The following is a 142,245-nucleotide window of genomic DNA, read 5'->3' on the forward strand; positions in this document are numbered from 1 at the left end:
TCTTGAGAGAAAGCCTTCTTCACTTTGGTCTGTGTTTACATGAGGAAAGGGATAAAATGTGAAAGAACTGCCTTCTGTGGGAAACAAATCACAATCAATTCTATTTATAGCACAGCAGTGCTCCTGAAAGGTCCCAGAATCCCTGACAGCTTGCCCAGGGATCACTGCAGTTACCACTGAAGCAGCTGTAGTACTCTAAAGGGCAGGCCTGAGGGTGCTGAGCACTAAAACAGCACCTGCTGAAACCCCAGCCTCAGCCCTAAAATAGCCTCACACTTGCATGTGAAGTAGAGAAATGATTCTGATTTCCTTTGCAGACAGGGACCAGGAGTTAGAGAGAGATGGAAACATCTGAGCACACAGAGTCAGGGCCCCAGCTCAGCAACTGCTGTTTCCAGGCCAGTGCATCCTCCCATGAACATCTCAGGGGCAGCTCCCACCCATCCCATCCTGCTGTACATCCCCAAGTCTTTCCTCTCCAACCCTGCTGTCTGGGAGGTGCTCGGGGGCTGCCAATCCCAATGGAAACCTGGCAAAGCAAGCTTTGAGTCTGGCTGATCCAGAGCAGTGTGACAGAGCTCTGTGCTCTGCTCGGGCTCATGGCACCCAGCCAGCCAGCACAGGGGGAGTTTGGAAACCAAAGTCACCTTGGTGAGCACCAAAGGCTGGAATTACAGCCTCAGGTGAGGACAGTGCTCTTCACATTCCATGGAAACATTCCCTGCCTGACTGGGGTTTTCCCTGGTGCTGTGAGCAGGGCAGAGATGGCAGCAGAGCAGTGACCCCAGGGTGGCACTCACACCACCAGGGCTACCAGCAGCTCTTTGTACCCCAAAACCCCAGAGCAGCCCTTCCTGCTGCAGTCCCACACAGGACTGGGCTTTCTTTGCATTTCTCTTGGCTTCCTCAGGCTCCCACACTAGGAGCCTCCCATCAAATCCTGCCCTGAGGATGCAGTGTGGTGTGGCAGGGCCAGCCAGGCCCTTGGGTGTGCTCTGAGTGCCCTTCCCATGTGCCTGCTCCAGAGCTGGAACTGCTCTCTGAGCTACCGTGGGGGGACTCTGTCACTCAGCATTTGCTGTCTGGTTTCTGTCTTTGTGCAGAGCCCAGACAGAGGGGCTGCAGTGCTCCCCTGGGGGAGCAGAACCCTTTCCCCACCCTCTGAGGTGACCCAGAGGGGCTGCAGTGCTCCCCTGGGGGAGCAGAACCCTTTCCCCACCCTCTGAGGTGACCAGTGCTGAGTTCTCTGCCCCCACCCCAGAGCTGGGCCCTGGCTGGGGCAGCACCACAGCAGTATCTGATAAATCCACCAGCACTTTGGGAAGGAAGCCTGGATGGGGGCAGAGCTTTCATCTGCCAGGCAGTGCTGGTGCTGAGGGATCTGAGGGCAGAGCAGGGTTACACCTGTCCCTGTCCCTGCTCACAGGTGCTTCTGCCTTGGCAGAGTCTGTCCCTGCTGTGTCCCCAAGCCCAGCACCAGCTCCTCTGGGCTCTGCAGCAGCTGTGACTGACCCTTGACATTGCCAGCCTGGAGAAACACCACGGGAGTTAATGATTCAACCCTTAAATGCTCAGCAAAGAACACCAGCATGGGCAATGTGCAGAACTGGCTCACATGATTCTGCCCCTTTCCCCTGTGGCTTTTTGGGGGTGTTTATGCAGCATTTGCCTTCCAGCCTCGCTGCTGAGGGTTCACTGCATTCAGATCAATCCCACATGTCCAGGTGAGAACCCATTTCCATCTGCCCTTCTCACACATTCACAGGGCAGAGCCTTTGTCTGGCAACACAGAGCAGGAGCAGCCACACAAAACCTGACTTTCTCCATGAAACATTTCAGCTAAAAGCAAAAGCCTTTATGTTCAAGGCTCCTCAGCCCATCAAAATCAATTGTCCTTAAGTAGAACAGAAATCTAGTGCAACACTGGGGGTGAGTTAAATCCCTTTTTTTTTTCTCATGCAACCACAACATGTCACATACAACTCTACTGCAATGAGAATTATTTGCGGGGATTTTTTGGCCAAATTAAAAATCCCAAAACATAGAATTTGCTTGAGAAATTATTTCTCCTACACAGCAACTTCCTACTAAAACCTGAATATTTTCAGTGGAAACCTATTTGTCTGAAAATAGAAATGAATTCTGAGAAATCCTGCTGGAAAGGCAGCTCAGCTCCCAGTTCTCTGTGTGCAGAGGCAACATCCCAGTGTGGCTGCACCTGAGCTGGTGCCTGGGAATTCCCTGTCCCAGCAGAAGGTGCAGCAGGAGGTTCAGGCCAGCCATGGAACTAACCTGGCACTGCAGAAATATCCAATTCTGATGTTTTCCCTGGTGCCTGTGAAGGGATTGTTGCTGAAAGCTGGCAGATGGTTTTGTGCAGCCAGAGATGTTTCCAAGGGCCAGGACAGGAGGAAATCCTGCTTCTGCTCCTCTCCCAAACCCTTCCCAGGTTTGTGTATGGGATGTGTCCTTTGCTCCCAGTCTGCTGGAGCCTTTAGCTCTCCCCCAGCAAATGCAGCCCTGGATTAATTTCTGTGCAGCACTAATTACAGAATTGTTAATTGCTAACAGTGACAGTAATGTCTTTATTGCTGTAAATCCTTTATTTATACATCTGAGGTAAATATTTTAACCTTTGAGGACCCCAAACACTCCTAAGCTTTCAGAAAAGAAGATTTGCTTGAGTCCCCAGAGCTGCAGTGCCTGTTCTTTCATTTATTCACTGGCCTGTGTTCCCATGAGGGAATTATTTCTTCCCTTCAGATCTGGGGGGGAACTGCAGCCCCTCCTTTCAAACCATGTGTACAGGGCACAGCATGGGTGGAATTAGTGACTGTTTGTTATCACAGAAATATGATGGAAGTGGCTCCAAGGGGCACCCAAGTCACACTGGGGCTGCTCAGCAGCAGCACATCAGCCCCAAACCCTACAGAACAGGTACCAGGCACAGTGAGAAGGTCTCATGTAAGGCAGAGGGGCAGAACCCCCCTGGCAGGGCAGGGCAGGGCAGCATTTCTGAGGTGGCTGAGTCCCTTGAGGAACCAACTGCTCCTGTGGAGTCCCTGCGTCCCACAGATGTCAGAGCTGGCAGGGTTCTGCTCCACAAAGTCAGGACATGAGGAGAGGAAGGGCTGGGACAGTACATGTCCTGGTGATGGCCCTGCTGGCCTGGCTGGGCCAGTCCTGCTTCCTGCAGCTCTGAGGCAGGAGGAGGAGACCTCTCCCTTCTCCCTGCTCTCACAGAGCTGTGTGCTCCCACAGAAATCTGGGCTGGGAGACGCCTCTTCCAAGGTTATTCCATTTTCCCAGGGGATATTGTGGACTATGCCCCCAGGTCCCTCTGCCTGTCCTGATGGAAAAGGGCAGCCCAGAGAGCTCACAGTAATTCTGTTCAGCAGGAGAGAGGGCAAGGCAGGGGATAAGATCCTTTGGGGTATCCACTTGAAATTCCACTTGGGCTTTAGGCAAATGCAGTCACTTGGGCTGGAGCTGTGACAAGACTCCAGCTTAGCTCTGAGCCGGATGGAAGGATCACATTTCCCACATGGAGCTGGCATGTCAGGCGACACTCTGAGGCACAGCCACAGTGCTCAGAGCTCCAACTGCTGCCAAGGATAAATATTCCATGGTGGCATTGCCAGGGCCAAGAAGGAACCCTGCCAGTGCCAGCAGGTCTGGTCCCTTGGCAGATGTGTCCCTCAGGATGCTCAGAGGATGGTTCCAATCAGGTTCTCTACAGACAGACCCCAAGGCCAACTGGCTGCTGCAGGGACCTTAGATTTTCTTCCACTCCCAATTGATTCAGCTTTCTGTGGCAGTCCTTGATTCTGATTTTGATATAAGCAACAAGACAGAATGGTGAAACTGCTATCCCATCCCAACAGGCCCATTCCTGGTGTATCCCATCCCAATAGCCCCATTCCTGCTCCATCCCATCCTATCCCATCCCATCCCATCCCATCCCATCCCATCCCATCCCATCCCATCCCATCCCATCCCATCCCATCCCATCCCATCTCAACAGCCCCATTCCTGCTCCATCCCATCCCAACAGGCCCATTCCTTCTCTCCATCCCATCCCATCCCATCCCATCCCATCCCATCCCATCCCATCCCATCCCATCCCATCCCATCCCATCCCATCCCATCCCATCCCATCCTGCCCCATTCCTGCCCTGCCCAGGGCAGCTGGCAAAGGGCAGAGGAGTTCTCCTCCCCAAAGGGCTCAGCAGTGGAGCAGCCAGCAGATAATACACCATGAGAGTAAGTGTTAGAGTTTGCTATTCTAATAAAAACGGATTTGATAAGGTATTAGGAATTGGATATTTCACGTACTTTGTTTAGAGAAAGTTCAACAAAAAGAAAAACACAGAAAGGACTGAAAGAAGATCTGAGTTTTGCAAAGAACTGAACAGGACTGAAAAAAAAAATAATCCTTTAACTCTGTATCCCCTTTCTTCTAGCTAAGCTGCTTAGAACTTCCCCTGAATCCCTAACACAGATGTGTTTCCAGGCAGGCTGTGGGCTTAGGAGCTGCTCTGTCTCCCCCTAATGATCCCTGGTGCCAGCCTGGCTCCCTCACCCTCTCCTGCCAGCAAGGGAAGGAGTCTGGAGCCACAGACACCAAACTGAGGGACAGAGCAGGAGATGGAACCTTGTTCTTATCAGGCCCCCATCAAACATTCAACACCTTTTCCTTCCTCCCCGCTCTGATCTCCTCAAGGGCTGCACGTGGCTGGGATTAAAGCCAATTCCCTGGACTAAAACTTACCCAAGGAACAACTGAATGTCATTATCCCCCACATCCAAACTTTTCAGAACAGACCAGCTGAAAGGAAGCAAGAGCAAAGAGAAGCACTCAGTAACATTCCTGGGGCAGCAGAGGAGCTCCAGCTGCTCAGGACCTGCCAGGGTTGGTGTCACCCCCTTGCAGGGCTGCAGAGAGCAGGCAGAAATACAGGGAACAGCTCTCAGATATTTGGGGTGGAGGCACTGCTGGAGTCCTGGGAAAGCTGAGAATGGAAACATGGAACTTTTTCCTTCCTCTGGTGACCACTGGGAAACACAAGACTGGGCCAGGGAAGTGGAACCTGCTTGTTTCCACAGCTAACCTTGACAGGCTGTGTTTATTCATGGGGTTTTTATTGGTGAATGTGCCCTGTGCAGGAACTGAGCAGTGCACCCTCTGTAAACACTCCATGCCTGGGGACAGCAGCATTCCCTGAGTCCCACAACACAGAATTCCACACTCCACACAGACAGCAGTGCCCTGTTTACTTGGGCCCAACAGGAAACATATCCTGGTAAACATTAGCTAGGAGGTAGTCAGGCACCTTTGCTGATTTGAATTAACAGGCTTTTAATTGCTGTATTATATAACTTTATATAATCTTCTCCAGACAGTCAGTGATATGCTCACAGCATGCTTATCCAGGAGGGAATTTTTCTCCTGCTGAAGCAAATCAACACATTTCAGCTGTGTGTGGGGGCAAAGGATTTGTTGAAAGGAGAATTCCTTTGTCAACCTTCCTGAAGAGAGGTGTAATTCTTCTGCCTCTTTGATCTGCTCCAGGGTAGCTTAAGCAGGGCTTGTAAAGGAGCCTCAGAAGGGGCCATGGATAATTTAAAGAGGCAGGAGAAGAATGGTGGAGTTGGGGACTTGTTTTCAAGGATCCAGGCTGAGCATCTTGTTCTCAGCTCTTCTGTGGCTGTTATCTGTTCAGCTGCATGTCCAGATCCTCACCCAAATTCCAGGAGGTTTCAGTGGAGGCTGGATCAGAACTGTGACAGTAATTTGACATGACCCCTGCTGTGAGGACATGGGCAGATGAGAAACCAGAATTTCTGCAGATTTCTCCCCTTCACACCCATTCCCTGAGGTCAGGAGCCCCTCTATGCCTGAGGAGTGCAAGTGCAGCTCACGATGTACAAGGTGAGACATCCCAAAATGTCACCCTGCCATTCTGGTAAAGCCAATGTTCACATTCCTGCAGAAAATGAGCACAAGGGCTAGCTGAAGTTGGGTGCTTTTGCACAGTAAGTCTAAACCCTGGAAAATTTGTTGGAATAATGTGTTGCACAGGAATATTTTATTTCTGTTCAAACTATGCATTAACATGGACATATTAAAAATGCATCAGGAAAATAAAACTTGAGAATTGCTCAGAAAAGTGTGACCTCATTCCCCTTTCCTTGAATACAGGCTTAAAGTTTAACCTCTGTCAGCTCCATATGCAACCAATAAATTCAACAGCAAAAGGGTGAAAAGGTACAGTACAAAGTGACCTTCATTTCTTTCTTTTATTGAGCAGGGGAGGAAGGTGATTCAGCCCAAGTGCAGAAAGAAGGCAGCTGTAAGAGACATAGAAATGAGTTTATTCTTAGGGCTGCTGATACTAACAAGGACATTAAATAATAGAATTACTTCTGTCTGTACAAAATGCAATTATTTTGTACTTAGACTTCGTCCTTGATCATTTAATATTTTCTCTTTGCTCCTGATTGACCCCTGTGAAGGTGTTTTCTGGTGCCTGTAACTGGGTCCAGTGGGAGGATTTCTGCTTTAGCCAGCTGAGACATCAGGCAGCTTCTCTAAATTAATATTACAGGGTAAAAGGACCTTGCCAACCAGCAATTCTTGACTTCATAAAGCTGTTGTGGTGGCAAGGGGACCCTCAGAGGGGGCACTTGGTGCTCCCTGTGTCAGCTGTACAACTGGCACACAGTTTAAATGGCTGTAGTTAAATGAGACAAATTTCACAAGAAACTCCCTCCAGTATCTAACAGCTCACTTGGGATTATCCTCATTTGGGATATATGAAATTAGAGCTTAGGAGAGGTAAACAGCTCTTGCCACAAATACTTAAGCACGTGAAATCAAGCAAAATTTGGGCAGTCCACTTGCCACCAGTTTGAGCCCAAGCATTTTGCTGCTGACCAAAAGGAAGCCTGGGTGGGCTGGTGATAGGAGGCAGGGTTTGAGATAAGGGTGTAGCATCTTTAGCTTGCTCTAAAAAAGTCATCCCTAAGGCTTGTTTTACTGTCCCTCCCTACTGGGAAGGTAAAGTAAGAACAGAAACACAAAACCCTCAACATCTCCTCGTTCCAGGTGCACTCACAGGTTCTCCCAAAGGAAGCATCCCCTGGCAGCTGCAGGAACCCAAACCCTCACTCTGTGTGGCTGGGGATTCTCCTCCTCAGACACCCAGCAGGCTCAGAACAACCCTGTGTGAGTCAGCGCTGGGAATATTTTCCCCTCAAGTTCTTTCTTTGTTTGGAAGCTGCAGCATTTTGCCCCAGGACACATGATCACAGCACACAGCTCATTCAGGCACTCAGAAGGATTTTGTTCAACAAAAGCAAGATAAAAAGGCACACATGGGCCCAGGGCAGGCTCACTGTGCACTAATCCAACATCCTCTCTGGCAACCAAACACATTTTATGCTTCAAGGGTGATAAACTCAGAAATCAATTATTTCTGAGAACACTCCTAAGTTTTGGGTCAAAATCAGGCTCCAGGATGGCCCAGGAACACCCCAGGCAGTGTCTGGCTCTGCAGTGCATCAGCCTCTCCCCACACCTGTGTGTCTGAGGACCTCCAAGACTGGAATTTTTCAGACGTAGGGTGATCCAAATTCCAGTCTGAACACATCTGTAGCATTTTCTCCATCAATGACTCTTATTCCCTGGGCCTCTTGTTAACATGGTTGGACATACAGGACAAAATAAGAGGGACAGAGAGATACAGTTTCCTTTAAAGGATGAGGTTCAGAAATGCATTCTTAGTCTTAGCATTACCTTTGTGATGATCAAACACCCAAATTCTCCTGCTGGAGTTTCATATTTTCTTTTGTTCTCACTTAATAATCCTATTTGAGATGCTTGTGTGATTCCAGGGTCTGAATTTCACACCTCCAAACCCATCTCTAACCATGCTAAAAATAACTGTTTGTCTGCCTTCATTATGCCTTCTGCATCTGCTCCCCTTTGTGCCTAAATTTCCTATTCACATTTCATCCAGGGTCTCCTAATGTCAAGATACACAGAAAACTGCATCAACAGACCAGGATTCATCTCCTAAAAGGCAGAGAGGCCTCCAAACCCGTCAGTTTTCCCCACACATGCCCATGATGGAGTTATAGCTGCTCCAGGCTCCACTTACACAACTGAGCACGGGACAATATTAACACTTGACCGCTCAGAGTTTATTGAGCAAGCCTAAATGATTGGTTTTTGCTGGAATGCTCCTTAGGCAAGGAACTCTTGAGTTTCCTCCCCAGCTTACTGGAACTCTTCCCCACCAACTGCGGGAAAATATGCAAATTATATAACTTTGATCTAATCAAGCTCTTAGGCCTGTGTCAGAGTTTCCCCTGGCCTGCAGGCAGAGGTTAAACCCTCCTGGTGGTTGTTTCTCACCCTGCAGAGCCCTGTCAGCAGCTGTTGGGGATGTTCAGCTACCTCCGGGAGCGCTTCACCAGCCACCTCCGGGAGCGCAGCCGGCGCCGCGCCAGGCTCGTCTCCAAGGATGGCAGGTGCAACATCGAATTTGGCAACGTGGAGCAGTCCAGGTTTGTCTTCCTGATCGACATATGGACAACCATCCTGGACCTCAGGTGGAGGTACAAGATGACCATCTTCATCTCGGCCTTCCTGGGCAGCTGGTTCCTGTTTGGGCTGCTCTGGTACGTCGTGGCCTACATCCACAAAGACCTGCCCGAGTTCAACCCCTCCATCAACCACACCCCCTGCGTGGAGAACATCAACGGCCTCACCTCAGCCTTCCTCTTCTCCCTGGAGACCCAGGTGACCATTGGGTACGGCTTCAGGTGTGTCACGGAGCAGTGCGCCACTGCCATCTTCCTGCTCATCTTCCAGTCCATCCTGGGTGTCATCATCAACTCCTTCATGTGTGGGGCCATCCTGGCCAAGATCTCCAGGTCCAAAAACCGGGCCAAGACCATCACGTTCAGCAAGAACGCTGTCATCAGCAAGCGTGGGGGGAAGCTCTGCCTCCTGATCCGCGTGGCCAACCTCCGCAAGAGCCTGCTGATCGGGAGCCACATCTACGGGAAGCTGCTGAGGACCACCATCACCCCCGAGGGGGAGACCATCATCCTGGACCAGGTCAACATCGAATTCGTGGTGGATGCCGGCAACGAGAATCTCTTCTTCATCTCGCCCCTCACCATTTACCACATCATAGACAAGAACAGCCCTTTCTTCCACATGGCAGCAGAAACCCTCCTGCAGCAGGACTTTGAGCTGGTGGTGTTTTTGGATGGCACCGTGGAGGCCACCAGTGCCACCTGCCAGGTGAGGACGTCCTACATCCCCGAGGAGGTGCTCTGGGGGTACCGCTTCGCTCCCATCGTGTCCAAGACCAAAGAAGGGAAATACAGAGTGGACTTCCAGAACTTCAGCAAGACAGTGGCCGTGGAGACCCCCCACTGTGCCTTCTGTCTCTACAATGAGAAGGAAGCCAAAGCCAAGGAGAAGAAAGGTTATGACAATCCTGGCTTTGTCTTGTCTGAAGTCAATGAAACCAGCGACACAAAAATGTAGTGCCAGGTATTCGTGGGGCAGAGTTTTCAGAGAGAATTCAGTCTTGAGAGAATTAATAAATAATCAGTAAAACAAAACAGAAGGACAGGTTTGGGTTTGCTCTAACCCAGCATTTGTTTTCTCAAAAGCCTCCAATCAAAGAGGAGCAGCATACCAGTGATCACTATTTAACTACACTATATATATTTCATAGAATTTCTATTTTTATATCCATGGGACATTTAATGAAGCTGCTATGTTGGAATGTCCAACTCACTGAAGTTTTCAGGGGCATGCAAAGGTGTTAAAAAGCCTGAATAATGGAAAGAAATTTTAGGACATTAAAGATAAACAGCTGCTGGAAGGAGAACATGAAAAGATGAGACAGAAGGCAACCTAAAGGACTTAGGAGCCAAAATCTCAAAAAATGTTCTGGTTGCCAAAGTCCTCTATGAAAACAGAGTCTCTGGCCCTGGAACTTGAGCACCTTTGAATGTTCTGGAACAATTCCTTCCCTCTTTCTTTGGGACTGGTACAGCTGCAGGACAGAGCAGTAAGGGATGGGACAAGCCTAGGAAATAGAGAAGACAGAGCTTGGGCCAAGCTGCTGCATCTCCATCTCCAAAATGTGACTTCTCCCCTCTGAAAGCCTTTGACTCCTTTCCGGGAAAAAGAGCCAGATGGAAATGATAACTGAAAAACCAAGGAGAAGCAGAGACCCACTCTGGGACAAAAGGAATTTTGCAGCTTATTCCCAACTGTCCCAGCCTTCGGCTGCTCTTCACTGCCCCAGGAGCTGCCTGATGGGGAATAGGGAACCATTTGAAGACAACTCTCCAGAACAGTGGGGAGATGGAGAACACATTCATTCCTTCACACCTGGCAGAAAGCACTCCACTGGGAGAAGAGAGGATGTATCCTTCCAAAAAATCCCAAATACAAACAGAGATTATCTTCTCCTTTGAAGCACAAAGGTCTTGTTCAAACAAAAACAGAGCCCAGGAGCCTCCTGGGCTTCAGATTTGGTTCCAAACTGTTCATCTCCCCACAATCAAATGTGCATCCCTACAGGAAACAACTCCTGCTCAGTGGGAGCTGAGGAGTGCTGAACATTTTCTGGGGGTGATTTCTGACATAAATGCAACAAGAATCTTCAACACCTTTTTAGTGAATTTCTACTTCCTCACAGTCAGGCTTTTTTTCCCTAATTCCTTCTGTTACTGAGAGTCCTAGTGGCAGACCAAAGAGTTTTTGGGAACTCTTCCCAGTGATGTAACTCAACTCATCAATTTTCAATGCTCTGGTAAAATGGAAATCCTGTTAAAAGCTGCTGGACTAAGTGGTTTTAAAAGAAGGGGAGAATTCAGCAGGTCAGATGATGACAAGATAAAGCTGTGCTGCAAATGAGCACAGTGTGAGTATGGAAATCAAACTCTGGGAACCAGGAGTGTTTGGGTCCCAGTCTCAGTGTGGTGTGAGCTCCTCTCTTGGGTCAGAACAAATCACTCTGCTCTGTATCTCCATTGCCATCTGTAACATGGGACATAAACACTGACATTGTACAGAGAGCAATGGTATGAACACTCACGTCACTAAAGCACTTTAAAAGCCAATTCTCATCTGTGTCAATCTTTCCTCTGTGCACCACTGTCACACCCTTCTCCACTCTGGATGGAAAGGTCAGCACACAAAGTTCTGCTCTCATCACACATCAGAGCTACCAACAGTGGCTGCACCAGGGCCAGAACTGACAATGGAGAACAGGAGTGAGACCTTTGAGGTAACTCACAGATATTGCCTGATATTTTAATTGTGCTGCATTGCAACTTTACAAATCAACAGTGTAAAAAATACTTTACAGTCCCAATCACCACAGCACCTCAGTGCCCCTCATATAATCAGCCTGGAAGGGCAGTTTTGATCCCCCAAAACAAACATCAAGAAATCAGTGGCCATGCACAGAAATCTCAGAGGGAGAAGGGAAGTGAAATGATGTGTCCAGAGTCCCAGAGTGGTCTGAACCAAAAGGCTGCTCCATCCTTCCAGAGCTGCTGCTGCATTTCCTCCCAGGGCTTCCTGTACAGTTCCCTGGGTGTAATGTCTCCAGAAAATGGGACTGTCAGGGCTCAAGGCTCACAAGCTGCCCCTCTTACCTCTGGGAGAGGAGATGCATCAAGATGCCTTTAATAGAAGCAGAAAAAGTGTCCCCATTGGACAAGAATAACAAATCCATTTGAAAGGTCAAACCCAGCTGTGCAATGAGGAGTCAGGGAAGGTTCCTGTTTAAGTACTGGTTTGGGTTGTTAGTGCTAGTGGGAAAAAGAAATCAGATGCTCTGCATGCCTGCCCAAGAGGTGGTGGACACCCTCCAAAGCCTGGAGGGTCCCTAAACAATGCACTTCCAGGTACTGCCCCTGGAAAGTCTCCTCAAAATCCTGAACCTCAATGTTCTTCTGACCCAGCGATGGATCCTTTTGCTCTGTCTCTGCAGTGTGAGCATGAGGAGGTGTTGCTCCATTTCTAGAAGCATGGAGTGCTCCCAGAGCTCAAAGAGAAAACACCTGATCTCCCTGTGGGGGTGGTTACCTGTGCTGAGATCTGATCCCCACCTGATCTCCCTGTGGGGGTGGTTACCTGTGCTGAGATCTGATCCCCACCTGATCTCCCTGTGGGGGTGGCTGCCTCTGCTCCCTCGCTGACAGCCCCACCGGCCCTGGAGCCTGCAGCAAAGGGAGCTGCCCCAGGGAAAGGGTGACTGTTCTTTTGTGCGTTTAGGTGTTACTGGAAGGGATCCAGGAGCAGAGGAGATTCGAGGGGATGGATCCAAAGCTGACAGGGCCATGGCTGAGCTATCAGGCTCCCTTAGAGCGGGATCATGCTGGGAGCTGACTGGGAATCCCAGAGCGAGCCTCCCGTGGTTGTCACCCCAGGAAGCTCTGGCAGCCCCACAGCAGCAGCAGGAGATAGAGCTGAGGCAGAGCCCAGCAGCAGCACAACAATGAGTGGAATTTCCTCTGGCTGTCCAGGGAGAGCAGTTTGTCACCCTGCAGATAAAGGCCCGGCCAGGAAGGAGGTTATCGGGGACAGGCCCCTTGGGACACGCTCCAGAGAAAAGCTATTTTGGGGGCTGTCACCCCTGCTGCCATTAAAAGAAAGTTCAGTTAAGAGGATGAAAATAAATTTAATCTTGCTGAGCAGAAGTGGCTGGAGGGAACAACAGAGCTGATACTGGAAGACAAAGGCCAGGCTCTTCACCCTGGCAGGGCTTCACTCCTCCAGCTCTGCTCAGGTCCCTGCTCCTTTGGGGTGCCCTCCTGCCTTTGGGACTCCCCACTAACTGGGACACCCCATGGAGCTGCCAGCCTGCTCCATACCCTGCAAAGGCCTCAGGAGAAAGGCCTGCCCTTCAGGGGAACAAACCAGACCATTCCTGCTGGATTAAGGCCTAAAGGATTTCACTGGGAAAGCCAAGCAGCCAGGCTTGGGAATAATGTGTCTGCACTAAACTTAATTTATCTTCTCATTTCACAAACAACATGTTTCTTCTACTGTATTTATTTTAAACACTCATTCAAGCTGTGCATAATATTTCAATCATTTTGAAATAGATTTACCCTCCTGCTGGCAAATGAATAAGGCATCCTGCTGACTGCTGGAGAAAGGGCCATGAATTAAAATTACTGCTTTTGGTAAACTGACATGTGCTGGTTTGCTGTCTGCACACATGCTCTGGGAGGAGCTGGTAAAAAGACACCCCTAAATAATAATAACAACAAAAATAATAACAAAAACCCCTGGCACACTGTTCAGATGCTCCCACTGACTTGCACTGCTGGATTGTGGCAGACACTGCTCACAGACTGCCAGAGAATGCCTGGATAGCTCCTGCCTGGACACAATTCCCTGGAAACCCTGCTGCTCACCACAAAGCAGTCAGCAGGGAGCAAAGACACCAGAGGTGGCAGCTGAGGTGTCCCTTCCCCTTCCCTCTCCCAGGCAAACCCTTGGGAATTCTGCTGGGAGCAGCCAGGATTTCCATCTCGTTTCTTCCCCCTAAAATCACCCCTGCCTTGATCCATGGTTGTGGTGCTTGCCCAGCTCCTGCTCCCCACAGGAGCAGAGAGAAAACAGCACCAGGCCAGGAATGTGAGCAGAGAGAGGGAAGCAGAGAGGGAAAATGTGCAAGTTCCTAAATCCTCTGGTGAATTCTCCTGCTGCAGCCTGGGGAACCTCTGACAGCACCAGCAACGGCCCTAAATCACATTTAACCCTGTGACAGCATCACTGGAACAGGAGTGAGGAAGGCTGAAGCTCTCTCTATGGCTGCTCAAATAGACAAAAGATAATTCCTGAGGCCAAGCTGACATTCCTGTGGTGGAAGCATCTGCCTGGGGACACTTTCACTTGAACAGACTCACTGCTGCACATAAATTCTGCCTGCTCAGGGGAGGTGGATGAGCGAGGGGAGGCTGGAGATGAGACAGACTCACTTGGTGTCTCCGTTTTTTACACTGCTGGCCCAATTTAAGCAAAAAAAGCATTAAGGCCTCGCTCTTCTGGGCAACCACATCACAACCAGCTGTGCAAAATCACCAGGTTCATTCATTGTGACAGCCCAGCATGGAGACAGGTTGGGATGCTGGGGAGCACGGGGATGTTGGGGAGCACAGGGATCCTAGGGAGCACGGGGATGCTGGGGAGCACGGGGATGCTGGGGAGCACAGGGGATATTGGGGAGCAGAGGGATGTTGGGGAGCAGAGGGATCCTGGGGAGCACAGGGGTCCTGGGGAGCACGGGGATGCTGGGGAGCACAGGGGATATTGGGGAGCAGAGGGATGTTGGGGAGCACAGGGATCCTGGGGAGCAGAGGGATGTTGGGAGCACAGGGATCCTGGGGAGCATGGGGATGCTGGGAGCACAGGGGATATTGGGGAGCAGAGGGATGCTGGGGAGCACAGGGATGATGGGAGCACAGGAGATGTCCCCCATGGGGACACTGGGGACCATCGAGGATCCTGGGGAACACAGGGATGTTTGGAAGCACAGGGATCCTGGGGAGCACAGGGGATATTGGGGAGCACAGGGATGTTGGGAGCACAGGGGTGCTGGGGAGCACAGGAGATGCTGGGGAACACGGGCATTCTGGGGAGCACAGGGATGATGGGGAGCACGGGGTGTTGGGGACCATGGGGGATGCCGGGACCACCGGGCATGCAGGGATGCAGCGATGGCCGCGGTGTTTTCTGTGCCGCCGCCACAGGATGGCAGCGCTCACCTGCGGATCGGCCGCTCCGCAGCCCCAAACTCCGCAGGGCGACAGCGGCAGCCTTGGAAAACACAGCAAGAATTTACTGGGACTGTTCCGTGTTTTATTACACGAGGTTCAGTGCATTAGTGGCTCGGTTTTGGCACGGGCCGTGCTAGCAGGATGTATTCAGCCCCTTCACAGAAGTGTTGGGAATTGTCGGCGGTGAATTCGGAGCTGGTGTCTGAGTGGAGGGCTGAGGGCTGTAAACATTGGCTGCTGCTGCACCCAACGCAGAGAGGGGGGATCAGGAATGGCGAGGTTGGGTCTGGAGAGACCCACACCCCATAGGGAACTGTGCTCTGGAACATTAGAGCAGACACGGCTCTCTGCTTTGTGCCTCATTTTCCCCAGCTGTTAAAACCCAACAGCACAGCGGTGCTGGGCTAATGCTTGGATTCCATGACCTCAGAGGGCTTTTCCAATCTCACTGATTCCATGATTCCACCACAGAGCACCTCGGGACAGCCCTGAGTCCTCGCTGGGTTAGTTTACAGCAGTGCCCAAGGCTCCTGCTCAGTTGAAGCTCCCCCTGCTCTGAAGTGCTCCTGGTGCATCAGGGAGCCACCCCCAAGGAGTCACTGTCACTGTGGCAGGGCCCGCAGAGCCATCACATCCCTTGGGGTGGTTCTGGAAGCCCAGGTCACATCCCTTCGTGCTGCTGTGCCTGGAGCTCCCCCAGCTGCTATGGAACCAGCCCAGAGTCCCAGGAGGGTTTGGGCTGGAAGGGACCTTAAAGCTCATCTCCTTCCACCCTCCTGCCAGGCTCCCTGCTCCCCTCTATCCCTCATGGACAAGGATGCTGCTCCTCAAATTCCCACAGCAAGGGTGGGGTGCTGGTGCCACTGGGTCTGCAGAGCTTGGAACGTGGTGCCTGAGGATTTTGGGGAGCTGCTCAGCTCCCTGTCAGCCTTGGGCCTCCAGAAATGGAGCATTAAGGGAAGTTTAAATCCTCCACAGAAACATCTGCCCCAAGCTGAATCCCCTTCTTAATTTGTTTTACTGTAACACCACAGTAGACTCTTATATCAGATATGTGTATATACAAATGCAGACACAATTATATCAAATATGTGTACACACACACACAATTGTATCAAATGTGTCTATATATACACACAGACAATTGTATCAAATAGGTGTATACACACACACACACAATTGTATGAAATATGTGTACATATACACACACAATTGTTGTGTACATATACACACAGACAATTGTATCAAATAGGTATATACACACTCACACAAAATTGTATCAAATGTGTCTATATATACACACAGACAATTGTATCATATGTGTATGTATATATATACTGTTCTATGAAATATACATAAATCTATATGGAATCACAGAGGGCTTTAGGTTGGAAGGGACATTAAAGCTCATCCCACCCCACCCCCTGCCATGGGCACTATCCCATATTGCTCCAAGCCCCATCCAGCCTGGCCTTGGACACTTCCAGGGGTGTGGTAAGTGTATATATATAGTAGATAGATAGATAGATAGATAGATAGATAGATAGATAGATAGATGATAGATAGATAGATAGATAGATAGATAGATAGATAGATAGATGATAGATAGATAGATGATAGATAGATAGATATAGATGATAAAGTATGTATTATACATGGGTCCTGATGGAGACCCAGAGAAGGTGTTCAGGTTTCTACAGGTGCCCTCTGCCAGTGCTCCCAGCACAACCCCCTTCAGCCACTATTTGGGGACACCGGGAACGGACCCTGTGCCCCAGGGCTGGCCATGTCCCTGCCAGCCCGGGCTGGGGACACCGGGAACACCGGGAACACCGGGAATACCAGGAACACACACCCTGTGTCCCAGGGCTGGCCGGGCTGGCCGTGCCCCTGCCAGCCCAGTATGGGGACATTGGGGACACTGGTGTCCCAGGGCTGGCCATGCCCCTGCCAGCCCAGTATGGGGACACTGGGGACACTGGTGTCCCAGGGCTGGCCGTGTCCCAGCCAGCCCAGTATGGGGACATTGGGGACACCGGTGTCCCAGGGCTGGCCGTGCCCCTGCCAGCCCAGTATGGGGACATTGGGGACACCAGTGTCCCAGGGCTGGCCGTGCCCCTGCCAGCCCAGTATGGGGACATTGGGGACACCAGTGTCCCAGGGCTGGCCGTGCCCCTGCCAGCCCAGTACGGGGACACTGGGGACACCGGTGTCCCAGGGCTGGCCGTGCCCCTGCCAGCCCAGTATGGGGACATTGGGGACACCGGTGTCCCAGGGCTGGCCGTGCCCCTGCCAGCCCAGTATGGGGACATTGGGGACACCGGTGTCCCAGGGCTGGCCGTGTCCCTGCCAGCCCAGTACGGGGACACTGGGGACACTGGTGTCCCAGGGCTGGCCGTGCCCCTGCCAGCCGCGGGGGGACCGTGCCGGGCTGAGCGCGGCGCTCGCAGCAGCAGCAGCAGCCGGGGAGGTGCGCCCAGCCCTGGGCTCCACAGCTCGGGCAGACACAAACTCAGGCAGAAGCCAAAGCAAATAACGAGTTTGCAGCAGTTCCTGGAAAGGAAGGAGCCGGCTCTGGTGGTGAAATTGCCCCGAACTGCCAGAGCCCCAGGCTCCTCATCCTCCTCCACCGCTGTGGCTTCACATGAGAGCTCCAGGACGGAATCCTGTTGTGCTGGCCCGGGTTAGGAGCAGCACAGTCCCCTCACCTGGCACCTCCCCTGCCCAAAGCCCTTCCTGCTGCAGTCATTGTCCGGGTTGGGGTGGGTGCCCGGCTGCACACCCAGCCGTGCCCATCCCCTGCCCCACAGGGCAGACCCTGGGGCAGCTCTCCCCCCGTGTAGGGTGCAGGGCTGAGGGGCTCATTGCTGTCATGGCCTCAAAACTGCTCTTTCCCTGGTCTTCACATTCTGTGGGTTTGGTGTCGGGCTCTGTTTGCTGCTCCTGGAGCCTGAAGAGCTGATTTTTGCCAAGGATCTCTAATTCTATTCTGATATAATAGAAGAATCTGAGCTCCATGTGCAGGGATTTCTACCTCTGTAGTGGAAAAAATCAGAACACACAAATTAAATTACATGTTGTCATTCTCCACACGACCTTAATCAGAGGTCTCTCAATTCTTTTCTGATTTGACAGAAAGGTCTGAGCTTTATTTGCAGCAAGTTCTGATTTCACAGATGAAAATTGTCATGTGTGTGTTATGCTGGGTATTGTGCAAAAATATACAAATAAGGTCTTTGAAGTGAATTCATAAACGCCAGCCCCTGACGTGCCCCTGGACTGCAGCTCTAATTAACACCAAATGCAGCCACGCTTGGTTTGATGTGGGAGAACAGACTTGGGTAGGCAGCAGGCTGAAGTCTCACCAACTAATTTCACAGAAGTTATTAAAAATACTGGATCAGCACAGCAAAGCAGCCTGTAAAAACTCTATTATTGTAATAGGATAATGAAGTGAAGCTGGCTGTTTTCATGCAGCATTTACAGACTGATGGCTCTTTCCTTGTGACACAGAGGTGGGAAACAGCAGCTGGGTCCATCCCTCCTTTGAGCACAAAGCTTCAGGCCCAGGCATTCACTGCCATGGACATGGATGGAACACTGCTGGCAACTCCGGCCTCACATTAAATATTTACATCAACAGAAGTTATGGCAGATTTCCCTCATAATTAATGTCTCATTTGGACTGGAATGTACTTGTTGAGCATGAGTATGAGAAATCTGTCTTTGTCTTTACTAAGGGAAGGTCTTGGCACAGGGAAATCCCTCTCCCTTGTCCTGGCACAGGGAAATCCCTCTCCTTTGCTACAGTAATCTGTTAGAAATCTGTAGCTGTTTGGAAGTTCATCCTCGGGGCTAAAATACAATTTTTAGGTATATAAAGCAGGAAGGCACCAGTGTGCACAGGCCATGGGTTCTGGCACTCAGGGATTCTGGACAGGAGTGATCTCAGGGGTTCTGGACAGGAGTGATCTCAGGTGCCTGGCTCTGGAAGGATTTCTTATCCCCTAGTTTAGAGCATCAAATAAGTGCTTAAGCTGGGAGCTCCTTCTTCCAGTGAGGTTTAAAAGCTTCAAAATCCAGTTCAAAGCAGGTTCTAAACCTGCTGGCTGTACTTAAGCAGAAGAATTCACACACACAGGGGCAGGACCAGCTCAAACAGAGAAAAGCAACACAGAGATCCAGCCAGGAGAGCCAGAGCTCTGAGCCTGTAAAGGCATTGCTGACTCTACTCCATGTACAGGCTGCACTCTCTATAGATGAGGAATGTAGAGTTAATTCCAGTTTGAAATGTCTGATTAGATCCCATTCAGGGTTTGAGGCTGGTGGAACAGAAATCCTGTAGAAATACCAGATCCCTGGAAATCAGCAGCAGAATTCACCCTGAGTGCAATGGGAGCTGGGTTTCCTGGGGAGCTCTGAGTCCTGAAGATCAATCCAGGGAAGGTTTTCTGCTGCCCCTCTGACTCCCAGCTCACAGCCAAGTGATCCCAACCATCTGCCTGGTAAACTTTCTGATTTAAGCCTGAAATACTTGAATTCAATCTGCCTTGTCCTCCTGGGAAAAGCAGAGAGTAGCTTTAGGGCTGTCAAATTCCTTGTTCACCTTGTCCCACTGTGCCCAGGAACTGGGGCTGGGAGGGCAGATCCCCCTTTCCCATCCCTGCAGCTTCCAACGTGGAAAAGCCAGGCTGATTCTGAGGGGTACAAATTACCAATCTCTGTCTTATTACTCTTTCTCTGGGTGAGGAATGTAAATTATTGAGATCCTGTGAAAATGCTCTAAAAGGTGCCTGGGAAGTGCCCCAGCAGTGTGAGGCTGTCTGGCACTCTGGGGGGAGATCTCCTTGCTCTAAGATCTCTGGATTCCTTGGGAATGTCCAGAGTAGGTGGCAATATCTGTCTAGAGCTAAATATTAGCAAATACTAGGAAAAAAATAATATCTAAAGATAAATATTAGTGAATACTAATATTTAGAAAGGATTAATGCCAGCAATGCCCAAAGGGAAGGGCATTTCATTAATCCTCCTAATGAAAGGAGGCAGAGAAGACCTGAGCTGGGATGCTGCTGCTCACCTCCCATCTCAGGAGGGCTCCTTTAACACATGGGGCAGCCCAGAATCAGATGCTTCTTAAATTGTTGGTTATTTTCAAATTTCTTTTTTTTTCCCCCAAGGTTCATGCTGGCCAAATTTTGCTATAAGGGACATCTTTGCACTCTGATAACCTTCAGATTCTGCCTTTAGATGCTTTTGTGCAATCTCATCTTCTGATTTTCCTATTACTGGCAGGCGGGCAGGACATGGTATTCAAATAAAATACTTGATATTTCCACTGATGCTGCACAGCCAGAATTAATCTCGCTGGTGCTGCAGTGGAAAACAACGGAGATAAGCAACAAACCACTCGCTCTTGTGACTAAATTGAGCAACTCTGTTGGAATCCAGAGAGGGAGAAGCTCTGGGGTGCTGGAAGTGGCCCTTTTCCCGAGCCAATCAAGCTTTGTCCCGGTGCTCAGCAACAAAAGGTTGTGTGCAGGAAGGAAGTGCTGTGCTTGTGCAGCCCTGCCTTCCCAAGGCTTTATCAGGTCTGCAGGAGCTCCAGATATCTCCCAGGACCACCGTGCAAAAGTGCAGGAAGTGCCTCAGCCTGACCTTTATCCACAATCAGAAGATTCCTTGGCAGAGCTTGTTTTTGCAGCCTCCACCTCAGGAATGCTGTGGAGCACTGGCTCTCCCTGGGGTTTGGGGATAGGTGGGAAACAGGAGCAGGCTGGGCACACACTGACATTCCTGGGGGGCCCTGGGGCACCCCAAGAGCCACATTGACACCTCAGCTTCTGAGCTCTGGCTGCCCTCCCACTTTCTCTGTCTCTCCATGGACAAAAGCCAGAGCCTGGGTTCTAATCCCTTCAACAACCAAATCCAGTCTGACCATCTCTGGCAACAATTTTCTAGAATGAGCAGTCAATACTACAGGGATCAGGATGGGTTGCCACTACTGTGGAGCTGCTTTCTTTCCCCTTTTAGCTAAATTTAATTTCAAGTGCATGCAAGTGTGAGAGGGGAGGGAGAGAGTGGTACAATTTGATGCCTTAGAGAAGAAAACCATCATTTATTTTGTCACTTTTTTTTACATCATCTTCTTCATACAACTGTTTCATTGTAACATTAATACATTTAAAAAAAAAACAACCCACCAAGATAGCTTGCAAAATTATATATATTTTAATATCCAAAAAGTACATTGCATATATATAGTAGCAAAAGCCCCATTTCCATGGGTAGTTTCTTCATACTTAAATTTTGCGATTATTGCAGAAATGTTGCTTAAAAACACCCCAAAAGCACTAAGACCTAACTGAATTAGCTCGATCTTCTCTTCCCACTTTGTTAAATAATGGCATCAGTGCTTGTATTTAATGTTCTGAGCAGACTCCAATGCTCTGGTTTCAGACTCCCCTCCTGCAATGGGATGCACATGGACCAAATCCTGCCCCCACAGAGTCCCAGGGGTTGGTCTAGACTAGATAGTTGTGATCCTGTTAATTGGCTGCCACTTAATACAAGTCAGCTAATGAGTTGTACATGGAAATCTCACCCCCCAGACATCTGTTCCAAACCCCAAACGCTTGTGGTTTACCCTCTGTTTATGGCACCAAACCGCTGCTTGTGCAGTGTCACATTCACATCTGCAAAGCTGGGGATGGCTCAGAGTTCTGGAAGGGGTCGGATTTCCACAGAACCCCCCAGCAGAAGCCGTCAAAAAAAGGAATATTTGGTCGTTTTATCTATGAAGTGGTTAAGATCTTCCCAAAGTTCAGGATTTGGGTGAAAAGCGATCACAGAACATTGCAATGGTTGCCTTGAGATGTTGGGCCTGTTTTCAATCAGCCTCAATGCAAACATGGGAGTAAGTGGAGTTAATTTGCAGACAGCTACAACAGACTAATACAGAAAATCCTCTCCTCTAGACAAACCCAGGGCAATCTGGAGGGTTTCTGGCCACTTTGGGGGTCAGTCATGGATCCAATTGCAGGACTAAGCCTATCTCCAACAGATACATTACTCGTGTCTTATTTTTTATTTTTTTTTTAGCAAAAAGTACAAAGCTACAGCCCAAATGTACAGATTGAAAAGATGTACAAATTACATTAAAAAAATAAACAAAAAACAACTGAGCTGATAGTAAAAAACAAACCTGCATTTGTGACCGAGGTCAACTCGTTTTATTTACTCTTTCTTTTAAAACTGTGAGATATAGGGAAAAATAACTCTGCATAATTTATACAGTAATTTGCCTTCTGGTTTGTTGACCCATGGTTTGACGGTCTGACAAACGCACAGCGTTCGCGAATCGGTGCTTCCAGAGCCCGCGGCTCGGGCGGAGCCAGGGACCTGCTGTCGTTTATTCACTTCCCTTCTGTTCCCAGGAATGTCTGTGCTTGACTTTGCCTTATGCTTTGTTCAGGTTTCTGCTGCTTGCTGAGTTCACACACAGTCAAATGAAGTTGTACTTTAGAAAAGTTCCTTCAATGCCCTTTACTTCTTAAAATATACATGTACATATATATATATATATGAATATATATATATATATATATATATTTAATTTCCAGTTGGATGAAATTCCTCCTCTGCCTTAGAGCTAAGATTCCAGTTGTGGTCCCCTGCAGCCCAATGTCCTCCACTGAATGGTCAAATGGCCAGTGAGAAAAACCCCATTGTGGTCATCCTTTCCTACGACCCGCTGCTGGATCTATGCCTTGTCAAAAGCCTTTGAATCCTTAACAATTGCTCTCATCCAAAAGCTAGTAATCATTCCAGGGAATGGTGAACCATCTTCACTGTCACTTCCTACAGAGGACACAAGCCTTAAACCCCAAAGAAAATGCAGAGTACTGGCCCACAGGAGCTTCCATCTCTCAGTTCAAGACACAAGAGGCAAAGTTACAAAAGTAAAAGGTTTGGTCCAGGAATAACAGATATCCAGTTTTAATTCTTCCCCAGAAAGGCCACAATTATCCATTAAGGGTCCCCCCAAAAACCATACAAATCCCAGGAGTAAAGAAAAAGTCCGAACAGACTGCTCAAGGCCACTGGCAGATCAAAGCATTTAGTAATAGCTGCCCAAGTGCGGTGTGACGTGGGCATTGGGGTGGCGGGGCACGTTGGGGTTGGGGTAAATGCTTCCTGCAGGGGAGGTCCAATAGGGGGAGGCCGCTCCAAAGAAACTGGATGATGTGACAGGCATGGAGGAGGGGTGTGGGGGAACAAAGTTCACCTTCTGCTGGTGGGCATGGTAGGACGGCATGTAGGACAGATCCGAGGGGTACTTGTACATGGAGGACTCGGTGGGGTGGGGCTGCAGGGCCTGGGCGATGCCGTGAAAGTCAAATTTGTAGGCGTAGCGCTTGCCGTGCACCTTGGTCATAATGTTCTTGTCGTAGTAGTAGCGCAGCGCCCGGCTCAGCTTGTCGTAATTCATGTTGGGTTTGCTCTTCCTCTCGCCCCAGCGCCGCGCCACCTCGTCGGGGTCCGTCATCTTGAACTCGCCGTTGGTGCCCTCCCAGGTGATGCAGCTGGCGTTGGAGCTGTCCGACAGCAGCTCCAGCAGGAACTGCCACAGCTGGATCTGCCCGCTCCCTGCAGACACAGCAGGGCAAAGGAAATGACTCGGGCCTTCCTGCTCAGGCACACACAAAGGCAGGAAACAGAAGGGCTATCTCGATCTCGACTGGGAACTGCTCCTCCGGGCCTTGGAAAGGCGGCCCTAGCAGGGGATATGCTGTTCCCAGCAAACAAGTTACTCAGCCCTTTGTTCTGGGCCTGGGCCTGAGGTCACACTACATTTCATAATGGTTGCCTTTGGCCTTAAAATCCTCGGGCTATTCATAAACAGTGCTTTCTGTGAGGACACTGCTCTGCAGAGTTTTCACTGACTGCCCAGCACAGCGTACTTCACCCCTGCACTGCTCCCTGTTTGCCATGGAGATTGTTTTGGATACCTCCAGCTCTCTTTCCAGGGGGTGATCTGAGTTACACGGGATGATTTGTTCCCCAGATGACTCCTGGTTTTACTCAGTGTAGTTGTACAAGTAGTTAAGGGTAAGTTAAGAGCCTAAGGAGGATGCTTCCTTACAGGCATCCCATGTGTACAAGTTTGGTTAGTTTGAGCAGGATTTGCTCCAGGCAAATTACTTACTCCCTAAAATCAGGGATTATTTACTGTAGATGATGTGCTAGGGACAGTTACACTGTCACTTTCAGAGAGGTTTTCTGCCTTTCTTCCTGTAACCCACAGCAGGCAGTGAAAAAATTAATCTGTACTGCAAATCTGAGAGACCAGCACTTAACCCTCCTATAAAACTCTTCTCAGGAATTGCTGGGTTTGGATCAGAACATCCAGGATGGGGATTTTGTCCCAACAGAGATGTTGTTGCACCATTTTCCTCACTTTTCTGTAAGGATTTTGGCAAAAGCCCTTGTGAGGTCACAGCTGCTGAGTTCAGTGGCTCTCACAGGTCCCCCCAGGGGTGCAGGGGCAGCAGCTGCTCCCCCAGTGCAGGCTGGAGCAGCAGCTCCAAAGGAAAATTCCTCTTTGGTAAGGGGGGTCTGAAATTTAAAATGAACTCACCTGGATTGGCAAGACGGCTGCTGGTAGGCCCCAGGATTTGGTAGGGATCTAAAAAATAAAAAAAAATCACCCAAGAAAATTTAAAGGATGTTGAATCAAAAAGAAACTCCAGGTCATAATGTTTGTTCTAGAAACCAAACTTTCATTTTCTTTCTTTACTCCTTCTGTCCCTTCTCCCAGGGCCTGGAAGTGCTCCTTCTTTCTTTCTTAGCAAACAACCACCAGGTATTTCTGCCATCCAAAATGGCACAGCCACAGTTCCTGGCACTGCTCTCAGACCTGCCTGCTTTTGCAGTCTGGGATCATCTTGGACATACCCTGCACTGTGCAGCAACCAGAGCACATCAAACGTGGAAAAAAACCTGTGTGACAGGAGAACAGCCACAAAGCAGAAGTAAAAGTATTTCTCCTAACAAAAAAAAAGCTCAATGAAAAAAGAGAGCAGATGAGATTTTCAGATTCACTGGTTAGCAGCTGAGCTTGCAGCCCTGGGAGGGCAGGAAATGTTCACCCAAGTCTCTCTTTGTGAAGCAAACACAGCATTAGAGAGATGAGAGTAACAGGAGTTTGTGGCTGGCTCCACCAAGGCTGAGTGGTTCTTGAAAACCCCACAAAGCATTTATTAGGAATGAATTCCTTCCCTTTCTGTGGGGCCTCCTCAGCCCTAATCTCTACACTTGTGCTCTGCCTCTCTCTGGTTGTGGTGATTTGGATCTGCAGTTTGCTGGTGGATTGAACAGGTTCCAAGAGCACCAAGCCCGGAGCAGAGGAAGAGGATGGGGAGCAGCTGTGCCGGGCAGGGAGGGTGGGGAGGCAGCAGGAACACCCCTGCTCTGCCCAGGGGCTGCTCTGGGCAGGGAAAGCCCTGCTGGGATGGGACAGGCTGGGATGCTCCAAGGGACCCTGCAGATCCTGGCCCAGGGTGGGCAGGGGCAGAGCGGGCACAGAGCCCTGCAGGAGTGACGGGGGTGGGACTGGAGGGACAGACGGACAGAGATGAGAGATCTCTGCAGCCAGGCCTTGGAACCTGGGGCTCATTGCAAAGGGCCTGGGTGCAGGGCCCTGCTGGGAGCTGCCAGGCACAGCTCAGAGCAGGCCCCAAACAGGGAGAGAGAGGGAAAGAGAGAGAAGGCAAGAGCGTGGTAAAGAGGATGGGAGAGTGAGAGAGAGTAAAAGAGAGAGTGGTTCCCATTACAATGCCATAAATCTTCTTCTGTGCTGAATACTCTGATTCTCACTAACCAATCTAGTACAAGATACAAATCCTATAGAATTTACATACAGCCTATAAGAATCATTACATTGCCATACTATGTTACATTTTAAACCCTAAAAACTCCTCTTTGGGCCCCTTCTGCCAAGCTGTAGGGTCTGCTCTGACCCTTGGACCTGTCTGCAAGCAGAGGGTGTTGTTCCATCAAAAGGGGATCACCTTCAGCCATCCACACCATTGTTTTCCTGTTGTTCAGTAACTGAGGTATCTCAAAGCTTGCTTTCATTTCAATCTCACTTATAGTTCCTATATCCTCAAAATCTTTTGCCAGGCAATCATATTTATAAGGCTTTCCTGTTTCATCTTCCCCAACAGAGCCCCTTGGGGACAGCTGCTGGCACAGCCCAGCCCCTCCTGAGCCCTCCCCTGCCTGTCCCTGCCTGTCCCTGCTCCCCCAGCCCAAGGTCCCAGACCCCACTCTCACCTGGCTGGGGCCGCTGCTGCTCCGTTGTCTTATTCACATTTTGTGTCCCTGCGACAGGAGGGCCTGGAAAGAGAGAAGGGGTTTATAGGGACAGAGAACAGGTACAAAGTACAAACCACATCCCACAGGAATCACAGCAACTGCAAGGGAAAGGCTCAGACCAAGTGCTGATATTTTGGGGATTGCACTATAAAATAAAGAGATGTCCCTAGAAATTTAAAATTTCAGTATAAAATGAAGATGCACCAATAAGGAAAGCATTACATAGATATTTATAATTTGCCAAATAGTCAGTGAGACAAGGAAAATATGTAGATACTTCATTAATTTTCTGTCTTTTACTGCAACTGAACTTCCAATCTAGTTTGCATCCATGCTGTGAACAAAAAATTGGATTATTAAATGTACAAATGCTGACCTCCTTCCACACTGGAGCTTTTCTCACATTTTTTTAGGCAAAAAAATTAGGGTTTATCAAACATTTAGTTGATAATATCATGGTGATTTGTACAAATCCCTTCAAGAGGAAGATTGCTCCTCCTCTTTGTATCATTTCTCACAACAGAAAATTGTGACTCGAAGAATTATTCTCACATTTGGGGTGAGCACAGCTCAGGAAGCTGCCGAGAGAGGGAGGGGACTCTGCCAGGTGCTGCCACATGGATTTAGAGCAGGAGAACCTTGCTGAGGGTCAGAAGCGCCCACCCTGCCCAGGTAGAAGCCCCAGCAGTGGCACAGGGGACAGGGGACAGTGGCCCAGAGCCAGCAGGGTGGGCCAGCTGCTGGCTGGATTTTAGGGACAAAGAATTGGTCTGGGATGTCCAGAAATAAAAAATCAAAATTCAAATCAAATCAAACCAAAACCACTACACCTCCCTATTGGAATCCAAGGCACCCTAAACCCAGCAAGAACAAGAGCTGGGTGTGAGCAGGGCTGGAGCAGAGGGGCCCCACCTGCCTGCTGGACTTTGCCTTTCTGCAAAGTGGCCAGAAGCTCTCAGAATGTGCAGATCTGTCCCTAAAACCATCACAGGCCCATGATTACCAGGGTGTCTATGCAGAGGATTTGCTCCTGGCCCCTTAACCAAACCCTACAATTTTAATCTGTCCATAACATCATTCTACTTCTTATCTGTCCCCAGTTCTACCTCTTATCTGTCCCTAAATCTTCTGCCCCTCTGACACAGGCCAGCTGTGCCCAAGTCTCATTTTAACCATCCATTGCACAGTTTGTGATTCCCACTGGGACAATTTACTTTTGGAGAGGCCAGAATTGCCATTACTGCCCCATCCTGCTCTCCTGACTGCATCTTAGGAAGGATCTAAGAACAAAAGACAACAGGCACACAGGGCTTGAGAAGAACTTTTCCTAGCAAAAAAACTTGTAAGACTCTGGCTTTGCTTCATGGTCCCAGCTGGCTTGACTTCTGTAGGGCCGTGCTCTTTTCCTCTCCCACATCTCCAATGCTCCCCCAGCCCCTCACAGAAGTGTAAATAGGGCTGTAAATGCAGCAATGGGGCTCTTTGGGCAATTCCTAAGCCTGACACATTCTGACCATGAAGTGCTGTCCCTACACTCAGTGGAATTCAGTGTGACCCATCCCAGCCTATAGGAGACCCCTTTCTCTCATCCCAAGACCACAGGCAGAGGAGGAGGAGGAGGAGGAGGAGAACCCTGTTCCTATTTCACAGAAATTAATTCAGATTTTAAACCTGGGGAGGCTGAGGATTTGAGGTGACAATAAGGAGTCTGTTTCAAGGAGATGCAAAAGGGGGAAAGCATCCCCCAGGGGCATCCTCCAGGGACATCCCAAGTGTCCCTCTGCCCAGCACCTCCTGCCTGTGGGGCTGTGCAGCTCCCTGAGGATCCATCCCAGGCACTGGCACATTCCTCCAGCACTGGGAAAGCCGCTGAGGCTTTGAAATTACAGCCTTGCAGTTATTGGCATGGAAAGGAAAACAGAGAGGGACGGGAGAGGGGAGGGGGGGAGCCAGAGGAGGAGGGAAGAGAGAGGAATGGGGAAAAACAGAGCTCATGTAATCTGCCTGTTTTTATTTTTATTTTATTTGTTTGTTTTTTTCCCTTTTTGCAGAAACCACAAACCCCACTGCAAATAGATCAGACTGGAAAACAAACCACTGTGGTTTCAGCTGGGACAAAGAGTGGGATGGGACAGCTCGGGAAGAGGGAGGTGACAGCTTCATCTACACTGTTCCAGCAGGGAGACCCGGTCCCAAAAAGGGATCCCTGTCCCCATTCCATATCCCTGTCCCATTCTGGATCCCAGTCCCCATTCAGGATCCCTGTCCCATTCAGGATCCCAGTCCCCATTAGGGATCCCTGTCCCATTCAGGATCCCTGTCCCCATTCAGGATCCCAGTCCCCATTCCATATCCCTGTCCCATTCTGGATCCCAGTCCCCATTCAGGATCCCTGTCCCATTCAGGATCCCAGTCCCCATTCAGGATCCCTGTCCCCATTCAGGATCCCTGTCCCATTCAGGATCCCTGTCCCCATTCAGGATCCCTGTCCCCATTCCAGATCCCAGTCCCCATTCAGAATCCCTGCCCCATTCCAGATCCCTGCCCCCTTCCAGATCCCTGTCCCCATTCAGGATCTCAGTCCCCATTAGGGATCCCTGTCCCATTCAGGATCCCTGTCCCCATTCAGGATCCCTGTCCCATTCAGGATCCCTGTCCCCATTCCATATCCCTGTCCCATTCTGGATCCCAGTCCCCATTCCTGATCCCTGCCCCCATTCCAGATCCCAGTCCCCATTCAGAATCCCTGCCCCATTCCAGATCCCTGCCCCCTTCCAGATCCCTGTCCCCATTCAGGATCTCAGTCCCCATTAGGGATCCCTGTCCCATTAGGGATCCCTGTCCCCATTCAGGATCCCTGTCCCCATTCCAGATCCAAGTCCCCATTCAGGATCCCTGTCCCCATTCCAGATCCAAGTCCCCATTCAGGATCCCTGTCCCCATTCCAGATCCAAGTCCCCATTCCAGAGCCCAGTCCCATCCCAGATGGCTGTCCCTGCTCCCATGGCCCCACAAGCAGCAGCAGGGCTGTCCCTGCCCTGGACAGTGCCCAGCAGCTGTCCCTGCTCCACACCAGGGGCTGTTTGCAGGGGGGGTTTCCTGGCTGCAATCCCAGTGGATCCCAGTGGGACAGAGCTCTCCCAGTGACCAAGGGCAGGAGAGCAGGGAGGGCTCTGGGGCAGGCCCTGCCTTTCCCATCTCCTCCCTGCAGCCAGCTCTGACTCCCCTGCTCCCCTGGGACATCCCTCTGAGGTATTACAACACAGCTATCAGAGCCATGTTTGGGGAAACGCTTTGGAAAACCCAAGTTCTGCACTGAGAAAAGCAAAACCCTCAGCAATGTCCAGCAACTGAGATGTTAACGGACATTTTGGTTTGTTCAATCCATAAACAGTTCTATAATGTAACATTAATGGAAACACCATATGATGATCTGTTAAAGGAAGGCAGCAATTCTTTTTCCAAAAGAAAAATTCTTTTCAAAATAGGGAAACATTTCCTTCCTAAAAAGTAGTGGAACTCACTGAAAATTTTCAGTTTTCTCTGATTTTTTGGGGGCCAGATCATTGACTCAAGGGAATCAACTGCTACAAGGGGTTGCTTGATCCAGAGCCATCAGCATGTTTTGGGTAAATAAATAGACCATGATTTGGAGAGATGATCTTCCTCCTTTTCCTTTTCCTCCTCCTCTTCAGGTTTAATTCAGGCTGACTGAGTCCCTCTGCCTCAGTTTTTCCTCTATAAATATGGATTATGGAGCAAAGTGTGGAGATGTATAGGGGCAGCCTTGTGTTGTAGGATGAGATTCAACCCTGAGTGTGACTTGGCCATAATAAGAAGGGTTAAATATGATAATTAACCCTGCTGTTGAAACACCGTGTGCACTCAGCTACTGTAAGTTTCCAACTCTTTCTATCCCCCACAAAAAAAGAAAAAAAGAAAAAAAGAAAAAAAGAAAAAAAGAAAAAAAGAAAAAAAGAAAAAAAAGAAAAAAAAAGAAAAAAAGAAAAACCCAAATGCAGGAAGCTATTTTTATTTCACAAAAATCTCTGCAACGTGAAAGAACCACAACAGCCCTCCTGGCTTCCAGGCCCAGGCTCGAAAGCTGAATGTGTTTAAAGCAAAATGGAAAAGGCAGAGCCAGGGAACCCCTCCAGACTTTTGCAGGTTCCTGCAAAAACAGGATCATTCCCAGGACCTGACGCCCAGTGGCTCGAAGAGATCCTACAGAACTGCAGCCAGCCAGTGACAGGAATAGTCTTATCTGTCATTTAAACCATTTGGATTTTACACCAAAACTTGCCATGGGATGGAAATTCAATTAAAAGACTTGGACTGGGGTTCTCTCCTGGTGTAAATCAGCAAATGGCTACAGTGAAGTGGGGCAAATTTATCCCAGAAAGGATCAGGTCCCTGAGTCTGGTTTAGACTTAAAAGGCCCTGTGGAACAAGAGCCCTATGACAAATGTGTGTTCAATACAAAATGGAATTAAAGAGCAGAAAATAAATCATAGATGCTTTCAAGAACTGTCATTCTGCAGCTGTCTGGTTTATGTCCAGAAATTCCCCAGCATGAATGCTCAGTCTATTAGGAGGAAGGTAAAGGATATTAATAATGCTTTGCACTTTCACAGCAGCTTTCAAGCGAGGATCTCACAGCTTTGCAAACATTCGCACTCACAGCGTGCCTGGCAAGAAGGTTAAATATCATTTTATTTATTCCCAGGCATAAATGCACTTTCTGCAGGCTTTAGCTGCCTTTTCCAGATGCACTGCCTTCCCCAGGATCAGGCTGTGGGGGGCAGGCTGCAGCCCTGCTCTCTGGGCCCTTTTAGCCTTGCTCTCTACTCTCTCACCCCAAATCTGCCTCGGCTGCTCCCCTGGCACTCTGTGCTCAGCTCTCCAGACAGCCCCTGTCTCCCCCGGAGCTGGGTCCCCTCCCAGCACCTCTGGGGCATATTTAGTCTGAACAGACTGATAGATATAGCTGGGGGCAGATGGACAGACACACAGACTCCCTTCCCAGGAAACCAGCCTGAAAACCCCCAGGTGGATTCCCACACCACCATCCCGAATCCCTGTCGGTGCTGTCAGCCTGAGTGCAGCCCAGTGAGCAAGGCCTCAGGGAGTCTGTGTTTGAGATATGATGTATTAGGGAGCAAACCTTCGCTGATAAACTTCAAAAAACCCCAAAAAACCCCAACCCTGGTGTTTTATAAATCTGAGAGTTTGGGACAGAGAGGAGGGGAGGGGGGTTCAGTGAACAATGGGCTCACAGTGCCTGAGCTTCCTGAGCTGCTGGGAAGTGCTGACAGCCCCTTCATCCTGCTCCCTCTGAGGAGCTTTCTCAGTCAGCCTGAGTCAGGCACCACTTTGTGCTACCAGCCTGATGAGGCTTTCCAGGAGAACAGCGAGCTTGGGGCCTGGAACAGCCACATTTCTTAGGCCTTTCTGTTTCTAGGATGGATTCAATGGGGCTGGGTCATTTATGGACTAAATGCTTTATGGGAACTACAGGGGAATCTTATTTGGAATGCCACCCATGCTGGCACTACAGGCAAGACTGGGAAGGGATGGAGAGCCCAGGAATCTCTGGAGCTGGCACCTCCAAGGAAATTCAGCAGCTGGAGGGTGGGAAGGGGCTTCTCCTAAGCCATGGAGACAGAGCCAGGAAGGGAGACAGGGGGAAGGCAGACCCAGGTGCCCTGGGGGATCCAGACTTGTGACGTGGCCAAGTGGTCACTTGGGGTCTATCTTGTGGCAACCACTTTATAGGGAGAGAGAGAAAGGAGGCTCAGGTACCTGGAGAATCTTGTGGATCTCATGGCTCACTTCAGATTTGCAGCCTTCTCTTTCCCCTTCTCCTGATCTGCTTCACTGAAATCCCTAAGGCCAAGTCCTGCCTGGAAGTACCCATGCTCCAGTCCAGGTGAGTCAGGTCACCCCAGAACAGTTCCTGCTGCATGCCAGGTTTGGGCCATGGACTCTCCATGCACAACACAGGCTGGGTTTTGCAAGGAGTCCTCCTGCTTCAGGAGGAAGAAAGGTCCCTGGCCTGGTGGCTGGAATTTAAATTAGCTTCCCTAAATGGGGAAAGCAGAGCCAAGTGTCCTGGGGGTGCAGACCTGTCATTATTCCAAGTGGTCCCTTGGGGTCTATTTTGTGGCAGCCCCTTTATGGGGAGAGAGGGAGAGGAGGGCACAGAGCCCCAGGGCCTCTCCTGCCCAGGTGAGGCTGGGAGTGGTGGCACCTCCCTGGTGCCTTGGAAAGGTCCCAGCATGGGAACAAACCCTGCCCCCTCCCCTGCTGCCAGCCCAGCCTGCCAGCCAGGCCTGCCCAGGTGTGTGCCCAGCCCTCAGGTCGCCCCCGAGCCTCCTCCAGTGAGGAGCTGGGCTGGGTTCAAAGCCAGTGGAGAGCAGAAACCCAGGCTGCAGTTCCTGCAAGGACCAGGGGCCAAAACCACCCTCAGCTGCTCCTCGGAACAGCCAGGGCACTGCTGCACATGTGGTAGAAACACTGAACTGTGGGGCCCATACGGTCCCTCCCTGGCTCCAGGGACATGTTCTGAGTGCTCCACACATCCCCAGGGCACTTCTGACTGCCCCACATACAGAGAGGACATTTCTGACTGCCCCACACACAGGGCACTTCTGACTGCCTTACACACACCCCTAGGACATTTCTGAGTGCCCCTCACACCCAGGACATTTCTGACTGCTCCATACACACCCTCAGGACATTTCTGAGTGCCCCTCACACACTCCCATGACATTTCTGAGTGCCCCTCACACCCAGGACATTTCTGACTGCCCCTCACACACTCCCATGACATTTCTGAGTGCCCCTCACACCCAGGACATTTCTGACTGCCCCTCACAGCCAGGACATTTCTGAGGGCCCCTCACAGCCAGGACATTTCTGAGTGCCCCTCACACCTAGGACATTTCTGAGGGCCCCTCACACCCTCAGGACATTTCTGAGGGCCCCTCACACCCAGGACATTTCTGAGTGCCCCTCACCCAGTGCAAACCTCCCAGGTCAGCAGAGGAGCTCCAGCTCCCCTCAGCACAAAGCTGGGCAGGCTCTGGGCTCTCACCTGTCTCCAGGTGTGGGCAGGGATGGTGGCACAGGGACTGGAGCAGGGCAGGGTCTGAGGACTCCTGTGGCCTTTTCCAAAGGCTCTCCCATGACATTTAGCCAGCTGCAGGGACATGTGTGTCACACTGAGCCTCAGAACCTCACAGCATCACTTGTCCTGCAAGGAACTGCTTGTCAACTTACTATCTCTGCTAATTAAAACAATTAATTAACACATGTGCTACATGTCTTTGTCATTCCTGGCCAGTGTTGCTGTGCCTGTTCCCATGGTTACATGAGACTTCCCAACCAAACTCTTTCTTTTCCCCTTCAAGACACAATGTGCTGTTCCTTGAGCAGAGGAACCACCACTCCCAGGGTCAGAGGAGGAAATCAATAATTCTAAATCTCTTCACTAAGAGGAAGCAACTCACTAAATGCAGAATGATTTCAAAATTACTTCTATTTTACATGATCAGGCAATTTGATTATTTCACAATTGAAAAATATTACCAAGCCATCTTTGGCATCCATCTGGGTGCACTGTTGGATGATCTCAGAGGCCTTTCAGCCTGAATGATTATGTGATTCTCTGATCTCTGCATTGCTGTTAACCTGTTTCACAGATCCCAAATCCAGGAACAACACTGGGTTTTGACCTGAAGTCAACTCAAACCAAGTGAGAGGGGACTGATTGCTGAATGTAGGTGAGAAATCTGCTGCAGAGATGGATGTGAAGGACAGATTTAGCTTGAGGAGTGTCTGAAAGTAGCTGAGAGCCTGGTTATGAATTGCTGCCTTTATAGAAACACAGATCAGAGAGATCAAACCTTTCTGATTGAACTGCTCCAAATCAGTGATGGATTAAAGCCCTGTGGCTGAAGGCCACTCATTTCCAGAGTCAGACAGGATCTGGATGGTGCAGGAATAGAGCTGGGATTCAGGATTGCTGTCCCTGGCAGTGTCCAAAGCCAGGCTGGACAGGGCTTGGAGCAATCTGGGACACTGGAAGGGGTGGGACAGTGGAAGGGCTGGCACTGGATGGGCTTTAAGGTCCTTCCAAGCCAACCCATCCCGGGACTGTGATTTCCAGAGGGGATTTCCAGAGGCAGGGTGTGCTCAGGACAGGTGGCTCTGTTTGAGCCCTGTGCCTGTCCCTGAGCAGGGGTGCAGGGAAGGAGCCCCCACAGGGCAGAGAGCCCAGCTCTGCTCCCCACTCAGCCCCAGAGTCTCTCCCTGCTGCCCCAGCCAGAGGTGACAGCGCCCAGTGGTGCCTGGGGCTGGAGAACATCCCCAGCCAGCAGCGCTGGCACTTCCTGAGCCACGTCTGCCTCAGCCCTGCTGGCCTCACAAAGACATTATGGAGAAAAAGAGGAAGTAATGAGAAGATTTTTTTTTTTTCCTTGTTGTTGCGTTTTTAATATCAGCAGCAGAAATCCCAATGCACAGTGCACAGAGGCTGAAGAATGTGTCCTGAGAACCCTTCCCAGAGCCAGCCTGGAAAAGCAGATGCTCTCCAGCCAGTAGAGATGTTCCTGAGCCACGCAGGGCTGCAGGCACAGCCAAGGCACAGCTGCACATCCCCTGCACACCTACAGAACCGCCCAAACACAGCCAGGAGCAGGCAGCAATGTGCCCACAGCACTGTGTGGATGTTACCTCCAGCACAGGGTGTAAAACCAAACCATTGACAGGCTGCAGGTTGCTCTGGTTGAAAAACACACAAATGCAGAAGTAAAAAAGCCCCAAACCTCACACCCATGGAGAAAAAGGCCACGCACACATGAGAGAAAAGGGAAGACACACATGCATAGCCATGGCAGTTTTACAGCTTTTAAGTCATCATCAGGAAACAAATTAACTCTTGCTTTAGGAAACAGCCCAAGCACTTCCAAGGCTTTGGGAGGGAGAGCCTGGCACCACAGCAAATGTGTGACCCCCCCCAGCACAAAAACACTCCTTGCACTGCACTCCAGGCAAAATAATAATGGCTCTTTTGCTGGGGGAAAGGAAGGATAATGGTTACTTAGAAAGTGCTCCAGACAAGCTGTCAGGTTGAATTCAGAGAACTGGAGTCTACTCTGGGACAGCGCTGGCTCGGGGTGATCCCTTGTGAGTTGGGTTTCCTGCCTGCTACAGCTTAAAGACAACGATTCTTTGTTTCCAGTTTTTCTGGTGAAAAAACACACGCCTGCCTCCGAAGAGGGTCAGGGAGAAAGCAGACAAAACACTAACTCTGGAATTTCAAAGGAAAACAATTAAAAAAAAAAAAGAAAGTATAAAAAGCAAAATCCAAGCGCGCTGGCTACTGTCTCCCCTGAACTCATAAATCCCTGCTTGGCCACACAGCCAAAATGAAAGGAGACCTAAAAAAGCCTCCCCTTTTTCTGCTGCTGAGCTAAAAATGGGATATTTCATCACCAGGCACACAAATATCATAGAGAAATGTTTTAGCAAGTACAGACAATTAGGAGAGCACAAAGCTGCAGCTGCTTTTCCTCTGCCACAGCTGAACTGGGGAGTTTAAAACCTTTGCTGTGAAAAGGAACTGCACTGACACACACTCAGAGGAGAGTTTATTTGACGTGGTCAATATTTTTCACTACAACCTTTTAGATCTGAAAAATCTTTCAGGAGAAGAGGTTTATGCAGGAATTTGAGAGGTTTTCCTGTGGGAACTGTGCTTATGCAACCACGTTCCCTGCAGTCTCTGCCCCCTTCTCCCCAGTCCCCCCAAATCTGAACCTGTTACCCCAAATTGTCACTCAGTTTGACAAGTTGGAGAGAAGAGTTTTGAGGAGTTCCTGCCAGTTTAAAGGGAACAGAGGCTGCAGCCCTGATGGGGAGAAAAGCAGCTGCACAGACCCATATTTTGTGAGGTACCAGGGAATTGGAGGGAAAGAGATTTTAATTGATGCTCCAACACCAGGAAACTCTTTCTTAGGGCCTCACAACGAGCATTGGTACAAAGCCCCAGGAAATCACACTGGATTTCAGAGTTCACTGATTTATTTATCCTCTTAAATTTGCCAACAGCCCCACCAAACACACAAACACACACCTTGTACCCAAACATCCTCATTGTTCACACAACAACTTCTACAATCTGATCATAAATATGGGATAGTCACAGAATAAACCCTTAAAATTCCCCCCTCCATCCCTGTTCATGTATTCACACAGAGATTTCTTCTGTCTTTGAAAGGTACCACATCCCTTTTCCCTGTGCTCTGCTGGAGTTTCGGTTGGATTGCTGAGACTTTGGGCTGGTTTGTCACTGTTCTCAGCCAAATCTGGAAGGCTCAAGAAGGATCAAATCCCTCTCTGCAGCTCCCTGCCAGGAGCTGGGGTGGGGGTTGGGGTTTCTCCCAGGAACAGCTACAGGACAGGAGGAATCGCCCTCAGGCTGTGGCTGTGCCAGGGGAGGCTCAGGCTGGAATTTCCTCATGGAAAGGGTTGTTAAACACTGGGAGGGGCTGCCCAGCAAGGTTTGGAGTCCCCATCCCTGGAGGTGTCCAAGGAACACCTGGAGGTGGCACTCAGTGCCCTGGGCTGGAGACAAGGTGGGGATTGTTCACAGGTTGGATTTGATGGTCTGGGAGGGCTTTTCCAATTTAAATGATTCTGGGATTCTGTTACCTTGGGCTGAGCACGGCGTGTGCAGAGCACAGACCTGTGTGAATGCACCTTTTGCACCAAGATCCTGAATGACCTGGAGACAAACAGCCCCAGGAACCTCTGTGGTTAATGTCACCTGTGATGCTGAGCCTCCCCTCAGCCCCTCTGCCACCTCCCTGCACAAACACCACTTCCCTGGGACCAGCAGTGTTGGAGCTGGGGGTGCTCAGCCTGGAGAAAAGGAGACTCAGGGGTCTCTCATCACTCTCTGCATGTCCCTCATCACTCTCTGCATCTCCTGAAAGGTGCCTGTGCTCAGTTGGGGCTGGGCTCTTTCTCCAGGAACTGACACAACCAGAGCACACAGCCTCGAGCTGCACCAAGGGAAATACAGGCTGGATACCAGGAAAAAGTTTTTTACAGAAAGAGTGATAAAGTTCTGGAATGTTCTGCCCAGGGAGGTGGTGGAGTCCCCATCCCTGGGTGTGTTTAACAAAGCCTGGATGTGGCACTGGGTGCCAGGGTTGAGTTGAGCTGTTGGGGCTGGGTTGGACTCCATGATCTTGAAGGTCTCTTCCAACCCAGCGATTCTGTGAATTGGAAAGTACCACACATCCCAGCCCAGGCATTCCCACAGGCTGCATGGCCACAGGGAACTTCACACATCCACAGGGAACTTCACACATCCACACACCAGGGTTCTGCCTTGCTGGGAGCCCCCAGCTCTGCCCTGGCCTCAGCTCCTGCACAGCATTCTGCTCGAGTCTTAAACACAAGAATTACACAGACCCCGACACACTAAAAACTTTAAAACTGTGCTGGAGCGAGGCCAGAGAGCTCAGAGCCCTTTGGGGACGTGGCCCTTTGGCCTCCCAATGTTGTTGTATGCGAATATTCTTTCCATTTCCCTGTGGAAAGCTGCTCAAATGACACCGTTCTGCAGGAGAGCAGTTTAAGGTCTCCCTGGACTGGGGCAGATCTGTGGGCTCAGATTCCTGTCCCTGTCTCCAGTACCCACAGCAGATCACTCATTTCTCCAAACAGTCCCAGAAAATGACCCAGACCATGTCTGCACTGGGAGGGGGACACAGCTCTTTCCATTCAGCCATGAGAGCAGCCTCATTTCATTTCCCAGAAAATTGCTCTCCAGCCAAAAACCACTGGTGATTTTCATTAGAGCCATTTACTCCTCTGAGGCAGCTGAAGACAATTTGTCCCAGTGACGCTCAGTCCCATCCTTTGGAGTGTTTATGAGGCTGGGAGGGAGAAGCTGAGGCAGCAGGAGCCTTGGAACAGGACAAGGATCTACCTGTCTGCTGGGAGAACACTCAGCTGCCCTGGGCCCCACCGTGGGACTTCAGGATCTGCTGTAAAGATTCCCAAAACTCCTGCTGCAGAGTTCTGCACTTGGGCTGCCCCAAAGCAGAGCTGCAGCTCCTGTTTGCAGAGCTGGCACTGCAGGGAGTGAGGGGGCAGAAAGCAGAAGGGAAAAAGGGAGTCAGATCTGCAGCTGCAGCCAGGGCACCAAAGCCAGCCCAGGGACAGCACTGGGACAGGGCCAGGCTCCCTGTGCTCCTGGGGACATCATCCTGGAGGAGGGAGCAGAGCCTGTGCTGCATCTGCAACATCTGCAGCTGTCTGTGCTGCAGCTGCACTTTTTTTTCTGACCTGTGGGTTCTTTTTTCCAGCCGTGGATGGAACATGTTGTGTAAAGCACAGTGTCAATGTATGCAAAGGGCTCCTGTCTCTCTCCCTGCAATCTGCACAAGCAGCTTATTTGCACTAGTTATGTAGAAAAGCTACAGGAGGAGTGAAGAAAATTGTATTTTTTTCCTATCTTTGTCATGGTTGGTACTATTTCATCACCTGCTTTTGAATCCTCAAGGGAAGGTGGTTAGAAAAACTCATCTGTTTTTATTCACAGACACAGAGAGGAGAAATGTTTACAGGATTGGTAGATTCCAGATGCACTGGCATGAAGAAAACTGTTTAATCTTTTGAGAAGTTAAAAAATCATTTAAAAAATAATAATTTTTAACATGAAATTCCTTTTCCAAAAGAATATAATCTTTTGGAGTGAGAATATCATCTTGAAGTGAGCCCATTAGAAAGGAAACAAGGAAAATCCTGTTTCCTAAAAAAAACAGCCTGAGGAATTCCAAGTCCAGTTTTATGAGTATCATGAGTCTCTGCTGTGCTATTGGATGAGCCACTTCACTCTGCTCTCCCAGTCCCTTATCTGCCAGCCTGTCCTGCTCTCCTGTCCCTTTTCCTTATCTCAGTAACCTCAGCCAGCTGCAGTGGCTTGGAGTGGGGCAGTTTGTGCTACACCCATACCCAGTGTGGAAGGAATGATGGAATTTATGCCCTATAGGGAGAAATGGGGGAGGAATAGATGGGATTTCAACATTTCTACGTAGTTCCTAACTTTTATTTGCCTCTCTTCTGGGCGTGCTTGGTCCTTTATTGACACATAATGAAAGTTCCATGTGAAGCTGAGGGCTCCACGCTGACAGCAGTGAACCCAGAGCTCTGTCAGCTGCACTACAGAGACACCCTTGAGGCCACTAAAAATGCAGGGGGAGGGACACTTTCCCCTCAAATTTCTTTCAGTCTGAGCGACTCAAGGCCCAAGTCACAAAGTGTTTAAAAATTCAGAGGAGTGCAGTCCTACACAGAGATTTTCTCTTGAAGAAAAAAAAAAAAAAATCAGACTTTTCTTGGCTTTATTTTTAGCAATTGCCTGGCCTGAGACAGAATGAGCAGAGGTTTGGGTGTAAGGGAAAATTGTGAAGGAGCACATGTCCCTCTTTTATTCCCTTTATTCCCACTATATCCCTACTACACAGTGCAAGCCCAGCTTGAATGAACTTTAAATAAATTATTATTAATGTCAAAGCAGCAGTCAGAGCACAGCCTGAGTGGCTCTGTCCCTATAATGACCCTGTTTTACCAACTGGTGCTGCCTCAGAGGGGAGAACAGTGCCAGGGAGCTGCAGTGGATTTACCTGCTGGACAGAGGGAGCTGCTGGAGGAGCAGCCCTGACCTCGTGCCCAGCTCCAAGGCAGATGTGAAATGCAAGGAGAGAGCAGGGCCCTGAGGGCAGCACAGAAAGGAGGCAGCCAGACCCTCCCTGCAGGAGCTGTTAAATGTGGGCTCTGTTTGCTGCAGCCCCTCAGTGCAATGGAGGTTTTGTCTCTCCTTCTGCCTTTCCCCACTGCTTTTAATCCAAACTTGTGGCTTGTCCATGCAGCCACGTTCTCCTCAAGAGCAGAGAAGCATTTGTGACAGTCAGGGAGCTGGCACAGGGACAGGCTGGCTCCAGGGGCTGGGCAGGAGTTTCACCCCTCCCCAGAAACTTCTCCAAGGAGGAGCTGAACAGAGCCCCGGGAACAAACCCAATGTTCCTGCAGCAGCACAATGGGAAAGGAAAACCCCATTAGAGCCTCCTGTCCCTACCCAGGAGTTACAGAGCACAGATTTTTGCTCCTTATCATCCTACTTGGGGGTGATAAATTCACCCAGATAGCCACTATATCAATTCAAGTTCTCTGTGTAGGTAAGGGATGTGCTTCATCCTGTCCCTGCCCATGGCCATGGACTAAACCAGATGATCCTTAAGGTCCCGTCCAACCATTCTGGAATTCTGTGATCACACCAATATTCACAACATTTTCCTGACTGAGAGTCCAGTTTGTCAATAAAAATAAGAACAAGGAACAGGGCTGGAGCTGCAGAGAAAAACCTAAAACACCTGACTGAAGGACCCACAAACAACTCCAAAGCCTGAAGGAGCCTCAAGAGGGCTATTAACGTTTAAACTCCAGGGTTTCTAAGTGATGGCTACATGTTCAGAATTTCGACTAGATTAAAAAAAAAAAAAAAAGGGTTATTTGAAACAAAACAGAAAATCAAACTATTCCAAAATGAAATTGTCAAAAAGATACATTTTGTCCTCCTTGCTGGTTGAAACAAGCTACAGATCTATGGATGGGTTTGGAATACCTGAGTGCCCTTTACAGTAGTAAAATTCATTGTGAGAAGATTTGATCCTTTCAACTGTGAACTTAGAGGAAAACAGAGTCTCAGGCCTTACTGTGTGAGATTCCAAACTGTTCACATCAGGAACAGAAAATGTGCCAGCAGTTCACCAGCTCAGCAAAACACCCGTGTGACAGTGACACCTTTGAAGCTGGCTGGACAAGCAGAGATGGCATTTCCAGCCTGGGTGGGGCTGCACAGTGAGAATTATTCCTTTTTAACTGTGCTGTGAATGCAGAGTGGAGCAGAACATTTTCTGCCAAGGATATTATTAACAAGGTCTAGTTTTAACCCAATCAAACCCAGGACATTTATATGCAAGACACTGACCTTCTTTGGTGGCAAGACGTGAGGAGTCTGTGTGGGATGGAGTGTTGTAGACCAGCAGTGAGCTACCTGCAAGGCAAAGAAAGGGAGTTAGAGCCGTCTGGGCACAGGGAGCCATCAGGGCAGGTAGGAAATGCTGTTAAAGGCATGAAAAAAGAAGCTAATTTTGCTGTTAATTAGGCACACATTTTCTGTGAAACTCATCTAAAAGCTTGGTAGCTGCAGGGCACACGTGCTGCTGTTTCCTCACTTGACTCCTTCACTGAGTGCCTTGATGTCCCCCATTGAAAACTGTTCCTAAGGGGTGAGGTTGTACAGGTAGAGGATCTGTCCCAGAACAGCCTCCAGAAATGCCTGTGGCACAGTTTCTGTGACAGGATAAGGAAGAAACTTTTCTCTCTCTGGCTGTGATAGAGAAATTTTCTGTTTGAGGAACAGGCAGGAGAAAAGACACAAATTGCACTGTCAGGACCTTTTTGGCCATTTTTAGAGTGTCACATGCTTGGTTTGGGGTCAGCAGCTGCACAGCTCTCACTGGGATTCCAACATCTCCCTGCTCTGGGGAATTTGGGAGCAGCTCCCTTTCTTCAGAGAGGCCTTTCCATCCAGCCCCACGTGACACACAAGTGCAGCACAAAAAGAACCTGTTGGAAGGGTCTCTGTTTTGCACCGTCTGTGGGGGAAATGTTCCTTTCTAAGCATTTCCTTCTGGTTCTCCTGTAAACTCTCCTGGAAATGGAGGAGGAGATCCTGGGAGTCCAGGGAAGCCAGCATGAAATGCCCATTTCATGGCTGTCTGGTTAAGTGTGCTCACATCACCCCTGGGCTCACCCTCCTGCAGCTCTTGGAGCAGCAGCTGCTGGGGCAGTGACAGCCCTGACAGGGCACAGGGTCCTGTGTGTCCTGAGGCTGTGGCTGGAGCAGCACCAATGCTGCCCTGAGTGCTTTCACACTCTGAGATCCCCTCCATGAAGGGGATCCTGCCCTGAGCATCCCCAGCGCCCCAGCAGGGCAGGAACCCCTCTCAGCAGCTGAGCAGCCTTGGGGCTGAGCCCTGCACGTTCCTCTGGTGCACAGGGTCCCAGCTGCCCCTCAGTGCTCGCAGAGTGTCTGTCCTGTGAGAGCTGAGGTTTGGGCAGGTCCCTGACAGATTTGAGAGCCTTTGCAGTGCTGGATGCTGCTGGCCTTGTGCTGCAGCGCATTTCTGTCCTGCCCAAGGCAAACAAAGCCGGAGGCTGCACAAGCCAGCAGCACACGCAGGCGGGAGGTGCTGGGAAACAAAGCTGCTCGCAGGGAGGGGAGGAGGGATGGTACCACATGCTGCAAGTCAGGGGATGCTTCCAGAGACCAGGATGGATGGTGAACGAGGAGGTAAAGAGTTCAGAAGGATCCCGAGGGCACCCTGGCTCTGAAAGCTGCCAGTGGCCAAAGGGATTGGCTGGAATATTTAGAGAGATTGGCTGCTGGAGGAATTGAAACAACTCTGTCCACGTAACTCATGTTTTCATCGGATGGTTTCTGGCTTTGGCATTTCTTTCTTGAATATCTGTGGGGAAACTCCTGTCCACCACTCTCTCCTTTTCAGGTTATTTAAAGCAATCCTGAGTGCAACGCCCAGCCCAGCTTCCCCCTGCCAGACAGGGAAGTGCTGGGGAATTCAGAAACGTGGTTTTCTATGACTAAATGGGCTGCAAATGAGTGGCTGGGGCGGTGGGGGTGGGGTGATGAATAGCACTGAGCGAGCAGGATCAACCTACAGCTACTTTAGGGTAAAAAATGCAGCCCAAGCCACTGGAAAGGACCGGCGCCTCCCCCGGTTTAATTGCTCAAAGTTCTCACCTTTGCCCGGCAGTCTGAGGTTTCTGGTGGGAACACCACAGAGAGGGAAATGTGTTTCCTATTAAGGGTTTCAATGGAGGAGGGAAAGGGAGAAAGGCAGAGACCCAGATCAGGACAGAGGGAAGCAGACAGACAGACAGACACAAGCCAGGCTGCTCCTCCCTCTCTCCTTTGAGGGCAGAGCTTTGGGTGATGAATTTTCATTTTTGTTCCATTCCCCTCCCTGGGTGAGGGACACGAAGGATGGATCAGGTCTCTGGTATGGTTAATGCAGTGAGGGCTGTTCTCCCATAATTAATGTTTAAACACGCTCTTTTATGGCACCCCCCACTCTTCCCTTTCTTTTATTTCCCTTGCATTCATTACAAAAAGATGGAGAAGGACTGAAAAGCAGGAGAGGTTTTTCCCATAAACCCTTCCCTCCCACGAGGCAGCTCATCCTTCAGAGGGACAGGAACATCTTGGTTCCACAGTCTCAGGTTTATTTAATTTGAGAGTCTTTTTTACCCTCGCCTTCCCCAGGCCCTGCATGGCTCCTGCTGGAATCCAGGTCCTGCTGCACTTGGCAGGATGGTTTTGCTGGGCATTAACACATGGCTCAAAAACCACTGAACAGTTTTCTACTTCTCACCACAGCCTCATTCTTTCCCTTTCAGGCTCTTCCCCTTTGTGCCACCAACAGGGAGGGAAAGGATGGAGGTGGCAGTTCAGCTTCTTTTGATCTTCACCCAAACACAGCATGGATGCATCCAAAACTCCCTTCCCCTGCCCAACAGCTGGCTGGAGAGTATTCACCAGGCAGAATGTGCTGCAGAAAGATCAGTCTGGAGCCCCAAAGTGTGTGGGGATGAGCAAAAGGAAGGCAAATCAAGGCATGGCTTGATTTTGGAGAGGGAACTAAAAGGAACATGCACAGAAAGATGATTGTTTGAGGGGGTGGGCAGGGAGTTCCCTGAAAGATCCACTGGGGTGTTTTGGGAAGCTCCAAAGGATGGAGAGTGCTGCAGGACTGGGCTCTGCACTCTGAAATCTCCTGAGGATCACAGAGGCTCTGGAATGCCTGACAGCTTCCATGGCTTGTGGCCACAGGAAACAACTGCACCATTCTGAGCCAGGCCTAAAGGTGCTGTGGGATGAGTTTGGGTTACTCTTGACTGCACTACACAGCTCACCTTGAACCTTGCACTGCTAAAACTGAGACTGAGCTTTTGTTGAGGTCATGCAGATGTTGCTGGTTTATTTTTTCAGTCTGGACTCAGATGTGCCAAAATAATGTATTTCATAGGCAGCTTTAAGGAAGGTTTCACCCTGATTAGGAGTGTAAAATGCTGAGAACCTTCTGGGAAAGCTCATTTTCAGGGGGTCTCCTTGTTGGGTGAGGAAACAACTCAGAAAGTTCAGATGATCTTTGTTTCTTGGAAAACAAACCCCAAAGCTGAGGTTTCATAAATCATCACATATCCAGCTTAACATCCCGAGACCACAAACACCTTTAGAGAGCCTGGGCAGAGGCAATCCAGCCTGTAGGTCTGCACTGCCCCCAAATCCTCCTGTGCTGGTGGCCATCACCTGTTCCCTACCCTAAGCAGGGAATGTCTGTGGGACAAACACCCTTCCAAAAGGAGAAAACTTGTGAAAATGAAAGCCCAAACCCCCATGGCACTGAGCTACAGGTTCCGCGCTGAACATCCACTGGAAGCTGGTCTGGAAAAGCCATCAGCTCCTCTGGAAGGGGTTTCTGCATGAGGGAGACACTCAGCACTGCCCAGAGCAGCCTGTCCTCGGGCTGGGAGCAGCTGCAGGGAAGCAGGAATGCTCTGCCCAGCTCCAGCAGCCAGGAGCTGCTCTGAGGAGCACATCTGGGATCAGCACACACACATCCATCATCCTAAAGTGGCACGGACTGGCACTGAATTCCCTGTGAAACAGGAGTGAGCAGTCTGCCTGAGTCCAGCGAAGTTCCTCGAGTTTTGCAGTGGCTTAAAGCACAGAAATCACTGCAGGCACTGCCCTGGCAGGACAGGATGTTCTGATGATCATTATTGCAGCAGCACTTAAATATTGCAGCTGCAGCAGGGCTGCAGTGCTGGGCACAGCCAGCACTGTGAGGCACAACCCCTGCTCCACAGACACCATCCTGTGGTAGGTGAGGAATGTCATGGCTGACTCTCACAATTAAAAGGCAAATCTTAAGTAAGTATATGCTAAGAGAAGTTTTATAGATGTATAGTTATGTTTTACTCCCCTTGCCTTGTTACCAGGGGGTGGTCTGGGTTTGGGACATTTGGGAGGGTTGGCTTGTTAATATGGCAACAGCTGACCTCCAATGTGTAAGAAAGTGATCTCCTCAAGATGTCAGGAAGTGATCCCCACCACTGGACAGTGAAGAAGGAGTTGATGGACAAGATTTTGGGAGGGGCTAAAGGGTTAAAATGTGCACCATCCATTGTATGGATGAGCACATGGTGAAAAATCCTCTGCTCCTGGCACGGTAATATTTTCTCTATTCAGTCTTCTGTTGTATTTTTTTATAAGGTTTTAATAAACCTTCTAAACTTTTGGAAGTGAGTATCATTCCTCACAATCCCAATGGAGGGGCCCAGAGAGAAGGCAGGATGGCTGGTGCCACCTTACAGACAGCAAAACCTCCTCATTTCAGGTGTTTAAAGGCAAGGTGTGACCCAGGGACTGCTGTCCTGAATGTCAGCGTGCCCTGGTGCTGCCTTGCTGGCCATGAAGACCAGTGTGACCAGACCTCAGTGTCCAAGGGATCAAGCAGGAAGCTGCTCCTGAGCAAATGAGCAGCAGCAGATGGTAAGAGTGGCCACTGAACCCAGGCTTAGGGGCTCGTGCCATGAGATCAACCATGCAATTCCCCTGATGCTGCCTTTGGTCAGCCCAAACAACGGGACACAAACACTGGGATGATCCTGGAGATGCCACCTGGAGAATTCCACTCCTCTGCCAAGCTTTCCAAATCCAGCCTGCTCGTATGCTTTGAACCCATCCAACTCCATCTCTCTGACAATTCTCAAACCTTATCAATAACACAACTCAAGTGTCCCACTTGGGTGTTTATCTTGTGGGAATTGAGAAGCGTTTTTGGTTCCAAAGTGCCCGATTTCCCCAGCCCCAGGCAGCAGGTTTGGCCTGCACAGAACTGCCTTCCCATTTCCCAGGAAACTGTCTAATTCCACAGGCAATCATTGAAAGCTTCCTGTGGACTGGCAGCTCTTTTCTGATGAAACAGAATTAAATTTGCCATTGATTTTGGATGGGAAATTATTTTATTGTCCAGTCACAAGGAACAACTGTTCAAATCCAACAGTTTGGTTTTTTTGTTGTGAATCATTTCCTTGGCTCGACTTCTCAAGAAAAATAAAGGTGGGGCTTCCAGAGGCACCCATCTGTGATCTAACTTCTGTGCCACTGGAATCTGTGAAACTCCCACTGATTTTGGGCAGGGAGAGATCAACTTTGAAGAAACATCCTAAATTCTGTATCTGCTTCACTGGCTAGAGGAGACATCTTCAGCTGCCTTTTCATCACGATTGGATTTTCTAGTGGAGAAAATATACTTTGGCCTTTCTCTCCCTTGCCCTTCCACCTTGATTTATGGCACCTTCTCCTGATTTTTGAGTGTTTGAATAATGATACCCCTATAAAAGCTGTTTCACTGGGAAAAACAGCAGAGCATGTGGGGCCCAGCTCCAGTTCTCTGCCTCATCAGAGCACCATTACCCTCAGCACAATTCTGTGAGGAAAGGAAATGCTTTTAGCTCCATTTACAAGTGAAGAGGAGACATCTGGAAGCTGTGGGTGTGATCATGATTGCACAGAAGTCTTGGAAAAGCTGAAATCTAAGACTCCCAGCATCAGGTGCATGTGCCATCCCTAAGGTGATCATTCCTGTTTGGGTGCTGGGATAACACTTTTCCAGACTGCTCACAGCTCCTGGGTTTGGGGCTTAATAGAGCAAAAAGGGGGATTGGATCCATCCCATACTCAAGTGTGGTGCAGAAAGGAGCAATAAAGAGCTTCCATAACCTTTTTCTCACAGTCCTGGGTCATTTGCACAACATCTGTGCCAGCACATTTACATATGGGAATCACTCTTGGGTTTTGAACTCTCTCCAACAAACCTGGGCCTGCAGGAGCACAGGAAAGCTCCAGCCCTGGCCAGTTGTGGGTCCTGTTCCTGGGGAGGGCACAGGCCTCTGACTGCAGAGCTATGGAATTGTTTGCCTGAGACAAATCAGTTAATGTCAGGCTTAATCTCCATGGCAAATTTGTGCATTTTTATCACATAGCCACAGATGTTGTTATCAGTAAGACTTATCTAATCTCCTCCAGAGCCCTGCTCAGTTCTTCACCTCCCTGATAGCACCAGTAGCTCCATCTGTCTTCATCTTGTTCATCTGAACTTTCCAAGCCCATTTTACTCCCTGCTTCTCTGCTTGCTCTCTCTGCTTGCCTTGCTCTGCTCATCTCCCTGTCCCTTGCTGCAGGAGGAGCCCTGGGAGTTCACGCCGGGGCAGGGGCTGGGATGGGCAGGGCAATACTCACTTTCCCTGAGGTAACTGAGGTGAGACAGCAGAACTTCTGTGTTGTAGGGGGAGGTGGTGCGCAGGAAGTCGTCCTTGTTCATTTTGCAGAGCTCCTTGCCGTCCATGTTCTGGAAGATGGTGGTGTCGATCTCCATCAAGCCGTACTCCTTGATTGCCCACTCCAGCCACTGGCGCACATGCTCCTGGGTCCAGAGGGTGGGATCTGCCAGGGGAGAACACAGGATGGGCACACACACACCTGCAGAGTCCCTGCAGCCCTGCCACAGCACCAGACACTGTTTCACAGGCAGAGATATTGAATTTACTGACCCCCTTTGCCAGGGTGAGCAGGCACCGTGCTGGAGCAGGGCTCAGCATGGACAGCCTGGCCTGGTCACTGCTGCCTTCCCCACCTGCCCAAAGCTCCCTCCTCTGCTTGGGAACAGCTCCAGTGACATTGGACTCTTCTCGGTCTGGAAAAAGCTTCCCAAAGGAAGCTGAGCTCTTTGAGAGGGAGTTCCTGTCCCAGTGTGTCTTTGCAAGGCTCTGGGCAGGGACATCAGGGCTGTGCGAGTCCCACCACGGGTATTAGGGAGCCCACAGCTGGCAGGAGAAACCCTGAGCATGGGGTGTTCATGATCAGCAAAGGGACTCAGAAAGTAAAATAAAAATAAAAAGTTAAAATAAAATAAAATGAAATAAAATTTTAAAAAATAAAATTAAAACCAAAAATAAAATCAAATAATAAAAAACAAAAATAAAAAATAAAATGAAACCCAAAATAAATAAAATGAAATAAAATAAAATAAAATAAAAATAATAAAATAAAACCCAAAATTAAATTAAAATAAATTAAATTTTAAAAATAAAAAATGAAATAAAACCAAAATAAACTAAAATAATAAAATACAATAAAATAAAAAATAAAAAAATAAAAATAAAATAAAACCTAAAATAAAATAAAATAAAATAGTGTGGCTAGAACAGAGCAGCTTGCCCTGGCTGTGAGTGGGAGCTGTTCACCCCAGGCAGGAGCACAGTCCTGCCTCCCTGTCCCTGTAAGGCAGCCAGCTGTGCGAGGGCCGGTGCATTTTGTGCTGTCTGGGCGGCCCCGAGTGCCAGCAGAGCTCCAGCTGTGGGATCCTTATTGCTGCTGCTGACGTAGGAGCTGCTCCAGCCCGGCTGGAGCTCAGCCCCGTGGAGATGAGTGGTTAAAAACAGCAATCGGCCTTTGAATTCTGCAAAGGGCATTAGATCAGAGGGCCCAGCAAGAGCTGGTGCCACAGTGCTTGACAGCCATTTTCAGAGCATATCAGCATTCTCAGATGTTTCCTGTGCTGCTGCTGCTCCCCACAGATCGGTTTCCAAGCTGGAGCTGCACACTCATGTTCTGCTGCAGCTGCACAGGATTGCAGAGGAGTTCAAACTCTGGAGATGTCTGATGTGTCATTAACAGCTGGCCCAGCTCTGGGACAGACCTCAGACACTCAGATCCCAGGGAGCTGAGAACATGGAACAGGAACATGCCCAGGGCTCTGGGGGTGCTCTGGGCAGAACAAGAAATGCCTGTGCCTGGATTTAGGGGGTGTGAAGCAATGCCTCAGCCCAGGGCTGGACACTGGGTGCCCAGAAAGGTCAGGAGGTGCCCACACCTGGCATTCCTGGGCACCTGAGCCCTGCAATAACAGCACCAAGCAGAGAACTGAGACCAAGGGAACTGAAATGTAACTGAGACCTTTCCCCACTGAATCCCCAGAAAACCTGGGCTGCTGAAAGTTGAATTCAGAACAAGGAATTTACAACCCCACACCTTTGCAAGTCTGCTCTAAGAGCGACAGATGGATTTCCTTCAGGTTTTGGCAATAGTTAATTGAAATTCTGCTTTCTAAGCACTGGCCAAATGCTACAAATTTTACAATGCAAGTATTCAAGGGAGCATTCTTTTTTTTTTTTTTTTTAATTGAAAGACTTATTTGTCTTGAGTTTTGAAAACAGCCTAACATCTAGAGGGCATAGTGAATTTGTGGCCTCCCTTTAAACACTGTAAAAGACATTGAATGGTGTCTGAAAATCTGCCTTCTTGAAACATGGCTTTGAGCTCATTATTACTACTATTGTAAGCCTAATGTGACATTATTCTTGCTTATCTTCGCCTTAATGCACTATAAATCTCCATTCTGGATTAAATTAAAATATCCAAATGCCTTTCTTGGATGACTTGGCCTCCTCTCCTGCAGCCAGAGATCTGGGATGATGTTCATTATTGTCTTCCAAAGTCTGGTAAATCTCTGCTCTTTCACAAGGATCTCAAGGGTTTGATTTGTGAATGGTCATAAGGGGGGGGGGGGAAAGTCCTTTTCTTCACTTTCCTTCAAAGAGGAGATTCCAAATTTTCTCTTCTACTGGGGGCACTGAAAGTAATTTCCCCTATTTCAACAATGCTAAACTTCAGCTCACCCTTGGTTTTTTTAAACATACAGGAAAAGTACTGCCCCTGGAACATCTTTAATTACACAGGGACTGGTTGTTGCCAGCTGCATCTTTCCAGGCAGGGTGACACTGGACACAACTGTGCTGATGTCCCCAAGCAGCTCAGCCAGTCCCTCAAACATCAGCCTGAATGGGATTTAGAGGTTTGCCATCAGTCTTTTATTGGCTTCTCCTCACTGCATTCAGTTCAAGCCTTTCCTTTTCATCCTAAATGGCAAACAAATGCTTGGGAACTGTCATCTGCTCGTGGTCAAGCCACGCTCAGAGAAAGGAGCTGAATTCCACGAGTGCATTTCCTCCTGCCAGCACTGTCTGCCTGCCCTCCTGCCCTGCTGAAAGCCTCAGAGCTGGGCCACTTCTGGGATGTCACTGGGCCAGCACTTGGCTCCTTTGCAGGAAAGTTCCTGGCCCTGGCTGTTTATAAACTTCACAGGAAAACTGCTCCTCACTCCAGGTTCAGGCTTCCCCCCACAGCAGCTCTCACCCCTGAGTGTCCAAATGCATCCAGAGCATCCTGCCAGCTCCAGGCAGCAGATGTGGATACCAAACACAAACAAAGCTGGACAGGAATGTTTCTGTGTGACAATTTTTGGAAGGATAACACAGTTCCTGCAAAATAGAATTTTTCTGGGTTTCTACATCTAACAAAAAAAAAAAAATGGAAACAAAATAGCTCATTTTGAATCAATCAGTGTGACTTGAAAGTGCAGCTGGATCCTGGGAGCACCAGGGAGTTATAACTTGGGCTCACTTCATTCCTCTTTGATCATCCCCTGTGTGTCCCAGGAAGCAGATTCTCCTCTAACACATGACAGGAGATGGATTTGGTTCAGCACACCAAAACAATACTTCATTCCGGGGAAAAAATTTTAAAAGAAAATAAAAAGAAAAGAAAAAGCACCAGAAAAGAAATGCTGCCTATCCTGATTCAGATCATGCACCAGGACATGGGAATTCTCTCTAGCCAGAAACTCTGATATTTTCCTTACTTTTTGCGTGGTTTGTAAGAGAGAAAATTCCTCAGGGAGCGGATAAACAAACCAAACAAAAATCTCCTGCAGGCAGAGCAGGGAGAGCTGCCCCAGCGGATGGCAGTACCTGCAGGGACGATGACCCTCCTCTCGTTGGTGGTCATGTTGGGGGGAGGCCCGTTCTTCTCATCCATGTAGGTGCTGTAGCTCATGGGGCTGGACTCGCTCCCTGCTCCCACCAGCTTGCCACACTTGCTCACGCTGCAGTCCACGGGGGACTCCCTGCAAGGCAAAGCAAAGCTGGGTCAGCATCAGAGCCCCTCCATCCCTGCACACAGGAGGGGCTGCCCACGGGGGGACACTCAGCTGTCCCTCTCCCTTATGGAGAGGCCATTCCTGACCTGTTACTGGGTGTCATAAGGGGGCTGTGGGGCACACAGGGATCTCTGATAATGCAGCTGGAGCCTCCAAGGGAATGACTCCAGGCAAGGCAATGTCTGCAGCGGCTCTGAAATACCAACACTCCCAAACCTGGTAAGGAGCCAGTGCCCAGGACAGCAGTCTGTGGGTTACACCCCACTCCCTCATGCCTGGATGCTCAGTGCACTCCAACAGTTCTCCAGGCAAGGCTGGCTGTTCCTGGGAGCCCTGTCGGGCTGTTCCGCCCTTTGTGGTGCTAAAACACCCTGGTGCTGCAGTGGAGCCTGGCAATGGCACACAGGTGCTCTGCCCACCTGCCCTGAGGTGTTTCTGCAGAGCCCACAGGGACACAGGAACAGCCCTTTCATTAACAAAGAACCCAGACCACCCACTCAAAGGGACAGGGCCGTCCCCAGAGAACACCCAATGGCAGCACAGTCTGATCGATCCAAGGACAGAGCTTGTCTGTTCTTGGAGCCTCCAGAGCTGCAGGAGCATTTGGATAACACTCAGGGACAGGGTGGGATTGCTGGGTGTCCTATGCAGGGACAGGAGTTGGACTCAGTGATCCTGTGGGTCCCTTCCAACACAGCCTGTTCAATTGTTCTATTGTTCAATTATTGTATTATTCTGTTATTCTATTATTCTCTGACTAATAGTGCCACAGTTCACTACCTGGTGAGGAAATCTGGGAATCTTGGATGCCCCAGGCATGAGTCAGGAACTTCAGGCCCCAGTATGGGTGTGAAAAGGGCTCCAGTTTAACTCCTGAGGTCCTAGGGTGATGAAGAGGGGACATCCAGCAGCTCAGGTGGCACCGTGCCAAGGCCTGGCCTACTGCAGAGCCTTGGGAAGACTCTGGGAGAACTGACAGTCTCCAAAGCCCAAGAGGGAGCAGGGATTGTGCTTTTCTCCAGCTGCAGGAGCAGCTCCTGCCTTTCATCCCTTCAAAGCCCAGCCCCAAGCCTGCCAGGCACACACAGCACATCCCACCTCGAGGGGCTTCCAGGGAAGGGCACATTGTTCTCACCTTCCCAAGGGGGGGAATTAGTGCACATCCTCTGCACAGAGCAAGCCCAGGCATTATCCCAGAGCCATTTCCAGGGCAGTTTAGGCCATGCTTTAATCCCAGAGCTGTCCTTCTCCTCTGGCAGAAGCCAAGAGCTTCTGGAGGGACCCATTCCCTGCAGGGTAAGCACGGTGACAATGCACAAATCCCACCCTCTGAGCTCAGCTGGCAAGAGGTCCAAGCAGGACACTAAACAAATTTGTCTCTTAACCTGAGCTGGGGGGGAGGGAGCAGTGCCTGAAATTCAGTTATCATGGCTGGGAGATAAATGCTCCACCGAGATATTCCAAGGCAGACGGTAATTTTTTCCTCATGTCCGACGAAGGGAATGTTGCTGGAAAATGGAAATAAGATGTATAACTTACACATGTTCGAATTTAGGGGTTTACTAGTTCGCCTACTGTCTTTCCAGGCAGGGAACCAAAATCCGCCTTCAGAGAGGCAACTGCTGAAGGCTCCATGTCCCCGGGGCAGCCAGGGAGGCTGAGGAGCTGCGAGGACACGAGGACACGAGAACACGGGGCTTTCACAGGTGAATCAGCAGCGCTGGGTCCCTGGGGCACTGCCCCTGCCAGGTGGGCAAGTGGTGTCTGGCAGGGAACGGCCCCGGGGCCGCAGCGGGGAGCTGAGTGGGCACAGAGCTGAGTGGGCACAGAGCTGAGACCTGCTGGGCACAGAGCTGAGTGGGCACAGAGCTGAGTGGGCACAGAGCTGAGTGCTGCTGGGCACAGAGCTGAGTGGGCACAGAGCTGAGTGCTGCTGGGCACAGAGCTGAGTGGGCACAGAGCTGAGACCTGCTGGGCACAGAGCTGAGTGGGCACAGAGCTGAGTGGGCACAGAGCTGAGTGGGCACAGAGCTGAGACCTGCTGGGCACAGAGCTGAGTGCTGCTGGGCACAGAGCTGAGTGCTTGGGCACAGAGCTGAGTGGGCACAGAGCTGAGTGCTGATGGGCACAGAGCTGAGTGGGCACAGAGCTGAGTGGGCACAGAGCTGAGACCTGCTGGGCACAGAGCTGAGTGGGCACAGAGCTGAGTGGGCACAGAGCTGAGTGCTGATGGGCACAGAGCTGAGTGCTGAGTGCTGCTGGGCACAGAGCTGAGTACTGCTGGGCACAGAGCTGAGTGCTGAGTACTGCTGGGCACAGAGCTGAGACCTGCTGGGCACAGAGCTGAGTGTTTGGGCACAGAGCTGAGACCTGCTGGGTATGGAGCTGAGTCCTTGGGCACAAAGCTGAGTCCTGCTGGGCACAGAGCTGAGATCTGCTGGGCACAGAGCTGAGTGCAGCTGGGCATGGCCTGGGCTGGGGAGGCCCAGGGAGGTATCTGTGATCCAGGAGTGACAGCATGGTCTGGGTATGACAGAGTCATCCAGGTGTGACACTGCTCCAGGTGTGACACTGCGAGCCAGGTGTGACACGATGATCCAGGTGTGATGATCCAGGTGTGACACCATGCTCAGGGGTGTGACCCTGTGCTCCCGGGGCTCATACTGTCCTCCAGCGTGTCACATTGTCCTCCAGGGTGTGACAGCCTGATTCAGGAGTGACAGACTTATCTCGGAGTGACAGAGTTATCCAGGTGTGACAGAGTGATCCAGATGTGACAGAGTTATCCAGGTGTGACAGAGTGATCCAGATGTGACAGAGTTATCCAGATGTGACAGAGTGATCCAGGAGTGACAGAGTGATCCAGGAGTGACAGTGTGATCCAGGTGTGACAGTGTGATCCAGGAGTGACAGAGTGATCCAGGTGTGACAGAGTTATCCAGGTGTGACAGAGTGATCCAGGTGTGACAGAGTGATCCAGGTATGACAGTGATCCAGGTGTGACAGAGTGATCCAGGTGTGACAGAGTGATCCAGGTATGACAGTGATCCAGGTGTGACAGAGTGATCCAGGTGTGACAGTGTGATCCAGGTGTGACAGAGTGATCCAGGAGTGACAGTGATCCAGGAGTGACAGAGTGATCCAGGAGTGACAGAGTGATCCAGGTGTGACAGTGTGATCCAGGTGTGACAGAGTGATCCAGGAGTGACAGTGATCCAGGAGTGACAGAGTGATCCAGGAGTGACAGAGTGATCCAGGTGTGACAGAGTGATCCAGGAGTGACAGTGTCATCCAGGTGTGACAGTGTGATCCAGGTGTGACAGAGTGATCCAGGTGTGACAGAGTGATCCAGGTGTGACAGAGTTATCCAGGTGTGACAGAGTGATCCAGGTGTGACAGAGTGATCCAGGAGTGACAGTGATCCAGGTATGACCCTGTGCTCCAGCAGCTCCTACTGTCCTCCAGCATGTCACATTGTCCTCCAGGGTGTGACACTGTGCTCCAAGGAGTCATACCCTGCTCCAGGGTGTCAGACTGTGCTCAAGGGTGTCACATGATGCTCCAGGGTGTCACACAGTGTCCCAGGGTGTGACACTGTGCTCCAGAGTGTCAGATCCTGCTCCAGGCTGTCATACTGTACTCCAGGCTGTCACAGCATGCTCCAGAGTGTGACACTTGGAGTGCTCCATGGTCTCACACTCTGCTCCATGGTGTGACACTGTGCCCCAGAGTCTCCCATTGCTCTCCAGGGGCTCAGACTGTTGTGTTCATATGTCACTGTCCCTGGTGAGTGACCAACCTCCTCTCCTGCCCTGCCTGGGGTCCAGAGTTCTCTCTCCCATCCTGCTCTGGAGTAAAATTTCCCTGGAAAATGTCCCTGCAGATGGGACAGGCACTATTTATGATCAAATCATTCTGTGTATTTCAGTAATACAGCTCCATAGGGAACTGTTCCAGCACAGACCCCACCTGCAGTGCTGGGTCCAGCTGTGGGGCCCCCAACACAAGAAGGATGTGGAGCTGCTGGGGCAAATCCAGAGGAGAACATGGAGCTGCTGGAGCCCCTCTGCTCTGGAGCCAGGCTGGGAGAGCTGGGGGTGCTCACCTGGAGAGGAGAAGGCTCCAGGGAGAGCTCAGAGCCCCTGCCAGGGCCTGAAGGGGCTCCAGGAGAGCTGGAGAGGGACTGGGGACAAGGGATGGAGGGACAGGACACAGGGAATGGCTCCCACTGCCAGAGGGCAGGGATGGATGGGATATTGGGAATTGGGAATTGTTCCCTGGCAGGGTGGGCAGGCCCTGGCACAGGGTGCCCAGAGCAGCTGGGGCTGCCCCTGGATCCCTGGCAGTGCCCAAGGCCAGGCTGGATGGGGCTGGGAGCAGCCTGGGACAGGGGAAGGTGTCCCTGCCATGGCAGGGGTTTGGAATAGGATGGTGTCTAAGGTCCCTTCCAGCCCAAACCTCTCAGGTATTCTGTGACTCTGGGATATCCAGACTCTTGGATACCAACACCTTGTAAAGAGCCTCTCCATGTTTCTGCTGGCTTGGAATGAGCACAGGGACAGAGCAGAGTCCTTGGCTGGCTGTGCTCCCTGCTCACACTGGGCACAGTGACCTCACAGTGAAGTAACCAAAATAACCCCAGGTCTGTGAGATCCCCTCAAGTTTTTGGGATAATTTTTCACATGACAGACTCTGCTCTCCAGTTCAGACCCTGCCCATCCCTGGCTCCTCAGCAGCCCAACCTGGACAGCCAAGTCCCAGAAACCTCGGGCAGAAAGGTCTGAAGGGACTTTAAGGGACTGAGGTGCCCCTGCTGGGCACTGTGGGCAGAGGAGCCACTCCATGAATCCTGCAGGACACTGAATGTGCTCCAGGTGCCTGGCAGGGTCCTGTCCCTGTGTCTGCAGAGCTGCCTCCCTTCCCTCTGGGGAAGTTTTGGGGATGGCTGCACCCAGAGCTGACCCTGTAGGACACACATAACTGGAAATAGCATCACCCAACTGAGCAGGACACTGAGCTGTCCCTGAGAAAGCACCATGGAATCTTCAGTGACAGCAAGGGAGAAGATCCTTAACTTTGTGTCCTCTGGAGCCCAGCATTTCCTACCAAACACAGCCTTTTCCTGGGAATTGAGAAGTTCTGCCAGCCTGAGCCCCCCTGCAGCCCCTGCCCTGCCCTGTCCCAGGTGAGGGATTTACCCCAGCAGGAGGAGGGTGTAGCTGTGGCCACACAGGGGAGGATTCACCTGGGGAACAATGACAGTGTCAGAGGAGGGCAGGGAGCTGTGAGCCATGGATGAATTCATGGACTATCACTCCTTCCTCAGCTCCTGCATCACCCATGGGCAGGATGGGATTCATAGAAATAGTCCCTCATCATTGGAAAGGGTTTGTGGCAGGGCATTTCAGCTGCCAGATCAATCCCTGGCTTTTCCCAGAGGTTCCAGGGGCTGTCCATGCTGGATTTGCTCAGGCTGTGGATGCCCACAGGTAAAAGGCACAGGCTGGATTCACAAGTTCTCCAGAGTGCAGCCCCTGTGGCAGGGGCAGAGTCCAAGGCACAGCTCAACACAGCTCACTCCCACTGTCCAGAGGCTCCTGGTTCCAGCAGCTCTTTCTGGGGATGCCAAGAGTTTGCATCTTTTGTTTGGGACAGTTTTTCCTGGACTGGCCAAAATGGACAAGCAGCTCGACTGGCACTGACCAGTAAATCCTCTGTACAGCTCCAGCCTGGGCTCCAGAGGTGTGGAAATAAAACCATCACTGTCCCAGGTCTCTGTCTAGAGACTTTGACTTCTGCTTGAAAGAGCAAAATAATGGATTCCAGGAATTTCTGAACCTGATTCAGGGGAATATTTCTTCCTTTCTATCCCTCTTTTCCTATCCTTTCATTCCTCCTTTCTTCCACCCCTCTTTTCTTTTGAAATTTGCTGCTTTTTGGTGTAAAGCCCCATTTTAATTTGTTGTAGTTGAGTGAAGGAAGGAAGAACAGACACCAGGGTCCTGCCTGTGTGGTCCCCTCTTACAGAGAGAACAGCCAGCTCCTCCAAACTTGCATCTGCCTGTGCTTCAACCCTGCTCTCAGGGATGGCTCGGGAGGAGGGAAACTCCACTGAAAGAGGCTGCAGAACGGCCAGAAGGATGGCAAGGGTCGGGTGGTTTGTCCCAGCCAGGTAAAGGCAGACAGGAGGGAGAAGCTGGCGCAGAAGGAGCCGGCAGATCCCACTAGAGGGCTCACACGGGGCTCCGCGGGGAGCTCCTCCCTGCAGGCACCAGAGCAGGTCCCTTGCCTTGGGCTGACACAGCCCCGGGGCAAACACCTGGGGGGCCACGAACCTTGGCGGTATTTTCATGTTCTGGAGCAAAAGAAACATCAAATCACAGAACCCCAGAAGGGTTTGGACTAAAAGGACCCTTCAAGGCCATTCAATGCCAGCACTGCCATGGGCAGGAACACCTCCTGTTGTCCCAGGCTGCTCCAAGCCCCATCCAGCCTGGCCTTGACACTGCCAGGGATCCAGGGGCAGCCACAGCTGCTCTGGGATGTCTCTGCAGAACAGCTCCAAAGCATTCCCAAATTTCAATATTTCAGCCGGACAAAATCCGTGCCACAGCTGGGATTGCCCAGGGAAGTTTGCCCACATCCATCAGCACAGGAGAACTTTCTTTCACATTTGAAGATCAGACACATTTTGTAATATTTTTAAAAAATCAGTCACTGAGTTTAGCTGCAAATGCACATTAGGGGAAACTCAGTAAATACAGTCAAGATCTGGAATTCATTTTGAATTTATGTAAAATATAAGGAAAATTTTATTAATAATATTGGTTGTAGATTGGGTTAAACTTTACCCAGCATTCATCTAAACAATCCTCCTCCCCCCTATTCAGTATAATTTCAAATGTGACTTTTTTTTGTTTATTTTGTTTTGTTTTTTAAATATGATTTTAACTGGGTTTTGCTCTGAGCAAGGTGCTGTCTGAGGGCAAGGGCAGATTTTGAGGCCATAACCTGCCTCAGGGTCTGATAACAGTAGAGGAGTTCATGACATTTCTACATATGAATGATGCAATAAAACAGAATTCCCATCTTCTCCCCTAAAATATTGATGCCTGCCTGGGCATCTCCTACAGGCAGTTAAGATGCACTTATCTGGAAAATTCTTTCTAGTTTGAGGCTAAACCAGGGGATCCTGGCATGAATAGAGAGCTGGGTGGGCTTTCCATGTTGGTTAGCACTTGGAGAGGTCCTTCTGCCACCCTGCTGAGGACCAAACACCCCCACATCACCCTCAGCCCTGCTCCTGGTCTGAGGAAAGACCAAAGCCAGGCAGTGTCCCTGCTGTCCCCTGGCACTGGCAGTCCCTGGAGCTGTCCCTGGCAGAGCACACAACCACAGCACAGCCCAGGCTGGGCCTGCTGGGGGGCAGCTGCAGCTTGGGGAGAGGACACCTGAGAGCAAGGGAGCAGAGCCAGAGGGGCACTGGGTGCTGTACAGCCTGCAGCTGGAGTTAGGTGGGATTGGGGTCGGCATTGGCATTGGCATTGGCACAGGCATTGGGGTTGGGGTTGGCATTGGGGTTGGGATTGGGGTTGGGATTGTGCACTTGTACGTGTGTGGGGTTGGCCAGGCAGCTGATGGGCAGGGGAATGAGTGATTGGAGTGGCCCAGTCCATCCCCACAGACTGGGATGGACACGAAGGGCAGGGAGGAGGGGATGGAGGATGGAGGGAACGTTCTCCTGTCCTGGGTGCCCTGGAGCTCCCATGCTAAGGACTTATCCAGAGGCAGGCTGGGTGCCCTGGCAGTGCATGGCCCTGACATTCACAACAGCCTTTTCTTCTCTCCTGACAGGGGGTTACCTCTCTTTAGGGACACTGAGCACATATTTTATGTCCAAGAACCTTGGAGTCTTGAGCAAGTCGTTGATGAAGGATTTCCTGTTTGCCCAGAACCAACACACTCCAGGGGCCTTTTCCACAGCTCCCAGGGCTCCTAAGCTGTTCATGAATCAGTTTGTCCAGGCAGAGCTATTTCCCTTTTTTCTGAGCAGAGGAGGAAATGGCTACACAGGAATCACCACAGAAGGACAGCCAGGACGTTTCATTCCAGAGCAACACAGAGCACTCGAACAATTTGGGTGTACAAGTACAGGTACACTCAGGATGATACTGAGCCTGTGCTTACAGGACCTGCAGAGCCCTGACATGTGTGGCTTATGGCAGCTCAGGGGATGTGGAGGGCTCCTTTTCCCTGCCAGATTTCCCTGGGATAGAGGAATGGAAAGGGAGGAACCCCTCTGTGTGCATGGGTCTGGCACTGGGGAGGTGAGCAACTGCAGCAACCACAGAATCCCAGGATGGTTTGGGTTGGGAGGGACCTTAAAGCTCATCCCATCCCATCCCATCCCATCCCATCCCATCCCATCCCCTGCCATGGGCAGGGACACCTCCACTGCCCCAGGCTGGTCCAAGCCCCAGCCTTAACTTGGGGAGCCTGGCAATGCTGCAAAGGATCCTTCCTCCTTTTCCTGAGAAAACCATCCTTGGTAGCCAAAGGTAAACCCCATGATTATCAAAACTCCAGGCACTTTCAAGATCCATCTTTCTCTCTGTGTTATGCTTTTTCAGGAATTAACTCCTTTTCCCACATTTCACCCCAGTTCTGAGATTGGGAACACAGTGCAAATGCCCACGAGGTTTTCATGGAGTCAAGAAATGCCACTGAGGTACAGGCAGGGTGAGATGGACTTCAGCCTGCAAAGGATCCCCACGAGAGAGCAACTGCCACAAAGGCTTTTATCTGAGGGCAAAATCAGCATCTACTGTACACTCATGAGGGAAAAACACCATGCTGCTGTTTGATGTCTTTAACATCATCATCTCTCTGTGAGGTGCAAGGCTGCTTTCTGTTTCCAACTCTGTGCTCTGCTGTGTTCTCAGAAACCAGGAAAATGTGCTGCTAAACTCACTCTAAAGTAGAAAAACCCTTGAGAGTTTCACCATGAAATACTACAAATGCAAAGATGTTTGTGACTTAAAAATTCAAATCACATTTAAAATTAACATGAACTCTAAAAGCTTTTGCTAAAAACCAAAAGTGTATCTATATTATACCTGTATTTAAAATTGAAAAATAAATGGAAATTTTTGCACTTAAAATTATGTTCAGGAAAGTGAAATTTGTTTCCAGGCTGTGGACTTGTAGTAATGTTTCAAAAGGGGCCACCTGGGCTGCTATAACAAAATGTTGGAACCCTGGATGCTGAGAATTTCAGACTTTCTGTGCTGCCAGGCACTAACCCCCAGGAGAACACTGCATTGACCTGAGGCTGTGGAGAAGCTTCCAAAATGGAATGATAGCACTGGGATTGTGGGTGTGGGGTTTGGTTAGAAGTGTGTGATAGCACAGGGTGGAAAACTTAAGAGTTTAAGGTTTTAGAATATAGCAATATACATAAAGCAAGATGGAGGTTTTAGGGCAGAAGCTGGTCCTTCTCCTTCTCCATGGGTTTGGGTGGTTTTGTGTAATTGGATAGAAAAGTCCACATTGCAGAGCACAGGTGATTAGTTATTGGGTTAAAAGTAAAAATAATTTAGGTGTCATTTCTTAATTGAAGAGTTTATCCTTAAAAGACCTTGTAGAGAGGGATATGGGGCCATTTTTTACCTTGTTAGAGCGATGTGCTGTAGAACTCACAGTTTGTGAGACTGTAACATAGATAAAAACTGATAAATATCTGAGTCCAAACAAAAAACACCATCTCGGATTTAATCCCAGCCTTAGCAGAAAAGAAGCAAAGAATCCATTAACAAAATGTTTTCAGGCCATTCCATTTCCCATTGACCAGGGAAAGGATTCACCTCTAGATACAAATGACAGGGGCTGGGCTGTGCTTTGGCTGTGAGCTGGGCAGGTTATAACATCCCCTGGCACCCTCTGGGGTTCACACAATGAACCTTCTCCAATGGCTCCTGAATTCCCTGTGTCACCTCTATCCACTCAGAAGGGGTGGGAACAATTCTTTTTATTTTTATTTTTATTTTTATTTTTATTTTTATTTTTGTTTTTATTTTTTTATTCTTTATTTTTATTATAAATAATTATTCAAACTCTGCAATGTGGACTTTTCTGTTTAATTATAAAATACTACTTAAACTTATGAAGAAGAAGGAAGAAGAAAGTGAGGAAGAATAACTTGTTTTTGTTTTAAAACTTTTATCTTGTTTTATATCTATTAGTATATTTTAAAACTAAGTTATTTACTTTGTGATATTATATACTTTTAATTAATGATACACTTGTAATTTTAGTGTTATCAATTAATTTTGGAAGGTTTTTTTATGGCTTCAGGTTAAATGCAGTGTTCTTCTGGGAGTCAGTCTGTTAGCACAGAAAGTCTAAAATTCTCAGCATCCAGAACTCCAACAGGCACAGGCCTTTGGTTTTGTTCCACTTCGCAGACTCCCATAAAGGATCTCAGTCTCCTCCCTTCTCCACAGAATTCACAGAATCACAGAATGACCAGGTTGGAAGAGAGCTTCAAGATCATGGAGTCCAACCCAGCCCCAACACCTCAACTCAACCCTGGCACCCAGTGCCACATCCAGGCTTTGTTAAACACCCCCAGGGATGGTGACTCCACCACCTCCCTGGGCAGCAATTCCAGGACTTTATCACTCTTCTTGTAAAAAACTTTTTCCGGATATCCAACCTATATTTCCCTTGGTGCAGCTTGAGACATCAAAAAGCTTTCCATTTCCAGAAGTTTGCTTACGGCCTGGTAGAGCACAAATAAAAGGTGTCCTTCAGGGAAGCCCTGGCAGCCCAGCAGTGCAGCTTTCAGTGCTTCACTGGCAGAAACTCTGATTATTGCTGCATGTTCCCTCTGTGAGCCCCTGGAAACATGGCACATCCATGGGGTGCTGAAGTCAGAGGTGAAATGTGGGATTTGCAGCAGCATTTGCAGCACGAGCTCTGCCCTGGCAGTCTCATGCCCAGTCCGTGGGGTGTCCATGGAGACTGGGAGGGGCACATCCTGCAGGACTGCACGAGCAGGGTGCTCAGGCTGTTAAAAATGAGTCACAAAAGAAGGAATTGCAGGAGAGTGGGACATGGTCCTGCACAGAGATGTTGATGTGCAGGACAAGAGCACAAATGGACAGTGTGTGCTTTGCCTTCATTTGGGCTCAGGGTTTGGATTCAGGAGCTGGGTTCAATGATCCCTGTGGGTCCCTCCCAACCGGGACATTCTGGGACTCTGTGTTTAAGACTGTGAGTGTGGAAAGGGTCTGTCCTTACCTGGATCCGTTCATGTGGTCATACTCCCGTTTGACACTGACCCTCACAGGCTGGTTGATCCACTCCTGCTGGGGGGGCAGGGGGTTGATCTTGTGGGGCTGCCCGAAGTCGGGGCTGCCGGAGGCCGTCATGTCCTTGGGGAGCTGCGCGGCCGCGCCGTACGTGGGGTCAAACAGGGACTGGTCGTCGCTCACCACCGACAGAGCCTCCTGGGGAGAGACAGAACCAGCCCTCAGAGCTGTGACTAAAGCAGGAACTGCCCTCTGGTTCTCCCTCTGAGCTGGGAGCACCTGCAGGGCCCCACAGCTGCCCTGCACTGGCTGCCACCGCCACCTGCCCGAGGAGCAAGAGCCCGGGGTCCAGGAGCCCCTATGCAAACCAGGGGTTACTCTGCTCTGCTTTGCTGCCATTTCCACCTGCCAGGGGCAATCAGAGCCTTTGGGGTCCAGGAGCCCCTATGCAAACCAGGGCTTGCTCTGCTCTGCTTTGCTGCCATTTCCACCTGCCAGGGGCAATCAGAGCCTTTGGGGTCCAGGAGCCCTTATGCAAACCAGGGCTTGCTCTGCTCTGCTTTGCTGGCTGCTGGCTTTGGGTGGGAGCAGCGTTCAGGTTCACTGGAGCTCTGCAAACAGCAGAGGAGCTGCTGGGGCTGTCACCTCACAGGGGCTGTGTCACCTCATAGGGGCTATGTCACCCCAATGCCCGCTGTGAGCAGTTCAGCCCCAGTCCCAGTGACTGACCTGCCCACCTGCTGCACTGCTGCTCCAAAGCCAACTGCTGTGTAGGGAAACACCTCTGGAGTGGCACGTGAAGTCTCTATGTCTCCTTTCAGAGGGTTTGTGTGCAGTTTGTGTTTTGAGGTTGCTGCTGAAGGAGAAGCAGCCAGAGCAGGTCACAGTTATGGGTGTTTGTGGCAGGGGAAAAAATGCATTTCTTTACACTTTTTGTTTATTTGTGGGAAATGAAGGGCTGTGTGTTACCCAACTGTGCATTTCTAGAAATGCTTAAAAACAGGAAATTGTTATTCCTTTTTTTTTTTTTTTAATTCCCCCCCCCCCCTTGCTGAAACTCCAAATACTGACAAAAAGCTCTGGCTATCAATTTCCTTGTGTGGATGTGCTTGGGTTTTCCAAGCGAGGAGTGTCGGGCTCCTGATGGCTTTGGCACGGCCCTGCCTGACTCAAAGTGCATCTGGCAAGGGCTGCCTGCTCTGGAGGGAGCTCAGCTAACCACACACAACACAGCTGCCTTTATGAGTGGCAGGGCAGAAACCGAAGGAGGAACCTCCCGCACTGAAAGCAGCCCCCACTTTCATGTGAGCTGATGGAGCACACTCCAAAACAAAGCTACACTCACCTACTCTGGGCTCTTAGTGCTCAAAAGCCACCCAGCAGTGGTGTGTGGGCTGCAGAGGCTCACTGAACACACAGCTGAAACCTGGTGTGTGCTAACACCCATGCTCAACATTCACAGGGCACAGCCTCAACAGGGAGCTTCTAAAAATAAAAATTTATTGCTTTCTTCCCACCCCCTTCCCCCAAGTAGTTGTTTCAGAGGTTTGTTTTGTAAATTCTTCCATAACCAAGGAGGGAAACAAATTTTGACAGCTTAGAGAAGTGCAGCTCCTGGAATGACACGAGAATCTAAGCACAAATCAGATACCACCAGGCTCACGATATTGTCACAAAAAATGTCAGTAATTCAGAGTTGCTGGGTAAACACAAAAATCTCCCTCAAGTTAGTCCACTTAAAGAGAGTCAGGCCTACAAAAACCAGCGCTTTTCTATCTCTGATCTCAGATCATGTAACAAACCCAAACAAGCCGAAGTGGCCTAGAATTGGAGTGGGCCTGGCTATGCTTGAATTCAGAGGAACCCTCAAACATCTGCATAAATCCTGCTGAAATTCCAGCACTTGCTGCACTTTGTGGCCAATATCTCACACTGGTTAGATCCACTAAACAGCAAAAAAGAATTTTACCCCACACTGCCCAGTGGTGGTTGGTGAAAGGAGCTCACGCTGTGTTCAACCTTTCCTGCAGCTTTTCCTTGGTGGATTCACAACCTTTCAAAAATACCCCTCCCTTTTTCAGCTTTAGAGTAAGGGAGGGAGTTTAAGGTGTCCCTGGGAAGGATTGGTGTGAATTGTGTCAGAAATCCCTCAAAGGGCAAGCTTTATCTCCAGGCTGCAAACTTTGCCTGTACAGGAAGGTACAAGAACAAGAGATGTTCAGTCTTAAAGGGGAGCAAAGCCTTCCCATCAGAGCTCAGGATTTGCTGCTCCTCTGAATCACTGAGGTCAGGATTCACTCCAGGCAGGGGTTCCCAAATGACACATTTTCTGCAGGCCTCTACTTCTCACAGTACAGAAAGTGTCAGGTTTCCCACCTGAGGTGGTGGGTGAACCCCACACTGGGCTGCAGAACTGGCTTAGGGCCCTCTAGACCCAGTCTCAGCTGGGCAGAGACAAGGGAAATGTGAGTACCACTGCAAAATCATCAGATAAATATTCTGCATGTTTGGGTTTGGAGATGTCCAAAATCATACTCTAAAAACATATAAAAATTGGTTTTTGTTTTAGGGAAACAATATCTGGGAAAATGACGATAATGAGAGTTATCCCACAAAATCAGTGTGAGAGGTCGCTCACAAGATTTTTACTGGCAATTCAGCAGGACCTATGCAGGGGTTGGAGGGTTCTTCTGAATTCAAGCTTAGTCAGGCACTCTTAATTCCAGGCTGCTTGCTCTGCAAGACATTTTCTTCTGAAGAAATTTTCTGGTGGTAAAAAAATTGGAAAGCAGGGATCTCTCTGGCTGTCCCCAAAACCCCCAAACTTATCAACACTCCATAGAATAACCCTGGACCAAGATCCTGGGGCTGCACAAAGTACAACTTTACGTATACAAGCAAGTACACACTGCTCTGTGACACAGAGTATGTGGCAGAGAGCCTCCTCAGATAAGGATCTTCCTTGAAAGACAAAGTGGCTGCTCAGAGCTGCCTGCATGCAACTGGTGTTAACTGGGACAGCAATAACCTCACTGGGGCACTGGGACGGAGCTCGGCCTTGTGCTGCCTGAGCAGTTTCATCCTGAAAACAGGAGGAGAAATCCGAATGCTCCGCCTGCTCTTAGCAGCTCCTGGGCAGGAGTGGTTCGAGCTAAACCCGAGCTGGTGGCAGCACAAAGGCTCAGCCCCAGGGGAGCTGAGCCACCAGGCAGATGAGGAGAGATAGGGCTGGTGACACCTGCTCGGCTCCAGGGGCACAGCAGAGCAGTACTGGTGACATGCAAGGCAGGCCTGGTGGCACTGAGCCAGCCCCGCTGCCACCAGCTCAGCTCTGTGCCCACATCCAGCTCAGAAAAAACACAGGGGCAGGCAGCAGGCAGCCTTGGCTGGTGGGGACCCTGGGCAGGGCCAGGGCTGCCTGGGGCTCGGGCCAGCGCTCCGGGAAGGGGCAGGGCCCTGCCCCAGCTGTGGGGATGTGCACCGCCCTCCCTGTGCTCGCTGAGGGCTCCGCGCCCCGGCAGAGCTGCCAGGCCCGGCCTGCTCAGGGGGGTCGCCTGAGGCACAGAGCGGCAGCTCCCTGAAACACCGAGCTTCTCGTCCCTGGAATCGAGAGCTGCTCAGTGTTTGAGACTGGGAAAGCACTCTGAGGTGTGCAGGTGCCAACACAGCCTGCCCAGACGGGCACAGCCTGCCAGGTCCCCCCACGGCGCTGCCTCGGCCTGTGGCCTTGGGCCGGCCAGCCTGAGGCCGAGACAGGGGCTGTGTGTGCTACTCTGGCATGTATGTTACCTTATAGTGCCTCTGGGAATAGGCTGGCCTCAGTTTTTCCAGGTTTTAATCACATTCCTGGCAAAAATGTTGCCGTGGCAGCTCGTCCAGCTCCCTGGGCAGCCCAGCCCCAGCCCCTGCAGGGCAGCCCACCAGTGGCTGCCCCAAAGGAGGAGCTGGCACACACTCCTGCATCCCTCAGGCGGGAATCTGTGGTGTGCCTCTTATTTATACAGCAGTTTCCAGTTATAAGAGAGATAATTATCAGGTTTGCCTTTATTTGGATGAGCCATCCTGACCCAGGTCCCAGGTGTGAGGGGGACACAGCAGGAGGCACAGTTTGGCCTTGGCTCTGAGGACAGGAACAGCTGGTCTGACATTCTGGGAGGGCTGGCAAGCCACCAGTGCTTCAACCAAGTTTTCCTGATCTCCTTGCAAAGGGAGATGACACACACTTTAGATAAGGTTTGATTTAATGAATTGAACAGGACATTTGAGACAGGAGAAAGCCCAGGGGAACAAGGGCTGGTGAGGAGAGTAGTCAGTGCTGTCACCCCAGGTGTCCCCAATAACTGATGTGTGCAATATGTGTGCAATGAGATTTCACTGAACATCAGCCTTTAGCTCTCTACAACACAATCATTTTTCTGGCCATAACCACATTTAAAAGGCATTACTAAAGATCAAAGCTTCATCCTCCTCCACAAAGGGTGCCTTAGAAGAGACAACAGTGCTGAGTACCTGAACCATTGTGCCATGGAGCGATGACTCCACTGCTAGAGAGGTGGCTGTTTTCTTTCCTTTTTCCCCCTCCCCAAAATTTCACCACTCCTTGTCCTGTGAGAAAATCACTCCTGAAACATTTTTGTAAAGAGAATGCTGCCAACACAGACCTGAAGAGCCCAGACCTAACGATGTAACCAAAATCCAAGGTCCACCAGTGTCACACACGGCCCAGGGTTTGCTCCGAGGAGCAACCCTGGAGTAGAGATGACTTTGGCACTGCAGTGTTACAAGTCAGCATTTCTGCTGCCAACATCTCATACAAGCACAGAGATAACATCAGACTTACAAGAAAATGAGTCAAATAAGAAATTCAAAAGAGAGCAGGGTCTGTGCTGATTGTGGGGCAGCACATTAGGGAGGATCGGGCACTGGATTGGAAGACAGAGTGTTCTCATCCCTGCCCTTGATCTTTGGGAGCATTTCCCTCTCCCTGCCTTCCCCTCCTCTGTACTGTGCACACTGTGTGGCCCTGAGCCCTGGCCAGTGCTGTCTCTGGGACACACACAGGAATCCTTTGGTCACACTCTCAGATTTCCACTCTTCCCTTGCTCCCAATCAAACCAAGAATTCCCTCTGCAGCTTTTCCAGACCACTTTTCCTGAGGCTTCTCCTGCTCTTCCACCTTCCTTAGAGGATGTGATTGGGGCAGAGACTCCCCAGAACTCCCCCTAGAGTACTGTAATCATGAACATTTGATTGCCAACAACCTCAATCCAATCTTGTACACTTCACAATCCACTGAAGTCCTGCTTGGGAGCATCTCCTGGCTGCAGCTGGAGATCCATCATCCCCCTGGTGAGTGCAGCAGGATGTCACTTGTCACTTCAAGGTGCCCTGTTCTTCCCTCTGGAACCCACCTGCAGCACTGCCCAGTGTCCCCCACTGTGCTGCTCACAGCATTTCCCCACTGCTGCTGCTGGGGCTGGGACATCCCAGTGGCTGGAATCCCTGCCCAGAGCTGGCCCTGTCCCAGGAGGGATGGGATGAGATGCAGGCTGCTGTCACAGAGTCATGGAATGGTTTGGCTTGGAAGGGACCTTAAAGCTCCTCCTGTTCCACCTCCTGCCAAGGGCAGGGACACCTTCCCCTATCCCATGCTGCTCCAAGCCGCCTTCCCTGCTGCAGCAGCACTCAGGGTTAAGATGGCAGTAAACCTTTAACACTGTGTCCAAGTCTCTGCAAATCTGAGGATTTCTGTGGTATAAAGGAGGGGTTTCATTCAATAATTTTAGGGCATCCCACATGGCAGGTTTTTGTCCCAGTCTGCACTGGAGACTTGCTCAGAGAGCAGGACAGTGACCTGCACAAAGAGCCACCCACTGGGCCCAGACTGCCTTTCCTTTTCCTTTTCCTTTTCCTTTTCCTTTTCCTTTTCCTTTTCCTTTTCCTTTTCCTTTTCCTTTTCCTTTTCCTTTTCCTTTTCCTTTTCCTTTTCCTTTTCCTTTTCCTTTCTCCTCCCCCTTCCTTCTCTTTCCACCCAAGCTACTCCATCCAAGGGTAGCTTGGCAGCCTTGGAACACACCATAATTCCTTCACAATTCAAATGAATGGGAAACCACAACATGGTAACTCATGTTAGGGGGAAACAAAGCAGGAGTAAGAGCAGCAGAAACAGCAAAAACACTGAAAGCCACCAAAATCATGCTGAAATCAGCTCAAAATTGGGGCAAAATGATTTGGCAAAACTCCTCAGAAGGAAAAAACATCTTTATCTTTTGGGGGTTATTTTTATGCTCACTATTCCCATGAAATTTCGTATCAAGTGGGTAAAAGAAGGCTGCTAAAATCAATGCTCTATTATTTTCGTCTCAAGATCCCCAAAAGCAGACTCAAAAAGGACAAAAATATAAATCATTCTTCTGTACTTCACTTCTCAGAAAAGCACTTTACTTCAGGCACACTTTTATAGGATCTGGACCAAAGAACTTTTTTTCCTCTGTCTAGACTTCACATTAATGGTTTCAGGGCCTATTTTGGTTTGTTTCCAGCCAACTGGGAATAACCAGGTGACAGTTTCTCTTTCCCAGCAAGTTGCAGCATTAAGCATAACGATAAGGAGGCTTAAACCTGGCCTGGAACTGTGGGAAATCCCCAGGAAAAGGCTCTGTGAGGTCTCAGCACAGGCCCAGGAATGGAGGTAGAATTTAAAAAGAACCTGCCCAAATTATCTCTGTGGCCCCTTGACCTCTGGAAAGTAAATGTGGTGAAAGCTGAGGCTGAAGGGACCATCCCATCACCCTAAAATCCTGGAGCGTGCTGCAGCTCTTCCCTTGGAACATGAGCAGCAGCAGCTGTGCCTGGAGCAGGAACAGCCCTGTCAGCCCCCAGCTGGCTCATCCCATCCCTGGGTGTGAACAGGGAGCTCCCCAAGCACTCTTGCCCTCCCCAGGGCTCCCCACCCTGCTGGGACTGACACTGGGATGAGGTGCGTGTCAATTGGGACAAAGCACAGCTTCTGGCTGCCCTTCCCAGAGAACTCCCTGGCTTCTGTTCCCTGCCTGGCTCTGCCAACCAGGACACACGAGACAATTCAGGATGAGGCCAGAGTGAAACCTGTCCTGAGTGCTGGAATCTTTACCTTTGGCATGGCTGGGGCCAGGCTTCTTATCTTGGCAGGTAATTTCACTGCATCACTGGAAATCTGGCATCTGATAAAAGCCAGGAAATGGCTCTAACTGGGATGGACAGTCCTAAACTGGAGATTTTCCCAGGAGCCTGAAGGGACACAGAACTCAAAGGGATTCACCTCTATGGATTAACCAGCCTGACCCTGCTCAGGCTGAGGACTGTTCATGATCTCACAAGATCTTTTCCAAGCCATGTCATGTTCCCAGAAAATCAATCAGCCTTTGCCAGGTATTAACACTCCTCTCAGTCTTTCCTCTCACTTTCCTGTGCCGGTATCTCCACTCCTCCGTGCCCACAGCTTTTCTCCTCCAAAGCTGTATCCCCTTCTCACTGAGACTGACACTATTGGGTGATTACTTCCCAGGGCTGAGCACTCAAATCCACCCAGCTCTAGCTCACCTTCCTTTTCATTTCATTTCTCTGTCCCCTCACGCTTCTAAAATAATTGCCTTGCTCTGAGCAGATGTGTTTGTAAACAGAGACACATGGACCTAACTGGGAACATGCACCCTTCAGTAAATATTATTGTAGCATTTTTATGGTCTTCTCTGCTGAAGAAACAGGGAGGGAAACTGCAAGATGGTTTCAGAGTCTGGCTTGCTGACAAACCCCAAGAATCCCAGAGCACAAATGCAGAAATGCTGTGCTGACCTCAGCTCTGTCCTGGAGCACCCCGTGCCCAGCCTCTCGCCTTGATGTGCTGCCAGAGGCTCTTCCCAGGGGCCAGTATTCCATCAGGACTTTGCAGACTGACCCAGCACTGTGTCAGGAGAGCTGAGCTCACCCCGAGCTGCATCTACCACTGCAGTGGTGTCACCTTGTCCCTCAAAGCTGAGCTTCTGGGGGGTAGTTTTACCTGTGTCAGAAACTGAGACTGACAATCCTGCTGGTTTTGTTTCCAACATGCAGAGATAAATTGAAGCTTTTCAATATAAATTATTTGCCCTAGAAAGGAAAACAACAAATGGAAAAACCCCAAAATACTGGGGGTTTGTTATGAGAGAAGGTTTGTCCTATCTCTGGGCTTCCTCTCAGGCTGCCTTGGAAAAGGACAGAAAGCAGAGTCTTAAAAGCACGAAGGAATAGGTGCAAACCACAAAACCTCATCTTTTCTCTTTGGGTTCCTACTGCCAAAGCACTGGAAACTGTAAAAAGAGTGTTCTCCCAGGAATTCAAGAGGTGGGAGGGGGCAGCTTTTGGAGACACAAATATTTCAGGTTGTGACTCAAGGCTCCAGCAGTGCCCATTCATTATTTTTATTCCACTTTGATACCATTGTCCCCGGTACATTCACAAGCCCGTGCCGTATCCTGTTTTGTTCCCTGACACCATTCCCTGCACAATCGCAGGAAGCCCATCAGGAAGCAGCCATCGGGGGCTGCTTTGTTTCCATCCACAGAGAACAAAACAAGCTCCTGCAGCCCGAGATGACTTATCCCAGACTGAGGAAAAACAACAGCATGAAAGGATCCCAGCAGCATCTCCAGGAGCGAGCACAGCCTGCACTGCTCCCTGGGCCAGGAGCCTGCAGCACCTCAGCAGCTCCCGAGGGAATGCTCAGCTAAAAGGAAGTATAAGGAATAATCCATCACTGACACCTACAGTGCATAGTGAAGGTCTGGACACTCTATGGGGGCAAACACAAGTCCAACACAATCCTGCAGCTGAATCCAAAAGGAGATGTGGCTTGGGTTTTCCAGTGTGAGGGCTTGAGTCTATTTGTGTCCTGAGCCCTGAGCCAGGTTTGGGTTAAATCTGAGCTCAGGCTCTGGGTGCCCAAGACATCCAGACCACAAACTTGGGGTTTGAGGCCAGAGCTGGGTTTGGGTTAAATATGAGCTCAGGCTCTGGGTGTCCAAGACATCCAGAGCACAAACTTGGGGTTTGAGGCCAGAGCTGGGTTTGGGTTAAATATGAGCTCAGGCTCTGGGTGTCCAAGACATCCAGAGCACAAACTTGGAGTTTGAGCCCACAGCAGGTTCCTTGGGCTGGGTCAGGGCCTGCATCCCACAGAGCCCAGAGATAAGAGGAGAGGGGGAAGGAGGTCCAGGACTCACAGGAGCCTGTTTGTTCCCCAGGGAGCACATGCATGCTCCTGATCCAGCACTGGGAGTCTGATCTCTGCCTCTGCAGCAGACAAATGGCTCTGACTGGGATGGACAGGTCCTGACAGAGAGATTCCCAAAGAGCCTGAAGTCACACAAATCACACTCCAGTTACAGGTGCTGGGAGCCACAGTGCCATAAATCCCTCTCAAATATCAGGTATAAATCTCCTGATTGGCCCAGATTTGCATTTCCCTGTCCCTGGGCACACTCGGGTGCCCCTGTGCAGCGCTGCAGCCTCTGCTAGCTCCTGACCCACACCCCAGCTGAGCCTGGCAGTGGAGCTGAGGGCTGCCACCCTGCTGGGATGGCAGGATCTGTGTTTTCCTTGTGCACTGAGCCCAGCCCCTGTGGCTCCAGTGAGGGGATTGTTTCTGCCTACGCCTATAGCAAAAGCAGAGATTTTGTGAACAAGCCTGCCCGTGGCATTCCAAGGAAAACAGCTCGGCAGCATTACACTGAGATATTTTCTTTGTCAATCTCCATCGAGATATTTGAACAGGAAAACCCAGTTTACACCAGTGGAAATTCCCAGGAGCTTTTGATTTCTTTACAAAGGAACACCAATGTTTTAACTTTGGTGCAAGAGGAAGGTCCTGGAAGGATTCAGGGATTGCCATCACACCCACCTCTTGGACAAAAAGGCTGAATCTCATCCTGGCATCTTAACTTTTGGCTGGAGCCCAAAGTTAACATTGCCATACAAAAAGGAGTTGACAAGGTGCTGTTCCTCCTCCTGATATCAAACATGGCAGAGCAAAGACCACCCCACCAACATCTCCAGGGAGCTGCAGCAGGGAAAGAGCCTCTGCTACATAAACATAGTGAGGCTCTTGCTGAGGACAAACATTCCTACTAAATAAACACATCCAAGGCCTTCTCTGGTGCTACAGCTACAAGAACCAGGCTTGAATCAGCAAGAATCTACAAGAACCAGGCAGTGAATACTGGCTCCTGGCTCACCCAACAGCAGATGTGAGAGTAAAACTGAAAAAAGGGCTCTTTCACAGCTGTATTCATGTCCCCATGCCTCAGTTTCCCTGTCTGTGTGATGCTGCCCCCCAAAGAGCTCAGATTTTATAAATCCCTTGTCCTTGGAGAAGGAGGCCACAGAACAGCCAAGTGTTATCCCAGGGGTAGGATTGATAGACAAAGCAAAACTGACTTTCCTCTGAGACTGAGCAAAAAACCCTCTCCAAAATTTCTTATCGGTGACCATTAACAGAAAGGCTGTTGGCTTTATCAGTGTGGTACTGAGAAGGGCTTTGAGCCTGGCTCAGATAAATGAGGTCCCTTGGCACCTCAAGAAGTCCAGAATCACAGAATGGTCCAAGTCTGTGCCCAGGGATAGTTTTCCACGCCTGGGAGATCCAATGTCTGGTGCAGCAGGGTCCATGGGCGAGCCCCTGGCAGGGATTTTGGATGTTCTGCTGCAGGGGGGGCAGACAAGAGCTGCAGCAGAGGCTCCTGGTGGGTTTGGGAGGAGCTGGGAGCCAGGGCTGCCAGGAGGCAAATCCCAGCCTGGAGCCTGCTCAGTGCTGTGGCTTTGGCCAGGTCACTCAGCTCTGCATCCTTCTCCTTCTCTTTCACCCTGTCCCCAAGGGCCAGTTTGGGGCTGATTCTGCAGGTTTCTGTCATCCCCAGGACCTCTGCTCAGACCTCTGTGGGATTCACATTATCCCTCAGCAGATCCCCACCTGTACAATCAATGTGATGGCTTTGTCCTGGTTTATTTTGCTGTATTTTAAATGAAAATCATTAGCTGTGAGTTGATAACTGTAGTAGGGGCTGTCAAGTTCTGTCACAGCAATGATCCCAAAAAACAAAGCCACCATCTCAGGGGTGCCCTGCAGACACAGATGAGGCTGTTCCAGTAATTCTGCAGCATGGGAACCAACACAAAGTACCCAAACACTGCTCCAGGTCATTGTGTCAGTGTAACTAAACCAAGACTAAACCCCATGTTGCCCCCAAAGTTCTCTCTCCTATAGAGCAGAGGATCTGCCTTTCCCCCTGCATTTTGGGGTGTTTTCTGAGCTGACTGCAGAGTGTCTTCCTTTTGCTGGAGAGTTTCTTATACTCAGCCTGGGCTCAGTAACACAAATAAGAAGCAGAACCCTCGGCACATCTCCATGTTCTCAGCAGAGCTGATAGTGCTGCTCTTATCTCCAGCAGGGCAAGTCCCCTGAGCTGTGTTGAAAAACCTTTTATCAGATGCAGTGTAAGGAGAGCTCTCTCTGAGATGTAGCTCTGCAGCTTTGGCAGCAAAGTGGGGCTTCTGAGTAAACCTCCTCTGGTTTTGTTTAGTGTTGGGGTGAGGGAGCAGGACAAGGTCCTGTTTGTGGGGCTGGCAAGACAGGGCTGCTCCTTGGCCTTCCCGAAACAGCTCCCCACTCCCTGAGCCAGAGGAAAGCCCTGTCAGAAATGGCTTAACGATCTTCTAATATTTCCCTGCAATTAAAGGGCACATCTGTCTTGCAGACCCTGTCCTCCTCTGCTAAAGCACAGACATGAACTAAACAGTCTGTGGTGTCGGGCCAGGGTAACAAAGGGGCCCATTCATAACACAGCACTCGGCCACTTTGTGTGTGTGAAGTGAGGGAGAGTTTGCATTTGGAGAATAACCTGTGCTGGAGCACAGGAGACTTCTGCTCTCATAAATCAATCAGCTTTCCCTGCTAATAACCCAGGCTGCTCCCAGCCCTGCCTGCAGCAAGCAGCAGCCACCCTGCAGAGAGCCAGCTCTGTGGCAGGGCTCGGGCAGAGCTGCAGGCTGCCAAGGCTCCAACTGAACAGGGCTGGAACAATTGGCACCAACCGGGTTCCTCAAGGTGGGGGGACAAGGGGCCACCCCAGCCCAAGGAATTCAGGGGTGCCTCTGCAGCCTGAGCTGTGCCAGTCCTGGGCTGGCATTTCACACTGTCCCTGTGGCTGGGTCACTGCCAGGGGTGGCCCTGCTCTTGTCTTGGCAGGAGAATGGGAGCACTGCACAGCAAACCAAACCAAACCAAACCAAACCAAACCAAACCAAACCAAACCAAACCAAACCAGACCAGACCAAACCAAACCAAACCAAACCAAACCAAACCAAACCAAACCAGACCAGACCAAACCAAACCAAACCAAACCAAACCAAACCAAACCAGACCAGACCAAACCAAACCAAACCAAACCAGACCAATCCAAACCAAACCAGACCAAACCAAACCAGACCAAACCAAACCAGACCAAACCAAACCAAACCAAACCAAACCAAACCAAACCAGACCAGACCAAACCAGACCAAACCAAACCAAACCAAACCAGACCAAACCAGACCAAACCAAACCAAACCAAACCAAACCAGACCAGACCAGACCAAACCAAACCAAACCAAACCAAACCAGACCAGACCAGACCAAACCAAACCAGACCAGACCAAACCAAACCAAACCAAACCAAACCAGACCAAACCAAACCAAACCAGACCAGACCAAACCAAACCAAACCAAACCAGACCAGACCAAACCAAACCAGACCAAACCAATCCAAACCAAACCAAACCAAACCAAACCAAACCAAACCAAACCAAACCAAACCAAACCAGATGAAACCAAACCAAACCAGACCAAACCAAACCAAACCAAACCAAACCAAACCAAACCAAACCAGACCAAACCAGACCAAACCAGACCAAACCAAACCAAACCAAACCAAACCAAACCAAATCAAACCAAACCAAACCAAACCAAACCAAACCAATCCAAACCAAACCAAACCAAACCAAACCAAACCAAACCAAACCAAACCAGATGAAACCAAACCAAACCAAACCAAACCAAACCAAACCAAACCAAACCAGACCAGACCAAACCAAACCAAACCAGACCAGACCAAACTAAACCAAACCAAACCAAACCAAACCAAACCAAATGAAACCAAACTGAACCAAACCAAACCAAATGAGACCAAACTGAACCAAACCAGACCAAACTGAGCCAAACCAAACCAGACTGAACCAAACTGAACCAGACCAAACCAAACCAGACCAAACTGAACTGAACCAAGCCAGACCGACCCAAACCAGACCAAACAAATAACCATCACCCCTCTAAGACCCATTCCTGATTTTAGTGAAAGTGAGGGCTTAAACCCAAAGAAAATCAATTGGGGCACACCTTGGCAGAGTCCTAAGCCAAGGCCAGGTTCTGCCCTGGCTGGGAGTGTCAGGCAGTCCCTGCAGCCTAATCCAGGTGCAGTGTTTAACATTCATTTGTAAATGCTTTGGGAACGGACTCTTAGGGTTTTTTTCTCTTTTCTGAGCCCAGCACCTTGGTCATGGGTTGTATCTCTGTCTCTTAGAGCTCTCCCCATACAAACAAACATAGTTCACACCTCAGCATACCTCATTTCCTCAGCTTTCAAGCAAGCAGGAAATGGCCAGGAAGCGGCCACAAGATGGTCCTGTGGTTTCAGTACTACAGTGACATTTGGGAAATGGGGGCTCATTTACCATCTCGGCAGCAAAGTTGTTTGTTCAGCTCTAGCCAAAGATTTTATGTAAAATGAGGGGTAAAAAGGGTGTCAAGGCCATGGGGTAAGGGATAGAAAAGTCTGGAATGTGGTGGGAGATCCTTGTCATATCCTGAGAAAATTCTGGAGGCTGGGGGAAAATTTTCAGTCCTAATGTTGGACAGAAGGTCAAAACAATTATCCAGAGAATTCCACCTTAAATTAACCAAAGTTTGCTTTGGATGTTCTGAGTGTTCCATTGCAGTTTTAACCTTTTTAGTTTCCTTAAAATATTGCAATTGATTTCCAACTAAAGTGGAGTTTCAAAGGAAGCCTTGAAAAACCTGAGAAAGCACCAGGTAGGGCAGCCTGTCAGAACTCAGCCTTTCCAGGGAACAGGAGGGCTTGGATCCATTTGCATCTTTCTGAGGAAAAGACACCACATAGGAAAAAGTCAGACTGTATCTCACAGGACTCTCCTGTGTCTGTCCTTGGTACAAACACAGTGAATTCTGTCACAGCCTTTGGGGACAAGGCCAAATTAAGGCTCCCCATGCCAGCACAGCCACTGAGAGCTCTGTCTTTGCCGTTGGGGTGATGTGTGACCCAACCTTCCCTGCAACTCTTTGTGTATTAATGTGCTTTGTGTGAATGCAAGAATGATTCCAACTCACACAGGATCTGTCCTGGACAACTTCCAATAGCCAAGCAGTTGGAATCTGTAGACTTTTAATTATATTTTAATACTTTATACAAACACTAAAGAAGCAATTGGATGCTTAGAAATATTTTAAGAAAATCTGTTTTGTTTTTGGCTCTGGTTGATGCCATTTGACTGCACAAGTACCTCAATATCACTAACATTTGGCATTTTGATATCATGGTGACTCAAACTACATCAGATTCTTATCCTGGCAGGACTCTGGAGGTCTCAGAGAGACCAAGGAAAAGTGGATCCTCCTGGGGTACCTGGCACAGAATGGTCTGAGCAGCTCTTGCAACCTGAGCTGAGTTTTCAGGGGGTCTGATTTTCCTCAGCACTCAGGGAGCTCAGTGGGGCCCCTTTGAAGACACAGGCTCTCCCTGGCTGGGAAGATCCCACAGGAACATCCAAGGGAGGAAGCAGGAGTGCCTCATGGCAGGTCTTACAGTCACCTTCCTCATCAGCATCCTCTGGGAGTGAGATCTCAGCAATTCACAGTGCCTCCCTGCGGGCTGTCCTGCCTCTTCCTGGGGGTCTCAGGTGAGGGTAATGATGGAATTTCTCTTCCATGGGGGCAACAAAGAGATCCCAAACATTGCTTCAGATGATGTTTATAGGATTGTCAGTTAAAAAAAAAATTAAAAAAAAATCAGTCTCTCACAAAGAACAAAGGACCTGGGGCCTGGCTGGGGACTTGCTTACAAAAACCTGATGGAGCTACTACAAAATAGGGGGAAGAGGGAAAATGGGTAAAGCACCTCAAAATTAGAATTGCAGAGTCACAGCAGGGTTTGGGCTGGAATGTCCTTAAAGCCCATCCAGTCCCACCCCTGCCATGGGCAGGGACACCTTCCACTGTCCCAGGGTGCCCCAGCCCTGCCCAACCTGGCCTTGGGCACTGCCAGGGATGTGGGGAGGAATAGGTTGGAAATAGGAGTCAGCTCCCAGGAGAAGCTGGAGGGACAAAACCTTCCATTGGCCACATCCTAAGGACACAGATAAATGCAGGTTTGGGGGAGCACAGGCTGTGGAGGTCATGGCCAGATCATTTTACCTATCTTACACTGGTGTAATCAATGCTGTTTTACTGTCCCCTCCGCCTCCATGGCACCCCAGACAGAACATGTTTGGGAATGCCAGGGGACCTCAGGGTTAACCAGGGAGACAACTTTTTCAGTGTCATCAAGGAAAAATGTTGGTGGGGATTGTTAAACATGTCAAAATATTGCCTGCCTCTCTCTCACACACTCAAGGTCACCCTTAAGGGCAGATTTCATGCTGCTTTTCTCATCTCTGAACAACTTTTCTGTAACACAGTCACAGGAGGCCCAAGGACATCACTCTCTGGGGGTCACACAGCACAACTGCAGCGAAATGGGCTGAGAGCACAAGGATTTGGGTTCCCAGGGCACTGCCTCAGGTGCTGAGCCACAGCGGGATGTACAAACAAGGGTTTTCCTCAGGGGCATCTTTGAAAGGGAAAATCTGAATCAGGCAAGCAAATACATTTTATCCTTCATTTAAACCTTCTCAGATCCTACTCTGTGCCTTCACTCAGCCCATATAAAATACACAGAGGTAAAGCCTCAACCAGCCAGAGCAGGGACAGAACATTCTGTCTCTGTTTCATTCATTAGGCCTTTTCTCCCCAGCCTTGCCTGCAATTCCCATTTCCTTGCTTGCCTCTCACAGCAAACAGCTCCATTGCACACACCCACTCTGCCTCACTGCCTTCCAGTCACAGGGAAACTGGTTTACAGTGAGCTTTTAAAAGAATATTCTGCTTCTGAGCATTCCTGCCTGATTTTGTGGGTAGGAGCAAAGGGATCAGTGAGGCCCTGGTTGCTTCCCTAGTGGGGCAGTTCCAGTCTGTCCATGATCTGAAAAATTCTCTTCCCATTTTCTCATATACACTGAGGGAACAATTTCTAATTTCTGGAGTTTCATAAAGATGGGATTGACTCTCTGATTAGAACCAACCACAAAGACAGATCCAAGCTCAGTAAGTCTGGGCAATGTAAATCTGGGTTTGTTTTTGACTTTGGGAAGGAACTTTTAAAGACTCAAACAGCACAGTATCTTCCTTGGATATGCCCAAATTATATTTAATGTATGACCTGAAGTTTTTAGCTCTATTTGGGTAGAAATCCTAAGCCAAGTATTTATAACCCAGGCTTTCAGTTCATTCTGTTTAGCAAAAAGGACATTGCCAACACTATAAAAAAAAAAAATTAAAAAATAAATTTTGGTTTGAATGAAACTGCTGAGCTAAAAATTCTGTAGTTGCAGGAACTTTCAGTCTGGTTCTCTAAAGACTTAATTCATACATGAGGATCCAGGGCCCTCCCCTCAATTTGTTTCCTTTCTCCTTGAGGTATTTCTGTGATTAACAAGCAGATGGGAGTGTGACTTTTGCTTCCATTTTCACTGAAATAACAAATCCACTTAAACCACAAAATTCAGTAAATATGAGGCATAAAACAAGCCAGGAGGAGTTTGCATTTCTGCTTCTCTCAGTTCAGGTTTTAATGAGCTTGATTTCCTTTGACGGTCAAAATTAAGAATGGGTATAAATTGAAATAGCCTGGGATAGAAATGTGGATGAATGTGACAAACCATGGCATAGGATCCCTGAATGTTTGAGTTTGGAGACCTTAAAAATCATCTTGTTCTGCCCCATGGGCAGGGACACCTTCCACTATCCCAGGTTACCCCAAGCCCCATCCAACCTGGCCTGGGACACTTCCAGGGATGGGGAGTGTATATTAAAGTGTAAATAAGTAATGAAGTGTCATTAATTTAACTGTAATTAAGTGCATGTGGACATTCAAGTCAACTCATCTGAATAGCAGGAGATTTTACCATTTTGCTGCCCTGAATTCCTTCCATAAAGAATATTCCTGGTTCATTGAGGATGAACATTCAGCTTAGTGGCACAAACCCCAGAGTGGCTGATTTTAAGCAGAAGAAGCCATTTTCAGTGGAGCACAGAGCAGGGGACATGTGTGTGACTGTGTGGACTCAGTCACACCCTCAGCCAGACACAAACCCTATGCAAGCTGCAGAAAGAACAACAGGAAATGGCCGGGGGTATTTATAGCAGGATTGTGTTTATCCTGAAGTGATGTTTGCACAGATTATGATGAAGCTTTTCGTGGGAGAGGACACAGCTTGTGTCAGCTGGAGGTTTGCATGCACTTCACCCCATGTGCTCCTGCCAGACTCCCTTATCCCCTCAGCTTTCCTTGGCCTTTTCCAGCTTTGCTGAGCACCAGGAGTCCCCCCCATCCCCCTCTCCCAGTGAGCCATGGTACCACCGGGGTTGCCCAAAACTTGGCTTCTGCAGGTTTGCAAATCCCCCCTGAGATGGCACGAGAGGAAAACAACCTCTCACACATCAGTGCCCTGAGTCACTGAGAAATGCAGGCCCTGCTGCAGCCACACAAAAGTTCTTCTCACATTTTGGGTCCTATTAACAAAGAAACTGATGGCACAAAATGCCTTTTATCAGAGCTCAGGTCTGCAGCACAGACTCCTCCTTTCCTGCAATTCTCTTGGGGGATAACTTCTGTGTCCTTTATTTTCAGATGGGGTATTGAAACACCTCCCCATTTATCCCTTCTTCGAGGGAAGGCATCCAACAAGAAGTAATAATTTTCATGGATGGATCATCTCCATATCCCCAGCCTCACCTTTGCCATCTCTCTCTGATTTGAACATGTAAATAGACTTTTTCTAATTCATCTAAATTCCCCTGAAGAGGCAAAAAAACCCCTCCAAATATGGGAGGTGAAGTAGATAGGGCAGCAACTTAATATCTCTGTGGGGTAAAGAGCCCTCCACCCTCCCACACAGCCTTGCAAGCACACGTCCATCCCTGCTGAGCAGTTTATCTCAGCCACAGATATGGAATGGGGAACGCTAAAATAATAGTGATAAAAAGTGGAACTGCAGCAAAGAACCTGCTATTACTTCATTGTCAGAACAGTTCTTCCTTATCAGAGTCACATCTCCTGAGGTTTGTTCAACTCATGAGCGCTCAGCTCATTTCTCTGTTTACGCCCTATGATATCTGAAAACCTTGATTAAAAGCAATCAGAAAAATCCATCATATGACACTGAGACCGTTTGCAGCCTGTGACAGTTATTAGCAAATGTTAACCTTTCCTTTGAGAAAACAGAAGGAAATCCTGCTTTAATTTAGGCTTTCAAAGATCACCCCCCTCTATCTCTGCAGTAAATCAGAGCATCTCCACGAGGCCATTGTTTGCAAATATAATGAGTCCCGAGTTTGTGTGTTTAAAACCAAACAGCGAGAGCAAAGCATCAGGAAGTGCCCATGAATGGGAGCTGCGGCTCGGGACGGGCGTATTAATTACTGCAATTGAGCCAATGCCCCGTGAATGCCGTGCGAGGCATTATCAGTGCTATTAGAGCTTCATTAGGGCTGCAGGAGCGCGGGCAGCTCCCCGGGCTCATTTGCATCCTGTTCTGACAGGTGCTGGTCCAGGTGTCCTATTGTCATCCCGAATTAATAAACATGCTCCGAGCCCTGCTCCTTTCATCGTCTGTGGGAGAGAGGCAAGAATAGAGCCCGACACGGGCTGTCGGGGGGGCAGAACAACCTGACGTCATCTCCCAAAAAGCCTTTTGCTGGGGCTTTGCCAGGTTTAATTTGGAAGTGATGAGCTCGTACCTGTCAGAGCTCCCATCCCTGCCGCAGTGCCGGCTGAGGCAGGGCTGACACCGGCCGTGCTCTGCCCCAGGGCTTCTTCCTCCATCCTACACATCAGTGGGGCTTGAGGCTCCCCCAGGTGTGTCTGCTTTGGGTCCTCTCAGATCTCCTTTATAAACTCATCCTTGTCCATCCCTGACCCTCCAAGTTCTACCTGACCCTCCCTTGCCAGTTCATCACTCACAGACTAACACTGGACTCCTAAAGCCATCCTGCTGTAGGTTTTTACACTTTTATTCATGGCAGGTGCTGATGAGTCTTAGTAGGATGCACACAGCAAGCCATGAGGGGCTTTGATTTCCAGTCCCATGCTTTAATTGAACATAACCTTAATTGAACATGGAATTGTATTTAAAACTGGTTTTTCAAACTTTTTAGGATATAATTTCAAGCTGTTCCCTGCAATCTCAAGAAATTCAGTCCTATTAAATAAAAGGTGATATTCTTATGCAGTTGGAGCAGAATTCAGGCTTTCCAGATGAAAACCAAATCCCACAAGAGCTGGCAGCAGCAGTGCCATGTCACCCAGCATCCCTCTTTCCATCCTTCTGCAGCAGCCTGTTAGCCCCACACTGTCCCCTCTCTGGCTTTTCTGTGTTCCCTGATTTCCCAGAGCCTCTGTGGCCATGTGGTGTCCAGATCCCATCACACCTGGGCTTTGTGCTGGCCCAGCTGGGTGCCAGTGGAGCAGTGGCTGAAGGAGCCTTGGTGGCTGCTGTCACCTGCCTGATGGCTCCCACCAGCTCCTCATGCTCCTCAAGCTCTTCTGGCAAACAGGGAATGCACTCCAGCCTCATCCCAGGGCCCTCTGTGCCTTTGGGGGGTGCAGAAGCTTCATTGAATCTGCAATATTGCTGTCCATAAAAAACCACAAACTCCAGGCTGTCCTCATTGCCTTCACTAAGGTAACAATTGAAGTTCCTGCTGTTTATGTGCAAAGGATATTCCTGAATGTCCTAATATTCCAGAAACTCATCCCACCCTGCCTCACTGCACTGAGGTACAACCAGAGGGAGGAAGCCTGGGCTTCAGGGCACCTTTCTCAGCTCCTGCACTAACAAATGTGCTTGACCTAGTGAGATAATAAGCACTTTTCTAAAACACACTAATTCATGCCCAGAAGAGCAGGTGAGTGACCTTATCAGGGGACCAGGTCCTCCATGCTTCAGGTTGCCTTCCTGGCTCACTTTTTTATTTAACTTGGGCATTTTTTTATACAACTTGGGCATCTTTTAATTCACCTTGTTCATCTTTTTATTTAGGGTCTGCATCTTTCTGTTTAGCTTATGCATCTTTTTGTATAACTTGTGTATCTTTTTATATAACTTCAGCACCTTTTCATTTGCCTTCTGCATCTTTTTGTTTAGCCTGTGCATCCTTTCTCTTTGAGTGATGAAGCAACAGCCTCCCCCACCTGCACTCATTCTTGCACTGCCCCCGTACCCAGCCGGGGCTCTGAGCTTGCTCAAAAACCAAAACTCATTTCAAGTGCCTCTTTTTCACCCCTTTGTCTTTTAAGAATCAGCTCGTCACAAATGGCACTTGCTAAATGACTGTCCAGGCAGACACAAAGGTGCAGCAGAGGAGGAAAGGCCCCGTCAGGTGCTGCAGAAGAGCCCCCAGTTCTATGGAGCATTGAGAGACAAGAGCTGTTCCTTGTTGTTGCAGCCTCTTGGGAACATTTGCCTGCCATGTACCCGGGTGTGATCTGGAAGCAGATTTGCACCTGTCCCAGCAGCCCAAAATCAAACAATGACAGCACTGACAGAGCCAAGGCACGGCCAGGGGAGCTGTGCTCCTCTGCTGCTCTCGGGTTCTGGCACCACATCACCAGAGCACAGGTTTCTGTGCTCCCAGACACCCCCCACACCTCTCTGCCCCAAAGAGCAGCCCCTGGCGATTGTGGCCTTGGCCTCTCTGATTGTCAGGGCTGGAAGGAGAGAAGTATCCTGGGAGGACAGAGCAGGCCATGCAGCTCCATCCCAGGGGCTCTGGGCTCTCTGAGGTGCATCCCCCATCCCTGCTGGGGCTGAGGGCTCGGGCTGCACAAACCCAGCACAAGGTGTCCCACGAGGCCCCTGTGAATGCATCGCTTTAGGCCGCAGGGCTGCAGAGCACAGACTGTTTCTCTCTGTGTTTCACAAGCACCAGAACACTTCATCTCCTATAAATAGTTCTTTCCTAGTTTCAAAAGCTGCAACTCTTGCATCCAGCTGCTTTGAACTGGATTTCAGAGAGATTTTCTGCTGACATTTCAGGCACCTGCACGTTCTTTATCTAGGGCTTACAAAACTCTTAGTGGAGATTTGTCACTTCTCAACTTTACCTCAGAAGAGCATTTCCCATTATTATTTTACAATTAGGAAAATCAAGGCACAGAAACCTCTGATGATTTTCTCTGGGTTTCTGGGTAAGGAGGAGGAATAAAGCCAAGGAGACTCCACTTGGTTTGATTCTGCCCAAAGTTGAGAGTTTCTAAAGAGGGCCATGTGAGCTGATTGTTATCTGCTGAGCAGAGCAGATACCAGCTGAGAGATCTCTCCTCCTTATCTTCTCACTAAATAATAGATGTTTGATTAGGATCTCATATGCTAAGAAAACTTTGTCACAGATAATGGCAGGTTTCTGAACATGTTTCTCTTCTAGAAGTACCCTTATCTCCATAACCCTTTAACTGAGTCAGAACAGAAGGTGAATATCCAAGGGCAGGTCTTGGATATAATTCCTGGGGAAATTCTCACCTCCCAGCCCAGGATGAGCAACCCTCAAGTTGTCCCTGTGCTTGTGCTGGGCAAATACACCTTGGGGTTGGCTCCTATTCCAAGCAGCTCAAGGATGGGCAGGCAGGGATAAACAGGGAATGACAGGCCTGCCTGAGAGTTCAGTGGCTTCTCCAGGCTGCACAAAAAGTGCCAGGGATGAATGTCAAGTGTCCTGGATCATAAATTTGTATTTTGAGACCTTGGCACAGATTGCCCAGAGAAGCTGTGGCTGCCCCATCCCTGGAAGGGGCCAAGGCCAGGACAACCTGGTCTAGGGGAAGGTGTCCCTGCTCATAGCAGGGGGTGGAACAAGGGGGTTTTTAAGGTCTCTCCCAAGCCACCCCATGCAGTGATTCTGTGATATATGAAATCAGCATCAGCTGAGACTGAGCCATTTTACAGCTGTTTGCTTAACTCCACCACTTTACCCTGCTGTTTGTACAGGGTGAGAGCACATCCCTTTAATCCCTGAGCTGATGACACTCCAGAGCCCTTTGTTTACTCAGGGCATTGCCCATCCTTTGAGCCCTGTGTGCACAAACCCTGCACGTGCCCACCTGTCTCCCCCACTGCTGCACTTGTGGGCACCCCAAACACCCAGGCAGGGGGAGAGGAGCCTGGGCTGAGGCACTGATGGAAATGTGAGGGGACCACAGAATGGTTCTTGTGTGCTATGAGAGGCTGTGAAAGCAGCACACACCTTGTGGAGGCTCAGATCAACCAGAATGGAGCCCTCAGGACCTGAAAACAGCTGAGGTCATGATCCGGGTGAGGAGAGACCTTGGTGGCACTGGGGACAATGGTCTGTCAGGACTTGGAGGGATTTCTCTGCACAGCCAGCTCCCTCTCTGCTCCTCTGCTCCCCTGTTCCATCCACATTTCCCCTCTCTGCTGAGTGCCCACACCTTCCACATCCCACATTTGCAAGGTTTGCCCGGCCAGCTGAGCTCCCCAGCCTGGCACAGAGCTGCACGTGGTGAGCACAGGGCTGCTCACAAGGTGGAGTTTCTGTGGCTTAGGGTTATGTTAATTCATTAATTCTTTTTTATTTTTGGAAGCCTGCAGCTGTTAGTTTTGAAACAACAGAACCTCACACTGCAATAGGGTAAGAAACGGATGGATGAAAGAGAGAAGCAGAGCCTGAGCCTGTGCTGGCTGCTGGCTTTTAAACACATCAAGTTTGGCTTATGCAAGGAGCCAGCTGGCATTTGGGCCCTGCTGAAACGCTGGCAGTGCTGTGTGTGTGGATCCATGGAGCAGCTCCACAGGCACACACATGGACTCTGCTGCCTCCTCCTCTCCTCCAGGGCACTTGCTGCAAACCCCTGGAAAACCTGGAGGCCTTCACACCCAGCCTCCTCTGGAGTGGCCTTTGGTCTGTGGGAAAACATTCCTGCCATTCTCCAAAGCCACGTTGCAAATACATGCAGGACCCCAAAGGCTGGGAGCTACAAGCACCTCTCAGGACAGGCAGAGGGTTGTGGGATGTTAATGAAGGACAAGGATAGGAACAACCACTGATCTGTCTGTCCATGCCATGGCACTGCAGGACAGGCCTGCACTGAGATCTCTGCTGCTCCTGAGCAGAGCCAAAGTCATTCCCAACTTGGGACAGCATTGCTGCAGCTGGAGCAGAGGAGGCAGGGAGGGAACAGAGGATTTGCTGAGGTACAGAGAGGTGAAGTGCCTGAGATGCCACAGTGGCACCACAGCTGACTGAGCCAGGCTGAGCACTGCTGACACAAAGGCTGGAGTCAATTAACAGCACAGATTTTTCTGATTCACCAGAACCTAAAAAAGCCAAAGCATCCCAATCCCAGGATTGCATCAGGAGGGCATTTCCAGCCAACCCCTGGGAACAGCCTGTGCCGCTTTTTTGAGAAAAGGCAAATCCAGATGGGATCAGGTGCAGCTGCAGGCTAAGGAATAACCAGAGAAGGAAGGTGTGAAGGGATCATAAGGGCTTTGTTTGTCCCAGCAAATGCCAGAGGGACGTACAGCAGTGGTCTGTAAATGCCCCACAGAAGTCCTGGGAAGGGAAAGTGCTGCAGTGGTGCTGGCATGAGAAAGGCATGAATCAGACATGAGCAAATGCCAGCCCCAAGTCAGAAGAAAGTGTCCAAACCTCAGAAGGAAGAAGTTACGGAAGTCCTGCTCAATGGGGAGCAGTGGGGGTGGAAAGAAAATCCTTTACAGAAACCTTGGAGATTTTGGGAAAGGAATGACAGAACCTGGTCCTGTGGCAGCAGAGCAGAGCCCTAGCACTGCTCCCACTCTGGAGTTCAAATTAAGTGCCTTAACTTTTCTTCACTGTTCAGGAATTTTGAGGAGGACTCTCCTGTTACACACAGCAGAGACCACACTGGTCTCCAGGCACTGCTGCAGCACAAATAATTCCTCACACTAACGACCAACCATAATTACATCCTTCCTGCAGCAGACATGACATAGGAGAATACCAAAACTGAGGAGCAAGGAGCAAACTGCAAGTTTATTCCATCCATTACTGAGCAGGCTGTGTCCTGTGAGGATGAGAGCACGTCTGCTCTCACATGCCATGGTGCAAATCCAGAGGATTTATCACAAGCCAGCTTGAACTTGAGGGCATTGCTTTCCCTTTCTGCAGGGGATGAACTCTGTCCCTTTGTTGAAACCTTTGCCTGCTGCTCTGGGAAAGCCTTCCTGTAGCTGTGGAGCTGGGTTTGGGGTGCCCTGTGGAAAGCAGCAAAGGGAGAGACACAACTTCAACGCTGACAGACAGAAAATGTTGTCCCTGGCAGGAATGAGTTTGGGTTTGGAGTTAAGATTGGATTCACACTTTTCCTGCCACAAAAAGGATCCTTAGGGGCTGCATGTGAGTAAGGTTTTACCCAGCCTTGTATACTCTGCTCACACTCCAGAGGATCCAGTCTCACTGCCAAGAGCAGCACAGAGGAAAGGCCTGAGAGGTGCCAGGGCAAAGTCCTGTCCTGCATCTTCTCTGTCCAGTTCCACTTTCCATCCTGGACCTGGCCATGCTCCTGCTCCCCTTTTTGCAGCCCAGACTGCAGGACAAAACCGTGTCCTGGGAGGCTGGGCCAGAGGCTGGATCAGGGTGGGCAGGGCAGGGCAGGAGCTGGAGCCATCGTGTCCCTCCCTTTGCTTCTGGAGACACCTCGGATCTCCAGCACAATCCCAGTGTCCTGGGGGAATTCACCATCACTGGGGTAAAGTGTGACACACATTAAACTTGCACACACACTTGGCTGGCAGAAAAACAGATTCAGGAGAAATGTGTGCAGGTCCCAGATCCTGATCAGGGACCCATGCTCATCAGGGCTCATTCCTTCCCCTGTCACTGGAGCTGTTGAAGACAATTTTGGAAATATTTGCAGGATGATACTGAGACTTCTTGCCTAACAAATCACTCCAGCGAGTGCTTATTTTAAAGCTTGGTTGGTTCTAGGAAAGTCAGATGTATGAGTTTAGAAATATCTGCTAAATATAAATATTTGTGCTGTGCAAAGATATACATGGGCATATTAGATCTAATTAAGGAAGGCTGTTACAGCTTGTGTCATGTGAATTCTGCTTCGGGTTGGGAGTGTCATGGGCACAAAAATTGTCCCTGATGCAGCAAAGTGGCCCCAAAGGATCTCTGGTCTGGATCCTCAGTGGCCTTGGAGACACCCCCAGCAGCTGCTCAAAACAGGTCTCAGGCTTTTGGGACCAATGTTGAAGGGATCTGTCCCCTTTTCAGCCTGTACTGTATCAATCATTGCTGCCTCTGGTGATTTTTCTCTTGTAAAACCATGGAAGGTGTTTAAAATTCACCAGTCCCTGGGCAATTTTGACGCCAGGAACTTGTGAACAGAATCTTTGCATCTCTGCTGGTGCCTTGCTGAGTGACCAGATGCTTCCTCCATTTCATCTCCTGGTTGTTTTTCCTTCCTCCCTTTGCCTGCTTGGATTTTGGGCTCTTATTCCTTCTATGTGCCAGGGTTCTCCTTGATGGGAACCTCTGGGGACAACTCCCATAATACAGGGAATTAATCATAGAGCCACAACTTCTGGTTCTAATCAGGAGCCAGTCCTAAAGGCTGAGCTGCAGCACAACCCTCACAGACAAATCCTCAGAATTTAACAGGGATTAAATCAATGGAGTTTTTATGAAAATTGAATTATACTGTATAGAAATTGTTCCATAAACAGAACATAGCAGAAAAGACAAAGCTTCCTTGATTTTCCCCTGGATTAGGCTATAATTTTCTGATGCCTTTAGCTGGGCAGTCCAAAGTGATTTGATTAAAAGTGACATTTCTGACTGTAAAGGTGCATGAGAACACCTCAAAGCAGTGCACAGAAATGTACAGAAAGGCAGTTCTGTAGGGGGGAAAATGATGTTAATTCTTTTCCTGGATCAAAGTAATGCAGCTCTTACTGCTTCCTCAGTCTTGGGTGAGCAGGGTTCCCTGGAAACTCTGCCTGAATCCTCTGCTGCCTCAGCCTGGTGTAACCAGGGCCCTGCTCTGGCCACCCTTCCACACCACAGACACATTCAGGCATACCAGGAAACAGCCAAGTCCAGAATCTCCAATCCTGTTCCATCTTCTGCCATTCCTGAGTGCTGATGGTTTGAATAAATGAGCCTTGGATTTCAGCTGCCTGCTCTGGGCAGGCTGAGTTGGCAAATTCCCTTTGCTCCACACCCACCTGGGTGGCCAAGGGGCTGCACAGCCCAATTTCCCTTCTCCTTTCTAATCAGAATTCACAGAAATCCTGCTGAGCTCCTGGGTCTGGATGAAGGGATAAAACCTCAGCATGAACTCCTTACACTGATTTCAGTAGGAATTTGCAGCTATCCCATGTCTATTCCTCAGAATCAGGCCCAGCTTTGCTCTGAACTCTGCACTAACATCAACTCTGCACTTGTCCAGTGGATTCTGGTTGTGTTTCAAGGATTTTTATTGGCATCTACTCAGTCCTGCTCTGAGCTTGTGTTCTTCTGTATGAACAGGAAAACAAGGGATCCTTGTCAGTTGAGCAAGAACTTGGGATTTTTGTGCAGAAGAAGCCTCAGCTCTGAGATATGGGGTTATAAAGGATGGAGCATCTCAGCAGAACAGCTGGGTAAAAAGGGCTTTCCCAAGGAAAAGATCCTCCCTGCAGAGCAGGATTTGAATTTTGCAGCCATAGGCTGTTCCTTGTGTGAATGGCAGGACTGAGGGAAGCTGCAGCCCCTCACAGCTGAGGGAAAACCAGAGGGTAATTGCCCTTCAGGGGGTGGTTTGAAAATAATCCAAATTAAAATACAACATACAGGGCTGCCAGTTCCCTATGTGCCAGGGCAGTGACTGTGCATGTGTGACCTTTTTGGGAGCATTTCCACCAGTGGCCCACACATTTCAGGACATAAATTCCCAGGTTCAAGTATCAAAGTTCACAACATCAGCCTGAGCACATCACTGAGACCTCAACACCTGATACTTGCCTCAGCAGGACATTAAAAATCCCATATCTGCAGTGTCACACTGAGCCTTTGGGTGAAGAGTTTCCCTTTCTGCTTTACTGCATTTTGGCTACTAAAAGCTGCCAGTGGCACTGGTTTCTTTTCAATAGCATCGAGTTCTTGCCCCCCTGCAGCTGGCAGAGATGAAGAGGGCACTGGAGCTCCAGGCAGAGAAAAGACAAGGCAGAGAGGTTGGATGGTGAGAGTGTGTGCAGTCCCATGGAGATTGGGAACAGGAGCAGCAGAGGAGTTACAGTTTCCTTTGTTCTGTTAAAAGGAAAAAGGAAACACATCAGGAAACCAGACTGCGGAGCACAGGAAGTCTCACTCTGGCTGATAAAAAGGAACTGATGTGAGGTTGGTTCAATGCAGTTATAAGTCAATCAAGCTTGGAACAACAAGAAGAGATATTCAGAAGAAACCAGAGAACCAAATTCTGCATTTAGCTGTAAAAAGAGTATTTTAACCGCTTCTAATCTTTTCCTTATCTTTTTTTTTTTTTTTTTGAAGAAAGCTGCTATAAAAGCCATTCAAATGAGTATTTTCTCATCATACAGAAGTCGGTTTCCTGAACTCACCACACCTTCCCCTGACCCTACCATACCTTACTCCAGTTTCTTTCTTTCACTCATCAACCAACTTAAAAAACTGTATTCTTGCTGATTTATCTCTTCCCCTCAGATCAAAACCAGCAGTATCAAGAAGGGCAGTTTTTGCTGAATGAGGAATCAGCAGATGAGTAATGAGAAGCTCTGCTGCCCGCTGGGTTATTTTTCACTGCCTCTGGATGACTGACAGGGATTGTAACGTTCAGTTCCTGGGTGTGCAGCTTTGGCAGGCTGGGCTTAAGGCTTTCTAATTTATTTTAATTGTTTCTGACTCCTTCACAGCCCTGGTGGAGTCCTAGGTTGGTCTATGCTGGAAGAACAAGAAGGAAATAAATACAAATAGAGCAGCAAGCTTATCCATAACACTTCCTCTCCTGGGCTGTGCTTCTTACTGGATTTTAGTCAAAAATCAGGAAAAGAAAGAATGCTGAACACACATGAAGAGTTATTTTCTGTACAGCATCCTGGAGAGAAGCAGAGGCTGGAATTTTGCACAACCCCCGGGAGACTGAAGCTTCTTCCTCTATTTCCCCTGGTCCTTGCCAGGGTATTTTTCCCAAATTTTGCCTTTGGTGCTGTTTGGAGAAGCAAGAGGTTTGTCAGGAGAGCCTGAACCTCCTGCTGCACATCCCTTTGCTTTGGGGCTCTGCCTCGGGCTGGAGGAGAGCTTCAGGAGGGGGAGGAGGCAGGAGGGAGGCACCGTTTGTGGTAAGCTGAGAGCCAGGCTTCCAGGTGGGTGTTACCGGCGGGGGAGATACACATCAGTAATTATGTGGCCTGGTAATGAGAGGGAGGAAGAAAACAAGCAGAAAATGCATCAACATCTTAAAGGCTTTGATACCTGGAACTCAGCAGAGCAGGCACTGTCCTGGCACACACATTGTTGTGCATACAGCTTGAAGGGTGGTAATGGCACCCCCTGCCTGCCCAGGGCACCCCCTCACTGCCCAGGGCACCCCCTGCCTGCCCAGGGCACCCCCTGCCTGCCCAGGGCACCCCCTCACTGCCTGCCCAGGGCACCCCCTCACTGCCCAGGGCACCCCCTCACTGCCTGCCCACGTGTCTGAGGTGACAACAGCACCCACGACTCAGCTCCACCTCAGACAAATGATTCCCAAGGGAGGCAAAAAGCCCCATTTGGGGGGGATATTTTAGGCTGTATTTCAAACCCAGCTATAAATATGTAGGCACACTCTTCTCTGAAAATACATGCTGGCTCAGAAAGTGTCCTTGGCCCTTGCCCAGGGCTGTGTGACAGGCCCCTGTCACTGAGGTGCCCTCAAGCAGCTCCTTTAGATGCCAGAGCTTCATGGGGCACCCGTGTTCAGGTGTGCACCAGGGCACAGGGGAGGCACAGGCAGGGAAACAGACCTGCTGTCCAATTCAGGTGAGAGATCTGAAGAGAATTTCACATTTCTGGTGCAAATTGGCTTCAAACCAAGTTGTAGAACTCAACTGGATGTGTTAGACCTGCTTTTTCCAGGGGCGCATCCATGTACACCAGGCTTCTGCAGCTTTAGGGGTTCAGTAAACCCACAAATACCTGAAACCCTGAAGTTTAATGCTGTCTTGGCTCCTTTAATGCTCCTGCTGGTGCATGTTTGCTCTGAGGTGGGACACAGGGACTCTCTGTAAGTGCTCAGGTCAACTCGGGCACAAGGAGACATTTCTGTTTTTCAAGGGCAGCTGATGAGGGGCTGTAAAGGACCCTCAAACACTGATGGGCTGTGAGGGAAAAAGGCAGGGAGGTGCTCTGTGCTGAGGCTGTACATTCATGTGTTCCAGACCTGACCCTTCAGAGCAGATGGGAGCTGAACTCAAGAGGAAAATGCTCCTGTAAGTCCAGGAAGGGCAGACCTGAAGGAAATAAACTCTGCTGCCTGCAAACCTTGCTCCAAGTGCCCTTCCCCCAGCACATCTCACCTCTCAGGGTGAGATCTGAGAGCTCACTCCGAGCTGCAGCCTCCCCTGTGCTGCTCCTGAGGGTGACCCTGCAAGGAACAGCATCCTGCACCCCACAGAGTGCCAGGGCAAGAAATGCTGTGAGCAGGGACACAGGCTGTTCCTTTCCCCATCTCACAGAAGGAATAGCCCAGAATTAAAATCAATAACTCAAATAAAAGCATGAAATCCTCAAGACACGCATTGCTACTCCTTTGAGTGACCACATCCTGTGGAGGTGAAGAGAAACTACACCAGGCTCTCAGCACCTCCTCAAAGCCTCACAGCAAAACCCCGAGGGCTTCAAATCCAAGCACTTGCGTTGTTTTGTTGGGTAAAGGTTTTCTTCAGAGAAATCGTCCTTTTTTTGAGGAGGAAAAAGTACACTACAGGCTCAGAAAAGGCTTTCCCAGTGTTTGCAGCCAACTGGGAGTCAGCACTGAACGCTCTGAGCTGGCAGCACCCAGCAGGACACCAAGGCTGGAGGTTCATGCTAAGGCAGGAGATGTCCTTTGCACACAGATCTCGAGGGGAAAATTCAAAATATCCCCACCAAAAAATATCCCCATCATAAAATCTTTCTAAATGGTTTTGATGTTAGAAAGTTATTATGCAATATAAGTATCTTTGAATGAGGATTAGGGAAGGAGGGAACATTGCTGTTCATGCCCTGGAAATTCCAGATGGTTTTGTTCCAAATTGCTTTTGAGGGACAGCAACATGGAAAGTTGTTGTCCCTCAAGTCTTTGCGATTTATTTATTATTTTTCCAGTGTGGAGATTAGGAGCCTTGCCCCAGGAGTCAACACCCTCTAGCCAGGAAAGGCCATCCCTCTGGGGCCAAAGCTGGGGTGATTAAAAAGAGCCAAACAGACACGAAAATTGCTCAAAAAGGAAACATTTTCTTAGTCTGCGATCCCCACGGCCAAGTTTGAGAGCGAGAGCAAACGCCTCCGGCTCACAAACGACAGTGATTGCTCCAAAACCCGGCCCCACCCTTTGCTATGGCAACGCCAACACACCAGTCCTGCATTCAAGGACCCTGCAGTCCTCCACTTCAATAATGCAAAATCCTCGCTGAATGTCCCTCAGAGGGACTCTCTGATGGCCACAACATCAGGGTAATTTTATTTTCCTGGAATGAAGGCAAGAGCCACACAAAATGTGCTTTTTCATGAACAGGCAGGCTCTGGCCAGTCTATTTGCTTTAATTATTCTCCACACATAAAGTGGAACTGAAACAATTAAAGCAGCTTGAAACCACACCAGTTGTTATTGTGAGGAAGACCATGCATGAGCATCTTGCTGGTGTTGAAATGTGCCCTCTTCTGATTTATTGTGAGGCCATGAAACCCAAGTCCCCCAAACACAATGCAAGTCAGTCAAAGTGGGGTGTTAACCCAAAGAAGATGGGATTTGAATGTCTAGGGGCACAATAAAAATGTTGGTGACTATTTACAGTTAGCAAACACAAGAGTCAGGAGTTTCACTGGCTCCAATCATCATCTGCCAGTGCTATTGGCAGAATATGAACAGAAGGTGGAAATAACTCAGATTTTCTGCACTTCTTCCTCCACAGAGCTCTTTGAGCAAGGGACACTTCCCAAGCCAGTTCTGCTCACAGCAGGTATTACATAGATTATTTAGAGAATGAAGCAAAAACCACCACCAACCTCCTCAGCAGGTGATCTGATTCTCCTCAAGATAAATAATCCTTTGAGAATAAATACAAATGTGTTCATTTTTATGGGGCATTGGCTCAGCACTGTCACATGTGATGTCAGTCAGTGCATGATGGGGAATGGTGACTTAAAATCCTGAGCTGATCCTGTGATTTATGTTTATATCCATGGAATTCCCTGCTTGAGGACAACTCAATTCACACTTGCACTCAATGTCTACATGGGATCCATATCCACAAGGATCATCCCAACCACATTTATTCTCTGCCCATGCCTTGTTTCCCAGCATGGTTCTGAGCCCTTGGGACAGCTCAAGGCTCCATTGGATTCATCCCTTCACCTGCAGCTGAGCAGGTGTGCAGGTAAATTACTCTAGGGAGGTAAAACAGCAGTCAGAGAGTCATCAAGACCCTTTCCAATAAAAAGATGAAGAGTAAAAGTACAAGCCTGTCTTGGTAATGCAACCTGAGACAAAGCCAAATGCTGGAGATTGCAGGCAAGGGAGAGATTTGCAAAGTAGGCTGGACCCAAACCCCTGCATCTGCCAGTCTGCAGTAAAAGGCTTCAGCTCAATTAAAACAATTAGTCTGTGCAATAGCAATGCATAGGCTTAAAAAAACAGCCACTTGTCAAATTTAAATTGCTCAAGAAGAAAATCATCTGGAGGGCACAGCCCTGTCCCAAATCCAGCAGTAGTCCTCTCCAAGGACAGGAATATTTCTGAGTTCGGGGTGGGAAGTGCCTTTCCCCACGCCGGAACTCAGATTTCATCTGGGACCGCCCCGTGTTCTTGCTGTAGATGATGAAAGAACCTTTCTCAGTGTTTTTCTTGCTCTCCAGTCACTCATGTGCATCTTTCTGCCATATTTCTCCCAACACAAATGCAGAGCTCTGAGATAAATCAATGCCTGCATTGGGCACCATTGCTGTTAACTTGCTTTGCTCTGGATGTGCCCTCAGAGTCACACCCACCCTGCAGCACGGGTTAAAGACAGAGCTCAGCACACCAAAAGCATTGCAGCATCTCCAGCCACATCCTCTCATGCTGTCCTGCACCTGGGAGAAGCCAGGCAAGGAGATCTCACCCTTCCCTGCAGCCACTCTCTCCGTGGGGAGGCTGGCACTGCCTCCAACCCACAGTGTTCTGCCCAGCATGAGAATTTACAAGAAGTCTCAGCTAATCCTTTGGGCAGGACAGGAGCACAGGAAGAGGGTACATTGGCAGAGGGGACAAACAGGGCATGAGCCTGGAACAGCTTGGTAAAGGAGCCCAGGAGGAGATCCTGTGTCTCGATCCCATCTCTGGATCCTGCCTCTGGATCCTGGGTCCTGGTTCTGGATCCTGGTTCTCCCAGCCCCAGGAGTGCCAGATGGGCAGCAGGGTGGCAGGGCAGTGGCAGAGGCTGCAGAGCAGCCCCAGGGCAGGCCCAGCCCCGGGCAGTGACCCGGGCTGTGGCCGAGTTCCTCCTTTGGCCGCAGCCTCAGCGTGACTGAGCCCAGCTCGGAGCGCTGCAGTTCCTCATCCCCAAACCACAGCTGGGGGAGCTCAGGGCAGCGGGGACAGGAGCAGCTCCCGGGGGCTCCAGGGGAGAGGGGGAAAGGGGCACAGCCCAGCTCTGCTCAGGGATGGGGCAGGGGCTCCTGGCCTCTGCAGAAAAGCGAGTCCACGTGTCCACCACAGCAAAGGCACAGATGGGGAATTTCTGCACTTTCACTGCACAATATTTAGGGCTCCACAAATCAAAGAAAGTTGTGGTGCATTAAATGTATCCTGAATGAGGCCCAGGTTACTTTTGCTACAGATCTGAAGAGGTGGAGGGGAAAACCTGTCTTATTCCAACCATACCTCCCAAATATTGTGCTTTCAACACTCCTGCTTTCTCCCTTCCTTTCTGACATTCACCCTTTCATTCCCTCTTTCTTTCCTCTTTCCATTTTCTCTTCCTGTCCATCTCCTTCCCTCCCCCTTCTCTTGAGACCTTTCCAAACCGTGCACTTGTCACAAGCTGCAATCTAAGGGAGACAGTTTCAGTTCCTGCCCGTTTGCAGCTTTGTTCTACCCAGGTCAGCAAAATAAAATTAAAAAAAAAAAAAAAAGGAAAAAAAATTTAAAAAAGAAAAAAAAAGAAAAAAAAAAGGCACTTTTAAGCGAGCTCGACACCCCACCCAGGCAGGCGATAGGCATCTTTCGAAATCCTCCAACCCAAACACACCCACAGCGTCTCTCGCTTCAAGGCTCCTCTGTTCGAGCGGCTTCTGTTCCGCAGCGCTCCCCAGGAAGAGCCCGTCACAATCACACAAGGGTCCCCCAAAGGCAGCCCGGTGCTGCCTCGGCTTGGAGAAGCACTCGGGGAGCTCGGAAGGGCTCGGTTCATCCCCTGCAGGGGCTGAAGGAGCGGCCGGGGGGCAGGAGGGGGAACTGCTCACAGCCCCAGCAGCGTCCCTGGTTGCTCAAGGCCACCAGAGGTTGGTTAGGTTGGTGGTTTATTTGCCTCACTCTGCTTCCCTTTCCCCCAAGCCAGGGCGATGTTTCTCCTCCAGCCCGGGGCTTTTTCCCCGCCAAAAAACCCAAAAAAGCTGCCGGAGGAACACGGGCGACCACCAGAGCCAGAGCGCCTGGGCCAGGGCCGGGCGAGGGAGCCGGGCCAGGGACAGACGGACAGCGGGGGCAGCTCCGAGGCGCGCCGGGAACAGGAGCTGCCGCTGGCACTGCCCCGAGCCGGGCACTGCCCAGCCCTCCTCGGGCCCTGGCCCAGGGTACGAACCGGCTGCGAACCCCCGAGCACCGGGGAGGCCACGGGAGAGCCCCGGGACGCGGCGGCGGCCAAAGAGGAGGAGGAGAAGGAGGAGGAGGAGGAGGAGGAGGAGGAGGAGGAGGGAGCCCGGCCGGAGCCGGCCCCCAGCCCCGCGCCCCTTCCCAGAGCCCCCCAGCCCGAGGGGACCCCCAGCCCCTCCTGCCCCTTACCTTAATAGTGCCGTCCATCGGGAATAACTTCCAGCCGGGACCAGCAATATTCCACACATTGACCCGGTTTAGCCTGCGACTGACGCCTCCTGAAGTTTTTTATCCTTCTCTCTCTTTTCGCTCTTCTCGCTGCCCTTCCAGCGGTTTTGTTGCTCTCTCCGTACCCCCTCTCCCCCTCTCTCTCCCTCCCTCCCTCTCTCTCGGTCTCTCTCTTTTTTTAACTTTCCTTCTTGCAGCAGAGCGAAAAAGAGACAGTTAACCGGATGAAACGTTTTTTTCTGCTAATTTTGGGAAGTGAAGTCACTCGAGGAGGAAACCTTCGTCTCTACGCTGGTCCTGCCTTCTTGGTGAAAATATATATATTTTACATACAGGATATTTGCTCCATTTAGATAAGAAGGGGCAGAACAATAGCCACCTCTGTCACAGCTCCTGTTTGTCGCTGGGACAGCCCGGCCAGCGCAGAGCCTGCCTCGCACCCCAGCCCGTGTTAGGCAGCCTGTGTCATCTCACGGCTTCGTTTAACGTGGGGTTTTGCCTTTTTTTTTTTTTTCTTTTGGCTGGAGCAGCTTTAGCCTGACTCACTGAATTTCCGTCTCTTCCCACAGATTTTTTTATTAATGCGTTTTCCAGTCAACGGGAAAAATTAAGGGGAGAAAACCGTAAATGCAATTCGGTGACGGCAGGCGGAGGGAGAAGAGAAAAAGTCTGGCGATTAAAACGTATTTAAAACATATTTCGAGCCCTCTTCTTCACGCCTCCCAGCACGGAGCGTGAGCCGGGGGTGCAGCCGCTGCCAGGAGCGAGCGCTGAGTGCAATAATGCAGGACAGACAGACGGATTCAACACAGAGTGCAATAATGCAGGACAGACAGACGGATTCAACACGGGCTGCAGGCAAGCCGAGGCTCTCGGCCACTCTCGCCCCTTCCCTCAGTCCCGCTCGTCTGGCGGGTGGGATGTGGGGCTGGGAAGGGAAGGCACTGCCATGGATGGTTTCTGTCCTTCCTTTCAGGTGCCGGGAGCCCTTTCCCAGCCTCCTGTCCCAGTGCGAGCTCCTCGCGGAGATGTGAAACCCCCTCAGAGCGGGGGGGACACCCCCACTTGATAAACATGTCAGAACCTCACAATCAGTACCGGAACAGCCGAATGTGCCGCTCGGGTGCCGTGTCCTGACGGGCACAGCAAACAAACCCCTCAGCCTCTAAACCTCGCTCCAGAGCTGGCGAGCCCCCGACAAATCAACAAATCCTCCCTCACTCAAACCGCAGCGAGCGGCACAGCAGAACGCGCGTTTTCCTCTTTCCGGGAAAAGCCGAACCTTTCCAAAGGGCCGGGGAAATGAGACAATACCCGCCTGTGCTGCTGCCCCGCTCCCCGCCCGGGCCAGAAGAACCACGGCGGACACATCATGCAACAGCCGGGCCGCCCTCCTGCCCCACTTCCACAAACCGGAGCCAGACAGCGAGGGAAGGAGGGTGAAGGCAAGAGAGGAGAGTGCCAGGGCAGCAGGACTCCCTGCCCGTCGGTGGAGAGCGTTACCTTGTCCAGTGCCAGTCGCGTCCAGGCTTTTTGTTCCCCCCTGTCTTTAGTCCAGCCACGGGGAAGGGGATGAAGGGAAGCAAAATTATATCCAAAGTTATCCTGCCCCTGCTCCTTCCAAAAGGGAAATGCAATAATGCCACCAGTGTTTCTCCCCGGCTGCGGCAGGGATGCTTTATTAATACTTTATTTCTCCGAGACCGAAGCTGGCAGGAGAGCCGCAGATCCCCCTTGCCCCTCCCTCCCCTCCCTCCCCCTCCTCTGAAATTAGCCTCATCAATTCAGCTACAATTTTTCAGTTCGGATGCAGACACGGGGCTGAACGTGACCAGACCTGGAGTTTTTTGGCTCGCTGCTCGCCAGCGATTGAGGCCGCCTGCAGCGGGAGGTGCGGGGGGAGCGCAGGGCCAGCCCGACCCCCGGCCCCTCCTGTCTGCCCCGCGCTCCGGGGCTGCGCCGGGGTCCCCCGAGAGCAGCACATCTGGATGCTGCTAGCGGGGTCAGGTCCCCCCTTGCCTAGGGCCACAAAACTGGAGTTCAATTAAAAGAAATCACCGTTAACCCTTTGCTTTCCTCATTCCTCTTGCTTTTCCGTGCCCACTGTCCTGCCCCTGCCCTCCCCGGCAGCGCTCCGGTCCCGGGTCCCCCCTGGGCGCTCCCACATGGCAGGAGGCTGCAGCGACCAGAAAAGCGAGAGGTTAAAGGGAAGAGTGAAACGCATCCTTTCAAAACCCGAATGGTTTCCTCCCCAGACAACGCTCCCCACCAGCCCCGACAAACAACGCGGGTGGGGGGTGAGGGAGAGGACAGGTTGAGGATCTCAACTGCGAAAGGAAAGGGAAAAATCCCCTGGAAGGAGCCTCTGTCACCCACCGACCTCACAGGGCACTTCGAGTCGGGGCTGCGGGACCGACAGCGGGGGAGCTGAGGATCCGGGAGAGGCGGGGGGAACCACCTGAAAACAGGCCCAGCTCCCGGGAGAGGAGCGCGACCCCCTCAAAGCCCTGAGCCCGACCCCTCAAAGCCCTGAGCCCGACACCTCAAACCCCTGTACCCGACCCTCTCAAACCCCTGTACCCGACCCCCTCAAACCCCTGAGCCCGACCCCTCAAACCCCTGAGCCCGACCCCTCAAACCCCTGAGCCCGACCCCTCAAAGCCCTGAGCCCGACACCTCAAACCCCTGAGCCCGACCCTCTCAAAGCCCTGAGCCCGACCCCTCAAAGCCCTGAGCCCGACTCCTCAAAGCCCTGAGCCCGACTCCTCAAACCCCTGAGCCCGACCCCTCAAAGCCCCTTTGCCCAGCTCCGGGCTGAAGGGACAAACAAATCCGGCCCGGCCGCGCATCCCCGGCGCTCCCCAAGACGGGCGGTTGCCAAACAGACCCCCCGCCATCCCACCGGGAGATATTTTTGGAACCCAGCTCTGCATTTTATGGCCAGACGGGCACCGTGACCCGCAGGGGTTTATTTTGCATGTCCGGGGATGACCGGAGCGGAGCCTGCTCAGGTCACCCGTGATACCGGCTCTGGCAGGGATGCTCCGCGCTTCTCCTCCTGGGTTTGGTCTAAAGCAACATTTGGGAGAATCCAAGAGATAAGGGAATGAGCGGAGGTGTTACAGACTCCAAAGAGAAGCCGAACAATCTGCTCTTTTCCGCCCAAATAACGAAAAATAGAAGCTTTGCATTATTTTTTCTTTCTGTTTTTGTTTTAATCCCCCACCTTCCACCCCACTCCCCCCCAAAAAAAATTAAAAAACAACCCAAAAAACAAATACCCCCTAAAAACCTCAAAACCAAACCCAAAGCCACCTTTGAAGTTATGCCATGCTTTTTGGAAAAGGCTAAAATATTCATAACCTCCGGACGCCAAGCTCTGAATCATCCTAGGTGGTTGTGCCGTGACTCTGGGTATTTAACTGTTATTTAACTGAGTATTTGACTGAGCTTTTAACTGGTATTTCACTATTTAACTGTTACCTAACTGGATTTTTAACTGTTATTGCATTTAACCGAGAAGGAGAGAGCCGAGACAGGCGGGGGAAAGGCGGGCACGGGGCTGAGCAGGATCTGTTGCCACTCTGGATCTGTCGCTCGCCCTTCGGATGCTCATGTACGTACAGCAAAGGAATTGGGATCCGTTTCATGTGGTCACCGCCAGACAGCTGGAAAATCATTTGATCTTGGCAACCACGGAAGATTTCAAATGCTTACATCGGGACGGGCTGGTAGAAATCAGTTACTCCTCTATTATTATTCTTGCTGATTATTATTATTATTATTATTATTATTATTATTATTATTATTATTATTATTATTATTATTATTATTATTATTATTGTTATTATTATTATTATTATTATTATTATTATTATTATTATTATTATTATTATTATTATTATTATTATTATTATTATTCTATTTCACTCCGTTAACGAATGGAACGGAATTGTCGAGCGGCGTTGTTAATTAGCCCAATATCGATCTCGGGCGCCTGGCACGTCCCCACCTCCTGTCCCCGTCCTTGGGGCTGCTCCCAGCCCCACGCGGAGAAGGTGAAAACGCCGCGCTCGGGGCGATCCGAAAGGAATGAGGAGCCACTGGGGGGATGTGGCCTGGAGGTGTTTCGTGTCCAGACCCAAAGGAGTTAACCCTCGGTGTAGTTCGGTGCCAATCCCTCGCAGAACCCCAAAGATTTGGATTTTCTGTCTGTTACCCACGCGGGATTAGCGGGCATCACTTCATAATTAAAACCGTCCGGTTATTCCCTAGAACAAACACAATGAAAACCTTCCCCAGCCCCATTGCAGGTTGGGAATCTGATGAATCTGATTTTCCGAGGAGGGGAGAGGGGATTGGCTTCTGTCACCTTCTCTGACCCCAACAGCATCAGCTGAGCTCTCGTTGAGCGCAGCCCGGAGCTGTGGCTGTGAACTAACGCGGGGATAGAGGAGGGGAGCTCGAAAAACCCCGACATCCACGCCCTGGCTTTGTGGCTAGAAAGAGCCTCATTTCCCACTAAACGTGACAAAGTGGCCCCTTTGTAAAACGAGCTTTCCACACTCGTGTACTTCCACAGCCCGCGCGGGTGCACTGGGGGTGTTATATATCTAATAATGCCGCTTTTCAGATAACCTGCCACAGGTTCTATTCCCTCTGAACGTGTGCACAATTCCGTCATTCTGGACTTGCAGGGGGCCGGAGTTTATCCCGCTCCAGCCTTCCCTGGAGGGAAACTCTCCCCCTGCTCCAGGGAAGGTTTAAATCGCCGGCTCTGACTTTCCTCTGGCACTGAAAGAAAAACGCGACGTGTTTGTTTCTTTTCTAACCCCACATTCTTACAAGCTAAAAGCCCAAACTGCAGCCCTGGGATTTGATCCTCCGAAACGAATCCCAATTTTAGACCCAATGAATTGGGCAAACCTCCGCTTTTCAGCTGCAGCAATAAAAGGGAATCGGGAGAGGAAATCAGACCTGGAGGATCGGGTCCCTCTTCCCGACAGGAACAGCCCAGGAGATCTGGGAGCTGAAAGCGGGAAGTTATTCCCCGCTAATCGCTACTAAGTAAAACATAATGTCTGAAAAGCGGGGTGGAGAAGATGCGGGAGCTTTGAAGCTGCATCGCAATGAGGGGCGAGCGGGGCGAGCCAGGGGTGTCCTGGATGCTTTTATTTGAGTTCCATGTCCCAATAAAACTGCCCCCGCCCGCCCTCCCTCCCCCATCCCGCAGTTATTGAAAAGCTGAGGCACAAAACCCAAAAATACTGAAGGCCAAAAAAACAGACTGCAGTGCACTAGCTCCGAACGTCTGGCCCCTCGCTTGAGGCCATAATTAATTTGAGATTTATTTTTATTGGAGAACCCAGTCTCGTCTGACCTTAGCCAAACAAGACTTCAGCGAGACCCTTGATGCGCTTGAATGGAACAGAATATTTCTCTCTAACTTCTCTTCAGGCGGCCGTGCCTGCTTTGAATTTGTTCCTCAGACTTCATATATTTGGAGATTTACAGGAAAGATTTAAAGCATTTTTCCCCTTAGCATTCACTCTCTCTTTTCTTCCCTTTTCGCTCCCCTTTCCCTCCACACCTCCTCTCCTTCTAACCACGGGGCTAGGAGAGCATAGGGAGGGCTGGAATACAAAATTCCCCGGATCCAGCATATTGGGAGGGGGCGGTTTTCCTGTAAATTGGGAAAGAATGGAGCCATTAAAAGGTTGCAGAGCTGGGGACAGGGTTGGTTGCTGCTGCCTGAAGACGGAGGTCACTGGAAAAGCTCGTCCCCTGTGCCCGATTTATTTTAGAAAGTTCCAACGTGCCACAATTCCAGGAGAAAAACAACTTTTCTCCCACCTCGACTTAAATTCAAGGCGTGTCTTGAAGGGAGAGCGGGAAGGAGCAATGCCAGCCCTTCCCGATGCTCAGCTTCCAATGCTCAGCGCGGGGCTGAGCACGGGAAAGAGGCACGGGGACAAGGAGAGGGATTTTTCTCTTTAAAGCAGAGAGATCGGTGCAAACAAGACCTAAATCCTTAAGCTCCAAGTTGTCATAAGGCGTTAATCAACGACTTGCTAAAAGTCCGACAATTTAGCAGCGTTTGTACCCCGAGAAATGGGTGTCGAAAATGGGAAGAAAGAGAAAGAATTGGGTATAAACGTAATTAGTGACGGCGAAAGGTGAGTGAGAAGGAGTTCAAGCAGCTCCTGTCCCCGAGGCTACCGCAGTGCCCACCCTGGAGGTGCCTGTCCCCTCCTCCGAGCCCGGGGGAGCAGGACTGGAACCCTCCGGGGTGCCAGGAATGGGGAAAATGGGGAATAAAAAAAAAGAAATAGAAAAAGCAGAAAAGGACAAAGCGCTGGAGGATGCACTCAGCGGGAACATCAGCACCCGGAGCGGGGAAAAGCCAGCCCAGGGAGGCTTTGGTTCTTGGGTTTTGCCTTTCCTGCCGGGCTCAGGCTCTCAGCAGCTCCTGGAGCACGGGCGGGTTTGTGCCCGCTCCAGCCGCATCCCTGAGCACCTGCGGGCTGACCCCGCACGGCTCTCCTGGCACCAATCCCGCTGCAAAGCAAACGAAATCCCGGGATATTCTCTCCTGGCCACCTGTCCTCTGCTCCTGTCCGCCGGGACAGGGACGTGTCCGTGCCAGGCTTTGGCAGCGCCCGCTCCAAAGAAACCTCCACTGTTTTGTCCTTAAAATAAGAGTTTACTCCCTCTCTCTTTAGGGCTTCTGTAAACTTTCCAGCGCAGGGAGAGCAAGAACAAACCCAATATTGTTCCCAGCCACGCAGCCCCTTTTCCCTGCATGAATATCCTTCTTTGTGCTGCACCACAAACCTTGGGGCTGCCTTAAACCCGGGCTTAAAGCGGGAACCCCGCGCTTGCCCTGAGGTTCCTTCCCGAGCAGAATCCATCTCCGTGCCCTGCGCAGGGCTGGGGCAGCAGGACGGCGGGGGTCCCTGCAGGGGGACAGGAAACGCGGGGGTGACACCGGGACAGCCGCTCCTCTGCCCCCGGGGCTCCCCTCCTGCTCCAGGGGACCTCCCGGAGGGGTCTGGCCTCGAGGAGCAGGAAAGGAGCTCCAGGAAAAGCAAAGTGGCTCCAGGAGCAGGGAAGGGGCTCCAGATAAAGAAAAGGAACTCCAGGAGAAGGAAAAGGGCTCCAGGAGCTGGAAAGGAGCTCCAGGAGATGGAAAGGGGCTCCAGGAGAAGGAAAAGAGTTCCAGAAGCAAGAAAAGGAGCTCCAGGAGGAGGAAAGTGGCTCCAGGTGTAGGAAAAGAGTTCCAGGAGCAGGAAAGTGGCTCCAGGAGTAGGGAAGGAGCTCCAGGAGGAGTAAGGGGCTCCAGGAGCAGGATAAAGGGCTCCAGGAACAAGAAGGAGCTCCAGGAGCAGGAAAGGAGCTCCAGGAACAAGAAGGAGCTCCAGGAGCAGGAAAGGAGCTCCAGGAACAAGAAGGAGCTCCAGGAGCAGGAAAGGAGCTCCAGGAGCAGGAAAGGAGCTCCAGGAGCAGGAAAAGGGCTCCAGGAGCAGGAAAAGGGCTCCAGGAGCAGGAAAAGGGCTCCAGGGGCTGGGAAGGGAGAGAGGCTCAGCCGGCCCCGGGCTGTCTCGGGGAGGGCTGGGCACGGGAAGCGAAAGCAGAAGCGCTGAGTGTGCGAGGAGGAGGCGATAAAGGGGAATGAAGCGTTTGGATGTTGCCCAAGGGCAGAGAAAAGCGCAGGGTAACAATGAACCCCCAAATGATCCTTGTGCCTTTACACACATGTGAAAGCTCAGGGTAGGAGGGGAGTGAGGGCTGCTGTGACCTGGAGGTGCTGTCACAATGGTAATAATTAAAAAAATCAGAATTCAGAGGTCATGTTGCTTTGCTTCTGGCTCTAATTCTTTCCATATCCCTCCAGTCAGGATGCCAGTGCTGTCTTCTTTTAAAATTTAATTTCCCAATTACATTCTGTGTTTCATTCTCTAAAGTCAAGTCCTCGTGTTTGGATGAGATTAGCACCCTCTGATACACTGTGAATTATTAAATATTCGCAGATCAGCCAGTCCCTAATGGTCTGAGGAATAGAAATTCTTCAACAGTCATGCAGAATAAGCCATGAAGGATCAAAATTTTTTTTTTTTTCTACAAATTCCCAGCCCTCCATTGAATTAAGGCCCTTACAAGAAGTGGGTGTGAGAGAAAAGCTTGGGTTCCCTGTCAGGAGTTCTGTGGGATTGGGTTCCTCTGTCAACAGTTCCATGGGATTTGGTTCCTCTGTCAGGAGCTCTGTGGGATTGGGGTCCTGTGTCAGTTTTATGGGATCGGGTTTCCCTGTCAGTTCTGTGGGATTGGGATCCCCTGTCAGGAGTTCCATGGGATTGGTCTCCTTTACCAGGAGCTCTGTGGGATTGGATTCCCCTGTCAGGAGTTCCATGGGATTGGAGTTCTGTGGGATCAGGTTCCCCTGTCAGGAGTTCTGTGGGATTGGGTTCCTGTGTCAGGAGGTCTGTGGGATTGGAGTTCCATGGGATTGGGATCCCCTGTCAGTTCTCTGGGATTGGGTTCCTGTGTCAGTTTTATGGGATTGGGTTCCCCTGTCAGGAGTTCCATGGGATTGTGTTCACTGTTGTGTGGGATCTGTTTTGAATGCTCTCAATGACCCCTCTGTGCTGAGATGGAAATCGAGGTTCCAGCTCTGAGCTCCAATCCGAGTGACTCCACACAAAAATCTTTGTTAGAATGAAGCATTTTCAATGAAATCCTCCTCTGCCTCCTGCAGCTCCCTCGCCTCAGCCTCAGCCTGCTTTTGGAGAGCCATGACAAGAACCCCGCGGCCTGAAGGTGTCCCAGGATATTTGGTGAATTTGTTCCTCCTGGGATTCCTGTGGGACACCCTGTAGGGTGTGGGAGACACCCTGCAGCTGCCCCCTTTGGGCCCCAGCCTGGTGGGAGGAGGCATTTTCTGTCCAAGGCACAGAGGAAACCTGAAGTGAATGCACACTGTCCATCTGTTGGGGAGGATTCGTAGAAAAGATCAATCCCCATCTCTCTTTTTCTGGTGGGGGTGGTGTACACATCCACAAAAATAATAAAGAAAATACTTCTCCCTTCCATAAGGCAGCAAATAAGGCTTGGTAGAGAAAGAATGACATTAATAATAAGAAGGAAGAAGGAGACGCAAGAAGGAGACGCAAGAAGGAGACGCAAGAAGGAGACGCAAGAAGGAGACGCAAGAAGGAGACGCAAGAAGGAGACGCAAGAAGGAAAATGGACACACAAAGAGAGAAGGATTGGGACTCAATCATCTCTCAATCTTTTCCTTTTCCATCTCTGTGCTCCCCAGAGCTTGGGAAGCCCTCCCAGGTGAGGGTGGGGCAGCGGGGAGGGAAGGAAGGCAGGGGGGTCTCAGTGGGACCTGGTTCAGCTGCACCCACCCTCAAGGATGGGGAGAGGCAGCAGCAGAGGGTGGGGGTGCCCTGCCCAGGAGCACAGAGCTCCCTGCACTAGGGAGGGGATCCACATCCACATTTCCACTGCCTGGAACGTTCATCATCCCAGCAATTCTGTGAGCAGGCACTGGCAGAGCCTCTCTGCTGCCTCTGGGTGCATTTGGGTCACTGGGAGTGCCACCAAACCCAGAGGGGCAGGGACTGACCTCACCCATGTGCTGAGGGTTCAAACTTCCCTGAATTCCACCACACTCCCACCTTTATGAACAGCTCTGGATGAGCTGCCCAGGCACCTTTTGGTCCCTCTGGGACAGAGCTGCCCAACTCAAACCACCCAGAGCCAGTGGCAGACCTTTCCTTTGTCTCCAGAGGATTTCGGGTAAGACTCGATGGAAATCCTGTTAATTTTTTAAGCACAGCTACAAATAATTTACCCTGTGCCATTAGTGTGTGAGAAGCTCTGCAGACAAACAAGCAGAGACAGAATCCTTGCCCAAAATACCCTCAGCTGAGGAGGAAGGGCTGTGTCAGAGGCAGAGTCCAGCAGCCACAGCTCAGGCCTCCCTCCACACTGTGAGTCCCACCTGGGGAGCTCTCCCTGCTGGATACAGCACAAACTCCTGGGAGGAGAACCCTGGCCCAGCCTTTTCCTGCAGCCCTGCCCTGCCTGAGGCTGGCACAGCCAGGGACAGGCTCCCCAGTCCTGCTGCCATGGTCACTTTTTCAGGCCTGGGGCTCACTTCCACCATTCCAAAGGAATTTTGCTCCCAGCAGGAGCAGCCCTGGATCTGCTCCCAGCCCGAGGCAGTGACACCACTGCAGAGGATGGCACAGGGCCTTCCTCTCCTCATTGCAGCCAGAGCATCCCAGGGCATTCCCTGCATCCCCACAGCCAGGCACACACTTTCTGTGCTTGAGCTCCAAGGGATTTGCCTTTCCCAGACTGGAATTCCAGCTGTTTTCCACAATTTCTGTTCCAGAATCTGATCCAGAGCTATGCAAACTTACTGAGCAAAATTACCCCAAGATTCCCTGCAACACCAAGGTGGGAGTGGGATTTGGGGGATATCAGCCCATGAGGAACCCTGCCCATTCCTGGCTGGATTTGTTGCAGTGATGTGGAGCAGCTGCACAAACTCAGCCAGTGCCACACGACCTGGGATCATCCCAAACTTGCATTCCCACTGCTGATTGTCCCACAAGTGCCCAAACTGAGCCATGACCTCGGGATTATTCACAGGAATCATTCAGTGGATCATCCCCAGGAATCCTGGGGCTCAGATCATTGAGAGAGGGAAAGGGGGGGAAAAAAGAGAGACCAAATTCCTGTAATAAATTATTCATTACAAATTATCCACCCAGCTGTAGTTAACACCCTCCTGTGTTTCTTCAGGGACAGGAGAGGCTTGTGGTTTAGATTTTCCCTAAGTGCTGCTGCATGCAGGGCTTGCCTCAAACGTGTAACCCAGATGTCCCAGGCTTGGTTTATTTACATTCTTGGGAGCTGTTGTGAAAAAAACCCTATATGATGTCAAATATAATAGAGAGCTCAACTGAGGTATAAAGGGACAAGGCTGTGCCAACCCTGCTTGGGTTTTTGTTTTAATCTTTAGAAAAGAAAGAAGCAGAAGTGGTTTATCGGAATATATTGTAAGATCCTTTTTTTTAACTATAAATAAATAAATATATAAATGCAAACAAGTATTTAAAGTGCAAGATCTGGTAATATTAGTTAAAACCAAAACAAGGTAATATCAGTTAAAAACCAAAACAAGGTAATATCAGTTAAAAACCAAAACAAGGTAATTTTCCCACTAAATTACATGGAAACATTCGAGCAGAGAAACTTCAGGAGCAGAGAAAGTAATCCCAGTGTCACACAGCACTGCCTGGTGTGACAATCCACTGCTCCAGCAGCTGAGGGAGATGTTTGCCTTTAACTCATTCAACATTTCCCCCTCTAAGTCCATTCTGAAATGGACCTTGCAGGAACCACCCAACTGCACAGATCATCTTGCACAGGGAGCTCAGGAGCTGGCACGGCAGAGAAGAGAAAGGAAATTCAGCCCTGGCTGAGGACTAAGGGGGGCTGGGGCAGCAGAAAGCTGGGAGGAAATGGAAGAAGCACGGTGACAGCTCTGGGATAGAGCCCGGGAGCACAGCCCCATGTGTGAGCTGGTTCCAGAGCAGCAAAGCAGGAGCACACGGGAGCTTAACACAGCCTGAGCACAAATAACCCAGCAGCAACGAGGGGTAAAAGACAATCCCACTTGAATTCATTGTCTGTCCCCGATGATACAACTTCTGACTCAGCCCTGCACGTTTCCAAAACAATAACTTTGATATTTCAGTCTCTGACCCCTCTTCCACTGAAGATCAAGGGATTTTTTTCCTGCTAAATTCAGTAAGAAAGGGAATGAGATTTTCAACCAATACAAACGACTGAATTTGGGAGGATTGTAACTTTTGACATTACCTGTTTAAAGATGCTGTCATGTCTTACCTTGACGTAAGACGAAGTGTCTGGTACAGTCTGAAACATCCTTACTTGTTTATTAGATATATTTAAAGGTCCTAAATTTGACCTGAAATAAATCACAAAAATACTCCCAGTCATATATTTGCATATAGAAAAATAAAGGAATAAAGCCTGATCTGAATAATAAGATTGGTAATAAAATATAGAGGGGAATGATCAAGCATTTAAATGTTACTTTTAAAGGACAGAGAACCACATCAACACAGTAACTAAAATCAAGTAAGATGCTCACAAAGCAGGGGTTTATTTCTCTTTTTTAACACCAGTTTGGTTTTTCCTTTGGATTCTCCCTCCTCCTCAGGAAAAGAGCCTTCTCCACGTTAGACCAGAGCAGAGGGAAATGTTTGACATTTGATTAACTGAATTTCTTAGCCAACAATTAAAAGCCAGCTGAAATACTCATGTTTTCATGTCGAGCCTAGTTAACCCCATTGACTCGTACCCCGAGGTTTCCCCGGGCTGAGTGAGGGGCAGTTGCCTCTCCTGGCTCATTGAAACCATCCCGAGCCATTGACCCACCGGCCCCGACTGATTTAAGGAACCTTCCCCACCAACAATAATTAAACCATAAATTAAAAAATACTCCAAAAGGAAGCATCGCTGCAAATATTAAAAGAACTCTCGGGGTTGTCAATCCCGTTTTCATCTGGGGTCCTGCTCAGGCTCCGTCTCAGACTCAGGCCACCCCATCTGTTTTCCTGCACTCCCCAGATTTGATGAGCCCCTGGTGAACCGGGAGTTTTCTGCCTCCAACCCCAAATCGTCCCTGCAGAGATTGACAGCGATGGTGCAGAACGCGATGCTGTGCGGGGAAACAAACCCGCAGCCACCAAAACATCCCACAAACCGATTTCATTTGTCCTCCCTGATCCTCTCGGGGTCCTCAGCCCTTGTGGAACGCGCCAGAAACAATTAGCAAAGTGTAATTAGCGAAGCGTAAGTGGTGAATCATTAAGGATCGCCCTCACACACATCTCCGCCTGCCGCTCTGAGCTGGAGGGAAGAGTCCGAGATGGAGCCGGGAATTACCGCAGGGAAGGGACCCGGCGGGACGGGAGGGATGCGCAGGAGCCGCGCAGGAGCCGCGCAGCCCCGGGGGCTGGGCTGGGATTTTCTCCAAGCTCCTGAGGAAAAGCTGTGGGGTCCTGACGGCTTGTCCCGGTCTGATCCGAGCCAGCCCCGGGTTAATTACAGCCCCGCGCTAATGAAGCTGAGACCCCGCAGACACCCCTGGAGCCGCGGAACCTTCCGCGGAGTTCAGGGAAAGGAAAAAAGAAATAAAAAACAAGAAAAAACCCCACAGCTCAACAACTGCAAAATAAAAGCTCGCTATCTGCACGTAACTCCCCTTTAATTGATTTTTAAAGTATTTATTGCCCGTCCAGCTGGCACGGGAGGGCAAGCGGCTCTAAGGCGGACAATGTGTTTCTGATAAGTACAATTCCTTTTTTTCCTGTCGTCCTCCCTCCTAACACATTCCAGTTTCTTTTGCTTCTGAACTTGCGACGGGGGGTGGGGGCAGGCAGAGCGGAGGGACAAGGTAATTTTGCCTCGCCAGTAAATTTTCTGGGGTCAAGGATTCCCATATTGGTTTTCCCCGCTCTCCTCTTTACCCCTGATTAGCGTCCCCCTCCCGCCTCCTTTACCTCCCTGTTGTAATTACGCCTGTGCATGTAAATAAATACATCTGCATATGTTGGAGCGGCTCTCAGGAGCCTGCAGCGCATTATTTATCAATCGGCTCTCCCTGCCAGCGTCAGCCGCGGTGGAAAAAGGCCTCTTAAACTACTTTTAGAATCCTTATTCTTATTGCTATGGTTGAAGGACTCACCTTTTAGAGCCTTTCCCCTCAGCCAGTGGCAGAGCAGTTTGTAAAGATCCAGGTTGAGACCAAGCCCAGCTCCCCCCCGGCTGTGGAGCGCTGCCCTCGCCGCTGCAGTTGTGCGGGGAGAAGAGAGAATTCAACTTGTTGGATCCAAAGCAGCGCCGAAGTTAAAATTCCCAGCCCATCCAGACAGGCTGCATCAAGCAGGCATTTCCTCAGGGGGCTTCTGTGCTGCTCGCAGCTCCAGGACGTGCTTTGCTTTCCTTTCCCTTGCTTCTCTGCCCTCTACTTTTCATTTGATTTCCGTTTTCCCCCCTTATCAATATTCCAGCTGTTCCCTCAGATTATTCGTGGCCATGGGACATCCTCGCCCCGTGAGCCCTCCTGGTGCTATGAGCGACTTTAAACAACACTCCAAAAACAGAAAAAGAGAAAAAAGGAAAAAAAAGGAAAAAAAAAATCCCAACTTTAAAAAAAAATATATTGCTGAGGAGTCAAGCCGAAAAGAGACGCTGAGTGGAGCTCAAGTGCTACTTTAAATCCCCTTTTTAAAATAAGGAAGTTTCAAATATCCGTTTTTAAATCATCGGTCCTTATTTTGAGGTTTTCTTTCCTGACTCTTACCTAGAAAAGAGTTAACCCGAAGCATGACGGAGCACGCTGCAGATGCACAGGCTGGGAGCGCGCGATGGAATCGGCTCCAAACGATTCTTTTGGTTATAGAATTCCGCATTTCTCCCCGCAAGCCGAAACCTCCAGCTCTTTTTAGCTATTTCACAAGAGCCTATCAAACAGTAACGTGTTCAGGAGGGAAAGGAAATACATCTTCAATCCAGGGATGGTTTTTCCCCACCGGAGTCAAGTTCCTGGTGCATTTTGTCATCTCAGAAACCTTCACAGACAATATTTTGTTCTAACCTGGGCAAAAACTTCCAGGGATTTTAGTACAACATCAATTTTAAATGCAACCCTCAGAAGGGTTACCAAAACTATTTGGAAAATGTTCTTCCATTCTCTATTCTCTTTCTCTCCTTCCCGGCTTTGCCCCAAATTCCAACATATTGAAACATTTTTCTCCTTAATAAGAGGAACATATAAAGTGAAGGGGTGAAAGGGCAACCTGGGAGCCGTGCCTTGAGCTCCGCACACAATTTACTCCCTGGTAGACGAGGCGTTTAGCATTCCTCCCAATTTCCAAGGAAAACAGACTCAGACCCGGACCCGGCAACCAGGGACCTCGCCACTTTCTAATATAGAAATTCTTCGGATTCTTTGTTGTTATTGTAATTGTTGTTGTTTGTGGTGAGAGAAAGCCTTTCCCAAGGTGAGGGGACGGGGTTTTAGGGAGAAGCTTCCTTGGGATGGAAGGGAAAGCAAAGCGACAGGAGGGACACGGAGGAGGGAAGGGATCAGGGCAACAATCAGGACAGAAAGGGAACAGGGGAAAAAAACCCTCTAAAATAAAAGCTGCGTTGTCATCATTAAAGGCTTTTTTAAAATCGCGTGCAGGGGTTAAAAATGCTCTTTGCAAGCCTTAATCTCATTATTCTGCGAGGATGGGAACAACGCTGTGCCCAGCCGGGACCGCACGGGCTCACGTTTCAAAGCCATCGCTCATTCTTTTCTCACGTTTCCACGTGTGAATTACACAGAACACGGCTCGGGAGAACCCGGGCTCCGCTCTCGTGGCCACCGACGCCTCCTCCCTTTCCCTGGCAGGGCAGGGAACCCGCGGGTGCATCCCTGCCCCGATCTCATTTTCCTCTCCTTTTTCCTGCACTTTTAAAGCAATCCCAGCCTGGCCCCGGCAGGGAGCCCTGAGCACACCACAACCTGCCATGAAAAATCCTTTAAAGGTTGGCGTTAACGGGAATTTGGGATGTAAAGCACTCCCAAGTCCAGGGGAAACGCCAGCCCCGAATCCCGAGCTGGGTTTGCTCCCCTTGTAACCAAACCCCAGAGCCGAGGGAGAGCCCATGTGGCCAGTTCCAGCCATCCTGGGAGCTTTACTAGCCCAAAAGAAAATTGCTGGCAAATTGGAAACAGCTGTAGCGTCGGAGACTGAAAACCCCCAAGCACCATCCCCCTGCTCCTGGGCAGGGAAAGGCGCAGGAGTTTTGTTTCCTCGAACATCTCGGGGGCACAGCCCCATTGCAGCTGCTCCTGCCCAACCCGTGGGTGAGATGCTCACAGGCGACACTGCAGCCTCCGTGGGCTTCTAAAGATGCCAATGAAATCTTCCCTGGCCTCCTGTCCCTGTCCCTTTAACGGAGTGTGAGCGGCACAAACCCAGCGGGTTCCACCCCACAAAGGGATTTATCCGGGCACTGCCAAGTGCAGACAATTGCTGCCGCCAACGGAACGGTGCAAAAGCTCCGAGCCCTGCAAAATGTGCTCTTTTCATGTTTTCTATTTATTAGCTACGCTAAGAGAAAACAGACTCATATGAGTCCCAAATGGAGGCAGGGTATTAAAAGAGGCATGTGAATGCTCCAGCAATTACAGCTGAATTTGATTAAAAACGTCATGAGGGCTGCAAAAGCAGGAGTTACCTGATACACTCACCCCGAGGTTGCTTTAGGATGAATTATAACACAATTCATTTTATTTTAATAGGTCACTATAAGATTAACTGTTTAAGGATGGAGCTGTGCTATAAATGTTTACATCAAACCGGAGAGAAGCAAGCTTTCCTTTCGGGTTGTTTAGAAATAATGTTTATTACATTTTAAAATTCCTCAACATGTTAATTAGGAATAAGGGGAAAGTCTGGGAAGGCAGATGGAGCTCCAGTGCTTGACATGGAACCACACACATGCTGCTGTGCTTCAGTTTCTCCTTCCTGGCAGGGAAACGTGGGGTTTTCAACTGTTCACAGTTCAAATAATGACAATTTGTTGGCCTCTGCTCCTCTGCCAGGCTTGGCCCACAATTTAATGGCGCCTCAAAAGCTGCCGAGGAGAGCAGCCACAGGGGAGGTGCCACTGCCTCACTGGCCACCACAGCACCCAGATCTGGGTGTTTGGGGGGAAATGGGAGGGTCCAGCAGTGACCAAGGGCAGAACCTCCCCGGGGTTCTGAAGGATCCCAAACACCTTCCACCCCCTGCCCCCACTGCAGGCACCTCCACTTTGTGCTTTAGGGGCACAGGGGTCACATCCCACAGGTGAGTCCAGGAGCTGGGGTAAAACCAGGCTCCTGAATCCCTGGATTTGGGAAGAAATGGTGAAATAACATCCAGGGAGAGATGTCCAGCTGGGTTTGCATCTGCTGTGCTGCTGGGGGGCTTGGGGACAAGATAAAAACCCTCTGTGGCTGCAGTTTGTGCTATCTTAAAGCAGCATCTGATATAAAGGTACTTTTGCATAGCTGGGGCTGCAAGGAGCTGCAAATTAAATTCAATTTAATTAAATTGAATTAAAATAAGCCATATTCCTGAAATTAAATTATTAGTCTGAGAGAAAAATCCTCTCTGTTAAAGTTTATTTTCATTTTCCATCGTTAAAAAGGACAAATTTAGAATTTTAGCATGAAAGATATTTTCTGTCATAAATTACCAATGCAAAAAGGTTTAATTCAGAAAGCCCAGAAAGCTCTGAAATCCCCATTTCAGCATGGATCTGCTCCTTCATTTCCACTAATTAATTTAATCATTAAAGGCACTTTGATGAAGTCCACTGAAAATCTGCAAAGCCACTGTAAGGGTATATCTGTAATAAAATGTGTATCTGTAAATATTTTTGGGACAAATATTTCAGCTTTGCTAAATCACTCTCCAACAGGAAAACCACCTTTGAAATAGAATATGCTTCACCCTAATATTAGTGATGGATGTGATCAGTGTATTCAAATAAATAATCATAAATTAGTGATAAAATCATTATCACAACACAGGGAAAGCTTTAGTTCCAGAGATAAAATGAGGGCATAGAAAAAAGGGATTGCTGTCATTGTTGGATGTTATATTATTCCTGAAAAAGGAATGTTAGGTGAAGGTTCATGAGTGCCCCAGGAATTTTAATTTCCTTGTTCCCTGTCTGTTGGATGGGAATGAGAACCTTTCTCTTTTCACTGTCTGGATTTGAGGACATGTTTGGAGTATTTATTTCGAGGAGTGTTTATTGTGGAGTTACAAAAAGTGAGAGTTTGGTGTTGGTAAAGTCCTGATCATTTACAGAACATGGGAGTTTCCACTCCTTTTGTTTATAAACATCCAAGGAAATGATTTAGTGTCTGTGGGATGTCATAGAACTGCCCTTAAACCAGTTTGGGTCGGGGACTGGTGTGAGCCTCAGTTCCTGTGGGTTTTTACCAGCCCCTGGAGAGATCCCCCTGAGGCTGTGGGGGGTGGGACAGGAGGGTGACATTTCCTGGACAAAGAAAGCCTCAGGGACCAAAGGCAGGAAGGAAAGTTCAGGGATGGGGTGATAAGAACTCAGACCCCAAGGCAGTGGGGTGGGCAGAGGTGGGACAGGAATCCTGGGGCAGAGGGGGGACAGGAATTCCTGTGGGAGAGGGAATTAATCCTGTAGTGGCTGAGGTGGAACAGGAATTTCATCCCTGTAGCAGAGGGATCTAATCCCTGTGGCAGAGGCAAGACAGGAATTCCTGTGCCAGAGGAATCTAATCTAATAGTGGGATCTATTAGATCTAATATGGGATCAATATGGGATCTAATCCCATAGTGGCAAAGTGGGACAGGAAACCCTTTGGCAAAGGTATTTAATCCCTATGGCAGGGGAGAAACAGGAATTTCAGTGGCAGAGGGATCTAATCCCATAGTGGCAAAGGTGGAACAGGAATTTCATCTCTGTGGCAGAGGGATTTAATCCCTGAGTGACAGAGGTGGGGCAGGAATTCCTGTGGCAGAGGGATTTAATCCTGTAGTGGCAAAGGTGGAACAGGAATTTCATCCCTGTGCCAAAGGGGTTTAATCCCTGTAGCAGAGGGATTTAATCCTGTAGTGGTAAAGGTGGAACAGGAATTTCATCCCTGTAGAGAGGGATTTAATCCCTGAGTGGCAGAGGCAAAACAGGAATTTCTGTGGCAGAGGGATTTAATCCTGTAGTGACAAAGGTGGAACAGGAATTTCATCCCTGTGCCAAAGGGGTTTAATCCCTGTAGCAGAGGGATTTAATCCTGTAGTGGTAAAGGTGGAACAGGAATTTCATCCCTGTAGAGAGGGGTTTAATCCCTGAGTGGCAGAGGTGGGACAGAAAACCCTTTGGCAAAGGGATCTAATCCCTGTGGCAGAGGCAAAACAGGAATTCCTATGGCAGAGAGAGGAGAGGAATCCTTGTGGCAGAGGGATCTAATCCCATAGTGGCAAAGGTGGAACAGGAATTTCATCTCTGTGGCAGAGGGATTTAATCCTGTGGCAGAGGGATTTAATCCTGTAGTGGTAAAGGTGGAACAGGAATTTCATCTCTGTGGCAGAGGGATTTAATCCCTGTGGCAGAGGCAGGACAGGAATCCCACACAGCCTCAGCCCACACCAGCTCTGCCCCTCCTGAGCAGTCCCCAGCAGGAGCCCCCACTTTCCTCTCCCTGCTGGACACGTGGCCCTGGACACTCCTCCTTTAGCCCAGGATTTTGGTGTTCAGCCCCTTCAGCATCCCTTCAGTGACAGGACACCCCTGGGCCATGATGTCACCTCGCAGTGGCACCTGCAGAGGCTCACCTGGTGGCCCTGGTGACAGCACTGCCACCCCTCCGAGGTCCCTGCCCCACAGAGATCCCTGGCCAGATGATGCTGACTAGAAAAATAGAAGAAAAGAAGGAAAATAAATGAAAAAGAAACCTCTTCCTCCAGAGGAGTTTTGCCTCTTCAGAAAAGAGAAGTGGCCCCAGTGAGCCCAGGTTCCCTGCAGGATTTGCTGTTGCTTTGCTTTTCAGTAAATTTTACATGAAGCACCTCTTCTAGAAGAGATAAAAATCTTCGTTTTTGGGATATAAAATTTGAGGTTGCCCTTGCCTTTGGCAAAGCTTCCCCTCCTTGTACAGCCTAGCTCCACAGTTTGAGGTCTTTATTCACTCTGGGATTGCTTCTTTCCTTTTTTTTTTAATGCAAAACCCTAAATGCTTGTCCTGATTCTCCCTTGGAGCTTTCCTGGCCAACCTGGACTTGAGCTCTCCAGCTCAAGAGAGACCAGGCAGCCCCTGAGGACCTTTCTGGAGCTCCAAAGGGGCTCCACCTGCTCTGATCTCCACAGAAAAACAACCAGCCAAGCAAACACATCCATTATTTCTTCCCAGGGATCAATTCCTTGAAGATATCTCACCTTGTGAGAGCCACTGTGGATGGTGCAGGAGAGCAGGAGGGAAGGGAGGGAGAAGAAAGGCAGCCAAAACAAAAACAGCCATCAAAACCATAAACAGGCAGAGGAATGAAAAGGATTAAAACAACCCCAACCCCAAGGTGAATGAATGGAAAATAAATGAGTAAAGCAGCAGCTTGATGCCATTCCAAGGCTTTGACATGGAAGTGTGTTTCCCATTCCACTCTTTCACAGAGAAGGTTTCTCTCTGAATCAGATGAACCGTAAAATAAAGAGGAAATTTAGAACAACCCAGAAGAAAGTGTTTTAGCTCTTCCCACTCAGGGCTTTCTCTTGAGGAGCTCTGGTACCTCACCCTTGTCTCCACAGTGTCCCAGCAGCTCAGGGCTCCAGGCAGGTTAAAGGGCTCCTGGAGCAGCCTCTCCATGGGAAGGTTTGGGGGAATCACAGCTGGAGGAGCCAGTCTGGGAAATGCCAATTGGCCAATGCTGTGAGTGAGAGTTTGCTGCACCACGAGATGGCTCTGCCAGGGCTCTGCCATGCACTGCCAGGGCATCCCGGGCATCCTGAGCAGGACAGGGACAGCAGGAGAGGCTGAGCCCAGCCCTGACCAACTCTGGGCCAAAGAATCTGCCTGGGACAAGGGAGAGCTGCTCCCTGTTGGAGCTCTGAATGCTGAGAATTCCAGACTTTGTGCTGCCAGGCACTGACCCCCAGGAGAACACTGCATTGACCTGAGGGTGTGGAGAAGCTTCCAAAATGGAATGACAGAACTGGGATTGTGGGTGTGGGGTTTGGATAGAAGTGTGTGATAGCACAGGGTGGGAAACTTAGAGTTTAAGGGTTTAGAATACAGTGATATATGTAGAGCAAGAAGGAGGTTACGGGGTGGAGGCTGGTCCTTCTCCTTCTTCTCCCTCTTCTCCTTCTCCTTCTCCTTCTCCTTCTCCTTCTCCTTCTCCTTCTCCTTCTCCTTCTCCTTCTCCTTCTCCTTCTCCTTCTCCTTCTCCTTCTCCTTCTCCTTCTCCTTCTCCTCCTCCTTCTCCTTCTCCTCCTCCTCCTCCTCCTTCACCTTCTTCTCCATGGATTTGGGTGGTTTTGTGTAATTGGACAGAAAAGTCGACATTAGGGGCCAGGAAAGTCCACATTAGGGGCCTGGTTAAAAGTGAAAATAATTTAGGTGTCATTTCTTAATTGGACAGTTTAGCCTTAAAAGCCCTTGTAGAGAAAGATAGTGAGCCATTGTGTGCCTTGTTAGTGAAGAACTGCAGAGCTCACTGCTGTGAGACTGTGACATTGGTGAGAAATAACAAACACCTGAGTCTGAACAGGAAATATTTTCTTGAGCACTTTCAATCTCAACCTTGACAGAAAAAAGAAGCCAGGATGCAGCAGTTCCCTGTGCAAGGAGAGGAGATGGCAGAAATGCAGATTTCACAGAAAGGTTTGGGTTGGAAGGGAACTTGAAGATCACCTCATTCCAAGCCCTGCTGTGGGCAGGGAATCTTCCACCAGCCTCAGACAGCAAAATCTGGAAGAGACGAAACCTGGATTCAAACCATTCACAGGGAAAGGTGTGGGGTGAAAGAGGAATCTATAGGAAGGGGGAGGGAAGGCCTGGTTTCCTCTGTGCCAGCACTGGAAAGCACCTGAGGAATATCCTGGCATCCACAGCAGGGAAGGAACTGGGTGAGCTTTGGTCCCTCCAACCCAAACCAATCTGGGGTTCTGTGAATGCCCTCAGAGGTGCCTGGGGCAGGGACAGTGCCAGGGACAGGGACAGTGCCTGGGACAGGGACAGTGCCAGGGACAGGGACAGTGCCTGGGACAGGGACAGTGCCAGGGACAGGGACAGTGCCAGGGACAGGGACAGTGCCTGGGGCAGGGACGGTGCCAGGGACAGGGACAGTGCCTGGGGCAGGGACAGTGCCAAGGACAGAGACAGAGCCTGGGACAGGACAGTGCCTGGGGCAGGGACAGTGCCTGGGGAAGGGACAGTGCCTGGAGCAGGGACAGAGCCTGGAGTAGGGACAGAGTCTGGGACAGGGACTGTGCCTGGGAAAGGGACACAGTCTGGGACAGGGACAGAGCCTGGGACAGGAATAGAGTCTGGGGAAAGGACAGTGCCAGGCACAGGGACAGTGCCAGGCACAGGGACAGAGTCTGGGACAGGGACAGTGCCAGGCACAGGGACAGAGTCTGGGACAGGGACAGTGCCTGGATCAGGGACAGTGTCTGGGGCAGGACAGTGCCAGGGACAGGGACAGAGTCTGGGACAGGGACACAGCCTGGGACAGGGACACAGCCTGGATCTCTGTTCAGTCCAGCACACCAGTCCTGGGGCCTTGGGGCTCACAGCTGGAGCAGGGACACTGCCAGGACTGTGGCAGCAATGTGGGGCTCACAGCTGGAGCAGGGACACTGCCAGGGCTGTGGCAGCAATGTGGGGCTCACAGCTGGAGCAGGGACACTGCCAGGGCTGTGGCAGCAGAATGGAACCTGCTGGAGCGAGGGGAGGCCAGAACAGCAGCATCCAAAGCAGGGCTGGACAGTGCACAGGGAAAAGCCCATCTGCAAGTGGATGAAAATGCTGTGAACTCAGGGAGTTCAGCCAGTTAAAGCTGACCAGGACAGAGCTGGGGTGGGCCAGGGCCCTGCAGCTGGAGGCTGTTGGACGTCAGTGGCACTCTGCTCTCTGCCTTTCCTCTCAGTAGCTCAGATATGAAGGCTCTGTCATAAATTACAGAGTTTAAGGTAAAACTAGAGCAGCTGCCCCAAAGAAGAGTTTGCAGAAGTTTTCCTGCTTAGAAACAGCCATCAGAGCATGAAAGCTTCCTTCAGTTGGTTTCCAAAGGAAAGCAGACAGCCTCACTTTTCCATCCCACAGCCATGCTTACAACAGTTTTTGGGCTGCCAGAACAATGTGAGCTGCTGTTCTTGGATATAATTAGCCCAGATATTTTTGTGTTTGAAATACATTACAGATGAAGCCCACAGGCTTTTCCAGTTACCACCAAAGCCCTTGTGCACATGGGGATAACAGGTGATTATAAAAATAACATGGTGGCTATAAAAATCTCCTGGTGCCCATGTGAGCAGCTCCTGCCTCGTGCTGTGGGTTCTGAGCCACACTGGTGGCACATGGACAAAGACCAGGAGATCCTTTGGGGCCCAGGGAGCTTCCAGATTTACACAGCACATGTTAAAGCCCAGGTGGGATCCACTGAGCTGGGAGCTGCTGCTGGGCCCAGCTCGTGCTCCCACGAGCTGCAAAACCACGAAGGTTATTTCAGGGGCCTGCTTATGGGCTGAGGAGCTTCAGTTTGGGCTCTTCACTGGTAAACATTCCAGGGGTGTGAAGAGATCAGGATGTTTCTGCTCTCCATGGCAGGCAGGGACACTGCAGGCGAATCCTCTCTGCAGTCGTGACAGAGTCGTGACACTGAGCCACACCCCGGCACTCCTGAGGTGTCCGGTTGCTCTCTCAGCTTTGTTGACTCTCTCCAGCCACCAGCCCCATTTCCTGGACTTATCTGGCCCAGCAGATTTCCCCTGCTCTCCCTCCTCCCGTGGCCATAAACACTGAACCTCCTGCAGGCCCAATCTGGGCTCGCAGCTTGTCGGGGCAGATAGCAGCAGATAAGGGCCAGGCCACATTGTCTTTCTGCAGCCTGCACCCGGAGCTCACTTTTAAATCTGAAAATGTTTGCTTAAGGAAAAGGAAATGTGCCTGTGTGTGCTGGGGGCAGTGGGAGGGAGGGGGAAGAGGAAGGGAGCTGGTCCAGAGACCAAACGGGGGCACACGAGAGGGAGGATTGATGGAGATGGATGGAGATGGATGAGGAGAGCTCAGCACAGGCCCTTGGAGCCCCTGTGCTCCTGTTGTCCTGCCCTGGGCCCAAACTTTGGGCCATTCCCAAAGGAGGGCAGTGCACAGCCCTGGGGTGAGCAGCTCCCCCAGGCTCCCCAAGGCCGAGTTTGGCTGGAGTGACACACAGCTCCTCACACCTGGGAGGGACACCCATGAGAGGAGCTCTGCCAAGTCCCATGGTGGGACTTGATCCCTAAACCAGCCAAATTTATACCCAGTGCTCAAACTGGGATAGTAGGAAACCTCTATCCCTGCAATCTGCCCTCCTGCATGGATGAAAAGTGCTCTGTATTCCATGTCCCTGCAGAGCTGGGTGGCACCTTGTCACTTGTTCTCATCAGCAGAACAGACATTTCATTTCCCAGGTCCTGAGCAGGCCAGGACTCACTGCAGGATTTAGGGAGCTCAGGGGGAGCTCAGGACTCACTGCAGGATTTAGGGAGCTCAGGGGGAGCTCAGGACTCACTGCAGGTTCTGGGGAGCTCAGGGGGAGCTCAGGACTCACTGCAGGTTTTGGGGAGCTCAGGGGGAGCTCAGGACTGGACTCACTGCAGGGTTTGGGAAAGTCAGGAGGGGCTCAGGACTCACTGCAGGATATGGGAAGCTCAGGGGGAGTTCAGGACTCACTGCAGGTTTTGGGAAGCTCAGGAGGGGCTCAGGACTCATTGCTCTGGGGCTCTGGGGGTGTGGGAATGCTCCTGTGCTGGCAGAAAGCTCAGGGTGGAGGGAAACTGGGGAGCTCTGTGGCTATAAATCCTTTATCCAGTGGCCCTGTGTGAGGCAGGGGTGGTCCCTTCAGCTGTGTCACTGCAGCCCACGAGCAGAGATTTCCAGCACAGGTTTGGGCACAGTGACAATTGGTCACAGTGTCTGGGCACAGTGACAAAGCTCCCACGGAAGAGAAGGTCAGGGGGAGCACATCCAGCAGCCCAGGATGTTTCCCTCTGAGCGTGCAAAGCTTCCTTTTGATCTCTGAGGTCCCGAGATAGCCCGGGTTCCCTGGATCAGGCAATGGCTCAGGGCCCGAGGCAGCCCAGGGCTGAAGGGAACAATAAAGGGAGTTCCTGAGCTGGCATTGCTGTGTTAATTTATGGATTGATTCCTGGTGCTGCTGAAGTCAACAAACCCAACAAACCCCACTGCTGTCTCCACTGGGGGCATGAATTTGGAGATTCAGATATGCATTCCCTGGGAAGCTGGGATCCAGCAGGGATGCAGCCAGCACAGGGACACCTGAGGGGCTGATCCTCCTCTCAGGACACACTTTAGATCCAGGCAGCTCTGAGGTGCAGGAAACAGCCACATTTTTACACAGCTTTGGCAACAAACACATTGGAAACAACCAGAAGCAGAAGGAAATTACCGTGGAATCCCAGAATGCTTTGGGTTGGAGGAGTCCTTAAAGCCCATCTCATTCCAAGCCTGTGGGCAGGGACACCTTCCTCACATCATCCATTACGGGGCCTAAGAAAGCAAAGGACAAATTGGGCTGGCCATTGATGCCTCTTTATCGATGAGCCAGGCACAGCTCATTTGGAAAACTCATTTCCTGGGATCAGAGAGAGCTCCAGGAGCTGGGAGGGGAACGGGAGCTGCTGACTGAGCTGGGGACCAGGCAGCAGCTCCTTGAGCTGCAGCAAGATGTGTGCAAGGAAAAATCTGAACCTGTGGAAGTAAAGGGGTCCTGGTGGGACTGGCAGAACCCTCTGGGCCCAGGGGATGGCTGAGGGGATGGGTGGATGTGGGGATGGATGGATGGATGTGGGGATGGATGGATGGATGGATGGATGGATGGATGGATGGATGGATGGATGGATGGATGGATGGATGGATGGATGGATGGATGGATGGATGGATGGATGGATGTGGGGATGGATGGATGGATGGATGGATGGATGGATGGATGGATGGATGGATGGATGGATGGATGGATGGATGGATGGATGGATGGATGGATGTGGGGATGGATGGATGGATGGATGGATGGATGGATGGATGGATGGATGGATGGATGGATGGATGGATGGATGGATGTGGGGATGGCTATTTTATTTGCCAGGATCCCTGACAAAGGCAGGAATGATGAATCTGACTCCACGTTCTCAGAAGGTTAATTTACTATTTTAAGATACTATATTCTATTAAAGAATACTGAACTAAACTATACTAAAGAATACAGAAAGGATCCTTACTGAATGCTAAAAAGATCATAATGAAAACTCCTGACTCTCTCAAGAGTTCCGACACAGCTTGGCCCTGATTGGCCAAAGAGTGAAAACAACTCCCAGCAGAATCCAATGGAACAATCACCTGTGGGTAAACAATCTCCAAACACATTCCAGATGAGCACAACACAGGAGAAGCAAATGAGATCAGAATTGTTTTCCTTTTCTCTGATGCTTCTCAGCTTCCCAGGAGAAAAATCCTGGGTGAAGGGACTTTTTCCAGAGAATGTGAATGTGACAGATGGATGTGGGGATGGCACATTCACTGATGTGCTTTGCTCCCAGCAGTGTTTGCAATCTGCTCCTCAGGCCTGTCCTGCAGCCTGGAGATGGGACCAGGGCTCCGTTCCTCAATCCCTGAGGGATAACTGTGCCCAGTGCCATGGCAGCCACGGCTGGGTGCTGCTGGGAGTGCTGAGGGCAGAGCTGGCAAAGGACAGAGCCAGCAGCAGAGCATCCCTGGCCCAGGCTTTCCCAGGGACACCAGTGCAGGTCTCACACAGGGAGTTCCTGGGGCACCACGTGGGGTTATTTAGGAAGGAAGAACAGCTCAATCCATGGGGATTCTCTGCTCCATCACCTGCCCACACCATCTCTGGCTTCCCCCAGGAAAATCCTTCACCTGCTCATGTTTCCACAGTGCCACTGAAGGAGGAGGGCAATGAGAACAGAGGGCAGCTGCCAACTCCCAGCTTTTATGGCTGAGCCATCAAAAAATGGCCTCAAAAGTTCAAAGGTGGGATTCTGAAGGGTGGGGAGCTGCTCAAATACCACCCTGAGTGCCTGGGTGAGGGCAGATGAGGCCTGTGAGGGTTTTCCTGGCTGAGCCCCCATGGCAGAGTGGTTCCAGCTCCCGTTCCCATCCCGTTTCCTGCTCCCACCCTTTGATTCCCGGTGCCCGGCCACCCGTGACCACCCAGGGAAATGGGGCTGGCCCAGGCAGCCAGGGCCCTCGGTGGTGCCCCCAGGGGGAGGAACAGAGGCCATGATAACATCACCTCATTTCAGCCAGAGCCCATTTGTCACTGCCCATTCCCAGTGATCCCCCGGCAGGAGCTGCCACTGTCCCCAGCACGGCCAGCACCCAAACTGGGGGCAGAGGTGACTCAGAGCCACCTTCCCTTGGCTGGGCTTCCAGACTCTTCCTGGGGTTCAGGACATTCAGCTCTGCCACACAAGGAGTGGCCCTGTGCCTCAGTTTCCCCACCCTGTTCATTGAGACCTTGGGGATTGTTGGGAAGGATGAAAGTTTGACAAGAAAGTCTCACAGATATGTGTGCTTAGCAGAAAGATTTTTAAATGTAGAGTCTGAAGAAGGAATAGAGATGGAAGAAAGTTTTGATATAGAAGAAAAGAATTGCTGAGCCAGTCTCACTGGCTAACCAAGGAGGCAAAGGGTGTGTGAGTTAGAAGGGGTTTTTATGGCTTAGAGCAAAGGATAAACCCACCCCAAACAAGAGGTTGTTTGTACCAAGCAGAAAGAGAGCACAGGCAAACAAGCCTGCCGATGTGGCAAGTGGAAAAAAGGTCTCAGAATTTTCCACTGCAAGAAAACTGAAAAACAACTTCTAGCTTAAACTGTAATGTACTGACTTTGAGTGATTGGAGAACAGTAACATGAATATGGTAATTACAGTAGTTATGATAGGCTGTAGATAATAGTTAATTTATAGATTGGTTCTACTGTATTAAGATGCTCAGCAAAGGAAAGTATAGAATGCATTGTAGCCAAAAGAAAAGTCTATAATGCAGTGTAACCAAAACCAAAGGGCTCCAGACCTGCCTGCAGCTCACAGCTGTGGGCACAGCTCTGTCACCCACCACCCTGGACTGCTGTAACCTCTTGGATGGAATAAACTGCATTTTGTATACAATAAACTGCATTTTGTATACAATAAACTGCATTTTGGATATAATAAACTGCATTTTGGAGAGCCGCCTGGAGTCCTGCAACCCTCATTTCGGCTCTTACAGGGGATACAAAACCACCAGGAACTTCCAGGGGCCTGAGGAGCCCTGGGGAGAGCTCCTCTTCAGCCTGGGAGCAGACAGGCTCTCTCCCATTCCCATCCCATTTTCCTCCTCATCAAACAAGCTGTCCCCAGGCCCATTTCCCAGTGTTTGGGCTTGGTTTGCTACTGGAATCCTCAGCCATGAGCAGCAGCCAGATGGCAAAGGCAGCCTGAGCCAGCTTTCCAAGGAGTTTTCCAAGGAGCTCTCCAAGTTCCTGGCTAAGACAAAGACACACTCGAGGACAAATAAACAGAAACAGAGGAGCAGAACATCAGTGAGAGCAGAGCCCCAGGAGGGGGAGCAGCCTGGACTTGGGATCTGTCGGGGCCCAGGACATTGCTCTGGCTCCCCTGAGTAACTCCAGACCCTGGCAGGGGACTCAGAGACCATGGCACGGAGTCACAAACACCTGTGCCTTCAATTTTAGCTCATGGAAACAATTCCCAACTTTGTGTGAAGAGTTACAAGCCACAAGAGTTTGAGTAGAATGATAGTGAATTAATCACAGGGTGAAAATGTAGAATTTGGGGTTTTAGAATGGGAGTACAGGAGGCAAGATGGAGGAATCTGGGAGTGTCCTGTTCTCCTTCTTCTTGTCCTCCATCTTCTGCTGTGATGGTGCCACTTCTGGATTGGTTTAGAGTAGAGACAGACTGTCTAACATAGGTGATGGGTATTGGAAAATTACTGTAAATAAAGTACAGGTAGTTTTTAGTATAAAAAGCCAACACCACCCCAAGGGTAGGGACTGTGCCACAACCCGACCTGCTGGACAGACCTCAGCAGGTCAGAGAGAGAATGGAACAGATAAGAGAAAAAAACAACCTTGAAAAGCAGAACCGAGGAATCTCGACTTCTTTGGTCACAGGGCTGGGAAAAAAGAGACTTTCTAATACCTAGGGTCATCTCAAACACAGAAACCTGAGAGGGATCAGAGAGGGGAGGCTGCAGCCTTGGCCTGGCCCTTGCCCACCCCAGCTCCCAGCAAAGGTACCAGGAGTGTCCTGGAGAAGGATGAACAGCACTGCATGGCCACTGCTCTTTGAATCCTTTCTCAGATACAGATCTCCTGTGGACAGCAGAGTGAAACCAGCCTGTTCTCCTGTGGGATCAGAGTGAAACCAGCCTGTTCTCCTGTGGGATCAGAGTGAAACCAGCCTGTTCTGTGGGATCCAGAGTGAAACCAGCCTGTTCTCCTGTGGGATCCAGGATGAAACCAGCCTGTTCTCCTGTGGGATCCAGGATGAAACCAGCCTGTTCTCCTGTGGGATCAGAGTGAAACCAGCCTGTTCTGTGGGATCAGAGTGAAACCAGCCTGTTCTCCTGTGGGATTCAGAGTGAAACCAGCCTGTTCTGTGGGATCAGAGTGAAACCAGCCTGTTCTCCTGTGGGATCCAGGATGAAACCAGCCTGTTCTGTGGGATCAGAGTGAAACCAGCCTGTTCTCCTGTGGGATCAGAGTGAAACCAGCCTGTTCTGTGGGATCAGAGTGAAACCAGCCTGTTCTGTGGGATCCAGAGTGAAACCAGCCTGTTCTCCTGTGGGATCAGAGTGAAACCAGCCTGTTCTGTGGGATCAGAGTGAAACCAGTCTGTTCTGTGGGATCCAGAGTGAAACCAGCCTGTTCTCCTGTGGGATCAGAGTGAAACCAGCCTGTTCTCCTGTGGGATCAGAGTGAAACCAGCCTGTTCTCCTGTGGGATCCAGAGTGAAACCAGCCTGTTCTCCTGTGGGATCAGAGCGAAACCAGTCTGTTCTGTGGGATCCAGAGTGAAACCAGCCTGTTCTGTGGGATCAGAGTGAAACCAGCCTGTTCTGTGGGATCAGAGTGAAACCAGCCTGTTCTGTGGGATCAGAGTGAAACCAGCCTGTTCTCCTGTGGGATCAGAGTGAAACCAGCCTGTTCTGTGGGATCCAGTGTGAAACCAGCCTGTTCTGTGGGATCAGAGTGAAACCAGTCTGTTCTGTGGGATCCAGGATGAAACCAGCCTGTTCTGTGGGATCAGAGTGAAACCAGCCTGTTCTGTGGGATCAGAATGAAACCAGCCTGTTCTCCTGTGGGATCAGAGTGAAACCAGTCTGTTCTCCTGTGGGATCAGAGTGAAACCAGCCTGTTCTGTGGGATCAGAGTGAAACCAGCCTGTTCTGTGGGATCAGAATGAAACCAGCCTGTTCTGTGGGATCCAGGATGAAACCAGCCTGTTCTCCTGTGGGATCAGAGTGAAACCAGTCTGTTCTGTGGGATCCAGGATGAAACCAGCCTGTTCTGTGGGATCAGAGTGAAACCAGCCTGTTCTCCTGTGGGATCCAGGATGAAACCAGCCTGTTCTGTGGGATCAGAGTGAAACCAGCCTGTTCTGTGGGATCAGAATGAAACCAGCCTGTTCTGTGGGATCCAGAGTGAAACCAGTCTGTTCTGTGGGATCCAGAGTGAAACCAGTCTGTTCTGTGGGATCCAGGATGAAACCAGCCTGTTCTGTGGGATCAGAGTGAAACCAGCCTGTTCTGTGGGATCCAGGATGAAACCAGTCTGTTCTGTGGGATCCAGGATGAAACCAGCCTGTTCTCCTGTGGGATCAGAGTGAAACCAGTCTGTTCTGTGGGATCCAGAATGAAACCAGCCTGTTCTCCTGTAGGACCCCATTCCTGCTCATCCCCATCCTCCCACTGTGTCCTGTCCCACCACCCCAGGCTGGGCTGGCCCTGCTGAGCTGAGCAGAAAGTGTCACACCAGGGCCCTGCCTGGCTCTCCCCTCCAGCTGATTTTTATAAAATCTGTAGAAATTTAATTATGACTGGGACATCCATGCTCAGGGGGAGGAGAGGAGAGGGAGAGGGAGAGGGAGAGGGAGTTAAATTAGAGGGATGAGCAGGAACATTGCTCCAGGTTCCACTGTCAGGAGCCCAGCTCAGCTTCCCTGCAGCTCTGAAATGCCTAACAAATGTCTCTCAGTTTCAGAATTTCTTCCCAGTGTTTTCAAACTTGAGGTATCCTGGTTTGGTAGCTGTCAAATGCTTTTTTATTTGCACCCTGAGAACCATTTGGTTTAAAAAAAACCCTTTAATTCTACATCAAACAGCACAACAGCTCAGGATTTAGGTGGTTTGATTCTGTCAAAAATAAATATTTCATTATTAAAAAATAAACAAAAAATAAAATAAAATAATGAAAACTAAATAAATATTTTCATGATTCCTTCCCCCTTTCTTATTTTTCTTTAATTGTTTTAATGTCTGGTTATTTATTAGTCAAATATATTTAATATATTAAATATATGTAATATATTTAATTTATTCATATAATAAATATTAATATATTAATATATTAATATAATATAGTATATTATAATAGGAAGACATATTCGTATAATATAATATAGTAATATTTTTATATTATGAGATACATTATAATAATAAAATAGTATAATATAAATATAGTGACTATATTAATATAAGTATATATTTATATTTATTTAATATATTTAATATGTGGTAATTTTATTATTTTAATATCTGGTTATTTAATAGTCTGAGCTTCAAAATCACTGATGAATCAGGAAGTGCATTTCTCACCCTGCTGGGTGGAATGGCCTTTCCTGGGGTGCTTGGCCCATGGCTGTTCCTGTCCTGCTCCCCCTGGGACCAGGGCACCCCCAGGTGTGAGGGTGGAGAGCCCTGAGTTTGGGGCTGGGAGCTCAGGGCTGGTGACATTTCTGCTGTGGACACCACGATGGTGACACTGCTGCCATGAATGCCAAGAGTTACCAGAGGTGCTTTGCTCCTGGGCACCCTCAGTGCCAGAGGGATCAGCCAGGGCTGGGCTGAGGGGAGAGGATGGGCTGGCTGATCCCATGGCTCTGTCTGCCTGGGAATTCTGCAATTCAGCCCTGATGCCACCCAGGCTGGAGATTTGTGTCCATCAGAGGAGATTTCTCCTGGCAGCACCACAGGGACCATCCCAGGCTGGCAGGTCTGTGAGGGAAACCATCATCTCCCACCCCACACCTCTCTCTTTCCATCATCTCCCACCCCACACCTCTCTCTTTCCATCCCCTCCTTGAGAACTCCTTGTGCTACTGTAAAAATTGGTAACAACGATGTGATTTTGTCTAGTAGGAATCATTCTAATGTTTGTATTTGTAATTTTGTTAAGATTAGCTGGTGTGATTTTTCACACTTGGCCCCAGTGACCCTGTGGTGGTGTTCACAGGGGTCCCAGGATGAGGGAAGAGATGAGAATGTTGACTCCATGTTTCAGAAGGCTGATTTATTATTTCATGATGTATATTATATTAAAAGAAAAAGATATATTAAAACTATACTAAAAGAATAGAAGAAAGGATTTCATCAGAAGGCTGGCTATGAATAGAAGGGAATGTAATGCTAATAAAATCTTGTGACTGACCAGAGAGTCCGAGCCAGCTGACTGTGATTGGCCATTAATTAGAAACAACCCCATGAGCCCAATCCCAGATGCACCTGTTGCATTCCACAGCAGCAGATAACCATTGGTTACAGTTTGTTCCTGAGGCCTCTCAGCTTCTCAGGAGAAAAGATCCTAACGAAAGGATTTTTCAGAAAACATGTCTGTGACATGACATCCCACCAGTTAATTAACACCAATTACACAGTGTATGACAGACTATCACCTACTCCTGGAGCAGGACCACGCTCCAGGTTTGGTCCTGGAATGAGCCCAGATGCTCTGGGGGTTTGCTGTGGTGCTCATGGAAGCTTCCAGGCTGCTCTGGGTGTCTCCAGAAGCCCTGAGGAAGGAGCTCTCCATCCCCAACAGCTCCGGGCCCCTTCCATGGGCAAACAGCCCCTGCCAAGCCCTGGGGAGGGTGAATCATTCCTGGAGCCTTTCCTGCTCTGGAGGGCACAGCCAGGCCCTTCCTGCTGGGGGAGGCCTGGCAGGGGCTGGGGCTGGGGCAGGAGCCAGCCCTGCCATGGCACAGCCCTGCCCGCCATGGCTGTGTCTGTGTGTCTGTCCAGGGGCTCCTGACACCCTGTGGCACCTGTGACACCTGTGACACCTGTGACACCTGTGACACGTATGACACCCTGTGCACTCTGTGACACCTGTGACACCCTGTGACACCCTGTGACACCTGTGACACGTATGACACCCTGTGCACTCTGTGACACTTGTGACACCTGTGACACCTGTGACACCTGTGACACGTATGACACCCTGTGCACTCTGTGACACCTGTGACACCCTGTGACACCCTGTGACACCTGTGACACCTGTGACACTCTGTGACACCTATAACACCTGTGACACCCTGTGACACCTGTGACACCAGTGACACCTGTGGCACCTGTGACACCTGTGACACCTGTGACACCTGTGACATCTGTGACACCCTGTGACACCTGTGACAACCTGTGACACTTGTGACACCTGTGACACCCTGTGACACCTGTGGCACCCTGTGACACCTGTGACACCTGTGACACCTGTGACACCTATAACACCCTGTGACACCTGTGACACCTGTGACACCTGTGGCACTCTGTGACACTCTGTGACACCTGTGACACCCTGTGACACGTATGACACCCTGTGGCACCCTGTGACACCCAGTGACACCTGTGACACCTGTGACACCCTGTGACACCCTGTGTCCCGTGCTGTGCCTGCTGGCCCCTGGGGAAGGGATCATTGCAGAGCCTGGGTGGCCTCACTGCCCGTCTGCTCCAGGAAAACAGCGCAGCTTCCAGCCGGGCTGCACCCTGGAACAGCAGGGAAAGTGTGAGCCCTCCCCTCCTGGGCTGCCTCCAACATATCAAAATCCAGATTTCCCAGCATGCCTGGGGTCACAGCTCTTCTCAATTTCCCCACCTGTTGCAGCAAGGTAGAAAAATCATAAAGAAAATCTTCATAAAATCCAGCCTGCTCTCCTGGAATCAGTGCTGGCCTTGTCAAAGCCAGCACTTTGCAAATTCCCACCTGCAAACAGTCCTGGTGTGAGCAGTTCATTAACAGAACAATCTGTTCCTGGGTAAAAACCGACCAGCACCTGTAGAAAGTGTTTTTGCACTGTCAGACAGAAAAATGAAAACTATCTCACAAACAACTTTTCCTGCACATACACACCGAGGGTTTGAGTGACCAATGAATAGAGAATAAAAATTGTTACTAATAATAAAGTCATTGGCAAAAAACTATCAACCAATTGGAGTCACCCACAAGGTCTGTAAAGCTGTATAAAAATGAGTTCTGTGAATAAAGAAGGGGCTGGTTCCAGCATGGAGAAAATGGAGTCTGTGTGATTTATTCCCACAGCCTCCCATTCATGCACTCTAAGCTCAGATCCTCTGCTGAGGTGATGAAGATGGTCCCAGCTCCAGAGATGTTCCTGTCCCTGCACAGGGGCACAGCCAGCTCCTCTAGAATCAGATTTTTCTTCATTTTTATGGAAATTCACAGTCACTGAGCAGGATTTTGCTCTTGGTGATGTGTGGGCTGGGGTTGGATGTCCTGGGACCTGTCACTGACTGGTGAAGTCAGGCTGGGGAAAAGAGGGGAGTTTCCCATGGATTTACACCTGGAGAGCTCTGGGGCTGAGCTCAAATCAATGCAGGGGTGCAGGGAGAAGATGAGAACAGCCCCATTTCAGCAGGGCTGAGCTCACTCGGGACAGAGCAGCAGCCCAGACTGTACCCAGGGGGGAGGAAACTGGATCAGGATCTCCCAAAGGGGAGGACACCAGCCCAGAGTGTCCCCATGGGAGAGGACACCTGCTCAAGATGTCCCCATGGGGGAAGATACCAGCCCAGGTGTCCATACAGAGGAGGACATCAGCCCAGGGTGTCCCTCAGGGGAGGACACCAGCCCAGGGTGTCCCTCAGGGGAGGACACCAGCCCAGGATGTCCCCACAGGGGAGGACACCAGCTCAGGATGTCCCCAAAGGGGAGGACACCAGCTCAGGGTGTCCCCACAGGGGAGGACACCAGCCCAGGATGTCCCCACAGGGGAGGACACCAGCTCAGGATGTCCCCACAGGGGAGGACACCAGCTCAGGATGTCCCCAAAGGGGAGGACACCAGCTCAGGGTGTCCCCACAGGGGAGGACACCAGCCCAGGATGTCCCCAAAGGGGAGGACACCAGCTCAGGGTGTCCCCACAGGGGAGGACACGAGCTCAGGATGTCCCCATGGGGGAGGACACCAGCCCAGGATGTCCCCATGGGGAAGGACACCAGTCCAGGGTGTCCATACAGAGGAGGACACCAGCTCAGGGTGTCCCCACAGGGGAGGACACCAGCCCAGGATGTCCCCACAGGGGAGGACACCAGCCCAGGATGTCCCCATGGGGGAGGACACCAGCTCAGGATGTCCCCACAGGGGAGGACACCAGCTCAGGATGTCCCCACAGGGGAGGACACCAGCCCAGGATGTCCCCATGGGGGAGGACACCAGCTCAGGATGTCCCCACAGGGGAGGACACCAGCTCAGGATGTCCCCACAGGGGAGGACACCAGCCCAGGATGTCCCCATGGGGGAGGACACCAGCCCAGGATGTCCCCACAGGGGAGGACACCAGCCCAGGATGTCCCCATGGGGGATTGCCCCAGCTCTGGTGGAACCCAGCTCGTTTCCCTTTCTGGGGCTGTGCCCTCCTGCCTCTGGGATGGGGGTGTTGTTTTTGGGGCAGTGTTTCTGGGCAGGCTCAGGGACACCCATGGTGCTGTGCTGTGCTCAGAGCATCCAGGATGACCCCAGCAGGACCCAGGGCTTGGCTGGACACTCCTGGCTGTCGCATCGTGGGTGATCCTGGCTGAGGTTTGGGCAGGAGCCACCAAGGCCCTGCCGTTCCCTGCTCCCTTTGGCTCCCAGCTGGCATTTCCCTGGAGCATGGGGCCTGTGTGCACCTTGGGATCAGTCTGCAGGAGGGGATGAGGACCCTCCTCACCTTCAGGGACACTGTCAGCCCTCACCCTGTGATGTCATGAGCGGGAAGGGGCCCTGAGTGCCCATCTGAGGCTCTGGGGCAGTGGCAGGGCTGCAGATCCCCATGGAGCCCCCTTTGCAGTGTCCCAGTAACCCCCTGGGTCCCATGGCCTGCTCAGGGCTGGGAATGCCCTCCCTGGGGGCAGGGCTGTCACTCCCAGCTGAGCTGTCCCTGTGCCACAGCCTCTCCTGGGGACCCCTCACATCAGCCAGAGCCTGCACCCTGCAGCATCCATGGCTGCTCCTCCTTTCCCTTTCCTTTCAGTTATTTTTGCTGTTGTTTTTGCTTGGTTGCTCTGAGCAGATGTTGGACACATCTGGCCACAGCATGTTGGCCCTGCAGGCTGCTCTGTGCTGCCCTGGTGACAGCAGCAGGGGGATGGCCCTGCCACATCTGCACAATCCAGAGGTTTTGGTGCCTTTGCTGCTGCCCAGGGCACGCTGGGGCTGGGGGGGCCTCAGAGGTCCCAGTTAAACTGGGCAGAGGTCCCAGTTAAACTGGGCTCCCAGTGCCAGGCAGGCTGAGACTGGGGTGTGGGGCCAGGGCTGAGCTTTGCTCACTGACCTGGGAAAGTCTTTCCAGCTTGCCACATCCAAAAATCTGGTGGGAAATGTTCCCTGAGGAAAGGTGATGGTGAAATGCTCCTTTATTTTCTGAGTGCAAATCCTGCACAGCCTCAACTGCACAATGGAAATATTATCAGGAAACTACAAATCAATAATTTTTGGTTGCTTAAAGAAGGAGATAAGTTGCTCTCTAACAAAAATCACTTAGGAACATACTGTAAAATGTTTGATTTTCCACTCTGGAGCAGAGAAGTCCAATTTATGTGAATGTGTGTGGAAAAAAGAGATCAATTTCTGAGCATCCCTGTGTGCCACAGGCCAGCCCACGCTGTCAGCTCCAGCTGAGGGTTTGAACTGCCAGCCTGTGGTGAGCAGGACAGGAATTATGGCACAGCCCCATTTCCCAGCTCTTTTATGGAGACAGCATTGTCTGGAAGCAGTGTCTGCCTCCCTAAATATTCCCTGATAAAGCTGTGGCTCACTGCTGCAGGAATGAAACAGGAAATTTATCCAACACCTCTGTGGAGCCATGGAAAGCAGTGCTGGAAGACTGGCAAGTGTAAAAATCATGGCAAGGTACAAAAAGTCCTTGGCCTGGGCTCCAGGCTGTGAAAACTGAGTTCTTTGCTGACATCAATCCTGAATTGCTGCAGTGAGGGGAGGAATTTTGTGATTGCAAAGACAAATTCCCAAGGAAAATTGTCCTCCCGTGCTGTGGTCTGGGTAATAAAGCTCCAAACCAGCTGGCTACCCCCAAAGCAAACAGGGATTTGGGTTTCTAGTACATTATCCATCATTTCCAATCATCTGCCTTGTCCCTCAGGGTGGGAAGGGAGATCCATGAAGCAAGAAAAAAGGGAAAGGAATACATTTAATTATACAAACAAATATTTATAAAAACATGGCTGTTGATTCTCCCATCTCCCCATCTCTGGAGGAATGGACAGAAAAGGGGCTGGGGGCTGCTGGATCTTACTGAGAGCTTTGGGGGGTGCCAAGGGGTGTCCTCCAGCCCTCTGCCACCGTGCATGTGCTGTACAGGGGCACAGAGGAGCCCCGAGGGGTTCAGGTGCTGTGGGCAGTTCTGCACCCCTGTCCCTCATCCCCTGCAGAAGGGAGGCACTGGGAGGGCCCACGTGGGGTTTGGGATCTTTGGAGGATTAGGGGAATTACCCAAGGCTTGCTGGCAAACAAGGGGGGTCAGCAGGTTATCAGTGGGAGGGAGGAGCTGGATTTCTTCCATGTCTTTCCACAGGAACCAAAATGCTTGAGTTGGAAAAGCTGCTCCTTCTCAGTGGCTCTCTCAGGTTTAGGGACATCCCAGTGACTCCTGAAGGAGAGCTGGGCCCACAGAGCCCTTCTCCCCTGCTGGGACCTGCTGGAGGGCTGAGGGTGGAGCAGGTGGGGCAGAAACAGAACTGAAAGAGAGCTGGGAGCTCCCCAGGGCTGCCAGGGATAACTGATAGGAGCAAATGGGGAACTGCTTCGTTTGGCTCTCTCTGTTTGGGGAAGTGAGAGGGAAAACTGCTACTGCAAGTGCCTGGGGATGCTGAGGGAGGATTCACAGAAGCACGTGCACAGTGCAGGAAGAGGAGGAGGAGGAGGAGGAGGAGGAGAAGGTTTCCTTTGAGCATGGAAAGAGGCAGCCTCGGCCCAGCCTCAGGGTCTGTGGCCCTCCCAGGCTCAGGGATGTGCTCAGGGATGTGCTGGGCACCACAGGGAGCTGCAGAGCTGCTCTGCTGCAGCCCAGACAGCCACAGCTCCACTCCCAGGAAGGGGCTCTCCTCCATCTGCCATGGAAGTGCTCTCCTCTGTTTCCCAGGAAGATATTTTCCTCCATTCCCCCAGCAGATGCTTTGGTCCATCTCCCTGGGAAGATGAGTTCCCTCACCTGCTATGGAGATGTTTTCCTGTATCTCCCAGAGACCCTTCCCTCACCTGGCATGGAGACACTTTTCTCACCTCCCACAGAAATGCTTTTCCTCCCCTCCAGTGCAGATCCTTCCCTCAGCTCCCATGCAGACGCTTTCCCCCACCTTGCCCACGCTCGTGCCCTGTCCATGAGGGCACAGAGGGGCTCGGGGACATCCCGGGGACAGCCGAGGGGCTGAGCCCCGAGCTGCTCTCCCTCCGCCCGGCTCCCAGCTCAGAACTCTCTGAAATGCTGGCATCTTGTGGCAGCTCGGGAAAACAGCATTTCTACCGAGGCCAAAGCTGCTGCTTTGAGGAACCCCTGGCTGTTTCAGATCCCGAGGATGGGGATGGGATTCTGGTAAGCAAAGAGAGAAATTGGGCACATTTGTTCGGGGGGAAGAGGGGATATGGAAGTCCTGCTCCTCCCACCCCAGCCCTGTCCCTTTCAGAGGATGTGGTTATCAAACCATGAACTTCCAGATGGATTTGCATCCCCATTCTTCCTCCATGCCATGTTTTGCCCTGCCTGTGGTCCCTGGGCTGGGAGGTTGTGTCAATCAGCCGAGGAGCTGAGACCACATGAGACATTTTCCCTCATCCTGGAAATCTCTGCCGTCTGAGTTTGGAAGATCTGAGGGAGCTGAGATTTGATGGCAGCTCTGTCCCCTGCAGCCAGTGCCAGAGAGGAGTAAAAAATCTCCATGGCTTTGGCTCAGACCTTCTCCAGCTCCTTTTGCAGGTGAACTCAGCTGCAGTGCTGGGAATCCTCATCCAGCAGGGGAAGGGTTCAATGCATTGGAACAAGGGAGTTCCCACAGCTGCAGTTTCAGGTGGACTCACCCAGGTGCTCAGTGTGTGCCAAATTCGCTCCCTCAGAGCCCTCCTGGATGCACAAGTTCCCATCTCAGAGCATTAAATCACCAGGAGCAGCTCCCACCTCCCTCCCTCCCTCCTGCTCTGTGCCAGGGACAGACTCTGCGATGCTCCAGGAGCTCCTGTGGCCCTCGCTGCTCTGAAAAATGACCTGGGGACCTGGAGTCCTTTAATAAAGCAGGAAACATCAAATATTCCAGGGATATAAATAACCCAGGAGAACATCTGGTTCTGCACACTCCATGTGGCCTGAGGGACAGGAGCTGGAGAGATCCCAGTTCTGCCAGCAGGGCCCTGGGTGTCAGCAGGGCCCTCTGAGCCTGCTGAATTTCAGCCCCTCTGGAATTCTCAGCCTGCTGGAGTCCTGCATGATGAGAATTTCAGACTTTCTGTGCTGACAGGCACTGACCCCCAGGAGAACACTGCATTTGAGCTGAGGCTGTGGAGAAGCTTCCAAAATGGAATGACAGAACTGGGATTGTGGGTGTGGGGTTTGGATAGAAATGTGTGATTGTGGCCAGGTGGAGCTGGGCTCTTTCTCCAGCAGCACTGACACAACCAGAGCACACAGCCTCGAGCTGCACCAAGGGAAATACAGGCTGGATAGCAGGAAAAAGTTTTTCACAGATAGAGTGATAAAGCTCTGGAATGTTCTGCCCAGGGAGGTGGTGGAGTCTCCATCCCTGGGTGTGTTTAACAAAGCCTGGATGTGGCACTGGGTGCCAGGGTTTAGTTGAGGTGTTGGGGCTGGGTTGGACTCCATGATCTTGAAGCTCTCTTCCAACCTGGTCATTCTGTGAATTGAATTCTGTGAATATCACGTGGTGGAAAACTTAGATTTTGGGGTTTTAGAATATAGCAATATATATGGGACATCTCTTCACCTTCTCCTCCATGGGTTTGGGTGGCTTTGTGTAACTGGACAGAAAAGTCCACATTGCAGGCACAGGTGGTTGGTTATTGGGTTAAAAGTGAAAATAATTTAGGTGTCATTTCTTAATTGGACAGTTTAGCCTTAAAAGACCTTGTAGAGAAAGATAGTGAGCCATTGTGTAGCTTGTTAGTAGAATGCTGTAGAACCCATGACTTGTAATATACTCATGACTTGTAATATAGGTAAGAAATAATAAACATCTAAACCTGAACATGAAATTCCATCTCGAGAGCTTCAATCCTGACCTTGACAGAGGCAGAAAAAGAAGCTGAAAACTGCAGAATGAGTTCCCTGTCAGCTCCAATGGGAATAAGATGAGTCCAAGGCAGGAGCACAGGGAGGGGACACAGGTCCCACCCCCAAGGCACGTCCCAGTTGTGAGCAGCTCTCCCAAACCCTGTCCCTGCTCCCTGTGCCCTGTCCAGGTGAGCTGAGCCCTGCCTGGGGCTGTCCCAGTGCTGAGGGATGGGAGCTCAGAAACCTGGAAAGGAGGAGACAGCCCCAGGTGTCCGTGTCTGTCTGTCCTGATAGCCCAGCAGGGCTGGGACCAGTGGGCTCTTCCCTGCTCCTCCAGGAGGAGGGGAGAGAGGCTGGAGGAGCCATGGATTAATAGGGACTGGGGAGTTCTGGGGGTGTTTTCTGCAGAACTTCTGCTGGTCTGGCAGCCCGTGGGGGCTGGAAGGAGCAGGGTGGCTGAAGGCTCCCAGGGAGGATTTCTTGTGTGCATTGGTAAAACATGCTGGGAATTTTTCAGGGAAAAAGAACCAACTTCTGGGGAATGTGCTGAGGGAATGTTTTCACAGCCACAATGGGCTTCAGAAGATGATGCTCACAGAGAAAAGACCAACTTAAGGTTCATCGACTGCAACATTGGAGAGAACAGACACACCTGGGGGCAAGTCCTTCTTCTGTGCTTTGCTTGAGGGGGGAGGCAGCCTGGGAGCCATCCTTTACCCAGAGAGGCTCCTGACATGTAAGCCCAGCTCTAAATCACTTCCTCCTTTATTAGCAATAACCATTGGCACAAGCTGCCACGGGAAGTGATGGATTCTCCATCTCTTGAAGTCTTTAAATCAAGACCGGATGGCATTTTGGAGGAGAAATGGAGGCAGCAGGGGCTGGGAGCAGGGTGAGGGGCTGCCTCATCTGGCCTGAGTTAGATGGGAAGTCAGCCTGGATAATCGATGGTCCTCTCTGGCTCCCAGGGCTGTGCAGGTTCAGATCTGCAGCCAAAGTGGGAGGCTCCTCCCGTGCCTCTGCCAGAGCAGCACCCTGGGGTGTGGGAAAGCCTCTGAGCTGCCTGCAAAGCTCCCGGTGCTGCAGATTTCCCCTCACTGGCACCTGAGGCAGTGTCACTCCCCAGGAAATGATCTCTGCTCTGGGCTTGGTTCACTCTACCCCCAAAGCCCTCCAAATGTTCCAGCTTCCTGCTCCCAGCTTGGGCACTCCATGATTGCCAAAGGTTCTCCACCATCCCTCCCCTTCCCAGCTCTTCAGCACCTGGAGGTGCCTCTCCTCCACCCTCTCATCATAAGCAAACTCTTAATAATTAAACTTGAGCTAATTACCACAGCAGGGGAAGCTGGAGCGAACTCCCCAGCCCTGCAATACAGTGGCCAAAAGGAGATGAGCTTGGATAACTTATTTTTGGCTCTTTCCAGCACTTAGGAGATGGATGTGGAAAACAAGCCAGGAAAGCCAGGAGGGAGGGGATCCACTGAGATCAGGATGAAGATGAAAATCTCAATCCAGCAACTGTTACCAGACACTTTGTGCTCCAGGTCTTGCACAGGTGAAGCCAAAAGCACAGAGACCAAAGTTTGGGAGTTTGGGAGATTTAATCCTTGGACATGTTTGACATGATTTAATACGAAAAGAGCATCTCACTTGTGACTTCTGCCTCCTTGGAGGAGAAAAGAGTGGAGAAAAGGAGCCTTTCTTCAGCCCTGAGACTGTCTGCACCTGCCAGATCTCGTGATGGAAAGTGTTTGTGCTGCCCCTGGCTGGGCGGGCTCATCCCTCCCTTCCCGGGGAGGGGGGGGCTCCAGCCCCATCCCTGCCCTTCCTGGGAAATCGGGGGCTCCATCCCAATCCCTCCCTTCCCCCGGAGCAGGGGATTCCAGCCCCATCCCTCCCTTCCCGGGAAGTCGGGGGGCTCCAGCCCCATCCCCATCTCCCTCTTCCCTGGGAGCGGGGGCTCCATGCCCATCCCCTTTCCTATCCCTCCCTTCCCAGGGGCTCCATCCCCATTCTCATCCCTCCCTTCCCCGGGAGCGGGGGATTCCAGCCCCATCCCTCCCTTTCCTGGGAGTGGGGGGGCTCCATCCCAATCCCTCCCTTCCCGGGGAGCAGGGGACTCCAGCCCCATCCCCATCCCTGCCTTTCCCTGGAAGTCGGGGGGCTCCAGCTCCAGCCCCAGCCCCATCCTGCCCTTTCCGAGAGGTCGGGGGACTCCAGCCCCATCCCCATCCCTGTCCCCATCCATCCCCATCGCTCCCTTCCCGGGGTCGGGGGGCTCCATCTCCATCCCCATCCCCGTCCCTCCGTTCCCGGGCTCGGCTCCAGCCTCATCCCCATCCCCATCCCCATCCCCATCCCTCCCTTCCCGGGGTCGGGGGGCTCCATCCCCATCCCCGTCCCCATCCCCATCCCCATCCCCATCCCCATCCCCATCTCCGTCCCCATCCCCATCCCCATCCCCATCCCCATCCCCATCCCCATCCCCATCCCCATCCCCATCCCCATCTCCGTCCCCATCCCCATCCCCATCCCCGTCCCTCCGTTCCCGGGCTCGGCTCCAGCCCTGCCTCGCAGCGCGGCCGGACGGGGGCAGGCGGCTCCCAGGGACGCTGCAGGCTGTAAAAAACCCCACAACAGCGGAGCGGAGAGCGTCACTTCAGAGAAGAGCAAAATGTAACGTCTGTGCATACATTTAGCCCTAGAAAAAAGGAAAATACAGCAAAAAATAACGAGAGATGCCAGGAAAGGCTGCAAGTGATGAGACGCACCAGGAGCGCTCCCGGCTTTGCTGCGGCTCGAGGTTTTTCATGTAGGATTAAAGCTTTAAAGTGAAGTTGACAGTTTAAAACTGCCTTAAAGAGCTCAGATCCACCTGAACCCTCCGAACAAGCAGCTCCATCAGCGGGGAAATGCCTCTACATTCCCTCCTCTTTTTCCTTTAATTGAAACAAAACCATAACGTTGTAAGCCAAGAGCCTGTGCTGATGGATGAGAGCTTGGAGGTGGCACTGATGGAATACTGAGAGCAAGGGGAAGGGAGAGGGGTAAAATGTGTTATTGCATTACCCCCAGGGCAGAGACAGAGAGAAAGGGAGAGAAAAAGAGAGAGAAAAAAAGAGAGAGTGAAAGAAAGAATGAAAAAAAAGAGAAAGAGAGAAAAAAGGGGGGAAAAGAGAGAGAGAAGGAGGAGAGAAAAAAGGGAGAAAAAGAGAGAGAGGAGAAAGAGAGAAAAAAAAGGGGGTAAAAGAGAGAGAAGAAGGAGAGAAAAAAGGAGGGAAAAGAGAGAGAAGAAAGAGAGAGAGAGAAGAAAGAAAGAAAAAAGAGAAAGAAAGAGAAAGAGAGAAAAAAGGGGGTAAAAGAGAAAGAAAGAGAAAGAGAGAAAAAAGGGGGGGAAGAGAGAGAGAAGAGAAAGAGAGAAAAAAGAGGGTAAAAGAGAGAAGAAGGAGAGAAAAAAGGAGGGAAAAGAGAGAGAATAAAGAGAGAGAGAAGAAAGAAAGAAAAAAGAGAGAGATAGAAGAAAGAGAGAAAAAGGGGGAAAGAGAGAGAGAGAGAAAGAGAGAGAGAAAGGAAGAAAGATTCTGATTTTAGGTGTAGGAATGGAGGGGCTTTGCTGTAACACGGGTGGTGATTTTATTTGCTCTTTCTTTGAGTTGGAAAATGAGCTTTTAGCACAATTTAAATAAATGCCAGTGGTGAGTGGTGGAGGGGCAGCACTGGCAGCATCCTGCACTGAGCCTGAGGGGTTTGTGGAGATCAGGGGACTCAGCAGCGACTCTGCCAAGCAAAGGGTGACAGTGGGCAGATCCCTTTCCTTGTGCTCCAGTTGCAGCTGAATAACGAGGATAACAAAATCCAAAAAGGAGCCACTGGCTTGTGCTGGGGATGGGAATTGCAGCAGAGCTGGGGCTTTGTCCCGTGCTGTGCCCACGGACTCTGCTGTGTGTGGATGCCCTGCAGGGACCTGGCCAGGCCGGGGGTCCCTGGCAGTGTCCAAGGCCAGGCTGGATGGGGCTTGGAGCAGCCTGGGGCAGTGGGAGATGCAGAGATGAGGATGATGAGATGAGGATGATGAGATGGGCTTTAAGGTGTGTCCCAGCCCAGACCTTGTGGGACTCTGATCCCTCGCTGTGCTGGGC

At 50.4% G+C, this 142,245-nt stretch overlaps 2 protein-coding genes across 4 annotated transcripts; one reads left to right on the top strand and one right to left on the bottom strand.

The window, feature by feature from the left end:
* The first annotated feature begins 8,449 nt into the window (after positions 1–8,449).
* Positions 8,450–9,565, top strand: KCNJ1 (potassium inwardly rectifying channel subfamily J member 1). The gene has a single exon (XM_066564496.1). It carries the CDS (start codon positions 8,450–8,452, stop codon positions 9,563–9,565), a length of 1,116 nt encoding a protein of 371 aa, XP_066420593.1.
* Positions 9,566–20,927: 11,362 nt separating this feature from the next.
* On the bottom strand, positions 20,928–111,389 carry FLI1 (Fli-1 proto-oncogene, ETS transcription factor). Of its 3 annotated transcripts, XM_066564344.1 has the most exons (9): positions 111,242–111,389; positions 109,375–109,456; positions 62,736–62,944; positions 51,247–51,401; positions 47,678–47,881; positions 41,276–41,341; positions 26,167–26,229; positions 24,470–24,517; positions 20,928–23,478 (listed from the first exon to the last, which is right to left on the bottom strand). In XM_066564344.1, the coding sequence occupies exons 2-9, from the start codon at positions 109,411–109,413 to the stop codon at positions 22,949–22,951; spliced, it is 1,314 nt and encodes a 437-aa protein (XP_066420441.1). In that variant the 5' UTR covers positions 109,414–109,456; positions 111,242–111,389; the 3' UTR covers positions 20,928–22,948. The 3 variants fall into 3 exon arrangements, with proteins under 3 accessions (XP_066420441.1, XP_066420443.1, XP_066420442.1); XM_066564346.1 differs by lacking the exons at positions 109,375–109,456; positions 111,242–111,389 and adding an exon at positions 98,950–99,065; XM_066564345.1 differs by lacking the exons at positions 109,375–109,456; positions 111,242–111,389 and adding an exon at positions 97,408–97,561.
* Between the last annotated feature and the right edge of the window lie 30,856 nt (positions 111,390–142,245).

This window comes from Molothrus aeneus, chromosome 22, assembly GCF_037042795.1.
Source record: "Molothrus aeneus isolate 106 chromosome 22, BPBGC_Maene_1.0, whole genome shotgun sequence".
Taxonomy (NCBI): Eukaryota; Metazoa; Chordata; class Aves; order Passeriformes; family Icteridae; genus Molothrus; species Molothrus aeneus.

What these genes read in the sequence shown, in the direction of transcription:
- FLI1 (XM_066564344.1), bottom strand. Translation starts at nt 109,413, where the DNA reads ATGTTTCAGACTGTACCAGACACTTCGTCTTACGTCAAG. An exon ending in GCAGCAGCGGCCCCAGCCAG is followed by an intron (nt 24,518 to 26,166) that starts GTGAGAGTGGGG and finishes TTTATTTTTTAG; the next exon opens with ATCCCTACCAAATCCTGGGG. An exon ending in CAGCCGTCTTGCCAATCCAG is followed by an intron (nt 23,479 to 24,469) that starts GTGAGTTCATTT and finishes CTGTGTCTGCAG; the next exon opens with GGAGCGGGCAGATCCAGCTG.
- KCNJ1 (XM_066564496.1), top strand. Translation starts at nt 8,450, where the DNA reads ATGTTCAGCTACCTCCGGGAGCGCTTCACCAGCCACCTCCGGGAGCGC.